Source organism: Akebia trifoliata, chromosome 12 (assembly GCF_017979445.1).
Source record: "Akebia trifoliata isolate Shusen 1 chromosome 12, ASM1797944v1, whole genome shotgun sequence".
In the NCBI taxonomy this organism is placed as follows: Eukaryota; Viridiplantae; Streptophyta; class Magnoliopsida; order Ranunculales; family Lardizabalaceae; genus Akebia; species Akebia trifoliata.
This window is the reverse complement of record NC_141386.1, coordinates 4,360,807-4,504,985: the sequence shown is the minus strand read 5'-3', so window position 1 is coordinate 4,504,985 and position 144,179 is coordinate 4,360,807. Positions and strand designations below refer to the sequence as shown.

The window sequence follows — 144,179 nt, the reverse complement described above, 5'->3', positions numbered from 1 at the left end:
ATGCTATAACCTTAATGCATGTATGCAAGACTAGAAATTTAGTATTTCAACCCAACAAGAGGATAACACATTTCTTCACCATGATCAAACATATGTGAGTGGGTGCATGGTGTACAATATGATGCATGAGATATGTTGTAGGAGAAAGAAGACTTCAACCCCCACCATTTCAGCAGAATCAAAGTCCAACCTACTGGAGGTGGGAAATGGTATGCATTACATCCTAAAGGAATTCTAAAACATAAAGTAAATGGAATATTAGAAGTAGAAGATGCAAATACTTGAAAATGAAAACCTACGTTAATCCACCCTGTCCCTTGATGTTCTCTAATGAGCATGAGTTTTGAGAAGTGAATTTGAGGGTTGAGTATTTTAGTTGAGGGTAAATGAATAAAGAGGATGGAAGTTGTTTGTTGAAGGTTGAGAGAAGGGTGAGGTTCTTGAGTTGAAGGTTGATTTGAAAAAAAGTTAGAGAGATGGAATAGGAATTTTAGTAGAGTTTTAGGTTGAGAGATGGAGGGCTGAGAGTACCAGCATTCGGGGTTAGATTTTAAATAAGAAGGGTGATTTGTGCATTAAGCTATGAAGCGAATGTGTATTAACCCTTACAACTTTGAATCAAAACAAAATAAAATAAATAAATATTACATGTACTTTTTCAAAGAAAAGAAAATAATCAAGACAATGAAGACAATCAACAAACAAACATGTTAGAAACAAAAAAAAAACACAAGAAAGAAAGTTAGATATTTTTTAAAGAAAAAAAATAGTCAAATAAAATTGGTTTTGACCTACTAGCATTCTTATTAGAGTTGTCAAGTTGTAGAGATGAGATGTTTGTCATGAAACCTCAATATTACGTTATTTAGAGTTACTACCATTCTTTTTTGGAAATGGGTATGAATGAGCACCCGAAAGGATTTTAAAATTAATTTTATCATTATAGTGAATTTTGTATATAGAAAATGCATAGTCTACCTGAGATCTAAGTAAGGAGGTCATGTTAAAGAATGAGGAAGATGTTAGGCATCTCATCATCTCCACCAAAGGTAGTTTGTTACCTTGAAAGTTGGTCAATCTTTTAAACAACTTAAGAATATACAAAAATGTAAGATTAGAAACTTAGTGTTTCAATCCTAATAATAGGGTGACACATTTTTTCATCATGACCAAACATATGTGAGTGGGGTGCATGGTGTACAATATGATACATGAGATATGTAATAGGGAAAAAAATGCTCCAATCCCCACCCTTTTGGTTGAATCTAAGTCAAACCTACCGGAGGTGGGAGAGGGTATATATTACATTCTATAAGTTTTCTAGAATATAAAGTAAATAGAGGGTTAAAAGTAGAAAGTGCAAGTGCTTGAAAATAAATCTAATTTATACCCACATTATCCCTTGATGTTCTTGAATAAGCTTGAATCTTGAGATGAACTTGAGGGTTGAGTGTTTTAGTTGAGGATAGATGGTTAGAGATGATGAGAGTTATTGATTAAAGGTTAAGATGAGTGAGAGTTCTTGAGTTGAAACTTGATTTGATAAAAGATTAGAAAAGTGAGTAAGGATTTTGATAGAGTTTTAAGTTAAGATATGGGGTTTGAGAACATGAATTACTAATAGGAAATGAGATTATTTATAGAATTTTTTGATAACTTTTAGGGATAAAGTGATCCAATCCTAAAAATAAAAAGAATGGACATAAGGTTTAGGTTATTTCTTTTTGGATTTAAAGGTGGAGTTTGTGAGATAAAATCCTAAAAGTATTTATTTTTTATATTTGATTTTTGGTAAATAAAGGTAAGAGAACAAAAATACTTTTGAGATAATGAGTAAATGAGTGATATGTAAAAGTGAAGTGATTGGTAAAAATGTAGACCTTTATCCATTTGTAAATAACTTATAAAACAATGGAGGATATATATTTTTTAAATGGATTAATGAGAGAACTTCATGTATGTACTTGAAAGTTCTCACCTTTTAAGGGTATGATTGGAAGTTCTTCCAACTTTAGAAATTTTTACTAAAAATCAAAGTACCTTTTTTGTTTAACTACAATTTTTTAAGAGGACATTCTTGAATTTTCACAGAGGAATTATCTCTTCAATTAAGTTAAAGCATTGGGTATTGGGGGCTTATGAGAGACCATCACGTGTCATATTTTGAGATGATATATAAGACCATAGGCTTAGAATAGGATTGATATGAACTTTATTTTAGACTTGGATTATGGACTTAGGATGAATTTCGATGTTTGGACTAAGGATAACTTTGGGTTTTTGGGCTAAGTTTGAAAATGAGCTTGATATTAGATTAGGGTATGGGATAATGGATTGGAGAGTAGATATGGATTAAGGATAAGGTTTGGGCATGCAAAATAATATGAGATGATGTATATGTGCATGTATGCATGAAAAAGGTGTCAAGTGGCAATGTAGGCCCGTTAAAGGGCTTTAAGCTCTTAATTGAAATCAACTTGAGAAAATTTGAATTTTTCTAATAGGTTCATGCAAATTGGGATGCCTATACTCTTTGTTCTACCTTTTTACCATTTTTACCCTTCAAATTTATGAAAACCCAACTCTTTATATAATATTGGCAAATAAAAAGACAATTTTATTTATTTTTAACCTTTTAACCTTTTTAACCCTTCCTCCTTAAATAAGTTCAACATAAAGTTAGAAAGGTATTTTTGATATTAAACTTATAGAAATTAGAGTTCATTTTATTTTATTTTTATCATTTTGATAATAAATAAATAAAATTATTTCCAAAAATAGTAAATTACCATTTTTGGAATTAACTTGAAAAATGCACCATTGTGAGAATTTTTAAATTTTCGATGCATATTTTGATAAATTAGCCTTTTAAAAATATGCGATTTAAAGTGGCAGGTTCTACCTTAGACAAGCCTTATATCCCCCATTAGACTAAAGTTTGCTAAGTTCAAATCAAGCCCAATAAGGTATGGTTTTATCTTGGATTGATTTTGGGAGTTTTGGAAGAAAAACAATTAATAAATTTGTGCACCTTTCAAAACCATTAGGAACCATTCCATATTGCTTTTAAACAAGTAGGAGTTCAATGTCCCCTAATTAAAGAAGAAAAAAAAAAGGTAAAAATGACAGTTAGGTTCTTATTTTACAATAAGCATAAGCTATAGTTTGTTATAAACCCATTAATCAATCTATGGATATATAAAATACACTAATGGGTTGGCTAAGACTTGGCCAGGTTGAAAATTTTGAGCCCAACCCTATCTTTGTGGGCTCAAGCTCAGGCCTTGACCATTATTTTTTCAGGCAGGTTGGCTGGGCCAACTGGCCCAATTGACACCCCCAACATATAAGAATTCTTTTTTTAACCTCTAATAATATTATTTTATGGATTTACATCTATTAACTAAGTTATATATATTACATTCTAACCCACATTTCCATTATCATCATCTTCATATCCCATTAATTATGGGAAACCAATCCAAGTTTAGATATTTTATTCGGCCAATCTTTTGTTCGAGTAAATAATTTTGAACCATCGACCACAAAGTTGCATTGGAATCTCTCGGATGAATTACAATGTTGGTTTTACTAGGACTCTTAATTAGGGATAGAAGTAGAAATTTTTCTTGAACGAAAAAATCGGGACACTTTCAATACTATATAATGTTAAGGGTTTGTGACTAGAAAAACATTAGTCCTAAATTAATACAAATTACTTAGTTATTGCTTGGTACACAACAAATCTTTTGCACCGCAAATGGTTCATGATGAAAGATTTACAATAGCTTGGTAACCAATGGGGAAATCTTTTGCAAAATTTTTGCAGTAATTTCTTGAAATAAAACATGGAGATAATTTTACCTTTTTTAAGCTCATTAAAAAAATTAATCAAATTACAAAAAAAAAAAATACTCTTAGTACTTGGTGTATTGAGATACATATGAAATTACAAAAATAACCCTATTAAAAGTTATAGCAACCTACAAATTGGATCTACAAAAATACTTGTTACAATAACATATGTGCATATGAGTTTACAAAAATTTACCTTTTCTTTATGGGTGTATTTTTGTAATTGTAGACGCGTGATTTCGTCATTATGATGACTACATCTACAATGATTTGGAGTCGCCACCATTCAAGTTGGAAGTGGGTGTGAATGGTCACCTGGGGTACATTTTCCAAAAGATGAGATTTTTGGCATTTTAGTGACTCACAATGGATAAGGGGTAGTCAAACCTCGAGATTTGGGTAAGCGGCTCGGTTGAAGAAAAGGGAAGGTGTTAGGCACCCTTTCCTCCCCGCCACGTGGCGGTAACCTCAAATAACTCGATCATTTTTTATTTTTAAAAGAAGGTGAAAAAAAATGTGCCACGTGGGTGCATATGTTCCCTAAGTAGGGATTCATTTTCGGCTTTGATCATAGGGTCATTTCATTAAGGGAAATGACCCTTATGAACCTTAGCCTTGGGGCCCAATCATCAAAAGGGGTAAAATAAAATAGAAGAAGGGGGTGTTAGAAGAGGGAAAGAGTAGAAGGTTAGAGAAAGAGAGGGGGTGTGCTTCAAACCCACCTTGTAGCTTGTTTCTTCTTTTCTTCTTCTTGCTTGAGTCTTCTTGAGTCCTTAGTATAATATGAGAGTATGAGAATGGGAAGAAGTGATTAGAGAGAGTAGGGATTTCTTTTGTGTTAGTGAGACTTGTAGAGGATTTGTGTGAAAGAGTTGGTAAACTTGGTGAGAATTGATGATGGTTGTTAGTAGAGAGAGTGTTGGGGAGAAGTTTTGTAATGAGAAGTTGGGGGCCATTTTTGGGAAGAGGATGAGGGTATTTATAGATGTTTAGGAGTTATTTTAGGGATATAATGGGGTGAAGTGAAGAAAATGGGTAGAATGGTTATGAGTTTGAGAGAGAAGTGGGTGTAATTTAGAGGAGATTGGAGGGTATTTAGGTAAGGGGGTTAAATGGGTGAGTTTTGACCCAAATGGTTTGGATCCTACCCAACCCATTTGGGTGGAGTGTTTGGTGAGGTGAATTTAAGATGGTGGTTGTGATTTGATTTAAGAGCATGGAGGATTTAAATGGGTGGTTGATGATATTTTGGGAGGGTGAGGGAGATGATGCCATGTGTTAAGGTGGGTGGAAATGAAGGGTTGGGATAGGTTGATGGGAGAGGTTGAGTGTTTGATTTGAGAGGATGGTGTAGGTTTAGGTTGTAGATGTAGGTTTTGTAGGGAATGATGAGAGTAGATTAGGGGAGGTATAGGTTAGGGGTGTGGGTAGATGTGTTTGATTTGAGAGAAAAGGTGATGGGTTGATGTGTGGGTAGATGGGATTTAAAGCAAATTAATGGGGTAGGTGGTTGGGTGAGGGAGGTGAGATGGGGTGATGACATGTGTCATCTCTTGATGATAAAAGAGTGATTGGTTGATGTGGGTTGTGGTTTATGGGTTAGGGTTGTGGGTTGGATAATGAATTGGATATGGTTAATGATTTGTGGGCTTTGTAGTGTTGGGCTTGGGTTTTAGAAATGGTTTTGGGTTACGGAGGCGGAGCGGTGATAGTAGAGGAGGGGTAGGCATCCCAAGTCTCACATTTTTAATTTTTTAATTTTTTAGATTTTAGTTTAATCAAAAATACCACGTGTTGGCGAATCGGGCTTTTTAGGCCCGTTGGTGAAATTTATCGAAAATTTGACGTTTTTGATTTTGGAAGCGGAGTGGTGAATATGGGGAAAGCGTAAGGTTGGCCGAGTCTTTTTGGTGGCCTCCTAAACCATTGAGAGGTCTTAGGGGCCTCGGTTTGGTAAAAATGTTATTTTTCAACGATTTGGGCCCTTAAGGCCCGTTGGCATATTTATTTGGAAAATCTATATTTTTGGGCCCTTTCGAGAAGTGGCCCGTTCAAATTGAGGTGTCTACAGTAATTTAATATATTTTGGAGGAACAGTATTTTCATAAATTTATGTGGATATTTTTATAATAAGTGCTAATATTATTTTTAAAATTTGATTAATTTCTTTGATAAGGGATATTTTAATAATTTTAATATGCATAGTTTGGAGTCAAATAAATTTGCAAATGATTTGTGGTACCTTTTTGTCACAAATTATCTACTAAAATTTCTTAGGAACTCGGGTGATTTATGCAAATTTTCTCAATGCAAATTATTTGCATTGTGTAACCAAGAAACCGTAACTTGATTTCAAAAAATTATTTGCATTTGCAAATAATTTGCACCATACCAAGTGTTAGAGAATAATATGCATTATATTAAGGTGCATGAGATTCATTGTATCATTGTTAGTGTATCTCATCACAAATGGAAGGTTGTAATGGAGGATGATATATTTAAAATATATCGATCATGATAATTTAGAATATTTATTTATATTTTGAATATCTCAATCAGGATATTATAGAATATTTATATTAGTCTAGTTTCCATACATCTTGATTGATATAATGCTAATAAATACCATATTGGGATTTATGTAATATTCATCCAAGAAGTTTCATTAAAATTAATTTTTTCTACACCGACCAGGGCCTCAATTTTAAAATGTTAATGTTTAAATATCTACTTATTAAAATATAGAACCATTACGGGCAACTTTTACTTATTACACCCCAATTTCATAAATTATTTATCACATCTTAATCATAGATTAAAACATACCATTCAAACATTACAAAAATTGGGTTCAAGTTATTACCTCAACATTATAAAGCATTACAACACATTCAAACCACTTCACCATTTGTTTTTAATTAGGATTAGACTGATATAAAATCCTAAACTGAGTAAATAGAAATCTTAAATAATAATAAAAAAAATTAAAAGAGAGAATTTCTATTGGCATCCCAAGTTTTATTTATTCTCAATCATTAATTTAATTTTTATTTTATTTTATTTTAATTGGAATAGCTCTCTTAAAATATTAATGGAACATCTAGATAATTTGTTCTTAAAGTAAATTGATGTACAATGAAAATGTTTCATTATCCCAATAATAACATATGTTATACATTTTTTTCCTTGAAATTAAACATATTAGAGCAAGTCCAATGCATTCTTCATCCCACTCACCATCCCTTCTCAAATTTTCTTTTGGAGATTCAAATCCAAAATGTGTCTCCAATGCATTGTTAGCTAATTCTTCAAAATGGAGAATGAGATTTTCACTTTCAAATTTTAAGTAGCAAGTTTGGACTGTTCATCCCCAAATGTAATTCTGGAAAAGTCATTTCTTATTTTAAGGATTTTCAATGTATTAATCATCTTCATCTCAATTAAAATAAAAATGACTCTCATCCAACTATTTCAAATATCTAATAAATTTATAATAAAAAAATAAAAATAAAAATAAAAATCCCTTTTTGCCAAAAATTCAAACATTCTCTCACAAAAATTGGACTCTCCATGAAATTCTATTAAAAAAAAAAAAAAATTGTTTTGGTGTTGGAAAGGGGCAAACTAAAGTTCAAATTTAGCCTATAAATAAACCTAAATTTACAGGATACAAATGTCATTTTCTGCGAAGAATTAATAATGTAAAGACCCTTGAAATTCCCTTTGTTTTTATATAAAAGGTCCCACAATGTGTCAGACTGAAAAGAAAGATACAGACGTCCTGACTTGACCACATGATTGTGATAACCAACTAACTTTTCCTGATGAAGATAAAGGGCCCACTCATTTTTAGAAAAGTGTGCCCAAAACGTTTTGATCAACTGTTTTCTCCACGTGTCGATCTGTACGAAAATGGGCCAGCGTATTTGCTGTGTCTCCAAACAGATCGTCCCCTACTGTCCAAATTGGCAGAAAGGGTCGAATGTAAAAATATTTCAATGACTTTCGTAACTACTGAGAGTCAGTGCTAAAGCACGTTCGTACAAAATTAAAATGCGAGTCTCTGTTACCACACCAACTTTTACTAACGGCACCCCAATATATATTGCAGCACTTACCATTAGCAATAGTTGGTGTGACAATAGAATCTCTCAATAAAAATAGGGTAAATTACACTTTTGGCCTCCTATAATTTAGCATAGTTCCATTTAGACACCCTAACATTTTGAAAATTTCCCTTACCTCCCTCTTAGTTATCTTAGGATACCACTTACCCCCTTCCATCAAATAGCAGTCAACCTAATAGTTAAAATCCTTTTATAAATATCATTTTTCTTTATAAACAAACATATACCTATGAAAAAATGAGTTCAATGAATGCTTAAGTGGGGGTATTTTAATTTTTACTTTAAAATTTATTTTTTCTAAAGAAAAATAATATAAGAAAAGAGGGTAAGATAATAAAACAACATCTAAGATTTAACCACATCAATGAAAAAGGAGGTTAGTGCTATTATTAAATTCTTAAGGGGTCAAAATGGAATTATGAAAAAATATAGGGGATCAAAGTGTAATTTACCCTTCAATATATTTAAAAATGAAAAATGATCAAAATCATAGATTTTTCCTTCGGAATACACAACTATACATCCTCATAAATATGTGCAGTTGTGTATTGTGGGAAAAGAGAATTTATGGTTCTAGCACATGCCACGCAAGGGGCATGTATTAGAGGAGAGCGTCAGAAAATCATTATTCTAAAAATAAATTAACCTTTGTTTCCATATTTAGTAATGTTATTGAAATTATTAATTAGGATAAGATAACTATCAAACTTAGTCCTAAAGGCACTTATTGATTTTGAGTTGGATTAGTGTAGGCCCATATCACTTTCAAGATCCTTTCATTGATGTTAACATTTTTCTCTAAAGTTGAAAAGACAAATGTGATCTATAGCTGTTTAGGGTACCCCCCATGGACCAACCTAGTGTCATTTCACCTTTTGGAGGCCTAGAGACCTCATAGTGAATTTATAATGCTTGGCCACTTGTGAGAAAATTGTGGTGCCACAATTACTTAAACAAAAAGTGGGCCTAACATGAGTTTGGGGTTTTGTTCTTATAAATTGTTGTATTTCAAATTATTTGAATCTTGATTTTCTTTTGTATCACAAATTCCTCTTCAATGGTTGAAACACTCTGATACTCAATCAAGACAACGATGCAACAACAACGTTTTTGTTGATTTAGTGAATTTTTTTTTGTTTCCTTCTTTTTAATTATACATTATTGTATTATTTGTGACTCTACATTGATTATTCTTTTTTCTGAAGTTTCAGTCTTGAAGAATCATAATACGAATTAAGGTTTTTACTATTTGTAGCATTTCTCAGATAAATTCTAGTATTTCCAGAATTTGCTAGGATAATTTGTCATAATAATTGTCAAAAAATTTAGTGATCTATATATGGTATTCCCCTTGATCCCTTCTTTAAATTTATAACTAATAATTATAATATTTTTTGTATTGTTAACCTTCTTTCTTGGCAATCATACAAACATAGTCACAAAGTTAGAGTACAAGTTTAAATCAACAAGGGAAAACTTTGGAAAAAAAAAAACATTAAAAATGGGAGGGAAATGAGGAAAAGTAAAGGGGAAAATGATATAAGTAAAAGATAAAAAGAAACAATATTAGAAGTTATGAAAAAATATATATATCTAATGAAAAATCATAAAATCAAGTTATTATCATCAAATCTCATATTTCTACATTTATGAATTACCAGATTCTATTATGCATCAAATCTCACATTTAAAAAAAGAGATAAAATGTTTAAAAATTTTCCCATGTAAAAAAACATGAAAAAGTCAGCGATTTTTGTGACTCAAGAAAAAATTGTGTTTTTTTTTTTCAAATTGTTTTTATCGTTAGGGATACAAATCGCATTTTAAACACAACTTTTTAAAAAAATCATCGATTTTTGTAACTATGCCTATGTATATTATCATATCCTACTTGATTAGGATCCTTCTATCTTTATCTCATTGTTTCCCTAGTAAATCACAATTCTTTCTTGTGTTAATCCCTATCTAAATTGGTCTAACACTCCTATTCTAATTAGGATCATGTGGGCCTAAGGAAATCTTTCATGTAGGGCCCACCCTTAATCTCTACTAATTCTTAATTATTTTCTCAACGGATTAGGTTCTCAATCATGCTGAGCCAAGTGTTTAGAAGACTCACATATGTCACTTAGGTCGAGTCCCCTTAAAGAATCAACTAATTAGAGGATTAAGCACATGTCCCTTTCGATTCATCTTCGTTCTACGCTAGTGGTCACGTGGAAGCATCTTATTAGTTCATTTCATCGAAAGTAATTATACCTCTACATATATATTATTTTTTGGTGACACATATACGATTATGAAAGATAAAATTATAATTTTGTTTCAACAACTAAATATTTACCACATTTATTTGAGAAACTTGACTACCTCTCCATATATAACATTCTTATTTTTCATGATTTAAAAATAAACCATTTTTGTCGGTGGCCCATGAATCAAATTCCATGTTTTTTATTCTGATTAATGTTGTTGCAAGAGCTTAGAAGACCACTTTCACTAGAGATGATAATAAAAGCAATTATAGCAATGCTAATTTTTATCAGGGAAAATACTTAAAGGACCGTGGCAAAGAGTTTTCTTTCTCCATTTAGTAAAACTTTATTTTCTTGATGGTCTCTCAACCTCATCTCAGGTTATAATATTTTTGAAATACCTATACTAAATTTTTTTCATCTTCTTCACATACTTAGATTTTCCAACCACGATTCCAATCATTTTCAACGATTTTTTTAAAAAAATCATGAATGACGAATGAAATGATATACGCCTAATTTTGAATATTTAGATGTATTTTTTGTTCTATTTCGACGATTTAAAATAACAAATGAAGAAAGAAACCGATATTCAAAACAAAATTTACATTGTCGAGCACACCACTTTTTATTTACTGTTGAACTCACCAATTTTATTTATTGTTGAGCTCACCAAATTTGAAAAAAAAAATTGTTGAACCCAAAAATAAAAAGTGGTGAGCTCAATGCTAGTAAAACCCACCCGTTTTCATTTTTCAATTTTTTTCGACTAAAATATATGGAAAGATTGACTAAAAACTTGACATAATGACTTGTGTAGATGATTTCAAATTAAAAGAACCATCCTTGATCGATTTTCATCCACAAATGAAATAAAAAAACACTAACTCTTTACATACATCTTCCAATATGCTTGAAAAATTCTTGAAAATGACTTCTTCTTCTTCCTTCTCAAATTATTTCCATTGGAAGTCAAAAAAAAAAAAAAAAAAAAATTGAATGAAAATGGTGATTTCGAATGGTAAGAGCAGTTTCAACATTTCAATCATAAGAGATGTATTTAATTTATGAGTACATATTACTCTTTGATATTTCACACCGATTGACTCCATGGAGTGGGGCTTAGGGACTGATTAGAAATAAAAGTTTTACTAAATGAACTATTAAGAGAAGTCCTAAAACTTAGGGACTAATTAGAATAAGGAAAAAACCCTCCACTAGAGTCTTTTAAGTAATTTCCCCTTTGATTAAGCTCACAAATTGGTTTTCTACATCTTTTTGGAATCCAATCAAATTTACTGTTTATTGAAGTTTAAGACATTTTATCTACCTCAAAGAATCATTAGGGGACCCATTCCCAATCTCTTTGAATTATCCATCACTCATTCACTCGTGAGGAAAGGAGGGCTTCTGGGCTCATAATGAGCCAAGGTAAAACATTATCCAAACTGAATTAATTAGTGAAAATGAAATCTCATGTATACTTGCATGAGAAGAACGTCAATTGATAGAGCAAATCCCTTAGGGTTAAAAAAAATACTTTTGATTAACAAAATTTATTAATTTTTTCGACAAGGAGCTATCATTTCAATTTGTTTGAATTATAACAACATATTATTATAAGGAAAATGTTAAATGACTTCTCTGGGTACTACTTTCAACATTGCGTTGACATGGCAATTCATAGAGAACCATAGATTTGTTTTTCCTTGTATCTTTAGGAAAGAAATGTCTGATTCTCTTTGTACCACCATGTCAGCACAATGTTGAACACAGTGTCTAACGAAGTCAATGTAAAATGTTTCTTATTAGAGTTGTGCTAGAGTGACCTCAACTTGAAATCTCATATCGCACTTCTTGACGTGAAAGTGGATAGGAACCATAGATGTTTTCACTCGTATCTCGATGAAAAGCATCTATTGTTCCCATACACTTTCATCTAAAGAAGTGCGATATGAGGTTTCAGGCTGAGGTCACTTCAGCATTATTATCTTATTATAATTGTCGTGAATGTAATTATTTAAAATTAGTAAAAAATACGTACTCCATGTTTGTACTCTTGGTTGGTCCATGAGAATAACATTTTAAATAAGCTGACTTTTTTTCTTTTTAAACATTGACTTGAATTAATTATTGTTAGCAAATAATTTAAGAGAGCTTCCATTAACACATCAATTCTTACTTATAACACACTAATCTATATGCAAGCATCCGTCCAATTTCAAAAGGAAAAAGGAATGGTTTCGCAAGAAAAAATTCAAAAGGATTGGTGTGTTGTAAGTAAAAGTTGGCGTGCTAATAAAATCTATCAAAATAAAATCATAATTGAATAAAATGTTGGGGCTCTTAGAATTCCTTATCCACGAGGTCCTACAACAAACCCTTAAAAGCATGGCAGCTGAAAAAGAGCAATCAGACGTTTGACTTTGACCATCATTATTTGTGGGACCAACATCTACTGGGCCGAGTCTCTTTAATAGGGCCCACATCCATAAAAGAATGAAAAAGTTTTTGTCCACTCTTCCACGTGTCGAGCATTGACTTGTCTTCTATTTAACTATTGTACGAAAGGTTGACAGCGAATTTGCGGCATCTACAGACAAATTTTCGCTACAGACGAAACTAGACAGGACGGAAAAAATAAAAAAAAAATAATAAAAAAGAAGAAAAAGGTGGCGAAATGAAAGTGACGAATCTCACAATTTCAAACAACACTCGCACGTGATAATCAGTAAAAATGCATGTATGTAGCTTTCATTTGACTGGAAACTATAGGGTTAATTTGAAATTAAGGTAGGAATATTTTGTATATATATATAAAAGAGAAATATGTTTCAAGTAATAGATTTTAATTTTGAGAATGTTAAACTATCATTTTTGGAATTAAATTTGTTTATCAAATAGGAGAAAAAAAATGTTTTAATTACTTTGAGAAGAATATTTTTTGTAATTTAACTTATTTATTTTTTTATTTGATAAAAATTTAATTTTAAAGATGATTGTTTATCATTTTCGAAATTAAAATAAACAGTAAGCTAAATCGGGAATTTCACAATTTAAAACATATTTTTGGGTGGATCAGTCATAAAGTAATAATAAAATTATAGGTACCTTAATAATATAAGAGATAGAGTTATATCTTTTTCAAACTCTATCAACAATTGTGTGAATCTCTAATACCCTTTAGTGATGTGTCCACATCGTTTGGTGATGAGCTGTCATGAGGACCTTTGTGTCTTATAAATAATACATAAAAGGGTCTCATGTTGGAAATTAGAAGATTACAATCGTCAGTAAGGGTTTTAGATTCGTATTCGATCTATGTCTAAGTCACGATGGGCTTCAGATGAATTGACCAGAATCACATGTTTGCTCATATGAAGGTAAGTTTGTCGTGAAGAAGATAGAAGATAGGGCAATTATTGAAAATAAAATTGCGAAGAAGATAAGTAGAAGTTGTTCTATTATTAAATGTGGATGTAAGGCATTATGTGGATTTTAAACGATAGATATACCACTCGATAAAAATGTCAGGTTCCTATCTAATTATTTATAGTTTCCAATACAATTATAAATGAGACGGTCAAGTTTCTAATGTTACTCTGCATTTCAAATAGGTGAGTTAGTTCAAAAAAAATTTATGGACGATTAACTCGAGATACAATTGAATTAAGTCGACTCAACCAAGATTTGAGTTGACCCGGAGTCTTGAAAGACACAAATTAGGTCAAGGTCTTGCCTTGTTTCCCATATATGTATGAGATCCCTTCAGAATAGGAAAAAAAATGACACATTTTTTGTTGTTACCAAAATTGATGAATTTATTGGCGTATATTACATGATTTTTAAATTCGTCCGAGACGTATCGCTTGAGTTAACTCGGAGCTAAACGAGACCAACTCACAAAGTCATTTTTTGACTAAGATAAAGGATTCACGTTCATTTTTTATTTATTTATCTCACGAGACGTCTCAAACGAATTGGAAAACTTGTCCGAGACGACTCGGTATCAGGACTGGATGAGTCGAGATGTGAAACTGAGTTTAAAAACCATGGTATATTATAGACCATTTGTCCTAAACATTAGCATATGGAGACTATCAAATATAAAACCTTAGTCCTCGAGGCATTTATTGATTTAGAGTTTGGATGGGTTGGACCACTGTCAACCTCAGTTAACTGGTTGTACTATGCTCCAACACTGCAACACATATTTTCTGAAGTTAAGAAGAAAAATGTGATTAATGGTTGCCCCAAACCCAACCCATCTCTTAACCACATATCCGTTTCACTCACATTTCTTGTGTTATCTCACCATTCAACAATTTGTAAAACACCACAGTGAATTTATGAGAGAAATTTTTTTAAATGTGATCAACTTTTGACAGAATTTTCATTTCGGCTCATTATTCATTTTCATTCTCTAAATGTGAATAGCGATATCGTAGGTTATTCAAGTTACTATCTCGCATCTATAAAGTAGTTAGATCATTGATTATTTTTTTCCCCTTCCAAGTGGCAATCAGACTAGTTATAAAAATGACAATCTCGTAGGTCCACTACATTTTAGCGAGATTGTCACTTTGAGAGAACAAAAAAAACAACAACAACAATCTAACTATTTTATAGCTATGAGATAGTCACATGAAAACTTGTGATATCGTTGTTCACATTTTGGGAGTTAAAAACCCACTAAAGGTTACCTGAAATGGTAAGGACGATTGGATTTGCTCCTCAGGTCACACATTCAAGTCTCTATATGTCCCTCCACACAAATTGGTATATTTAACCGATGTCACGTGCTTGTGGATGGTACGTGAGGCCCGTCAAAGCGAAAACAAAATATTTTAGGAATTAAAATAAATAGTTATTCATAATCGGAATTTTGTCATAATCAACTCACGAAATGGTAACTAACCCAAAATATAATCCATTGCAAGTTGTGTAAAAATCCTAATTGTGTCACAACCCCTTTCTCTTGCCCCCAATTTTTTGGATTGATCAAGAAAATATTAGCCTCAAAAGTGATTGTAGGTTTTCTAGCAAACAAATAGTTAGATTGATGTTTGTATCATAGTCATTGTTACACTATTGCAGCAAAAGTTACATCCAAACTTTTGATTCGATAGTATAGCTATCTCTAAGATACAATTACCATTGTTGTGATAATATATAGATCACTATGATATAGCAACGATCATTAAATATTAATGGTCGGTGAAAACGATATTGGGTCTGCATTATGATAGCGACTACTACTATAAAGCAATAATCAATTGAGTTATTATAGAAATGCTCTCTACATTATTGAAGTGATAGCTGCATTATTATAGCGACGTAAGCAATCATTATCTATTGTTTTGTAATATAAGAGTATTCGTTACACACGATTAAAGAATTATTTGTACAAATATTGGCATAATTACTTCCTCATCTAAAGTTATTCTTCCGTATAAGTTCATTCAATCATAATTGATCGAGAAAAAACATCAATATCACCAAAATATCGAGACGAGCATTTCAAAATCGTGAGCATTATTGGTATAGTTGAGATTTGATTTTCCCATATTTTTTTATTGGGCACTTCTTTATCAAATTTTAAGATCTGTTCCCCTTTCATGGACCAATTGATGTGCCATTTTGTGGTTCCACACAGCTTTCAAAATTTTGGGAAATTATAAGAGCTGTCCCATTATGAGCCCACACTGCCTTGGGTGTTAAAATATTTATTCCTCGAGATTCACAAAAAGTTACAAATGAAAAAAGATGTAGATGTAAATGTTTTACTGTAGACATCTTTTCATTTTGTGTATTTTGTCGGACGTACGACGTTGACATATCAGCAGACAGCTTTTTTGTTTTACTTCCTTTCATTAACTGTTCTATAGTTAATTATTGAAATACACGTGGCATTCATTTGATCTCTGTTATTAGTTAATGATTTAATCATTTTTTATTATTGAGTATAATTATGATCGTTGCTTACAGTCAAATCTGACGTCTCTATTTATTTTTTATTTTTTATTTTTTATTTTTTATATATTTTTATTAAATTTAACCAATAAATATTCGGCACAATTACGTAAGTATAAGAAATTTGATAATTGATATATTAAATATTCGATAAAATCAATATTTTATTTGTTTTCAAATTTATAAATTTTCTCATTATATCATATCGCTATATGGCTTTTTCATAATTATTAGAATAAGTTAAAAGACTTGATCTAATAATACATTTAATTAATATCAATATTTTTATACAATTAATTTGGATAAGAAGTCACTGATTTATATTGATTTGGGACCTTAAGTTTAATATTTTAAAGATCTATTTTATTTAAAAATGCTTTGAAAAGAGTTAGAATGATCAACATGAAAACAAAAATGCAAGACTCCTTTTGATTTTATCAACAATTCTTGTCAATGTAATGTCGAATGATGACAATGGGCGAGCTCTAACTGATCATTTTAGAAATTATAGATGCATATCGTTGATATAAACCTTCAGGTGAGTCTTTGGGCAACTCGTGCAATTATATATGTTGGGTTATGTCTTCTATTCTTGTATATGGAGAGTTGTTGTGGATTCAACCTGATCTTTTGATGATTTGTTAACGACCCGCATGACCTATTTAATTGGTAATGTATGGGATTTCCCTATTGCAAAATATTAGGCCCATTTAATTTGATTTTGGATTCAATCTGTTTAACGTCTTTATAAGTATAAAGGGTAAGAGATGAAATCCTAAAGGGTGAAGAGATATACGAGAAATAGAAAGAGAAATTGTAGCCTAATTCTTCTTTGGTTAATATAGTGAAATCGTCGTTTTTACCCGTAAACGTAAGTCGATGCTTTGACTGAATCACATATATCTTGTGTCTTGTGACCACGCATTTTTTTTTTCCAGATATCATAAACTTCTCAAACAAGTAGGAAATAGGGAAAACACTCATTACTTCAATGCTTGCAGTAAGATCATAAAACTCATTTCAAGTTTCTCAGGGCCGCTTGCAGTTGAAGAGACATCCTATTGATTAATGTGGGCTCTTCAACAAGTGGTTACTTTTCATTATCCTTGAGGTTGTAGGTATCGTGAGGTAGCCAGTGAGTTGGGAGAGTTGGGAGAGCAAAGGCCTTATGAACTCCTTTCACTTCTTTTAATCAAGTATTAAAGGTTGTGGATCTCAAGTCGTCACAATAGTCAAAATGCCTTATTTGGATAATACTTTCAATTTTTTGTAATTTCAAATTTAATATATTTTAGGGTATTTTTAAGGTTGAATTTCTTTTAGAGTGTCACGATTACTTAATATTTTCAAAATTGTCTTAGAAGTTTTACTAGAATTAAAATAAAATAAAATAAACTTATTATTGTTTTAAAACGTTTATTAATTTGAATAAGTTTTATTATTTTAATCAAATAAACATGGTTTTTAAATAGAATTGTGATAATCTGACTATCCCACGTGGCACACTCAATTGACTCTCTTGACATGACAAGTTCAAGAACCATAAATTTGTACATCTAGGGATACAAAATTACACTTCCCATAAAAATGTGTATCCCGAGGGAATTATATATCTTGAGGTCTACGGATATACAGTTCCCAAACTCATCATGTTAAGAGAGTTGATTGAATGTGCCACGTGAGATAATCAGATTATCACGACTCTTTTAAATATGAATTAATATTCAATAAGGAGTCCAAAATTCTATTTACATTCATTTAGATTTTAAATAAAGTTTCAAGTAATTCTTAAGAATTACTTTTTTTTCTTGGTTTCTTGGTGGATTCAGATTGTTTTCGAAACAGAATACAATAATCTTCTTCCCTCACTACATCAGTGGACCACCATCACCATCAAGTCCGTTTCGTTGATGTGAACTGATTGTACCAAGCACCAACATTGTTCTCTATAGTTGAGAAGACAAATGTGGTCTAAAGTTATTTAGACTTACCCCAAAAGCCCACACACAACTCTCAACCACATGACCATTTCACTCACTAAGATTTGGTGCTATATCACCTCGTGGAAACTTTAGTAAAAACACCACAGTGGATTTACATAACATTATCAGTTGTGTAAAATATTTATGCCATACAACGAGGGCCGACACACCTCAATATCTCTATCACGAATTATTCTAGTTTCGTTTTTCTTCTAAATCTCAAATCTCTTGTCGTCAAAATATTCTAACATTCAAGTTAGATAACAATCTTATAATTTCCCTTTAATACAAACTAGAGTTTTTCTATGGCACGGACATCCTCTTTTGGATTAAAGGGGTAAAATCGAAAAAAATAAAAATAAAATTAAGGGTATTATTATAAAAAGAGTCGTGCTGGAGTGACTTCAAGATTGAACCTCATATCGCACATCTTGATGTGAAAGTGGATAGGAACCATATACGCTTTTTCACTCACATCTCTAGGAAAAACATCTATGTTTCCCTTAGACTTTCATGTCAGGTGTATGTTGTGAGGTCCAATCTTGAAGTCACTTCAGAATTATTCTTACAAAAAATTGAGGTTAAGGGATAAAATGAAAACAATAAAGTGAGTTAAAGGGGGTAAAAGAAGAAAAATAGTAAAATTAGAGGGGTAAAGAGGAAAACAATAAAGTGGGTCTTAAGAAAAATTGTAGTTCGATGGGATGTTTATATTAACTTCTGTCCATCCCACAGAAGTGTGCCCAACAGTTGTGTTTTATTATATAAATTGGGAAAACTTCTTCCATTTATCTGTTCTTACTTATATATATTATCCTATCTATTTAAACTCTACATTAAGTATTTTTTCTTTCGATTATTTCACCGAGAAGAATCATAATCTCGGTGGGAGGACACTCTTTTATGAATTTTAACGTAACTGATCACAAAATTTGTGTTTGTTCTTGTACGCATTAGTGCATTAATTTGACAAGGTTCATCAAACCTAATTTGAGGTTAAAATGTCCTTTAGGGATGAAAAAAAGGGTGAATCTTAAGCTGCCATAACATCGTAACTCATCGATAGATAGTGATTGTTGGCCTGCCAAAGGCCCTCATAGCCTTTTCATGAACGAAGATGATGGGCTATTTTAGTGGTCCTCAACCCCCACAATGGTTTACAAAATGTCCTATGGGCTGTGGTCCCAAACCTTTCATTAATAACCTATTCAACAATTACGGCTTTGAAAAGTTTTGGGAAGAGCTTTTCAACCATGGGCCCAGACCCCTCCCTATTTGCTAGAAATTAAAAAATTTAGGATTTTTAGTAATTTTTCCCTCCTTGAAATCATAAATGAGTATTTCGCATAGTCACAAAATTCTTCGAATTAGGGGTTAGCCGATTAATTTGGACAATTGACGAATTAATCAATGGTCCCTCAATTAATCATGGAATATGGTAACATTTTTACCCTTCACCTCAAAAGTTTTAGTTTTTTCAACATTGGAAGATCAAGTAGAAGAAAGGATTTAGAGAGAGGTTGAAGTTGATAGGTTTTATTAAGAAATACAATAATAAATTTTCTATAATCTCCGAAACTTTTGGGCTTAGATCCATAGCTCATTTGGTTTGAAACATTGCAAAACAACTTGGAGGTTGTAGGTTCAAGTCCTTCTTACCCATAAAAAAATATAATCTCCGAAGTTTTCCCTAATCAAATCCTCACCAAATAATTACCAAATCCGAACTTGGTTACTATGGTATTTCAGATAATTTATATGCAAAATTGGTTGAGTCCAAGCCCAGGCTAATGAGACGGCTTGTGCCTTTGACCAGCCCAACGCGTCTATTGGGCCTAAGTTGGCTAATACAAGGCCCAACCCTAAAGGGCATGGGCTAGGTTCAAGTGGACTTTTGGGTGTCATCAAAACTTAAATTCATGCACATAATAGAGTTGTTTGATATTCAAAATATGACTCCCATTTCCATCCTAATTGAAAAAAAAAATGGTTAGAGATGAGGGTATTATAAACTAACCATATATAATACACACATAAAATATAGTTATGAATTAGGTCAAGCTGGGCTGGACATTGTTAGGCCCTAGCCTGGCCCAAATTAAATGACTTAACAATTTTTTAGCCCCATCTTACCTTTGTAATTCAAGATCAAGGCCCTAAACGTTATATTTTTCAGACGGGCCAGGCCAATGGGCTTAAGAGGTTCAATTGATAAGGGTAATTTTGGGCCGGACCCTAGTATGCGCATTTTGGTGAATATTTGATATATCACATACCTACGCCTTCAACTCAGTCTTTTCCTATAGAATAAAGGAAAATGGCATTAATGCAAATCCTTGATTTTTCTCCAAAAAATCTATCATTTTCCATCTCTTCAAATTCTATGATAATGATTTTTAACATTTTTTTTTGATAACGGGGGGTGTCCGAACTTATGTCTGACTAGGGAGACCAGATGAGCCAGGGCCAGAGCAAAGGCATATGTGTGCCTCCCTTGGGCACATGCAATGCCCGCACATCACACACACCAGGTAAGTGAGGAAGCTGTGATATCGAGACACTCAAAACAAGGAGGGGACTCATCAATTGTAGACCTTGAGGTAATTCCAGGATTGCAAGTTTTTGTGTTTCTCAATCTTCAATCCATTGATTTCAAAATCTCCTTAAAATCCCTTTTAGAGAATCCTTAATTTTTTTTACCCAAAAAAGTGTCTTCTATTTCTCCAAATATCCTTTATTGTTCGTGAGATTTGAAGGTTAAAGTTGATAGAATCTTTAACTCGAAGTTGATGATGAAAATTTTTACCCAAGATGTTGAAGATGACTGATTATGGGAAGAAAAAAAATAAGATTTTTACTATTAATGAAGAGCAAAGGGGGAGTATCTCAAATATTCCCCAAAATGTGGAGTTTTCCGATAATGGTTTGGGCTGGGCTTGGCTAAGCCCTAACCCAAACCAAAAGAGGCGGATTTTATCTTTGACGAACCGTAAACCCATATTGGGCCTAAGGCGGCTAAATTCAAGCTCACCTCTAGCCTTTAATGTGAGTTGTGAAAGTCTATTTGATTTTTTTCCTATGAGAACTTGGTGGAGCCTGACCAAACCTAAGTTACTTAGTCCATTCCTACTATATTGAATTTAGAATCTTTACAAATCGAGCAAAATCATTCTAGATTATGGTTCATTTTAGATTTCTAATATATAATGAACCACATATCTTAGATCCAATTATTTTGTTTTCTAGTCTATTTATTTCAATAACCTCAATATAACATTTATGAGAACCAAAACGTAAAATATAGGGGTGCAACTTGGTTTGGGTTGGTTCAGTTTAGAGCAAAATCATAATTATACTGACCAAGGTCGGTTCCATTAGATGGGAATTAAAACCAAACTGATTTGGTCTAGAATCAAACCAACCCAAACCGACCTTTAATCGGTTTGGTTCGGTTCGGTTCCATGGGTTGTCTAAAAAAAAGTTTTTTTACACAAATTTATCAATAAATTTATGGAAACACATAAATTATGAAAATTAAAAACCCGTAAAGAAGATTATGAGATCACATAAAGATTAGATTAATTTCACAAAAAAAAAAAAAAAAAGGCTGGATTTCAAAAATCATTCAAAAAATTAATTTTTCTCCAAAACTACAAAACTCATCTCAAAACAAAATGGGTTTCCATTAATCTCTTCCACAACCAAATAAGTTTATAAAAATGAATCTAATTTGTGATATTTGAGAAAGAGAATGAATAATAAGAACATCTTCGTTATAGAACACCCCTATCCACCACGCAATCAACGAATCTTAACCGTTGATTTTTTTGGAACTCAAATCATCACCTCTACCCCATCTGTCGTCAGAAGATGGTTCAACACCACCATATACATAAACCTCTCCCCTAACCACCACCTTGTCGTCAATCTTGGCGTCCAATGACGTTCAGCCGGAACCAACAATCCTGCCAACACTCTACAACTTTGCGTTAGCCGCCATTGTCTCATTTTCCAGCTCACTCACACCGTCTCAATTTCAAGAGTCCTTCGAAGATTTCTCTCCGCAGCCGCACGCCTTGCAAGTTGCAAGAGAGAGAGAGAGAGGATGACCCCAACCGTCGAAGTTGAGAGGTAGCCGACAGCCACACCTCAGCTGCAAGAGACGATAGAAAGAGAATAGAGGAGGGAAAGATAAAGAAGGAAAAACAGCGTAGGATTTTAAAAAAGAAAAAAAAAACTTATATATTTTATTTAAAAATAATTATTGGTTCGATTTTCAGTTTGGTTTGATTTTTTATCAAGTTTGAACCGAGAACCAAACCGAATCCATCAGTTCTTCATTTTTAAAATCCAAAACCGAATCGTATTTAGTCTGAACTGAACCAAAGCAATCCAAAATACATGGTTTGGTTCGATTATCGATTTGAACCGAATTAACTTGCACTCCTAGTTAATTACAATGTATTCACTTGAGAAATTTATTACATCTCTTCAAAAAGGGAGAGGTCTCGAGTTCAAACCCCCTCGTTGGTCAACCATCATGATTTATCTCTACTTATTTGATATGTGTGACTTGTGGGGTATTACATGTACCCAAGGAATTTGGGCGAAATATAATGTTTTAAGAGATCAGTTGCCTCATCCCTATTAGTCGAGCCTTCGGTACGAAACCCGTCACAAAAAAAAAAGGGGAAGAAAATCAAAAGATTCTTTATCATGTTTGTAAGATTAATAGACCTTACAATACATGACCCAAGAAAAATCAAACTAGTTTCTGTCCTTGTCACCAACAAACTATCACTTGGCCCATTCCCACTAGGTATGTTCGACAAATGATAGGACATGTGCCAAACCAATCCTCAGACATGATGCCAAGAAAAATGTGTAGACGAGAAGCATGGTACCACTAGGAGAATAAGTAATAAAATCTATAAATAAGAACTTTATGCAAGAGTCCATGTGTAAATTATGGTCTCTCAGACTTAAATTTTATTGGAATTCTAATAAACTTGATTGTTAGAGCATTTTCGGGGGACCTCATTGGAGAATCAAGGAACGGAAGTCATTTGATCACTACACCGTGGTCACTTCCAAAACTTTACCCATTCAACGTTGTTATTTTTTTTTCCCCTCCTTTTCCTCATATATATATATATATTCAATTTTTCTAAGTACCGTAGCTTCTTTATAATAGAAGAATCATCGTTGATGAAGAATCTACTTGTTTCGTTTCACTCTCTTTTAGTCACAACTAAATGAATATTTTTTCCCAACCTTTTTTTTTTTTTTTGGGTTCAATATCACACTTAAACTTGAGAAGAAAAAAAAGTATTTTAAGATTCAATATTTTTAGAGTATGTGTATATTTCACACACAATTGGATGAGATGGACTCATATGAACCGAAGGACCACCTATTTATATACACCACATGTCAATGTGGCACCCCAAAACACAATTGGATGCACGCAATTTTTTATTTTTATTTTTTGAAATAAGGCATTGTTTCACCATTGAATTTAATTTTTAAATTTGAATGCCTAGTGGCCATCTGTTTTCAAGGCATACATTTGACCCCAAAAAAAAAGTTTTTTTTTTTTTGAAATTTTCTTTTCAAACCTAATCTAAACCGTTCAATCTATAGGACTGAGGTATCATTTGAACTTATACTGTGATGCCCCTAAATCCAGGTCCACCGCTTGACTTATAACCCCATTAAAAAGCAAAAACGAAAACTAACAAAACCTAGTGATAATGAAATGAACTAATTTCTTACAAGAGTTTATACGTAGAAGAAATTACGAAAAAATTAGCGACAAATTTATTTATACTATTTATAAATCTTTAAATATAATATATATAATTTTGGAAAAAGATTTTCATGGTTAGTACTATATACATATATAAGGGAGAGTTTGGTGGCCTTGAGGAGAGCTCAAACATTTTTCAAAACATAGGCTAAAAGTTTTGAAACGAGCATATTTTTTGTGAATATGATTTGTATAGTGAGGAGATTATCTTCACAAAAAATCATTCCAATTTAAAACGTCTAATCCCAGTTTACAAGTTGAAGAATCATGGACCGTTAATTATTTGTAAACTACTTTTACTGGGGTTACAAGTTTTTGGTGAACCCATATTTTGAAAAATGTTTGGCCCTCTTTAGATAGAGGAACGTTTTAAGTACCCTGTAATGTCAAGGGCTTGTGATCTAGAAAAATATAATTATAATTCATATGATAGAGCCCAATTTCAAAATATCAATGTCAAAGTGCCAATTCTTTGAAGTATTAAGGGAATATCTAAAAGATAATTTGTTGTTGAATGAAAATAATATATAAAGGAATAAAACACCATTAAACAATATGAAATTAAATATTCATAAACAAGGGCATTTTCGATTGCAAAACACGTGATAGCGTAAAAATTAATTTATAATCACTATTCATCTACACCTCTAATTTGTGATTTTAAAAAAAAAAGAGAAAAATAAAAGAAGAGTTAGAACAGAACAACGAACATGGAAATTCAACAATAACCAACATTTAATTGCTCCTTTGATCATCCTCACATTTTTATAATCTATATATTTTGAATTTCAAGAACTTTTCTCACCTACATAAAAATCTAAATTAAATAACAATTTAGTGAAAAGAAGAAGAAAGAAAACATGGGTGTCATCATTAAAAAACTCAAAGTATCATGGCAATTCTCACCTCAAGTCCCATATTTAATTTTAGGGTGATTTTGACATGGCTCCAAATACCCTTGTGTGTTTAAAGAGATTCGTTATCTTGTAAAAAAAAATCCTTTATTTTCGTCTCAAATATGTAATCTTCAAGCTCTTGAACCTATTGTAGAAAATCTTTGATTTGTTACGAAATTTTTTATGTATTATACCTTTTGAAAATCATAGCTTATTCTTCATGTTTGAACATTGAAGGAGATACAAACTCAAGGTTGGAAACAAGGTTATAAAAAATAAAAAAAAACTTTACCATAGAGATTGAAGTTGATTGATTTTGAGGGATAAATCAAGACTTTAGATATTAGTTTTTAAATAATGTCTATGGTAAAAAGTGATGTCTATTCTTCGGATGAAAAAAATGCACTTTATTGATAAGATTGGGATAATGACTTTGAAGGACTCTTTATTGAGAATAGTCCTCTAATAAACAATACAGACTATTTAAGTCTCACTTAATAAAAATATTAACCTATTAAGGATCTTTTGCAAGTCAATTAAGAAAAATACTTGAAATACCTTCTTAACAACTTTACAAAGTGATTTGATCTAAAAATATATCGAGTCCTATAAAAAACTTGACCAATTTATTTGGTTATTAATATTTCTGGGAACAATAAAAATAAATATTTTTATTTATTAAAAGTTATTTTTAAATTCAGTATAATTTTATTTGACTCATTTAAGTTGACTTGGTAGTTTTTGAGTTGAATCAATTCGATGAACATTGAAGTCGAGTTTTAAAATTATATTTTAATTATTAAAAATTATTTATATATCTTAATAAATCAAACATATGACAACCATACTCATTTCCATCATCATCTTTGTTGTAGTCATCATCATCTATGTGAGTTAAAGATTACTAATTTTGTGAAAAGAAAACAAATATTTATATATATACATATATTAATAAATATTTTTTTTTATTGTTCTATAAGAGATGACCATTGTCAAGGGGCTTGTTATTAATTTTAAAACATATGAGTACCTAAAATATTATCAAATAAACACATTTCTTTAACCTCAAAAATCATTGAAAGGTAGTTGCGATAATTTCCTTTCAAAAGGTCTTTTTAGACTAATATTTGATCAAAAGAGTACTAAAGAGTCCATATTTTTTTAGAAGGGACTTCTTTGTACATATTTTCAAAAAATAAGTCCGTACAGCCATTGTCCCAAGAAGATTCTTAGACATTGATTTATCAAAATTTGACGTCTAAAAACAAAACATAAACCGTTGTCTAAAATCCTACACTTTTTGGTGCGATCACTCGATCCTCGAAAATTTGCATTGTATATGTTCTTCTTCTTCTTCTTTGTTTTTCCTTAAAAAAATTGATGTTTTTTTAAATAAATTAAAAAAAAAAAGTGATGTCAAAAGGTTTTTTTTTTTTCTAGTTGTTAAAAAAAAAAAAAAACTCCAAATTGTACAGACAATTAATAAAATTCTCCAAAAAAGCATCTAACTATAACTCTATGATATATTGATTAATCTCTAAATATGATAATTTTTCTTATCTTCCATTCTCAAAAAAAATTTCAACATTCAAACATCAAGAATAAGATAAGATTTTTACAAAGAATCAAGATGAGGGTTTTGTTAAGAAATCCATAAACAACATTTGTAAAATCTTCAAATTTTTTTTTTTTTAATTTCTTCAAATCATTCAATTTGAACCTCTACCAAATGATTATTGAATCTAATTATTTTGTTTCATAGCAGAAAGATTTTTTATTATTATAGTTTACGATTCATTAAGGCAGAGGTTTATCTAAAATTGAATGGAGTAGCTCTAGATTGCCCAATTTAATTTTATGAAATCTACATTCAATGGATACAAATATACCATTTTTTTCAAATGAATAAATAAAGTGAAGTACCATTTTATTCCCTTTGTTGGGTTTAGACCCCACTATCCCGTTAAAGTAAGGACCAAGCCAGAGAAAGAGAGAGAGAGAGAGTAGTGCTACAGTGCGTTGATGATGACTGGCATCTGTCCTACCGACGTCCAATGGGCCTACAAATGTTAATAAAATATTACCAACTAAATTATTTGACTGACTTTTGGTTACGTGTCGATATGTTTGTTCCCCACCTTCCAAGATCGTGGTCACAATCATCTGTTATGATTGATGTTACGTGAAGACTCTTCTCTATTGTACGTGAAGGAGAGAGGGGGGGACAGGAGATTTTTGGTGTCCTACCCCCTCTCCCCCTCCCTCTCTTCAAGCAAAACATAAACCGTTGGCCAAAATCCTACACTTTTTAGTGCGATCACTCCATCCTTGAAAATTCGCATTGTACATGTTCTTTTTCTTCCTTAAAAAAATGATGTTTATTTATTTTTTTAATGTGATGTCTATAGTTTATTTTTTTCTAGTAGTTAAAAAAAATCTCCAAATTGTATAGGCAATTAATAAAATTCTCCCAAGAAGTGCCTAGTTGATCAAATCAATGAATCACAAAATAGATTTGTGATTTATTGATTAATCTCTGAATATGATAACTTTTTAATTATTTTTTATTCTCAATTTTTTTTTTTTTTTTTCAATATTCAAACATCAATAATAAGATAAGATTTTTATGGAGATTCAAGATGAGGATTTTGTTAAAAAACCCATAAACAACATTTGTAAAATCTTCAATTTTTTTGTTTTTAATATTTTAAATTTCTTCAAATCAATCAATTTGAACCTCTTCCAAATGATTATCAAATCCAATTATTTTGTTTCATAGCAGAAAGATTTTTTATTATTCTAATTTATGGATCATTAATGTAGAGGTTTATCTAAAATTGAATGGAGTAGTTCTAGATTACCCAATTTAATTTTATGAAAACTAAATTCAATGGATACAAATATATCATTTTTTTTCCAAATGAAAAAATAAAGTGAAGTACCATTTTATTCCCTTTGTTGGTTTAGACCCCACTAGCCCCTTAAAGTAAGGACTAAAAGAGAGAAAGAAGAGATGATGACCATATGATGACTGGCATCTGTCCTACCGACTTCGAATGGGCCTACAAATGCTTATAAAATATTACCAACTAAATTATTTGACTGACTTTTTGCTACGTGTCGATCTGTTTGTTCCCCACCGTCCATGATCGTAGTCACAATCATCTGTTATAGTTGATGTTACATGAAGACTCTTCTCTATTGTAGGGAAGAGTGGGGGGACAGGAGAGTACTGCCCCCCCCCCCCCCCTCCTTCCTAATCTGAAAAGATGGGGCTATTCACACTCACTTTCTTCTCGCTACACTGTACTTGTGGATGTATGTAGTAAAAAATTGCGGCTAATTTCACCCATCGATTTATTTTAAAACAAACAATAACTTAATGAATCTTTCAGTCATTTTCAGTAAATATATATCAAATATTTTTTTTTTAAATTCATTAATAACATATCGAACACTTTTTTGCATTGAATTTTGTGCTAAGAATTGTTTGGTATGTAACTATTGACCTAAGAAAGATAAATTCGACATAAACATATTGAAAAAAACATGTTATCGTACTGTAGGGACATATTAAACAATTCTTTATATGGGGACCTCGTGTTGAAAAATGCATCCAGTATGTACCTACTAAAATAGTGTTAATGAGTTCGGTCTTGACTTATCGAACATACTGGAAATTTTTTTTTAAAAAAGTGATGCAAATGATAAAAATAAAAATTGAGTTTTTAAGATAGTTCATTTGTAAAACAATTCCAAAAATAAAAGATGATGAAAATAAATGATAAAAACTCACTTCTACCATACAAAATGCTTAATTATACCAAATAATGGTTTTTAAAAAAAAAGATTTTAAAGAATAATGTCCCCACAAATTGATCAAAAAAGAACGTTTGATGAATCCTTGAAAGAAAATCGGTTGATTATGGGATTTGACTGAACTTTGATAGGATTTTTCAATATGAAAGTTTCAATAGGGTTTGATATGCTTCTAATCAGTTGGAGGGAAAGGTTGTGTTTGTTTCGTGAGTGTACGTAGTAAAGTATAATAAAATTCAAAAGGGTATTTACGTAATTATACATTATTAACGATTAATGTTTGAGTGGATGTGATGAGCAAAAAAGTGACTATAAATAGGGCGTCCCACATAAAAAATTTCAACGACATTCGCAAGTGATATCTTCATGTTGGCTATTTTCAACAAGTATAAATGTTTAATTGTTAAATTTTCTTGCTCGGAGTCTTGATCCTTAAATTGATGGAATCAAAATTGTCAAAAAAAAAATCTCTTTAAACTTCGATTCTCTGTTCTTACCAAAGTTTGGTTTTCAATTGGTTCTTAGTAATTTGGATTCTCTATCAATTCTTATCGATTCGATTCCACGAGACCTGACTCTAATCGATTCTAATAAAAAGGGATTCAAAACTCAGACCAATTTTTATTTGGTTTCCATTAAATGGGTACGCCATTGACACCCCCAAAATCGTTATCAATATGAATGTGATATTGGTCGTCTTATGTCTTAGGCGTAGACTTTCGATATTGGTACCATGGTTTAAAGTCTCACTTTGATGTCTCCTTCACGGAGAAGAACGAGTTGTCTCGGACAAATCAACTCATCTCGGATGAGATGAACCGTTTAACTTGGATTAGGATTATTTGTGCTAGGGGTATCCATGGGCTGGGCCCAACTTTTGATGTTTACTGGTCATCTAATGCCCTTGGGCGTAGGCTTTCAATATGGTTTTAAGTCTCGCTTTGACATCTCGTCTCTTTCATGGAGGAGACCGAGTTGTCTCGGACAAGTCAACTCGTTTAAGATGAGATAAACAATTTAACTCAGTTTAGAATTATATTATGCTTGGGAAGGTATCTATGGGCCGGGCCCCAGTTTTGATTTGATACTGGTCATTTCATATCCTTGGGCATGGACTTTCGATATTGGTACCATGGTTTTAAGTCTCGTTCATGGAGGAAACTGAGTTGTCTCGGATAAGTCAACTCGCTTCGCATGTGATAAACCATTGCCCTCTTGGATATGATTTTTGTTTGCTTGCCTTACATCGTCAAGGCCCAAGTTTAAGCTTGTCATGAATAGGGCAACTGGATGCAAACTTGTCTTGTTAGTGAAGCAGATCCATGATTGTCAATTAATCGGGTGGGCCTGTAAACATTAAGGCCTAGAATGCTCAATGTTGTAAATATTCTTTGTATGGTTCCTTCCTAATTCAAGTTCCTAGACATCCATAAAATCGCTGTTGGACATTTTTTTGGGGCCTCTAAGCCCAAAAGAATAATTGTAACCGATGTTCTTTAACGTGGTGAATCAAAAGGCTTGATGTGGGTGTTGTTGGTCCACGAAGGTGTGGACCATTACATTGCGATCGGTTCGAAAAGAGTGTTCTACATGACTTTTCTCCAAAAGCAAAATAGACCTGCACCAAGTAAACTGGGCTTATTGTGTGATTCTTCGAGGGTTCATCGGATTAGTGGGCCGAAAAGAGTGTTCCAACTTCCAAGTGGAATTTCTCGGACTACTTAAATCAATTTATTTTATTTTATTCTTTGGGTGCTATCAGATAATGTGGGCCTATTCTATGGGCTTAGTTTGTAAGTATAATTGAACTTAACTGGTTAGATTTGATTTAAGCCCTAAAACTGCAGCTATAACTAGAACCTCCAAGCAAAAAAAATTTTGATTAGGCCCAAGCTTGAAATCAAAGGTATTGGTCAGCAAAGAGTATTATTTATCATTGATATCATGTAAATCCTAGTTATGTTTTCTTGGAGTTATATATCATGTAAATCTCCATGTTTCTGTGAAATAACGAAACATCAAAAATAACAAAAAACATGCACAAAATACACAAGAATTTGTGTGATTTGATACTGTGCCTACGTCAACAGATCATAACTAATCTTTTTCACTAAGAAATCAAAGGAGACTAGTACAAGAAAATTCACCCAAAGTTTTAATCTCAAACCAAATCCTGAAACCCTTATACACCCCTCTCTCTCTTTCTCTCTCAAACCCTATAAAAAGAAAACCCTCTTTGTTTTTACAGTCCTAGAGATCTATATTTATAAAATCGGGAGTTACTAAAATATCTATTTATTCTCCCCAAAAATAGAAAATATGCTATAATCCCTTTTTAGTAAATATTAAAAAGGAAACAGAATACAAAACAATTGCACAACAGTTTCTATGTGTGTAATCATCTATTTTTTTCTTATTACTTCTGTTATTCTTAACAAATTAAATACATTTCAAATATGGTTTAAGTAGAAGTTCACTGAGTTGACTTGGTGAGTTTAAACCTTTTAAGAGGGGGAATAAAATCAGAGAGATTCTATTGTCACACCAACTTTTATTAATACCACACCATTCATATGATATCAAGAACAAATTAGCATACATCTTGGGGTGATCTTAGTAAAAGTTGGCGTGACAATAGAATCTCTCTAAAATTATGATTAACATTATATATCAACAAGTGGTAAGTAATTAGTTGGTGAAGACACTAAGACTTTAATCAACTTAGCAAGCTAACACCTTCACTTTGAAGTGTGTTGTTTGCTAGAATTTCTCAAAACCATTACTTTTAAAATTTCTTTAAATCAATTAGATGGACTAATATCTAAGCCCTTAGTGCTTCATGCAAGTTCTTCCTTTAATAAAGGGGGTTTTAAAAATATAGGAGTAAGAGCTTGGCTTTGGACAAAATTAGATTTTGACCCAAGAATAAGACTTTGTTGTTATAATTGAAAAGAAATAATATCTTTGGTGAGACTAATCGCACAGAATTCGTTGGCTCGTGGGGTTTTGAACATTTGACCTAATTTTTGAGAAGATTGGCTTGCCACTAGGCCAAGCCCTTAGGGTTTAAACGAAAGAGTGAAACATTATAAATATAAATAAAAGATTAGGTTGTCTTTATGATTAATAAGAATGAAGAGAAAAGGATTCATTTCCCATGGATCGATATTTTATAGTTACCAACCTAGCTAAGTTAGTAAGGTTTGAGGAGCGTTAATCCCACGACCTAGGTTCAATCTCGTTGAATCCACCTTCACCTTTGCTAACTGCACTAATCCCTTAATTGCCTGGCAAAATAAGTAAATAAATAAATATAGATTACTTCAAATTTCTATCTCGAGAGATTTTGAGGTGTAATATAAATTCTAGAACTTTTTAATATGACATGATATATTACAATGCATCATAACATTCTAATAATTATAATTGTTTATGACTACTTAATTAGTCATAATAGCATTCAAAATTCTCACCAATTATACTAAGCAAATGTGTGTACCCTTTAGTGCTTTTGTTCCGAGCATTATGAATTTACTTAGGAAATCATAATAAAGCATTTTCAACTCAACTGGCCAATGGGATCAAGCCCATGGTTTTAAAACTTGTTTTGACATCACCTCTCAGAAGAGTTTTACGAACGTTTGAGACATCTCGTTCAACAATGAGAAGAACAATAGGGGAAATTGGTATCCATCTTTATTCAAATGAATTAGAGAAGAATAATAAAAATCACAATTTCAATCAAAATTTGGAACGATGACACATCATCAAAGTAAACCACAACAAATAAATTGATTAAATTTTGAAGGTGACAGGTAAGTGTGCATCATCAAGGGCCCACATTATCAATCATGGATTGGACTCTCCACTGACCATCTTGTTTTCAATCACTTAAAGTAGTTTGTTTTTTTTTTTTTTAAAGAAAAAAAACTGTTGGTTTGTGGGGAAACTTGGTGTTTGTCTGCCACACTTGAACAATTTCATTACTTCCAAATGATATTTGTGGAGAATCAAACAAGGCGTTGAAGAAACCCAAGCAATTACAAGGGTTGAGTTTTCTCTCTAATGCTCAACTTGCATCTGAATGCCAAAATCAGATATGACCCTTTTAATTAATATTGCATTCAAAGGAAAGTGGGGTCAATTTACTTTGTTTTTTAATATCCGATTAAATAAATTGGATAAACAAGGGGTTTTGTTTTTTTTCTTTTAAATAAAAAATAAATTCAACTTGACCTTTCTCTTATAAATTCAAATTAAACCCTTTTTTTTACCTCTTTTTTTAATTTAAACTTGATATATTAACATCTAGTTGCCACTTTGGAATCACTTTACCAATTTAAAATTTCAATTTTGATGCAAACATATAAAATAAAAGTGCTATGATGAACGAAATCACAACGGACACCACGCCATGCAAATAGAATTGTCTGCATCGATGTAAAAAATGAAGATCACAATCATTTTCAATCAAAAGTGTGCGTCATTAAATAATACTGAATGCAATTTTGGTAATGAAACAATAATGATTTTTACGGATACTGATATTAATACACAATATTGTCATCATCTGCGTCTTAACAAGAATTATTTAAGTTGCTTGAAATCTGGGGCTTAGTCCCATAGCTCAGTTGGTTTGATTAGCATTACTTCCTTGTAGATCATTACCATTAACTAGGCTCCAAAAAATATGATAGATAAGTTGAGGTTTGTGGAGATTGATAGTACTTGTCAACAATGAGGTATTGTAAATCAAGTCGATCGTAATTTCACTAATATTATGTAAAACCCTAATTAGGTTTTTTGGGATATTTATATGAAATCTCATAGTTTTTAGTGTTGGTTTGATTGCATTACTTCCTTGTAGATCATCATTGTCACTATCTGCGTCTTAACAAGATATGATACTTGAGTTGTTCAGTTAGTTTGATTAGCATTCTTCATATCATTACATAAAAGTCGATCGTTTTCGGTGTGATCCTAATAGGTTTAATTGGGATATTGTAAAATATTCATTTTTTTGAAATTTCTCATTTTGATGTAATCTGTCAACGAGTTTTCTTCATAACATAATCGGTGTGATCCATGAACGTACCTCAATCTTGAGAGAATCACATAAAATCTATGTATTTCTTTATGTGATTGCATCTTATCTTGTTTTTGTTTTTCGATTCATTTTCTTGTTTCGATTGCACCTATTTTCTTAACAAGATATATCATCTTTGACATTGTGTCCTAGTGATGCATTAGTTTTTTTTCTCCTCTATTATTTTATCTTCTGAAGTTTATAATTATGTTGAAAATTTATGTTTTGTTGCCCGTAAGGGTTTTGTGATAAACCAAATGGGTCTCCTAATTCCAAGACGGTTGTAAATATTCTTCTTTTTTAGAACAATTTCTTGCTTAGTAAAAAAAAAAAAATAGTGTCCACACTTTCTTTGTCTTCATTTTTTTTTCTTTTTTCCTCCTCTCACACGCACACGAAAAAAGTTTGCATGGACCGAAGGACCATGTAGAGCCTAGACCAAGCCTCTCAATGTGGCCATGCTAACTGCCACATAGGTCCAAATGACACGTCCTCCCCCTCTATGATTAAGGAGATGAGATTAGGTTTGAAAAAGAATTTATAAAATCAGTTCTTTTTATTTAATAAAAGACTTTGAAAATAGATGGTTACTAAAATCCCAACTTTTAAATTGAAATCCAACAATGAAAATAAATAATTTTTTATTTAAAGTTCTTAGAATTTTATGCTCCATAAACATGTGATACTCAATCGCGTTTTTGGTTACCACATGAAAAAGCAGTCCATATGAATTAGTGGTCCTTTGGCTCGGCTCAAGCCAAGTAGTATAAAAATTCTCTAAAATGAGTTGTCACCCCCATCAACTTTTCAACTTTCGATTATCTTCTATCTTTGGTCATTGATGGGTGTAAAAGAGAGGAGTAAGAAAGGGAGCATCCCTAGACTAACTATATATATATAATGAATAATGATAATAAATAAATAAAATTACTCAAAATTCACTCAATTGCACATAACCATAGATATTTTCCTTATTTGTCCTGAGGAAAATAATCCATGGTTCTAGGCACATACCACATCAATGGAGTGTCTTTTTTCCGGTCAACTTATCACGACTCGTGTAGAATAAATGATGGCCGAGATGACTATCACAATACAAGGTTACACTAGCTTAACCCTCTAACTTACAAATTGATTCCTATGTAAATAATAGATCTTTGAAAAAACACTCCTATAGAGGCAAAATCTCGGATGCTGTCGATTCCTCGAGATTTACCTCTAACAATCAATATTCATTCTTATAGACTTGCTTTCAACAGGATCTCCGAGACGAAAAATAGCAAATTAACATGAAACACCTCGATGGATAACTCGACCATGAAAAGATCCATAACTAATGCCACCAATATAGATGTGCAAAATATAGATTTGCACAACAGACACAAGAATCCGATCAAAAAAATATTTTAATCCATCTTGGGACAGACCCCAACCCATCATTAATTATGGTTAATCGTGTTGTTTTCATTCATTCCCATAAAAGGCATCAATTTCTAGAGGCAAAATCTTGGATGCCGTCAATTCCTTGATGTTTACCCCTAACAATCGATCTTCATTATTCTTGATACACTCAAAATGATCAAAAATCACACACAAAAAAAAAAAAATAATTAAAAAGAAGAGAAGGAGAGAGAAGACAAGAAGTAAGATTTGTTTACGGAGTTCGTCCCAAGAAGCAAGATTTGTAAATCATAATTATTTACAAAATCTATCATTATCTATAAATATATATTCTCTAGTCAATTATGAGACTTTCTATTTCTGAATAAGATTGTAATTTTAATCAAAATAAAATCTAATCAAGGATATATCAGTTAATGCCATGAGATATGCATTAATTATCATGTGATCGATCATCAATATTCATCTTATTTATGCCACGCGTCCAATACCGATTTTACCCGCTACAACTCTTATAATCCTCAAAATGATAATGATAAGTTTTTGCACTAATTACTTGACCTTTTCCAAAATAATAAAAAATCGATTGTTCATTGTCTTCCAAATACTCCAGCAAATTAAGGAAAGTAAACACTATAAATCATTTTTCTCCGATGAAAATTTTGAGATTACTAACTCTCAAACAAAGAAATACAATCAATTGAACAATTAAAATCATCTTATAAGATTAATCTTCTAAAGGAAGTTCACAAATTGGACAGTTTGGATGATTAGGAAAGTAAGTAAATAACAAGTGGTGCTAGAATCTCTCCATGCCATTGCCTTTTTCATTATGCAAGGGGCACATCTTTAACTTTGATATGGTTGAAGCCCTTTTTGTAAAATCATAATTAAAAAAATTCTTAAAGTTGAAACTTGGGACACCCACCACTATGATTAAACTAAATGGAAAGATGTTTGAATTGGGTGTATGAATTAAATATGGTTAAATCATGCAAATGATGTGTCTGCTTAGAAATGAAGAAACCCAACAAAGAAAACTTGGTTTCCCCCACTATGGGGGTAGGGTGATCCCACCAAGATACCATCCTCACTTTTCTTTCTCCCCAAACATGATGGAAGTCAGAGACAGTGTTGACCCACCCATCCAGTAGGTCCCACCATGGAGATCTTCCAATCAATCAGATTAGATAAGCACTAATTTTGATCATAGCATTCATTAGAACAAAGTGAATGATCCAGAAAAGGGTCTTATTGATCGGATGGTTGTACTGTTTCCATGATTAAATAGGTTTGAATTTTTCTACCTAAGGATTTTTTAAGGATATCTTTTTTATTTACCTACGTAAGGTAGATAATAAGGTATATTTTAATTTAAAAGAGTCTAACTAGCTTTACTAGCTCAGTAAGATTTCAACTCTTACTTAGGTTACATAGTTGACCTCACCATGATCCCATGCAACAGGGTTGTAGATAGGGTTTCAAAACTCATCCAAGACTAAGACGTATCTCCTGAGTCGTCTTAGTATCAGGCATGGATAAGTCCAACAAACAAGTTAATTTTTCGTATGAGATTTAATATCTCACGTTCATTTTTCAATTTTTTAAACGAGACATCTCAAACATATCGGAAAACTCATTCGAGACGACTTAGTATTTGGCATGGACGAGACAGACGCAAAACCGAGTTTTAAAACCATGGTTATAAAGGATAAAAAAGAAAATTCACCCTTGCATTTTAATTTTAATTTGGGAGTTCTATGGAGTTAGGTAGCTGACCATTTTCAAAATCTTGAATGAAACTGAAATTTTATTTTTAGATCTGAGTTTGTATATGAAATCTAGAGGGTTGTGGTGTTGGATTTCCAATGTGGTAATCCATTTTAGTAAATTGACTCTTGGTAAGACTTAAACTCTTACAAAGTAGTAAGGAAAGTATTTTTCTTTTAAAAATCTCCCTTCATTTGAAAATCTTTGAATTATCTTTAATCCGTACTAAAGGATTATTATTTGGCATACCTCATGTCTATGATATTTTATGTTATCATCCTGGTGGCATACCTCATATGTGGACCCTCTGATCATCAATAATTAAGTCTAGATGAGGATGGTGTGGTTGGTGATTCAGATTATATCATTATCTTTTTTTGGGGTAATATCTTTTCAAGTTATTTATTTTGTAGTTACCCGATTTATATGGGATGTATAGTGCAATTTTTATTGTTAGAGCATCTCCAACTAGTCTCTAAAATTATAAATATAGAAGTGGGGGGCGGTTTCAAAACTCGGTTTGACATTTCATCTTGTCTATGGAGGAGACCAAGTTGTCTTAGATGAGTGAACTTGTTTAGGACGAGACAAATCATTTAACTCAGTTTATGATGATGGAATTACAAATATTAAAATTATAATAATTATAATTTTTTAATAAAATAAGATTGATTAAAAGATATTTAATCATAAAATTATTTTGTATTTATATAATAAATATTAAATTCTAATAAAAATAAAATATTTTAATAAAAATCTATAAAATTCCAGTTGACTTGATCGAGTTTTACTGACCCAGCAAAGGTTTTCAAAATATCATCTTAGGCATCTCATTTATCTCATTAGATGACTTGAATGTTGAGATACCATGTATATTCGTATCGTTGTTGAACAATGCAAAGATGATTTAGGTGAGTCATCTTGGTCTCGAACGAGATTTAAAATCATAAGGGGAGTTGTTCGAGTCTAAGTCCAACCAATCTCTATTTTAGAGAAACACCTTTTACATCATTGTTCAAGTCTTCAAATATAGAGATATGGAGAAATTTTGAAGGGTCTCTCTAACTCACTATTCACCTTTTTTAAAGATCTATTTTATCTTTCTTTTTTCTATAAATATCATTTTAGACCTTTATTTTCATGGAATATATTTTAAATATCATTTTTGTGATTCTCTTCTTTTTTTCAACTTTTTCAAGTCAATATATAGTGTTTTAAAGAAGAAGTCTTTGGAGTTCAATTTGGTTTGGAGGTGAGCATCTTCTTCTGCCAATTTGGAGGAAAAATTTAGAGCCATGGGTTGAAGATGCTCTTATATTAATATAACATCCTTTCCTTTCTAGGAAAGAAAAAAAAATAACATTTATGTGATATATAATTAATGTTGAAAAAAAAATAGATCACCAAACAATTTGATCTTTGGTTTGAAGGTAAAAAATTTCAGGGCCATGGAAGATTGATCACGGAGCATGTTCAAGGAGAGCAATTTGAAAATATTTTGAAAGGTAAGGTGAATATTAAATATACCTCATTCTCTAAGGAGGCAAAGCAAATAAAAGTCTTTTTTTTTTCTGGAGTAACTTTGACTATATGATAAAATCCATTATATGTATCTCATCTTTTTTATTCGTGGCCCACTTGTATATATAGTAAACCATCCTCCTAATTGGAAAGAGGTTTTCCTTATTTTTCTTCTTTATTTTTTTTCATTATTTTTAAGAGGTGGATAAGGGAAAGATTTTGAAAAGAGGTTTCCTTCTTCTTCTTCTTATTATTACTTTTTTTCATTTTTCTAAGGAGTGGGTAAGGGAATGATTTTGATATATGCACATGGGTAGTGAAAATTTTGAAATAATCTTATATGAGAGACAATTAAAATGATGAAAATACCCATCGAGATTAGTTGAGATGATAATAAGTGACTAGGTGTACACCTCAGTTTGTGACTTTGAGTCTCTATATACCCCTCCACAGAAATGTGACTATTTAAAGTAACAAAAGTTATTTTAATTAGTGTAAAATTTGATCTCAACTCCAATATACTCAACATTTCTTTCTCTATTATTAATATTAAATATTATTTTATTTTATAAATAAATATTTGTTACAAGCTATTTAAATCCTACTAAGGGTCATGAGTTCACATCTTGGCATCCATAAACATAATCCAATGTCAAAGGCTTGTAAAGAATGCAAGTTTAAGAATTTTGAAAAAATATTCAAAAAAATATATATTTTTTCACCGTTAAATTTTAATTTTAAGTTTTGAGGGTTAGGTAACCATCCATTTTCAACACTTGGATCAATCCCTTTTTTTTTAGATGAGTTTTTTTCATGAAATCTTGAAAGATATTGTGTTGGATAGCCAATGTGATAATTCATCACCCTTAGTAAGATTTGAAATCTTACTTAGTTGATAAGGAAAGTGTTTTTTATTTTTTAATATTAAAATAGCTAACTTTTGAGGCTCTCTACATGTAGCGAATGGAAGTCTCCTATTTATTTTACTTTTAAAAAGTCTCTTAGAGATGTTTTTTTCACTTATCACTTTTTAAAGTAAAGAGCCAACAAACTTTAAAGAGTATGTTGGAGATGTGGTAAGAGAGCGTTGGATTCATATTTGAGAGGAGGCCTTGGGGATTACCACGAGATCTATTCGATAGAAATATTTGTAACTAAGTTGACCTTATTGGATTGGTTCTTGAACCTGGGACATAATTCATTTTCGCCGTGAATCTCGTCAATGAATTTAGTATGGGTTTTGTTAACATGTGCTCTAAGGACAGAAGTACGCAAGTGTAGCGAAGGGCTTCCTATAGAGCACACGTCAAGGTGCATTAAATACACCTTGAAAATGAGCATTTAAGTGGATTTTTAGGGAAATAAAAAAAGATTTGAGAGAATTTTTTATGGAAAATTAAATTTTCAAGGTGCATTTAATGCAATTTAACATGTGGCTTAGGGCACCTGTTAACAAAACCCATTCAGTATTATGGTTGCTCTTGATTTTTGTTCTTCATTATGGTTATAAGCATCGTTTAATGGGTTTTCTCATGATCTAATCTTCCTCGAGGGTTAGTATTAGCTCCAAGTAGTGGAGTTTGGTGTTTATGTGAAAAGAAATTATTGGAGTTCTCAAATAAATTAAAGATTGAAAGGTTAAAGTTATTAATAATAAACTTTAACTTAATAGAATAATTCAATGAAAAAGTGTAGATCTAGTACCAGTAGGACAGCATGAAAAAGTCAAGTAGATTATTTTACAGAGATGATAATTTATCTAGTGGTCTTGGACTGACCTCAAGTTTGTACCTCACATCACACTTTCCTGGTGTGGAAGTGTGTAGAACCCATAAGTGAAAAAGCATCTATGCATGGTTCTTACATACTTCCATGCCAAGAAAGTGCGATGTGAGGTACAATCTTGAGGTTGCTTCAGCATCATTCAAACTTATCTCGTATAAAATTAAAGTTTACGAGGAAATTGAAGATGTCTATGAAGAGATAGAAAACACATGAACACGATAGAAAATCATCTGTCTCTTCTCTTTTATGTATGTAGAAAAAGGTGAATAGATGTAATCAAATTCTTCAAGGAAATGTATGGTATCCTTGTATTGCAATTTGCCCAAATACTATATTAAGTGCACCAAACTCGATTAAAATATTCAGCGAACTATTATAATAGGCCTCACAAACCTATTAGTATGTGATTTACTTAAATCCCCCAAAATGTATCATACCACGAACCAATTTTCTTCATATTGGCTCCATTAAATGTACAATGAACGAACAAATTCGATATTTTAGGACCAAACAACCATGAATTAGTGAAGGAAGCGAGCATGTATGCCAACTTAGTTGGTAAGGCGTATGAAGTTTTGATCTAGTGACCTAAATTCAAACCAATCAAGGAAGCGTGTCAAATGTACACCGCCTAATTAAGAGGAATAAAAAATAAAGTACTCAATAAATTGAATAGGTTCTAAAACTCTAGATTTAGGGATAAGAACTTTAAATCTAACTCCGACCAATCTCTATTCTACAGAAATCCCCTCTAAATTACTATTCATTTCTCCAAATATAGAGATCTTGAAAATTTTGAGAGGGTCTCTCTAAATTACTATTCATCTTTTTTAAGTATTTATCTTGTTCCCTGACTTTCATAAATGTCATTTTTGACATTCTCTTTTCATGAGACATGTTTTAGACAAGTGAATGAATAGCGTTTAAAGAAGGGACCAATTGAAGTTTCAATTAGTTGGGAGTTGAGCATCTTTTCTAAATTTAGAAAAGATGCCAATTTAAGACAAAATTTTAGATATATGGATTGGACTCTCTCTAACAAGATACATCGCATACAGGTGACTCGTGTATCCTAGCTCTTGTCGCTAATCTAATTATTGTAAGTTTTAGATTCTTTAAGTGTAATAAATAACAAATTAATTAATTAATATTTTTCATTTTTAATCTTTTCTACTTGTCATGTTATAAATTCAGATCATGACCCTAGCCTTGTCATGCCCGTCCTCACATAAGTTTCAAACTTGGTGATTTAGACAACCCATTGACCTTTTAGTGAATGTATTTGGGATATTCCCTATATCTTCAAACTGATGAAATACAGTCTTAGACCTTGGTCTTCTCTTATGGACTGATGAACGACAAGGATCGGATCTTCGATAATACTTTATTTCTTGGAGTTCTCTAAGCGTTATTTTCTTAGTGAAGAGTGACATGTTGAGTTTAAAATATAAAAAAACTCAACTATCAACGATAATGACATAGATCAGATTTTTTTTTTTTTAAATAATCATAATTTTTTTTTATGCCTAATCAAAGGCTTTTTTAAAAAAAAAAAAAACCATGCCTAGTTAAAAGTTGAAATTATTGGCCAATGAACTTCAAATTTTCAGCAAATGAACTTTGAGGTCTCTACAATGTGGCGCTCTCTCAACTGTTAAAGTATATTTATATATCATGGGACATATGCAAAAAATAATGGTTTTTCAAAATATGGGTTAGAGGTTTTGGATTGAGCTGATTTTTTGTGAGGATGGTCACTATGATGAGAAGATCATCATCTTCACAAAAAATCAGTTAAATCTGAAACTTCTAAATCCATAAAAAGTGATTTACAAATTATTAGCAGAAAATCGATGGTCCACATTCTAAATCACTTTTAATGGGGTTAGAAGTTTTAGATTGAACTGATTTTTTTTTTTTTTTAGATGATTTTCCCATCATAGAGATCATCCTCACAAAAAATCAGCTCAATCTTAAACTTCTAACCCATATTTTGAAATTTTATTAATGTTACATTGTTTTTACATATGTCCCTTGATCCTGATGATCTCTATGATGGGAAGATTATTGGGAAAAAAAAAAAATCAGTCCAATCTAAAACTTCTAACCCCATTAAAAGTGATTTAGAATGTGAACGTTGACTTTTTATCAATAATTTATAAATCACTTTTGATGGATTTAGAAGTTTAATTGAGCTGATTTTTTGTGAGGATAATCTTCTCATCATAGTGACCATCCTCGCAAAATATCAGCTCAATCCAAATCAGTCCATTCCAAACATTTTTGCCTATATAAGACAAAACACATTGTCTATATGTGTGTTGAAATGATTGTCGTTTGAACCTGACCCACATATATATATATGGGTCACGTTCAATGGCTAACTTTTTAGCAAAACATTTTTCAAAACATGAGTTAGAAGTTTTGGAATGGCTGATTTTTGGTGAGGATCTCTACGGTGAGGAGATCATCATCACCAAAAATCAGCCCATTCCAAACTTCTAACCTATGTTTACAAGTTGAAAAATCGTGGACCGTCCATTTTTTGTAAACTATTTTTGATGGGGTTAGAAGTTTTGGAATGGGCTGATTTTTGGTGATGATGATCTCCTCACCGTAGAGATCATCCTCACCAAAAATCAGCCTATTCCAAAACTTCTAACTCATCTTTTGAAAAATGTTTTGCCAAAAAGTTGGCCATTGAACGGTATATATATATATATATATATCTCTTGAGATTTCGCCCCATTGGATATTGGATGGGATAAGATTAATTTAAGGTACCGAGTCAATCAGATCCCTAAAGATTTATCTAGAGCTTACTACAATATGTTTTAAAATTTATAGTATATAAGTCATAAAATCCAAATAGAAGAAATCAAATTTTTTTGGTTGGTTAGTTGGGTTTTAACGGGATCCCCCACTCTAATATATATATATATATATTATTAAAAAAATTTGAAGAAAAAAAATGATTAAATAAAGGGAGGGGACCCTCCAACCCCATCAAATTTTTTTTTTTAAGTGCAAATATCGATTAATTGTGGAAGTCACATTTTTTAGGTTATTCATGAATAAAACACATCTTTTCTTTCATGAATGGATACACATTTTCATTATTCATTAATGGACTCGTAGAGGATAAAATTATATGAACTTTAGAATAAATAAATAAATAAAATAAAATAAAAAAATAGTTATTTTTCACCGTGAAAATTTATTTTTAAATTTGGGTGCTCAGTAACTATTTGTTTTAAACACCCTGGATCAAGCTCGAAAAACAATTGTTTTTAGTTTTAATTTTTTTTTTCTTTTGAATATGGATATTTTAATGAAATCTGATAGGTACCTTATTAATGGAAATTCATATGGGTACCTTATTAATTTGTCATTAATTGTACATTTTCTTGCACTTATCAGCTTGAGGCTTGATCTTCTTAATAGATGTTTGTTGTAAATTCTTTTCTCTCTATACTTCACGCTTAGTCGATTGAAAAAGATTTCTTAATTTTTGGAGAAGGATTTTTTGGGTTATTCTTCTCTTGAATGGGAGTTCAAGTCTCCCTAAAATGAGGGCTTGAGATTTTTTATGAGAAAAAATGATCTAAGGATCGCTCTAAATGGAGGAAGTTTGATATTTATAAACTTAAGATAATTTAACTTTTCAACTATGTCTCTAAGTTAATAAGTTTTGATTGGTTGGTTTAAAGGTCAAATTCAGCCGGTTCCAGTTTTGAGGATTCTATAAATTTTTAGTGAGTTGAAATCATTTATTTGGGCATAAGGCCCAACATCACTTGAACAAGTTTCGATCGTGGGCCTTTTTCAGTGAAAACTCAAACCTAAGACTTAAAAGGTTTATTCCCAATCAATGGAGCCCAATTTGAATACGTGAGCTCGCTTAAGATCTTTTAAAGACTTAATTTTCATTTATAAAATTTCTAAGGACCTTCTTAAAAAAATTAATCCCTACAACTCTATTTTTCCAACACCTTATATTAAAAATGAAATATTCTTACAATCGTACATAACTACTTTTGTGTTTTTCTCTAAATATCTATAAAGTGCTGATAATTTGACGTGCTTTTGATGCACACACTTGACATATGCTTATTTGGAAGCACATAACTTATTTATATTAATAAATAAAAATAAAACTAAAAATAAAAAAAAGAAAGAAAGAAAGAAAAGAGAATTTATCTCTACTGTCCATAGTGGAGAAAAGAAACTTTTAGAACCGATCACCTTATGACATTAAAAATCATGATCTAATGAAATGGCGTTTTAGAAGATAAAATTATATGAACCTAAAAATAAAAAATCAATTATTTTTCACCATGAAATTTTATTTTTAAATTTGGGTGTTCGGTAATTGTCCATTTTAAACACCTTGGATCAAGTTCAAAAAATAATTGTTTTTTTTTTCATTTTAAATATGAATATTTTAATGAAATCTAATTGGCTGTCTGGTTGGATTGTTAATGTGATAATCAAAGTGGGGCCAACAATCTTTTCTAGGATTTGAAATCTAAAAACATGAATACCTGAGCAGAGATCGTGGGGCAAAATAGTTGATATAATAATATTGGCACAAGTTGAAGGTGGAAAGATTTAAAATAAAATAATAAATATAATAATGGATTTATTTTCGTTTTATATAATATATAAATAGAGATTCCAATTCGTCTCTAGAAATCTCTCATGCATTATGCAGAAACAGCCCACTTGTGATGATGTCTCTTTTGTCCTTTTCTTCCGAATTCTCAATTTCTCATTGTAAAATACTACTCTCAAACATGGTTGAGGCTTTCCACCAAGTCAACGACTGAGATGAAAGGATTTTCCTTAGTGATGTTGAAAAAAATAGGTCTCTAGATTATTGGAACTGATCTCGAGGAAAATTGTGATTTTCCTTCCACCTCAACCGTATGTCTGATGGTGGGCCTCAAACCTGATTTGAGATTAGAAAAATCATATATTTTCTATAAGGGCCTCTTTTTTTTATTTTTTTAATAAAAGCGTCTTTTAGTTAGAGAATTTTTCCAATACCACCCAACAACTTATTCCGTACCAATAATTTTAAATTCATTGGAAGAAACACTGTTTTCATCGTGCATACACGTGGGCCCAACGAGATATCAAGAGGGAAACATATTTATTAGTTTCCAATGATCCAACTAATAAGGAAGAAATTAGTTCTGCTGCTTAAAAGGGTAAAAACTAAGGAGTCAGCATTATGTGAAAAAAAGGGGTAAATTTGATGTCAAGATCCGTCTAATTTAACTTATTTTTCACATAGTGTTTAAAAGAATCGTGTCGAATTCACCCATTTTTTCACGTAGTGTAGACTATCAAATGATCAGATCCAATAAATTGAGAATTTTTGAATTCCAATAAAGATCCAATTTGATAATTTATCAAATCGGTTCTAGATAAAACATGCTCTAAATCTATTAATCTACTCAAACAAAAGCCACTCCACATATAAAAAATTGTCATTTGACAAGAAGTTGTCTTTTGAACTTTGACACGTGTCTCACGCTACCCTGCAAAATTAGGCCCAAGGGACGAAATCTTGTCACACAAGCAAGGGTAACCACCTTCGAAATCAAACAAGCCGCCATGAGGACCATTTCAAGTAGGCATGTCTAAAAAGCATTTAGCTTCAACCACCAGACAAACAAATATCCATGTGCCAGGGTAATTTTGAGGCGCGAACATCAGAACTCATGCACAAGTGAGAAGCATGATGCTACTAAAAAAATCAGCAATAGAATCAGAGACCTCCAAGAATATATATATATAAACACTTAGTTTCGATAATACATTTATTCATTTTGTCTTTTAATTAAAATAAATAAGGGTATAGTAGCCTTTTACACAATAAATATTTTTTTACATTGAGTGTCAAATCATTTATTGCAACAAGACATTTCATTTTAAAGATTAAATGTCTTTGGTATTTATTATGAAAGAGACAAGTATTAATTAAATAAATAAATATTTATTATGTAAAAAGATTAATATACCTTTATATTTTTCATTAAATGCCAAAATAGGTAGGAATATTATTAGGAAGAAAAAAAATATTTGAGAATGCTAACGTCCCCATGAGGTCTAGGATGTTAATATTTCCCATATATATATATATAGGCGACCCATGCACGGATAAAATCATATACAAAATAATTGTCTCTTAAGTCTAAGTTCTATTAAATTTTTTACTAATTTGATCGTCAAAGTATTTTAAGAAAAATCCATTTGAAAATTCAAAGCAGCGAAGGTCGTTAGACCAAAAATATACAAAATTTATTTGTATTAGATATATTTAATCAAATTTGATCCTATCCAAAATCTAATATGATTGATAATAAAAAATTTGATCCAAATAAGAGTCTGATCTAGTCTTCAGTGGATTTCACCAGACAACCCTAGTAGGAGCTCGTGATTACAACTTATGATTGGAGAGAATAAGTACCTTGTTTGGAAACATGATGTTCAAAATGAAAATGTTTCTATTATCGTAGGATGTATTTTCATTCGAGACACTTTCGGATATTTGTATTTTATTCATTAAATTGAAAAGTAAGGATGTTTCTCATCCCTAAAAATGTAATTTTAAAAGTTCTCTTATATTCCATCCAATTAAATGCTAAAAAATTAGAGTCGTGATAATCTGACTACCCCACGTTGCACACTCAATAGACTCTTGACGTGACAAGTTCGGGACCCGTAGATCTACACACATTGGGATATATGATTCCCTTGGGATTCACCATTTTATGGCCAAGTGCAATTTTTTATCCCGAGACGTACATATGTATGGGTCCCGGACTTGTCAAGTCAAGAGAGTTGATTGAACGTGCCATGTGGGGTAGTCAGATTATCACAATTCAAAAAATTAATAAAAAGAATCTTGAATCTCTTCTCATTTATCGTCATTTTTTACTCCTTATTTCTCCAGAAACTCTTCTCAAATCTTTACTAGACGTTAATTCGATGACCCCAAAAACGATTTCAAAAAACCAGAAAAACGTGAAAAGTGCTTCCCAAGTGGACTTCCCAAACGCTCCTAGAAAATATACTGTGTGTCTTTCATACATACGGCATGCGAAGAAAGCAAAGCGTGGACTGAATCTCTAGTCCGGCTAAGCAAGACGAGTATTTTTTGCTCACAAAAATTTTCGTCACAGCAACAGTGCTCACAGACTCTCCAGCGCATGCCACGTCAAGCCTAATAGGGTATTTTTGTAAATAAGGGTACACGCGGGCTCATGTGATTGGTGGATCCCGCATCAAGCAAGACAATGTTGTCCTCAGTTAAACAAAAAGGGCGACTTACATATGTCCCGCACATTTTGCTGCATATTTGAGATACACAGGTCCCTCCACATTTTGCCGCATATTTGAGATACCCCAGTGTTTCAAACTGGAGACCTGGGACCCTTGACTTCGAGCTACATAGGAAGACTTTTAAAAAATAACCTAAATGCCCTTGTCTTCAACCACTAGCTAGAGAATTCTTGACTTTGAACTATTAAAAATTCTTGACTTCATCAACCACTAGGGTAAATTAATAATCGGTTGAGTCGAGAACATCGCCAATTTTGTCAAAAAAATTAATATTTTTTTCACTATCTGATCCCCTCCATTTTATTTTTTTCAATCCATCTCTTAGTGCCAGTAATTTTTCAAAAAAATTTCATTTTATTATTTTTTTTAGAGTAATTTTCCAAAATTTTCTTATGCTTTCTCAAACTTATTTGAGTTAAACCCTCATTGAATAATTGTAGAATCTAAAATGGCTTGCTATGTTCGAAATTCATATGTTTTCCTAATTTGAAGGTGGTAGAATATTAAGGATCAAGACAGGGGTGGAGCTAGTAAGGAGTTGGTGGGGCAATTGCCCCTACAGAACTTTGAGACACCTCCAGATTTTCAACTAATTACATGCCCCATTTGTCCCCACTCCCTCACCTTTCTCCCTATTTGCCCCCACACCCCTCATCTCCCTCTAATTTCCCCAACCCCCCCCCCCCCCTCTCTCCCCCTTCAATTTTTTTGTTAATGACATTGCCTTTTGACTGGACCTTCTCATATATTAATTAAAAATTACTTAAATACCCTTTTCTTCAATTTTTAATAAAAAAAATATCTGAATTTCTTCCTAAGGTCATTCATCTTCAAGGTTTTCAACCATACGACTAACCATAGTTTGCCCCCATTACAAGAAAATCCTGGCTCCACCCTTGGATCAAGGGTTTTGGTTTGAAGTTGAATACAAGGGTATTTAGGTCAATTTAATTATCTGAGGTCAAGAGGATATATCATCAATTTAAAAAAGCCGAGGTTATCTCAAATATTCACTAAAACATGGAGATTTGCCTAAATAATAACCCTTTCAAAATCAAGTAGCAAGGATGACAAATTCCCACGTGGCATGAAAAGCAGCTGTGGTTGAAATAACACTTGAAATATTTACATCTAAGGTCGTCCTCTAGTGCTAGAGAATTCCACCAGTCAAGATTCCCATTTAGCAATTTCAGCCTATAAATATATTACGAATATCCTTCTCTTAACAAACCCATTACTACACTCCACTCTTTCTACTACTTCTCCTCTTTCATGGCTTCCTTGAAGTTCTCACCTGCCGGAAGTAAAATTTTTGCCTCCTCTTCAACCGGGTCCGACCAATCAGATGGGTTTCCCTTCAAGAAGAATCTTTCTTTATCGAAACGACATGAACGAGATTCAATTATCACTAACGTCGCAACTAAATTACCTGTACCTATACCATCTTTAATGGTTGAACCTGTCCATGACCGCTCGCTAGCGGCATGGACAAGTATCCCACAAGAAAGATGGGAGGGAGAGCTTGTCGTTGAGGGCGAGATCCCGTTGTGGCTGGTATTAGTTTATATATATGTTAATGAAATATTATAGTAGCTAGTATAACTATATAATTAACCCTAGTAAATATTACTTCTCAACCATAATAACTCTCTTTCAAAGGAATATTCTTCTAAGATTTTGTTTCTAAGTGAAGTACAATTATTGATAACTCTGAGTGGTAGAGTGTTGTGTGGTTTTCCTTTATTTTTAATTTTAATTTTTTTTTTTTTTTTTTTTTTTTTTTGTGGTGGTGGTTAGGGGGGTGGTAGATCTTCTATACCTCTAAGTTTTAATAAGAAAATGAGATAGTAATTAGGTTTTAGTATAGTATATAAAGAATTTTATTAAGATATAAGAGAAAAATAAAAATTAAGAACTTTTTTATTTTTTTGTTATGGTGAGACCACTTAAAAGTAAGGAGATTACTTCACAATAAAAACAAATAACCCATTTTAGGAAAATTACAACTGTTACTTAAATTATTATCATTTCGTTCTTGTTTATGATTTCTAAGTATATATGGTTTCAAATCATGTGATGTTGAATCTGTTGTAGGAAAAAAGATAGTCAATTTGACACGTGTTAGGATAAATTATAAATATGTGGTTAGCATAATTCAATTATTCATTCTTTTTCATCTTTTGTAAACATCTCATCAGGTGACTTGTGGGCTTCTCTAAGTGATATGATGAAGTATTTTATTTGACAAAAATACCCCATTAATACCCTAATGTCCCTCTTTGAATAAAATCTCTTGGAGATGAGTTTTGATTAAGGGATCATTTTGATTGATTTCATGCAGAAAGGGACCTACCTCAGAAACGGTCCAGGATTATGGAACATAGAGGACTACAACTTTCGACACCTCTTCGATGGATACGCAACACTTGTCCGACTTCACTTTGAGAATGGTCGATTAATAGCTGGCCATCGTCAGGTCGAATCCGAAGCCTACAAAGCTGCTAAGAAGAACAAGAAATTATGTTATCGAGAATTCTCTGAAGCCCCAAAACCAAACAATTTCCTCTCTTACGTAGGCGAACTTGCTAGTTTGTTTTCAGGTGCATCACTAACCGATAATGCCAACACGGGTGTCGTCAAGCTTGGAGACGGACGTGTCGTATGTCTAACAGAAACGATCAAAGGGTCGATACAAATAGATCCGGACACGTTGGATACAATAGGGAAGTTCAAGTACACCGACACGTGGGGCGGGTTGATACACTCGGCCCACCCAATTGTGACCGACTCCGAATTCTTGACGCTTTTGCCCGATTTGTTGAACCCGGGTTACGTGGTGGTTAGGATGGAGGCGGGGACGAATGAAAGGAAAGTGATCGGTCGAGTGGGTTGTCGGGGTGGGCCCGCACCGGGGTGGGTTCACTCTTTCCCTGTAACCGAACACTACATCATTGTGCCGGAAATGCCATTGAGATATTGCGCACAGAATCTATTGAGGGCGGAGCCCACACCACTGTATAAGTTTGAGTGGCATCCTCAATCCAAAGCCTTCATGCATGTTATGTGCAAAGCCAGTGGAAATATTGTAAGTTTTCTTTCTCCTTTTTTTTTTTTTTCAATTTATATTTCTACTACTAATTATGAATGGGTCCCACTTAACGACATCATGATTGGTTGATTGTAACTTTTGCTACGGATGGTACATAAAATTTGAAATACTAAGAATGGGTCCTACTTAGGAGATCGTGATTGGTTGATTGTAAACTTTGATCTAACTTTTGCTACGGATGATACATAAAATTTGAGATAGTTTCTTGTAATTAGAGTATGATCATGTACTTCTTAGAGTTGGATAGCTACTATAGTAACTCCTGTTTGGACTAGTTGCAGCTTTTGTAGCATTGAAAGGAAGCTAGAAGTGATTCGAGAGTGTTTGGATACCAGTTTGGAGCTAATTCAAACAGACCTTTAACTTCTTGCATACTATATGCAACTTTTTAAGGGCTTGTTCCTTGGGAGGTTTACAATACACCTGATTTTAAAAATGATCTTAGACCGAATCATCTTGGTATCATTCGAGAACAAGAAAGATTTTTAGTATAAATTATATGACCTTGATGTTAACTTGTTCGATATCTTAAAATTATCGACAAGTTAATAAAGCTTCGCTCAAACAATTGATATTTTTGTTTTTTTATATATAAAATAATTAGTTTTTTAGTGATTTAAAACAGTTATTATTTAAATAAAATTAACAACAATCTTGTCATTGATCAAGAACCAATCGCCTTACTTTTATTAAAAATATTATTTTTATTTAAATACAAATATAAATCGATAAAAACAATTGGGAGATGCCAACTTAGTTAAGTTTACATAGGCATATGGAGTGTTGATCTCATAGTCTAGGTTTAAAATTATCAATGATTTCTAATTCACGTCGTTGAGTACTAATCGTCGTTGAGTACTAACCACCTTACTGGCCTAGGAAAAAATATAATTAAAAATAATTATAATTGTGTTAATTATTAATCTTTGAAGAAGAAGAAATTTGTGAGGGAAGAAGAAAAGAAATGGGAATCCTGACCTCTTCTTTTCTTGAAGAAGAATATTTTGTTTTTGGACTGGTGTGTTATAAGTAAAAAAACAATAGTTGGGTGACAATCCAACCATGGTAAACATTCTTAAGTCAGATAAGTATTTAACTCCCGTGACTACATGATATTTTCTCCTTTGGTCCTCTCATCTGCATGTAAGTCACACGTGCAGCACGTACCCATCGACGTCATCATGCAGTCGTTGTGTTAGAGCTTTATTATTATTTATTTATATTTAGAGAGCTGCTAGTGCCACACAAACATTTATTAATAGCACCTCAAGATGTGTGCAAATTCTTTTTGCGCTTGCATATAAACTGGGGTGCTCTTAGCAAATTTGGTGTGGCAATAGAATTTCTCTTTATTTATTTAAAACCACTATGTCTGCCAAAACTCATTGAGTTTTGGTTGACTCGGAGGATTTCATTATGACTCACACTCATTTGTATATTTCATGATTTTTATGGAATTGGAAGGTGGCGAGTGTAGAGGTGCCATTGTTCGTCACGTTTCACTTTATAAATGCGTACGAGGAGAGAGACGAAGAAGGGAGAGTGACGGGTGTCGTTGCCGACTGTTGCGAGCACAACGCAAACGCTACCATCTTAGATAAGCTTAGGCTTCAGCAACTCAGATCTTTCACTGGTCAAGATGTACTCCCTAACGCTAGGTAAGAACAATTTTAGAGATCTCTATTGCAACACCAGGTTTTACTAAGAGCACCCCAATTGATGTGATATCGTTACTTTGCATATTGGAGTGCTCTTAGTAAAAATTGGTGTGGCGATAGATATTCTCTTGAATTATTCATCTTTTTTTATTTTTACTTTAATTATATAATTTCCACCATGAACATAAACATTTTTTTTGTACTATAAGTGATTAATGGAACCGAATTCCTCAGGCTAAAAGTGATTACTGGTTTGAATCACAGTAACAATATTATACCAACGCACTATCTAAGAGCTCGAATTCCCTTCTATCTAATCTGCAATCATATTTCTGAACTCAAATTAAAAATAATTTTAATAAGTAACGAAATTCTTAATAGAAAATTGCATACCTTAACCTATAGGATCAATCCTTTATATAATATGTGGTAACTAATCCTTGATTTTATTGGGTGAGTCTTAATGAAATATCATCTAACCACTACATCAAAATATTTGATGGTATCCCTACAAGTTTTGACCTTATCAGGGTGGTGCAACACATGTCATAACACGTGTCAAAGTTCGTTAACAATTGTTATCATGAGAATCTAAAAACATGGATCGGGGCTCAATGGTTGTCTAATTAATACCTCAACCCCAAAGGTTCATGGTTTAAATTATGTTAAAAAATATTCAATTTTTTTGGGCCTAATAAAAGGCTTCAAAAATGGATAACCACTGATCTTATGAACCAGATTAATTAATAAATTATTTTTTTTTTGCTTTAATTAATAGATGATCCATATTGCAGGGTTGGACGTTTTAGAATTCCTTTAGATGGGAGCCCAATGGGTACGCTAGAGGCAGCCTTGGACCCTAACTATCATGGAAAAGGGATAGATATGTGCAGCATCAACCCAGCTTACTTGGGCAAGAAATATAGATATGCTTATGCTTGTGGGGCTCAACGCCCTTGCAACTTCCCCAACACCCTCACTAAGGTAACACTTACAACTTAAATCTCCCAATAAATGGTTTATACATGTAGTTTTTTATTAGGCCTTGTTTGGAGTAGTTCTACTTTTCACATAAGTGATTGCCACATCGATCACAATTAAAATGCTACTTCTGTATTCTTGATTGTGATGGATAAAGATGAGGCAAGAAAGGTCGTTAAGAAATATGAGGTTATTTTCATCCAAATCCCATAATGTTGTCTTGTTCGGCTTCTCGTAAAAAAAATATAGAAAGCTAATTTATATAGATACCCAAAAGTCAAGTATCTATCAAACATGCTTTTAACTTTAGAAATTATTTTTGATTGGGAAAAAAAAAAAAAAAAAAGACATCCCCAAACATAACCTTAACATTGTTTACCTAATGTTGATTAATGAACTTAATTGTTATACAGATTGATTTAGAAAAGAAAACAGCGAAAAACTGGATCGACGACGAAGGGTCCGTACCCTCGGAACCATTCTTTGTGGCTCGGCCAGGTGCCACGGAGGAAGATGATGGTGTGGTGATCTCGATGATCAGCGATAAGAACGGTGAAGGATACGCATTGGTGTTAGATGGGTCCACATTTGAAGAGATTGCCAGAGCAAAGTTTCCATATGGTCTTCCTTATGGGTTACATGGGTGTTGGGTCCCAAAGAATTAGTTACAACAATGGATTGCAATAGTGATGCATAGCAAAGTTAGTTTGTAGGTGTGCACCCCCTTTCTCCTCCTAACAGCTTTATACTGGTTGTGAGTGTCCCTCTTGTTTTGTATATAACAATGGCGCAAGTATGGTCTAGTGATGTTATCACAATAGAAGAAACAAAAAATATAGAATGAAATACTGCTAGGGATTGGGGACTATATACTCCTTGTAAATCATCGTTATAAAGGTAAAAATTTGAGATTTGAGTGGCTGTCTATGTCTTGGAATTCATCCTAACAATCACGATCGCGATTAAATGGAATACATAACGAATCAATCATGAATAAATACAAAAGAGAGAGATCATAACACAATTTTGATAGGAGTCATCCTCTAGGATGGCGCGCGACTACGTTTCTGACTCTCTCATAATCAATTCACTAGAATAATTTCGTGTTACAATTTGACTCATTATAATTTTTCCTTTATGTTGTGTAAATGTTTTATATTCCGTTGCATTACGCAGAGTTTCGGGGGTGCAAGGGGCAGTGTTCAGACCAAAAAATTTAGGTGTACGAAAAGGACAAATGTGTAATATTTTCTTAAGGTTTTTTTTATTATTGGAGGATTTCTGTTTAGAGGAGATTTACATGTTTTGGTAACTCCCGATCACGGTTTCAAAACTCGTCCGAGACCGAGACGTATTGTTTAAGCCGTCTCGATATCAGGCATGGACGTGACAAACAGACAAGTCAATTTTTTGGACGAGATTTATAACCCCACGTTCATTTTTTTATTATTTTTGAACGAGACGTCTCAAACGTATCGTAAAACTTGTCCGAGATGACTCGATATCTTTGATCGATTAGACGAGACAAGAAACCGAGTTTTAAAACCATGCTCCCGATTTTATAAATAGGGATCTCTAGAAAGATATGACTTGAGAGTAAATAGTGATTGTTCTTGTTATGCTTTGTGGATGTAAGCACACCGCCAAACCATATAAATGCTGGTGCATTCTTGTATCTTTGCTGTTTTGATTTTTTTCACACTTTATTCATAATTAAATGTTAGTAGGTGAAGAGTCTTGTTTAAAATCATACTTTGGTTGTTAAAGGGTCTTGCCCAAATGTATTAGGTGGATTACTGTCTCAATAGAGTCGATCCAAAATCATGTTTTGGTCGTTTACATTGGTCGTATCATATATATCTTGATAACTGATCTTGCATTTTATGGTATTTTTACTCATGACTAATGATAAACTCGCACCCTAAAACCTGATATTCTTTGTACGCTCCCTGACGTGTCAGTACATATAGGGTTGCAACTCGGGCGCGGTTGGGGATTAATCTGTGCACATGCCCAACCCAACCCAACCTCAAGCATGAAATGCTCAACCCGAACCCAACCGAAGTTAGGTTAGTCCGGTTGGTCAGCTTAATTCTTTCCTCATTAATACTAGGTAATCTTGTATTGAAAAGATTTATATACAAATAAGTGGCATGTAAAAGAACTTAAAATTTACAATTATTCATCTTTAAAAAAATGATACATAAAATTATAAATAGATTAAAGAAGAGAGAAAATTAATAAGAAGATTAACTGAAATAACAATTTTCACCGAAAGGAAAACATTTAAAATTGTAGTATAATCATTGTATGACAATATGGAATTACATTTAAACAAAAACATTAATAATGAAGCAATTATTTATTTAATGAAAATAATCACACATTATTTTTTACATATAGATAAACAAAAACATAAATATTGAAATTTCAGCCATATTAAGTTCGGGTTCAAGCAAATTAGTTTGGCCGATACCTATGCCCAAACCCAACTTGATTTGAGTTGGGCATATTTTTTTGTTGCTCGAACCCGTGGCCGAACCCAAGCTGACTATGCCCAGACCTGACCTAAGGTTAGGTTAGGTCAGGTTCAACCTAGCGGGTTCCAACTTGGCCCGCCCAATTGCATAGAACCATAATATTTTTCCTTGTGCATCTCCAAGAAAAAGACGTATCGTTCTATGCACTGTCACGCCTAAGGAGCATACAAAGAGCTTACATTTTAGAACCTCGGTTTTTCACGACTCTTTCACTCATATGATTAATATTATGCATCAGGTATTGTGTTACAATCGAAAATCCAATTTACTTGCAGTCTAAATTCTTTTTTGAGACAAGAATTGGTCAACTAATATCAAAAATATTCTATGGCGCGATCTCACAACTTCCAATAATTATAACCAAATATTTCTTAATCGATATTATTACTTTGTAGTAATAAATATTTAATATATTTTTAAATAATTATAATTTCCATGTCCTTATACTTTTGACATTTGAGTTGATAAAAAAATTAACATTTATTTAAGAAAAAAAGTAAGAAGATGAATAATGCGAGATTATTTACGAAGTGTGAGTTTTCGCTATTTGGGAGCGGGAATATTAAAGTGGCAGTGGGACACCTAATAGAAGGATCTGATCACTAAGAAGATACTAACTATACATAAATCCCTTATTGTTCCCCCACAGATGGTTTGTATAAGTTTTCATTCTGAAGTCCCTTCTCGAACATTTGAAAATATTTACGACTTCATCTCGTAGGTTCAACATATAACATTTCAAATAAATTTTGGAATAGAAGCTTTGATGATTTTCAATCCAATTACAGTGGAAGGTAGGCAAGAGTTCTTGCATCAAACTAGACAAATGCGATTAAAAAAGTTAGTCCAAGAGTTTAACATTTCTCTATTTTGAACTAAGTAATAGATGGAAACATCTAAGGCAGCACCTTGGGCCTGGGTTAGATAACTCCGCCCGACCTTAATGGTTAACCACTTTTGATGGGACTAGCAGTTTCAGAATGTGCCATTTTTTTTTTTTTTGAGAATGACGTCTTCTGTGCGGAAATCATCCCCATTCCAAAACTTTTAACCTATATGCGACATGCGACAAACGTAATCGGTTGAACCTGACCCTCAGTATATCATTGGAGTTTCTTTGACTACCACAGTGAGTTTCACACTTGTAAAGTCTGAGTAATCTAACATATTAGAGTCCATTAAACCATACTCCAATTCAGAAATTAAACTGATCGAACTCATCAAGAGGCTTGAAAATAATCCTACTCCATTATTCATTTTAAATCAATTTTGAGACATTATTTGAAAACTCTCTTTTTAAGCTGTTCCCATACCTCTCTGATTAAAGTTTTTAATCAAGACCAAGCCCAAAACACATTCTGAACGCAGTCTATTAGTAATTTCTTAGCTAATCTCATTCATACATGTTTTATTCTTCATAGCTTTTAAGAATAAGGCTACTAGTGCATTGAATCCAAGTCCTCGATGAAGAACATGCTTGAACCCAATAGCTAGAATAACCATTCAATACTTACTTTGTTAAAGGTTTAACAAAAATGTGGTTGGCACCCAAACCAGACCAGGAATCAAGCCGCAATCAAAACCCCTGGGCTCTAGCCGTATAGGCATCAAAACCACCCAACTACCAAGGGTTAGCAGAGCACGTAAAGCTGATTGGGTTTGTTCCCCAGGTCATGCCTTCCACCAAAAGATGGCTATTTAATGTTGTACACATGCCAGGTGGGATGGCATGAGCACAGCTGTTAAAGCCAAAAATAAATAAAAATCAACCCCCCCCCATCCGCGAGTTTTACGTCAATTAGCAATGTTAGGAATCCATTAGCAAGAATCATTTCCTATCTCAAACCACAAGTCATAGCCCTACCTGCACATGCATACAGCAAGTATGAATGTATTTTCTACTAAGAACCCTAGGCCGAAATCCTCCCCTCAAATCTGATTTTTGGATTATATAACATCTTTGCCTGTCTTCAACCAATACACAATACACAGAACCCTCACAAACCTAATTCGAATTTTTATTGTTCCTACAACAAAATTTTAAATCGAAAAAAAGAAGAGGGAACCACCACACACAATCTCAATACTTGGACAAAATTTTACAAGAGGAAGACTCTTACCCATTTTCAGCCCACCGAACACACTGGAAGATCTTATTCACGGCCATCAGAAATCTTGACGCTACTTAGTAACCATAACCTGATCATGCACACAACCACCACCCGATACAATCAAACCTCGCTCACTCTATAACTTAATCTAAGACAATAACTATACAAAGAGCTGATATTTAGTTACGATATTCAATCCAAACCTGAGTTATCCATTGGGTTTCCAGCAACAACCGGCTCGGGCTCCTTGATGTCAACCACTACCACATCTGAAGTGAGAAAAGTTCTAGCCACAGAGGCCGCATGCTCCAAGCAACATCTCACCACCTGATTCCAAAAAAAAATAGAGGAACCTATGAGTATAAACCAAGTAAAACAGGCAGCTCATATAAGACCAAGGATTAAAGACAGATTTAGAGTGACCTAGCCAATAATGAACACCAGTCAAAGTCAGCGAATCCTCTGGCAGATATACATGAATTTCACTACAAATTCGGTTGACCCAGAACCTAGTATCACCTATGAAGTTCAACCAACTTTCTTGCACAAATTCAAGGACATTTTGAAACTCAGGCAAGTAGGGCATAAAATGGGTTGGATTTTATTCGAAATCCAAGTGATCCGAATTGGAATTTAGTGGTTTGGACCCTTGGAGTAGACCCAAATAAAATATGGGTTGATATCCCTTGATCCAAGTCGGATCTGGGTCGGATATGGATACGTCCCTATATCCACCTAAATCCAAATGATATATAATCATTGCATTGAAAATTATATTTTTACGTTTTTCAAAATATCTTTTTTTCTACTACTTCAATATAACATGAATGCTTATAAAATAGTGAAATAGAATAGTATAGCAAATTAGCAATTAGAAAAGAAATATAGCCAAAAAAAATATTGAATGGTTTGAAATTATAGACCCGAATCAAGTAATTCAGTAGGGTTAGATCCGGATTTAGTGAAAGCAAAATGGTTTGGATATGGTTTTTGCTAATAGGACCCAAATAAAAAAAATGGATCTGGATATGGATCTACTCAGATTCGACCCGAACCCAACCCATTTTGATCCTTGTTGGCAAGACCCTGTCTATTTCTTTTTTAAAAATTAAAAAAAAAAAAAAAAAGTCCTAATTCGGCGAGAAACATATACTTTTTTTTTTTTCAAAGCAGTATAACAATTTACCTTGGTAGGATCAATTATTCCAGCAGCCATCAAATCCTCATATTTTCCAGTTGCAGCATTGTAACCATACTTGAAATTATCACTGGAGAGTACCTGAAGGAAGAATAGAAATGCCACCAATCAGCTTAGTTTTTTATCTTGCATGTACAATAAAAATTGTTTGTTTGTGTACAATGTGGGCAGCCTAATATCAGTACAAGCATGTACATATACCTTCTCCATGACCACACTTCCATTATCGCCCGCGTTTTTGGCAATTAACTTCAAAGGATAGCTCAAAGCCCTCTTAACAATATCTGCTCCAACCTGCCAACATCCCAGGAATTCGAGTCAAACACAGAAGGACTATCATCTCCAACTAGAGAGAGAGAGGAAACCGTTAATTCCATATTAAGATTTGTAAATGTGTTACCTTTTGTTCATCGTTATCAAGAGTATCCTTTATGGCATCTACCTTCGAGGCAAGTCTCAAAAGGGTGCATCCACCACCAACTACAATTCCTTCCTCAACGGCTGCCTGAGAGCCATTACAACAATAAATTTTCCAAGACCTAGAATTCAATAGTTTTCAAGAAACCATTAAGTTAGACATCATTGAAAGATACCTTTGTTGCATTAAGAGCATCCTCTACTCTCAGTTTCTTTTCTTTCAGCTCTGTTTCAGTTTGAGCTCCAACCTACCCAAGTTCACCACAAACATCACAATAGAGAACTATCTCGAAATTTAGTTCAATGATTAAACCAACATTTTGATTGAGATAAGTCGCTTAGGTATTACCTGAATTACAGCAACACCACCTGAAAGTTTTGCAATTCTTTCATTAAGCTTTTCTTTTTCATAGTCCTGCTCTGCAGCCTGCATAACCAAGCATTCATCATTGTGAATTGTAGTCTACGAACACCAAAATCCCAAAAAATGAAGAAAAAAATAAATAAAGGGTTTTGTTAACGTGTGCCCTTAACATTTAGGTGCATTAAATGCACCTTGGAAATTGAATTTCCTACCAAAAATGCCCTCAAAAGATTTTTTTTTTAATACCAAGAATACCCTCAAATGCTTATTTCAAAGGTGTATTCGATGCAACTTAACGTGTGCCCTTAGGGCACGTGTTAACAAAACCCATAAATAAATAGTAAATTTGTAGAATAAACCTCTATAAGGTTACGGATTTGGGAAACTCGCTTATTCACGGCCTCTTGAGTGCTTCCATCACCAACAATTGTACTTGTTTCCTTGGTGAGAACCACCTTTGCAGCATGGCCAAGGACCTCACTTTCAGCTTTGTCCAAGGTCAGTCCAACCTCATCTCTAATCACAGTTGCTGAAAACCAATTATAATCAGAAACTCAACCCACAGGAAAAGCTAACAAGGTATGCACAGAGATCACAGGAGGAAGAAATTTAAAGAGATATAAGATATGGACCTCCGGTAAGAATAGCAATGTCATCAAGGTATTGGCTTTTGCGCTCTCCGAATCCAGGAGCTTTGAGTGCAGCAATTTTCAATGCCCCTCTAAGCTTGTTTACAACCAGAGTTGCAAGAGCTTCTTGTTCAATGTCTTCGGCAATTACCACGATTGGGTATCCACCCCTTATGGCATCTTCAAGAACATTGATGAGATCTCTTGCATTTGTAATCTTCTTGTCAACAAGAAGCAACTGCATATTGAAAAGTTTTATCCCTCAGAAAGCAAATAATGAAAGGAAACTCCAACAAGAAGGCCCAGAGAAATAGAACAATTCTCTCTTATAAAATAACTAGAGTTCACTCGTGTTGTAAGCCAGGCATCCTCTCTAGGGTTAAAGGGGTAAAAGCAGAAAAATAATAAAATTCAAGGCGCATTACTATAAATCTTCAAGGTTAAGGGGGTGAAAGAGAAAAAATAATAAAGCTGGAGATATTATTAAGAAAGGGGAAGAAAAGGAAAGACAATAAAGCGGGTTAAAGGGGTAAAAGAGGAAAGATAGTTAAGTTAGAGGGGTATTATTGAAAGAGAGGGTAAAAGAGGAAAGATAGTAAAATTGGAGGGATATTATTGAAAAGTGGGGGGTGGGGGGGTTGAGGAAAGACAATAATGTTGAAGGGGTGAAGAGGAAGTAGTGCGGACCCCACTCCATTGTAACTCGAGGGAATGTCTGTACCCCACAAAACTAAAGCTGGAGTGGGACCCAACATTTTATTTTCTTACATAGATATTAAGAGGACTTGACCAACCACCAGAAGACCGACACAACCACATACCTTGCAGTTCTCATATTCAACTGTCATTTTCTCACTATCTGTGACAAAGTAAGGGGAGATAAAACCACGATCAAATTGCATTCCTTCCACAACATAGAGACTATTTTCTGAACTTTTTCCTTCTTCAAGTGTCACAACACCCTTCCTGCCAACTTTACTCATGGCTTCAGCTATCATATTTCCGACTTCATAGTTGTTTCCTGCACTAACTGCAGCTACATCTGCTAGTTCACTGTCTTCTACCTATAACACCAAATATTATATTAGCAACGAAACATGTGTTGGACAAAAAAAAAAAAATCAATTAGTCATGGAGGTAACCAATGCAGAATAAGAAAAATAAGTCCCCCACACTGAAGTCACTCTAGGTTACCTCTTTTGACATTAACTTGAGCTCAGCAACTAATGCTTTGGCTGTCTTCTCGATACCGCGAGTAATTTGTACAGGGTTCGCACCAGCAGCTACCACCTGAAAGAATCACCTCCTTGTTAGGCCATTTTCAAGAAAATATGCTATTTAAATTCCATCACAAATTAGGTGAGAGGAATGCCTCACAAACCTTAACACCTTCGGCAATTAGACCTTGTGCAAGAACAACAGAGGTGGTCGTCCCATCCCCAGCCAAGTCATTGGTTTTCGCAGCAGCTTGTCTTACCAACTTAGCACCAATGTTCTCAACAGGGTCCTCCAACTCTACCTACAAAAATAATTCTTGAGTTTCAATAGCATCCACCAGCAATGGAATAACTACTACCATGTGCATTATTTGGAGCATTTTTCATCTGCTTAGGGGGGAAAAGAAAATTGAGTCAAGAAACATATGTTTACATTCCAATGCATCATAGAAATGCACGTAGCAAGCAAGATAACCAAAGGGTCTAAAAATCCAAAGCATGGAGTTAGGCTAGATTCAAGAAACTAATATAGGTGCTGCGAGGGCTTTGACCCATAGCTCAGTTGGTTTAAGACATTGCAAAGCAACTACGAGGTTGTGGGTTCAAGTCCAGTTTACCCATTAAACAAATATAAATAAATAAAAGAACGAAAGAAATTAGGTAACTAGAAAACCAAAAAAAAAGTGAAGTAGCAAGAAACTTTCAAGAAAACAACACATTTCCTCTGTTTCATATCTTTGAATCAAGCTCTAGCCTTGAAAATGCTAAATGGTATACCTCTTTAGCCACAGTCACACCATCATTAACAATTCTGGGGGACCCATATTTGCTCTCCAAGACAACATTCCTGCCCTTTGGACCAAGAGTGACCCCAACCAAATCTGCAAGTTTATTAACACCAGTCTGTAATGGTAGGGAAAAAAACATAGTTAGAATAGCTGCAATCCAACTCTTCACTGCAGCAGGAACAAAACTCAACGATATATGATTCACAACTCACTTGCAACTTCTTAATAGTCGATCCATCCTTGTTAAAATACAACTCCTTAGCCGCTCTAATCTTGGGTGAACATCTTCTCTGTAACGCCACATTATGTCGTGTTCTACTAAAGGAAAATGAGGATATGGAAGCAAAAGAAGACAACTTGTTTGAAGAACTTGAAAGCTTCTTGTCCATCACATGTTGGCTAGGAGCCACCACAGAGCCCATCAACGACATGGTTGTCAATGCTGACACCATTTACTTTAAGAACCTGATTGTTTTCAGCATCATTTCATGTCAAAAATCTCATCCAGAGTTGCATCAAATCAACACCACAATAAATGATACGATAGATAATATAAAGTCCACAGTTCCTTATTTAAAATACAAAAATACAACCAAAGAGAATTCCTTGTTCAGTTTTATCTCTCATTCAAGGTTGGTACCAAACACTATTCTCGGGGAGGAAGAAAATTTTGTGGCATTTTCTTCCGTTTGCAGTATGCTCAGGAATTTGGTTGGAGAGGAATGGGAGAGCATTTCAAGGGGTGAAAGCTGAAGTTCACGAGATCATAATCAAAATTCTTGGGCTGATCTTCTTCTTGTGCAAACTTTGTCCAAAGTTCAAGTGTATTTTCTTTGAGGATTTTGTGTTTAGGTGGAACTCTCTGTTTGAATATAACTAGCCTTCTATTTTTCTCCTTTAGGTTGGTCATCTCGACTACCTTTATGCATCTTCTTACCATTTTTAAATAAAATTTTACTTATTAAAAAAATACAAAAATACAACCAAATGATACAATTAACATCCCACATTTCTCATAGACTAAAACAAGTTTATCATCCACTGCCCACACACCCTTCTCCACAAAAATGGTCATTAACCATTTTATCCAACCAGAATTTGTTTAACAACCTTAGTGTGCTCCCATGGCTTAAATAGCTGAGTTACTCTACACACTCATGATACATTTTTTTTTTGGATAAGTCTCATGATACAATTAGCATCCCACGTTTCTCATAAACTTGAACAAGTTTTCCATCCAACACTCACTAACCCTTCTACAAAATCGAAGGGTCTGATACATTTTGTTTTCATGTAGACAGAAAAATCAACCAAAATGTCAGATATATATGCATTTTACTAACCTAAAAGGCAAGCTTAAACTTCTTACAAACTTAAAATAAACCTGAATCTTCTCTCTATTTCCTACTCAAAATCAGCAACTCTATATTTATAGAAGAAGAACATTCTAGTAAGATTCAAAGATCATTTATTTATAGAATCGTCCGTCACACAAGACATCAAGAACATATATCTACAAAATAAATCCAAAATCTAAAAACTAACGAGAAATGTACCAAAAATGAACGATCTTTCATTGTTTTCTACTGAAATTTATCCAAACTAAACCCTAATTTGTGCTTAAAATCTAAACCGAAACACATTCAAAACGAAGCTTCATAATTCCTTAAACCTCTTATTAAGCCCAAAACAAATGCTGAAAACCCTAATTCCAATTATTGCAGTAAGGAAAAGCAATGAGTCGTAAAACCCTAGAACACCCCTAAAATTGCTTCATCTCAGGTAATTAAAACCGGAAACCAGAAACCAGAAATATAAAAACCGGGAACGAACCTTGAAACAGCTTTTTTGAGTAGTAGATAAGACTGTAAAGCTCTTAGCTTGAGAAAGTTCAGGCAAATAAGAAAAGTAGAACGTTAGGTTTTAATAAAATCGAATGTTTCTCTCGTGAAGCTTCGGGGAAATCTGGTCCGTTGGATCAAAACCAATGCCAAATTGGTGTCTATGGAACTATCTAGAAGATTGTACCAATCCGGATACTGAGCCGAACTGATGATGCCCAAGCCCAAGCCCAAGCCCAACTCCATAGAACTAGGGAGCGTTTGGAAACTATTCTCATAATGAATTAAGTGATGAGTAATTAATTAATTGGCATTATAAATGTAATTTTATATAAATTTGATTATTTTAGAATGAATAGAAAATGTATTATTCTTGTTTTTCGATTACAAACTCTGTTGGGGCTTGATTTGGGTTCTTTTTTAAGATTCCTTTGGGATATTTCGCAAATTATTTTATTTGGTTTCCCTCTTTTTGCTCTCTCTCTCTCTTCACCCTACCTTCCAGTGATCTTTTGTCATATCTATGAGGTGGTGGTAGTAGGGGTGGAGCCAAGATTTTACTCTCGTGAGGGCAACTGAAAGCAAAAATACTTTGTGGGGGTAATAGCGACAAATTTTCTTATATGTTGATGTTTTTGTCATAATAACTCATGTATTGTTATAGACTTTGAAAATTCTTGTTGGAGCAAATGCCCCCAATGTGAATCCACTTGTGAATGGTGCTTCTTGCATCATTTCTCTCAATAAAAAGTTCTTTTAATTAAAATTTGGAGAGAGAAAAAAAAACTCATATTGTGGACCCATCATGATAGGAGTAAAATATAAATCTCATTGAAAAGGAGAAAAAAAAACTCCTAATCAAACATTTCGATAAGTTGTATAAGAAAATAATCTAGACAGGCCTCACAAACCAATTAACCGTGATATAAAAATGAGTCGTGATAATCTGACTACCACACGTGGCATACTCAATCGACTACCTGACGTAACAAGTTCGAGAATCGTAGATCTGTGCTCCTTGGGATACACGATTTCCCTCGAGATGCATTTTTATGAGGAAGTACAATCATGTATACCGAGGAGCGCTCAAATATACGATTTCCGAACTTGTCACGTCAAGATAGTCGATTGAGTTTGACACGTGGGATAGTCAAATTATCACAATTATATAAAACTAGTACAATGAGAAAGGCTCCTTCAATAAATCATCTAATGTCCAAGTCAATCCAAAGAACAATTTTAACAGAGTTTCAGTATAGAAAATTAAGTATCTTTGTTTTGCATGAATGTGCAAATGTGATAGGTTCCCATCTTAGACATATCTAAATCCATCATTATCCTAATTAAATAACCTTATTTAATTAAAATTTATCATTTTTAAAATCTTTATCTATTTAAAATCCTTCTAATAACGAATTCCTTCCAAATTCTTGTTCAAATTTCTAGAAAACGAGGATTGGCATGATCTAAGACGGCACACTGGTCGAGAGAATTTCCCTCGACCTTACATTTTTTTGGCTCCATCCTCCTTTTAATCGAGCTCTAAACTATCCTCTCAAAAGCTCTACGCTCAGTATGTCAATGTTGCTATCGACCAACACACATCCCTAGGTGACCTAGGTTATCCTTGTGGGGTTTGCAAATTTCACCTTCAATAGTATCAACACTTACAAACTTCAACCAACTTAGTAAATTGACACCCTCTATTAAAGGAGACCGATTACTTGCAAATCACAAATCGTCTTATTGAGCCCCAACCTAAAATAACACATGTTGTTTTACTTTTTTTAAATCCCTACAACTTGTGTTAATTATAGACCATGGGTTCAATCCTAACAAACTTATCTTTTCAAACATGTTTTTTCATGTGTAAATTTTATGTCTTAGCGTGACTAGAGGGATTTTTTGGGACCTATTTTGAGTGAGTTATAGAACCCACTTCGTTCTTTCTAAGGTTTGTTTCAATTATTTGTAACATGATCTCTTGGTCCATGTTTTTGGTTGATTGATTAATCACTTTGATGATTGTAAAAATAAGGCTTAAATTTTATTTGAGTTTAATTGTGAAAATTTTAATTCCACTTGGAACAAAGAAAGATTACTCGTGTTTATAAAGTTCTATGGACCCTTTATAAGGTAAGTTGTATTAAACCACACTTGTGCGTTGTATACTCCGGTCACGAACGATAGGTTGTGGACTTACATATAGGCTTTGGTCTAATGATCCATATATTTAAGATTAAAGATATTGATCTATCTGTACAATTTCATTTATATCTCAAAATATGTCTATTAGATTTATAGAACCTATATTTATTATAATTATAAATTTTTTTAAAAAGAAATATCACAACTGTCGGTTGAGATTACCAACAAAACAAGACAACTAACCATTACATATAAAATCCCATTTGTTAAATTTATTTAAGAAAGTGACCTCAAGATTGAACGTCACATCGCACACCCTGAGGTGAAAGTGTATGAAAATTATAAATGCTTTTCCTCGGGATATGAGTGAAAAGCATCTATGATTCTTATCGACTTTCATGTCAAGATGTGTGTTACGAGGTCCAAGTTTGAGGTCACTCCAGCACGACTCTTTATTTAGTGGTTCCTAATAGACTTGTCAATTCAACAGATGTCTCATGCCAGTCCAATAGATGTCTAATATTAAAAGTCTCATTCTAGTAGGTGAAACTTGAAACAACCATCTTATCTCTTCAACATCAAATCGGATTGGGCCATATTACAAATATGATTTGCATCCAATTGTTTTTATCTTTATTTAAAGAGATTCTTTCCTTTTTCATTTCTAGTCCTCGCTTCAACAGTTAATTATTTTGATCAATTTTGTTATTGAAATCAAATGAAGATCTTAATGTTCATTCGATTTATCTTGAGATTGGTGTGTTGCTTTCTAAGGGAAATACAAACTATTGAATCCTTGGAGTGAAAGTTCGAGAGTCTCACAATACATGTGGAGGGCATTAGTCTGCTTTAAAACATCGTGTTGAATGCTTGCCTTGTTTGGCAATTTCACTAAATCGATAAGAATTATTTTTCTTTCGATTTATTTACAAATTAGAAATTTCTTTGTTGTGGATCTTTGGGCTAGAACAAAACTAATTATAAGATTTAATTTATCAATTAAAATTAATTCTCATTTCAGTGACCATCTAATTATTGCAATATTATAATTTGTCCAACTAGTTGCACCTCACTTTACTAACTTAGTCTCTCCCTTTCTCTTATTTCTTTATTATGCCAATATTAAGGAATGATGAGAAGAGAAGATACAATTTTGTAAATAAGAAGAATAAGAAGAGCAACTTCAAAAGGAGGTATTGTAGTGTTAGATTGATTTCACTTCTGAAGAAGAAATGTGAAACTTCTTTTAAGTGCAACTATCCCAATGGATGCAAGGGATTTTTCAAGTGTTGGAGTGCAATTAGTACAAAGTGATCTGCTACTAGTCAATCTCCTTTCAAATTTAAAATTTTTACATGTTAATAATTTTTTCTTATACCATATCCTTACAACTTTATATTTTTACTTATATATATATTACATGTTAATAATTTCTATTTACAAATAACTAAAAAAAATGCCAACTACTTCAACAATAAATGCATTCTAGACATTCCCTTGGTTGTAGTTGTACATCTACATAAAAAAGAAGACTAATGATAAAACTACACACCTACGGTCCGACACAAACACGGTTTGTTCGTGGCTAATATGGTAAGGGCACATGACCGTAGATCTTTTTCCTTGTGTATCCCGAAGAACAGATTTATGCCTTTGCCACGTCAACTGTGTACAAACCGTGTATGTTTATCAAGAAAGAGTCGTGCTCAGGAGACATTGGGATTTACTGTGATTTTACATTTCTAACATGGGATGCGCGCGTAATCGTAGATTCATTCCCTCGAGACACAAGTAAAAAGAATCTATGGTTATGTGCGCATGTCCACGTCAAAAATGTAAAAAATCGCAATAAATCCTATGTCACCCAAGCATTATTGAAAAAGAAATGACCCTTCACAAGCTTTTTGTACTAAGAGGTAAACAAACAACGGTCCCGCCAATGAAACTCTAGTTTTGTATTGCTTGGAAGTTGCCACGTGTCTTAAAAAATTAATATAATTTTAATAAGAGTCATGATAAAACCACATGCTAAAACGAAGATGATCTGTACGGGACTGACGTGGCAAGTGCACATAATCATAGATCTTTTTCTTCAGGATACACAAGGAAATGCATCCAATGAATTTAGACCTTAATACAACCCTTGTTGCCCTAGTCATCATTTCACACTATTGTATCAGATAGAACTAATTTTATTCTAATTTGACTTTTTCCTGTTGGCACCAGGGTTGCCATGTTACTCTGCCTTTGAGACAGACCCCATGAAAGTCTAGATCATATGGCCTGTTGTCTTTGTCTACACAATCTTGGTCAAATTTTATAATTGGCCAAACCATGATAAAATATAGTGTAATTTTATCATGGTATGGAGTGTGGCCTGACCCAACATGACCTGTTCAATATCATTTTTAAATATTTTCATGAAAAATCATTTGTTTCTATTCAACCTAGAAAATTGGATTCCAATAGAATATTGGTTGGGGTGGATAATAGTCAAGGCAAGAGAGCTAGTTCAAATTAGAAATTATTTATGCGTTTAGACTACATTACCAACCCCAAGTTCGGATAAAAGACGAGAATTACATTAGGTCGGATATTTCATTTCATGACAAATTAGAATGGACGAACACGATCATTTAGCCGATCTCAAATCTTTGTTTTTATTGAGTGTGAAAATTTTGCGTTTCAATGGAAAATGAATTTATTGAAAATGTATTGTAATAAATGTTGTAAATTCATATTTTCCTAAGAAATTATTTTTGTATAATGATTTTCAAACACCCTCCATTAACACACCATCACAAAATCGTAGATCATTTGCCTCGTGACACGTATAACCATAAATCTTTTCTTGTGTATCCCGAGGCAAATGATATACGGTTCTGTGATAGGAGTGTAGGGGGGCATGTGTCAGAGGGGGGGTGTCATATTATTACGACTCATTATTTTTTCCAATAGATGTATATTGTAATGGATAATATATCTCTAGTATTTATATTTTGAAGAAAAGTGGTATGAGGTTAGGAAGTGAGAATTTAATTCATATTTCAGTTTACATTTTCACAATAAAAAAGACCCATCTGAAAATATTCCAATGAAATTCACTTCTATTGGTTGGGGGGATTCACATATCGCTCGAGTAAACCCATGCTTTTCAAAAAAAAAATTTCCTTTTGTTATTAGAGTTGCAATTTAGAACAGTGTCTTGTTTCTATAAAAATGTTAGATGTCTACGTGGCACATTTTTGTTGGAAATCAATCACCTTGGACTACGTGAACAGCTTGATTAAGAGCCTGAGACGTTTTAAACACTAACTAAAATGTGTCACGTAGGCACCTATTCTATTTTATGGGAACCGGGCACCATATTGTATCCTAAGTCTTGTTATTATTTAATAATAAAGACTTTTTTAGATATAAATTCAAAAAATATGAATAAGGTAAATGGGTAGTAGATGTATACCTATACATATATAACTGTAGATAAAGTTTTGTCTTATATGATTAAAAAGTTTCGAAATTAACTGATTTTTTGTGAGGATGATCTCTACATCATAGAGATCATCCTCACAAAAAATTAACCCATTCCGGAACTTCTAACTCCATGAAAAGTGATTACAAATTAACAGTAAAAAATTGACGATCCATGATTCTTTAACATATAAATTAGGGTTATAAATTTCAAAATGTGTTGATTTTTTGTAAAGATGATTTCCTCACCATGAAGATCATCCTCATAGAAAATAAGTCATTCTGAAACTTTTAGCCCACATAAGATAAAACACATTGTCTAGAACTTTGTTCACGAAGCCTGCCCCCCTTCTCTCTCTCTCTCTCTCTCTATATCTATCTATATATATAATGTTTTTGATAACGATGTATAACTATATTACTATAAAATTATTTTTGTAAAAGTATCAATTTTATAAGAGTAATATAGAAAATTTTATAATGTAATATATAATATAACTCATTACCAATTACTAGGGGGAATGCATGCTTTGCTTAAATAATAATATTACTTATATTTTAACTCTATTAATAATTATCAATAATTGGAGACTTTAAGTGCTAAGTAATAATAATTATCGAGATATATATAAATCAAAATGGTTAACCGATAAGTAGCATAATTATACTACTCTTTCATACATCATCATTATTATTATTATAAAACATCAAGATTCAAAGGGTACTATTGGAAATTTTCTAATAATTTATATTATATCGAGTATGGGTTTCCAAGAAAATATTTTGATAAGACTTTTTCAAATCTATTATTTTATCACACATAGATCATTGATTAAAAATTATGGCATTTTGAAAATTTTAAATAAATAAATATATTTTAAGACAAAGAGGAAGCATGATTGGTTGAAAAAATAGCATTGGCATAATTTTAAACGACTTCAGGGATGGTTAGAGCAACTCCAACACACATTCATCCCAGTTGCCATCACCTCTTAACCGTCATTTGAAGGGTCTCCAATGCGTACTCCATCTCCTATTTCATTTTGGAGAATCAAGTTTTCAAACTCCAAAATGGACGATGAGTTCTGGGTTCTCTACTTTTGCCTCCAAAAATTTCCATCCCCCAACTATCATTTTCGATTTCAGGTCTCTAATGCAGTTGGCATCTCCATCTCCATGTTGGGTTGATTTAAAAAATATTAATAGATGAAAATTTTAGATAGCACAGTTGGAGTGAAAATCCCTTGAATATCAAAAATGAAACTCCATAATGAACCAGGGTTGGAACCAAGGCCATATGGGACCCTCCCACGGGCACATGCCTACAAAAATAATTCTTAAAGGGCATTATAAAATTTACTCTTAAAAAAACTAATAAAAAATGCCTAAAAATTATTGAAACGATTTTAAAACAAGAATCTAAATACTCAAAAAAGCCGACAAAAAATTGTTAGCATATGCTATCTTGAGAAAAAGGATAATTGTACAAAAATGGTGGGCAATAAAAGATAAGATTTTGGTACTAAATCAACAATGGATAAGAATGGAGCCAAGATTCATTTTTAAAGAAACACAATATAGTTAAATAAATCTAATTTATTTTGCTATTACTATTGCCAATTTTTAGTTATAAAACACAAAAGTTTTTATTGGCATGCCAACTTTTTCTTGTAACATACTAATTTAATCTTAACCATTTAATTAGAAAATAATTGGTGTGTTATAAGTAAAAAAATAATTGTCAATGTTGTAATAAAGTAAGTAGATACATACAACGACGAAGTCGTTTTCTCAATAAGGTCAAAAGGAACGTGAGAAGCATTATACATAATGAGAAGTTTTATAGGCATCCCAACTCTTACTTGTCACACACCAGCTTTTCAAACTAAATGATTTGTTGAGATGTAACTAGCCATTCTTTAATTATTTTTTTTTTAAACTATGGCATCCCATTTTTTATTCTCCCCCTAAATGCTCTCTTTTGATACCCATTTATTTTCTTCCAAATGTTTTCTTCAAATAGAAAGATAGACATAAAGACAAATATAAAGGCTATTGAAATCTAGGGTTTTGTAAGTTTTTTTTTTTCTTCATTCTTTTTTAATTTTGAAAAGTTTGAAATCTTTGATTTTTTAAATTAAATCCATCATTCGTAGCCACTCCCCTTTTCTTGTTCCCTCCATTTATCTTATCTAGGTTTGTCCTCTTAGATTTTTCTTAATAGATGATTTGTGTCTCTACAATCTTGTTTGATGTGTAATGCATAATTTCATAAATTGGTATATTACAAGAAAATTTTTTGGTACGACGAATAAAAGTTCTTTATAATCTTTTATTTTAATTTTTTTATGAGAAGGTGTCTGAACTTACATCTGACTAGGAGGATCAGAAGAGCCAGAACCAAGGCAGATGGATCCTTCCCCTGGGCACGTACAATGCAGCTCTCTAATCTATAGAACACCTTGAAAACATTTCTTGTTGTGAGATATTTTTTATTTATTTATTTTTCTGCTCTCGCATTCATAGCCACTGTAGACTTTGCTTGCTATGTTGAAACCTCATAAAAAAAAATACCATAGCATTGGAACACAAATCTTTTATTTTTTTCCATTCAAAGTTTATCTAGACTTGTACCAAGTCACACGTATTTCAAATTTTATTTATTATCTTAATTCATATAGTTTTGGTCATTGTCACATTATATTATTGAGTCGTGATAATATGACGTTCTGTTCTGACAAACACCCCCTATGCCACCATCACATAATTGTAATCATTTGCCTGAATTATAATTCTTTTTCTTGTGTATCCCAAGGCAAATGATCTACGGTTTTGTGATGGGGATGTTTGTCTGAGGAGAGCATCATATTATCATGATTCTATATTATTATAAGACTTAAAAAAATAAACAAGAAATTATTAGACCTGTTGATGGGGAAGTTAATTAAGGCCCATGAAACACAAGCAATGCTAAGTGGTCCTTCACTCTCTTGTCCCTACATGCTCGTATGCACCACTTGTCCAGTAAAATCATCACTAAGGCCATTTTTATAAAACAAAAATTGATGTCGACTCAAGTGAGTCAAAATAGATGGGTAGCAACTAAATAAAGTGGAGAAAATTACTTAAAGAGCCCTGGTGAAGGAATTTTTATTCTAAATAGCAACCTAAGTTCTGAGTGGTATCTTAATAGTTCATATAGAATTTGTTTTCTCTTGTTAATAGTCCCTCGACCTCATCTCATGTTTATAATGTCTTTTGAAATATCCAAACAATCATTTTCTCATCTTCTTTGCCTAGCTAGGTTTTTCAATGGAGATTGCGATCATTGATCAAGAATGACGAATGAAAAATGATATTATCTTAATTTTGAACATTTAGACATATTTTATTTATTTATTTCATGTTTCATTAAAAAAATGAAAGAGGAGTTGAGATTCTAATTTTTTTGATGATTACAGCGTTTTGATTTGCAACTATGATATATGCATTCGAGTATTTCGATGAGATTTACCAAGTATTGAAGTTGAAAAAATGAAAAAATAAAAACAAAAGAGAACGAAAAATCTGAATCACATTACAATGTGAGTTCACCACTTTTTATTATCTAGCTCAACATTTAATTGCTTAGTGCCAAATTCACTATTTGGTGTTGAGTTCACCACTTCTTATTGTCTAGTTCAACATCTAATTATTGTCGAGTTCAACAATATTTAAAAAAAAAAACGTTGAACTCTACAATAATTAAATGATGAACTAGACAATAAAAAGTGATGAACTCAACACCCAATGGTGAGCTTGACAATAAAATGTTGAAATAGACAATAACACAGTGTCGATTATGATCGAGATTTTTTTTTTTTTAAGTTTGATATTGGGTAAATATCATTGAAATACCAAAAATGCATAAATCATAGTTGTAAATAAAAAATTACAACATAATCATTAAAAAAATTAGAATATCAATTTCGTTATTCGTTGTTTTTTATAAGTCATCAAAATCAATCAAAAAAATATATTTAAATATTCAGAATTAAGAGAATATCATTCTCCATTCAAAATCAAAGATTATAGAAAATAATCGCAATTGCCATTGAAAAACCTAACTATGCAAAGAAGATGAGAAAATGGTAGTTTAAAGCAAGGATTATGAAGATTTTTTTTTATTATAAACTAAATGGACTATTAAGAGACCACTCAAAACTTAGGAATCATATAGAAAAAAAATCCCTCCATCAGGGTCCTTTAAGTAAATTTTCCAATCCATTTTCCATTATTAGACGTTCTTCTCATTGACTCATCCCTTCCTTAATTTGTTAGAATTTTTCAAGAATCAGAAACTCCATCATCAAAATGTCAAATAAAGCAAAATCGGTTTTGCTCAATTCACATTAAAATAATTTTAAAAAATTTAAATAGAAAATATTTAATGAGAATTTTGATAAATTATAGTTCTATAAAATCATCCTTCTATCGTTATCTTTATAATAAAATGTCTAGGAAATTACCAAAAGGAAAATATAATTGATCAAAATTCTCAACAGATATATTTATATTAAAAATTGGTGGAAAGACGTTTGTTGAAGAGACAATTTTCAAATTTGACAAATTGTAAAATGGTGCTTTTCAGAGGCATGAAAAATGTAAATCAAATATCAAATGACGATTCTTGTTGAACAAGCAATTTTCACTAAAAATTGTTGAATAAGTGATTTTCACTAAAAATTGTCCATTCAATTGGCATTTTATTTCAAGAAAAATCCGGTCCTTATATCAAAATAGTGTATAAAAATGTAAAAATGTTTGGTTTAAGCAACATTTTTCTAAAAGACTGGTTCAACAATGGTTTTAACTCTTAATTATTATTATTATTATTATTATTTTTTGAAAATTTCAAAAACTTATTTTTATAATTATATTTTCTCTTTAATAATTTTTGTAAATATATTTAAAAAAAAAAAAAAAAAAAAAAAAGCTAACTTAGTAAGATTTTAAATCTTATTAAGGGTTGTTGAGCTCAACCGGATTACAAAATTGGCAATTCAACACCACAACACTCTAGATTTCATGGAAAAAAATCTGATCCAAAATGTTTTTTAGACTTGATCCAAAATTTTGAAAATGGGCAGCAATTGAATTCTCAAATTTAAAACTAAAATTTCGCTGTGAAAAATAACCTTTTTTTAAAAAAAAAGTTCATAGAATGTTGTCCTCTTCTTCCTTGAGGCATTGGATCATGTTTTTGGATGCCACGAGGCGATCTCAACCATCCTTAGTAATATTTCAAATCTTACTAAGTTAGTAAGACTAGTGCTTTACTACATATTGCATGGATGTTTAAATTAAAGAGATCTTGGAAATTGGAAGGTGAAACGGTTTAAAAGAGTTTGTCTCGTCCAACTCAACATGGACTCAGTTGGTAGGGTGCAGACTCAAAAGTTGTACTCAACCACCAGCATCCTTACTCCACGGTAGAAAATTAAAAATGGAAAGAAAAAGTAAGCTTAAACAGCCCTAAAAAAACTAAGATTTAGTGCTTCTATCACTCTTCTATATTTTATTTCTCTCTCTCTCTCTCTCTCTCTCTCTCTACCCCACAAGACAGCTTTTTTCGTCCAATTTCCAGCTTTTCTTACCTCTTCTCATTTCTCTACAGTTCTACTTTATTTTCTCAAATCTTCTCCAAAATATGGATTTCTTCTAATTCAAGGAAGAACAAACCCTATCTCTCCCTCTTCAGTCTTCTCCTACACCAAAGCAGAAAAAAAGTGAAAGATTGAGAGATAAAGATAGGGTTTTTTTTTCTGTTTTAATCAACAATGGCTCATCTCTTCAGAGACAGAAATCTAGGTCAATCGAAGAGAGATATGGGAATCAACAGTACTAACAGATTACCCATTTCAGATCTCCCATCCCCTTTTGGTGAATTGGGTTCTAATCTTTCCGAATTAGAACTTCGAGAAACAGCTTATGAGATCTTCGTTGCTGCTTGTAGATCTACTGGTGGAAAACCCTTGACTTATATTCCTCAATCTGAAAGATCTCCATCTTCGATTTCTCTGTCACATTCTCCGTCTTCTGCATCTTCATCCCCATCTTCGATTTCGCCTTCTTTGCAGAGATCATTGACTTCTACTGCTGCTAGTAAGGTTAAGAAGGCTTTGGGGATGAAATCTTCTTCGAAGGGTGGAGGGAAAGAGAGTAGTCCGTCTTCGAAATCGAAGAAACCAGTAACAGTTGGAGAGCTTATGAGGGTTCAGATGAGGATTTCGGAGCAGAACGATTCGAGGATTAGGCGCGCTTTGTTGAGAATTTCTGCTGGACAGGTGAGCTCATTTGGGTTCTTATATATATATATCTATATATAATTCCGAAAGTAAGGATTTTGATCTGGTTTTGGGGATCTGCTCACTTTTTTATTGAATTTTATGTATTTTTGTTGTATTATGTTCATGATGTCGATGATGTTTATGATGGGATGTGGATCATGAATTCTTAATGGATGTTGTTAGTCTGTTAATTGTCTCTCTCTCTCTCTCTCTCTTTTACTTCAAATTTGGGGGTTTTTTTGTATTATTTAAAAAAAAAATCCATTCATTATGTTTTTGGTGTAATTTATTTTATTTCTGGATAAGAATTATTGCTGGTTTTTCAGGATTATGAGGTGATGATTGGGTCCTCAGGACACCGAATAAGCTTCATCTCTTTTGGTGATAATTTTTGTTTTTCTCTTTAATTTTTTGGTGGTTGTTGGGAGTTTGATAAGGTTTGATTCTTCGACTTGATTATTGATGAATTTTCCTATAATTGTTGGTAATTTTAATCTTATGTGACTGGTTTAATGTCGGTTGATCTGCATTTCTCTTGAGGGCCATAGTTGGTACTTTCTATTCTTGATTTTGGTTGTGTTAGACGGTTGGTAGGTGGTTTTCTGAAAAAAAATCGGCTTTTCCCCAGTAAATCTAACCATAAAACATGTAGTAAGCTAGTAACCATGTAGTTGTAATGACTTTAAAGATAAAAACGAATACCGAGGAATCATTGTGGAATTTTTTTACTTTTAAAATAATATTTTTTGTATAGAAATTTTTTTCATCACCAGTAGACTCTGCAGCATCTGAAAATATAGGATAGACTGTATAATTTTGAGAGAGATGTTAATTTTAACTTGTATAGTTTTGTTTAGTCAACCTTGTATATTTTGTCACAGTATGTGACACTACTTTTTGGTATGTATATACATCTTTAGTTTCACTGTTAGTTTGTGTCTGTAGTTGTAGTCTACATGGGTTTGCATATTTGATTAGTTGTAGTTGAAGTTTATATTATTGGTGTTTTATATCATGTTATAATCAAATCAGTTGTCAGGTTATTTATATAATATCAGACTTTATATATTGAGATGTGTGTCTCATGCCTCAAAACTAACACAAAGTTATGGGGATTCATGTTAGAAGTTTGGGGTGTGACAGCAGTTGCCGATCCATTTTCCATTCAGCTTTTTTTTCTTCTTCTAGATAATAGTGATCATGGGCCTTGGTTTGTGTGATTGAAACAGCTTGGAAGACGCATTGAATCAATGGTTCTTCCATTGGAGCTATTACAACAGTTCAAGGCTACAGATTTTCCTGATCAACAAGAATATGAAGCGTGGCAGTTGAGAAATATGAAGATTCTTGAAGCTGGACTCCTTCTGCATCCCCACACCCCATTAGATAAGTCAGATTTGGCTTCACAACGCCTTCGTCAGATCATACGAGGGGCCTATGAGAGACCCCTAGAAACCGGGAAGAACAATGAGTCAATGCAGGTCTTACGTACCGCCGTGATGTCCCTTGCTTGCAGATCATTTGAAGGGTCCATCGCTGAGACATGCCATTGGGCAGATGGGTTTCCACTGAACCTTCGACTCTACCAGATGCTTCTAGAAGCCTGTTTTGATGCTAATGAAGAAACAATGGTCATCGAGGAGATTGACGAGGTTCTAGAGCTCATAAAGAAGACTTGGGTGATCCTCGGAATGAATCAGATGCTCCATAACCTTTGTTTTACATGGGTTTTGTTTCACCGTTTCGTTGTAACGGGCCAAGTGGAAAATGACCTGTTGTTTGCTGCTGATAATCAGTTGGCAGAAGTTGCGAAAGATGCTAAGGTAACAAAGGATCCCGTGTACTCCAAGATCTTGAGTTCGTCGTTGAGCTCGATATTGGGTTGGGCGGAGAAAAGGCTTCTTGCTTACCATGATACTTTCAATACTGGGAATATTGATTTAATGCAGAGTATTGTTTCTTTGGGGGTTTTAGCAGCCAAAATTTTGGTGGAAGATATCTCTCATGAGTATCGCAGGAAGAGGAAGGGAGAAGTTGATGTTGCTCGCAATAGGATTGATACTTACATCAGGTCATCAATCCGCACTGCTTTCGCTCAGGCAAGTCCTTTTCCATATGTTGACCCATCTCCTTGACATAATAAAATGTTTTTATAGATCTGAGTTCCATGATTAGTAGTGATCTGAAGCCCCGTTTAGCATAGTTGCCTCATAAAAGTTCGTTATATTGGTTAGAAATGGATGGTTGAACTCTTTCTTGCGCTGTGCTCCATCCAAGATTCATGATTCTGATTGAATGGCCTTGATTGATAATTTGGTGGTTTGCAAGTATGGCGTAGTGTATATAGGTTATAATGCAGTTGGTGGGTCTCAACTCCATTTACAACTTGCCTAGTTAAAGTCTGTTATATTGGCTAGAAACGGACAGTTGAACTATTTTTTGGGATGTGCTCCATCCAAGAGCCATGATCTGACTGAATGGCGTTGGTTGGTGATTTGATGGCTCACTTGTATGATGTATGATGTATAGCTTAGAAAGAGGATGGTGGGCCTCAAGTCCATTCATTAATAAAACTCCTTTATATTGTTAGAAAAACACTTTCCTTACCAACTTGGTACAATTTTAAGCCTTAATAAGGGTTGCTTTGCTCAAATGGATTACCACATTGGCAATCCAACACCACATCCCACTAGATTTCATGAAAAAACTCATATAAAAAAAAAAAAAATTTTGATTTTTGATTTTTTGGCTTCATCCAAGGTTTTGAAAATGGACGGCTACCAAAGTTCCACAGAAGTCCCAAATTTAAAATTAAAATTCAAAAGTGAAATATAACATTTTTGAATTTTTTTCCAAGTTCATAGAATTTTGTTCTCTACAACCTTGTGGCATCGAATCATGTTTTTGGATGCCACAAGGTGAGGTCAATGACCCTTCATAAGAGTTGAAATCTTACTAAGTTAGTAAGGCTATTCGGACTCGTATTGTTACTGTGTACTCATGGTTATGTTTGATGTTATCTTAAGACAGAGAATGGAGAAGGCAGACTCAAGCAGACGTTCATCAAAAAACCTACCAAATCCTCTTCCCGTACTTTCTATCCTTGCAAAGGACATTGGGGAATTAGCAGCTCATGAGAAGGATGTATTCAGTCCCATACTGAAGAAATGGCATCCTCTTGCGGCTGGTGTGGCTGTTGCCACCCTTCATGCTTGCTATGGGAACGAGTTGAAGCAATTCGTTTTGGGTATCACTGAGCTCACACCCGATGCTGTGCAAGTATTGAGAGCTGCGGATAAGCTGGAGAAAGATCTTGTACAGATTGCAGTTGAAGATTCGGTGGATAGTGAGGATGGTGGAAAGGCGGTAATCCGCGAGATGCCTCCTTTTGAGGCTGAAGCTACTATTGCCAATCTGGTGAAGGCGTGGATAAAGACTAGAGTTGACATATTAAAAGAATGGGTTGACAGAAATCTGCAACAAGAGGTGTGTAAATATACTCGTCTTTTTATTTTTATTTTTTATGCTTGCTGACGAGAGAAGTTGTTTCGTTTTAGTTGATTATCCAAGACAATTAAAAATTGAAAAAAAAAAATAAAAACGCTACAGTGACTGTTCATGACACTGTGTTTTACACTGTGCTGATGTGGAGAACGCATATAACTGTATATGCTTTCATTCGTATCTCGAGGAAAGCATATACGGTTGTGTGCACCTCCACATCAGCGCAGTGTGAAATGCGGTGTCATGTGCAGTCACTCTAGGACGACTCTTAAAAATTATGTCTTGTGTTTGCATAAAAGTTTGTTTATTGTAATTGACACCTTTCAGTTATTAAAAACAAAGGGTTTTGTTAACATGTGCCCCAAGGGTACACGTTAAAGTGCATTAAATACACCTTGGGAATTGATTTTCGTATTTAAACTGCCCTAAAAGAAAGATCATACCAAAAAATACCCTGAAGTTCTTATTTCCAAGGTGTATTTAGTGCACCTTAAGGGCACACATCAACAAAAGCATTGAAGGCCTCCTGGTTGTTGGACGGACCAACATGAAGATGAGTCAGTGGCTGACTTCTTGTGAGGATGATCTCCTCGCCATGGAGATAATCTTCTGAAAATTGAGCTGCTACTTAAACTTCTAACCTTGGCAACTGTGGTGTTCAAATTAATGTTGAGATGGGTTGTCCATTATTAATCAACTTGTAAACCACTTTTCTGAAGACTAGAAATATTGAAATGGGCAGGTTTTTGGTAAGGATGATCTCCTCACCTTGAAGGTCACTCTCACAACAAACCAGCCTTCGATTCATGTACATGTTGGCCTTCTTATCATAAGTCAACATTCTAGATGTCCATGGAATCTTGACATACACTGTTTTATAGGGCCCACTTGGAGATGAGTAACGCTGATTTTTTTGGTGAGGATGATCGTCCATCCTGGAGATCATACTCGCAAAAAATCAGTCAAATCATTTTGAGATTTCTAACTGTATCAACTGTTTGGTCAAAGTTTTGATAAAATGGAGGGTCCAAATTGGTTAGACTTCTAATTCATTTTTGGAGGGATTGGTCATTGGAGTTTTATATTAGCTGATATTTGGTGGGGGCTTTTTTTTTTTTTTCTTAATATTATAAACGAAAGATACAACAAGACGGAGACAAAACAAGAAGCTAAGGGCCTGATTACACAGCAATACTACACACCCAATCCCTCTTATCCTCTCCAAAAACACAACCAGTGATTCATCTCCATGTGGGCCCAATGATCATATTGAACATAGACATTTACTTTCCAGACGTATATCGACCCCAATACTTATGCATGTATATATATGTTCTTTTTGGGCTAATCCTATCAATGATGGTTTTGTAGGTATGGAATCCCCGGGCCAATAAAGAGAGATTTGCTCCCTCTGCGGTTGAAGTCTTACGAATTATAGATGAGACTTTGGATGCTTTCTTTCAGTTGCCGATTCCTATACATCCAGTTCTTCTTCCTGACTTAATAACTGGCCTTGACAGATGTCTTCTGCATTACATATCCAAGACAAAATCTGGCTGCGGTACATGCTTACAAAATTCCACAAAAATCTATAAATCACTTTCATAGCCTTAATCTCTTTAATAATAAATTATCATTCACCATTGTGGTTTACAGGGTCACGAAACACTTTCGTTCCAACTATGCCAGCATTAACCAGATGTACAACAGGATCAAAATTAAGTGTATGGAAGAAGAAAGACAAGCCGCAAGTCTCTCAAAGGAGGAAATCTCAAGTTGGAACATTAAACGGCGACAACTCCTTTGGAATACCACAATTATGTGTCCGTATGAATACTTTGCAACACATCCGCACTGAAATAGAGGTCTTGGAGAAGCGGACAATTACTTATTTGAGGAACTCTGAATCTGCCGTTGCAGATGACATTGCAAATGGGTCGGGGAAAAAATTTGAGCTCTCCCCGTCTGCTTGTCTTGAAGGGATCCAAATACTTTCCGAAGCAACGGCTTACAAGGTTATCTTCCATGATCTAAGTCATGTTCTATGGGATGGTTTGTATGTCGGGGAACTGACATCTTCAAGGATTGAACCAATGTTGAAAGAGCTCGAGCAGAACTTGGAAATTATATCGGAAACATTGCACAACAGAGTGCGCACACGTGTTATTACGGAGATAATGAAAGCTTCTTTCGATGGGTTCTTATTAGTGCTTCTTGCTGGAGGCCCTTCTCGTGCTTTCTCTGAACATGATTCTCAAATAATAGAGGATGATTTTAGAGCTCTTAAAGATCTGTACTGGTCAAACGGTGATGGATTACCGGATGATTTGATTGATAAATTTTCGAAAACTGTTAGAGAAGTCCTTCCACTTTACCGCACCAATACTGAGAGTCTCATTCAGCGGTTCAGACGTACGACATTGGAGACGTACGGGCCTTCTGCCAAATCTAGACTTCCATTACCTCCAACTTCGGGTCAATGGAATCCAACTGAGCCAAACACGTTGTTGCGTGTTCTATGTTATCGGAATGATGAAGCGGCCACAAAGTTCCTTAAGAAGACATACAACTTGCCTAAGAAACTGTAATTTCTTCAAGGGTTAATGCATAATTACGACAACGGATGATTATCTTGTATAGAGTATTGGTGGATTCTGATCTTAGGCATACTGTTTGGTGCTATTCTGGTTGACACAAATGGGTAGAGAAGATGAAAGCTTGAGAGTTTCAAAGGCTGATGGAACTTGGGGTGGAGATTCATTATACATCTTTCATATATGTATTTCTAGCTTTAGATTGATTCCTTGAAGGTTTGTTAGTCTTAGATTTGTTATTTACTAGCATTCTTTTGACTTGGTGAGGGTCTTGGGTAATGGGTTCTGTCTTTCTTCTTTGGCTCAGATGATGTAATTTATGTTCTACATGGGAAAAATGTTGAGATGCAGAGGTAGAAGAAGGTTTGTTTCTATAATTATGTTAATTCAAGTAGAAATATTGTGTTTATATGTTGGGAGAGACTTAAGATTAATCACCGGAGTGATCTTTATTATCATGTAATATATGTGGTGGCTTGTTTATTGCATTTGATTTTTCTTTTGTTGTGTTTTGAGCTTTTAGACGACCGATGTTCAATCACTCGTTGTCATCCCTCTTTTTTCATCTTTGATCTCCCGTCATCCATCTTTGGTTGTTGTTGCTCAAGTTTTAGCATACTGATAAGTATTTTTGGGAGATTCTATTGTCACACCAGCTTTTGCGAACACCACCCCAATTCATTTGTAAATCACCAAAGAGTTAGCACACATCTTGGGGTGGTGATAGTGAAGGTTGGTGTGGCAATAAAAGTAATATATATTTTTTTCGTTCATTCTTTTTTGGTTTAAGATTCAACTTTGAAATCAAACCCCACTTGTGAAATTGGTGGGATTTGACCTTGCTTCATTGTGTTATCATCAGTGTTTGCCATTGGAGCCAATAAAGTTTGGAATTTTTTGAGTAATTAAAATCATAATCAGTGCTATCTTTGGTATATGAAGTTTCTTATGTGGGTCCCAGCACTGACTTGGATGCTTGAACGATGATTATTGCTATGAATATGGAAATTGAAATTCATTAAGATCTGTTGGCATTCAGAATCAAACTTTTGGCCTTAGATACTTGACTTGAGCTCATGATGAGTTGCGAAATACTTGATAAGTTGGGTTTAGCTTCCTTTTTATCTTTTTAATTTGTTTGTTTGTTTGTTTTTATTCTACGAAAAAGATGGGATGATTTAGATCTATGAGCCCATTTAAGTAGAAATGAATCTTTCTTTGTGAAAAAGGAGCATATACTTTGCTGCAATCGGACAAGAAGATGTTTCTTTTGTTCCTTCCACATGATTTAAAAATAAAGAAAGAGTAGAAAAACCTCACTTTTATTTTTTTCTATTGCAATTTCTTGATTATTATAATTAGTCTTGATTATTATACGATAGACTAATGATACACTGACTTGAAAAAAAGCCACTCGCTTGACGTGGCATGTGCTTAGAACCATAGATCTTTTCTCTTTGTATCCCGTAAAAAAAGAAGAATAAAAGACCTATGGTTCTGTGTGCGTGCCACGTCGAGCGGATGAAAAGCAAGTGATGTTTTTCTCAACTTTCCATATATAAAAAATAGAAAAATATTTGCAAGAAAACATCTCATGTTAACGACACCAAATGAATATTAAATGAATGCAATTGGGAATTTTTTTTTCCCTTTAAAAATTTGTCTAATGAACAGTAATTGCTGGATTACAAAGCACCCATTCCTTCAAATTCAAATCTGATCTCCGGTCATACTTCACAAGTAGGGCCAATTATCAAACCCATTAAGTGAGAAGAGAAGAGAAACTCAATTTCTCTCTACCGTGATAAGATTGACAGGAGAGAAATTAAAACAACTTGGAAAATTTAAAATATCTTAAAAGAGATGTAGGGTAAAGCTAGAATTATAAAACATTTTAAAAGGATCTCTCTCCTTTTCTCTCATCTTCTCTTTAGAGAGAGAAAACTTACCGTTGTTTTTTCTCCTCTCCCCACTTAACAATTCAAACATGAGAAATGGAGAGAAAATCTATTTATTTTCTCTTCTCTTCTCTCCATTTCTCTCAATCCAAACACAGCATTAGGGTCTTGCTAGAATGCCTTCTACTTCTAATAGGATACAAATTAGATCAGAATCATTTTCAATGAACCCATAAGAAGTTTGCGAGACTGAAATGGACCCCTAATAGATGAGATCAAATCGGAAATATTTTTTTCTATCTCATACTATTCTCGACAAGTCAACAAAGGCAGCTCCCCCCCCCCAAAAAAAAAAAAAAAAGAAAAAACAACTTGAAGTCCATGCATTGCATTTAAACACAATTGGCGCACTATATCCATGTCAAGTATGTGACAGCCAATATTTTTAAAGCTTGCCTCAGTTTCAGAAACAAGAAATAAAGAGAGATTATTGCAACAAACATCTAAAATGTTACACAACTGATTGTAAAGCCCTCGTTACTCCCACTGACTGGATTAGAAAGATGAAAGTTTTACAAGTTTCAATCATTTCCTTCATTTGTAATGAGTAAATATCGTGTTCATAAAAAATACACGACATATGTCGACCTTCTCCAAAATTTGAGATTGTTGTGTAATAGTTTACTTTGGTTTATGAACAACCCAAGCTACAAATCAGAGATGCTTACATCAATCTGTCTCCTTGTTTTGGCTCCTTTTTTAAGCTTCATTTCACGCTCATCGAGCTCTTATAGGATCTCAACTCGCAAACTTAACAAACCCATTCTCACCAATAGTCCTTGCAAGAGCATTGACCACCAACAAAATGATGGAACAAATTTGAATCTCTCAAGATGATAGGTCGTCCAGAAACCTTAGATACAAACTTCATGAACACATGGCAATCCCCACAAACTCGTATGTTCTTTAAAATCCTAATGGGTTTCCCAATTAGAGGTTTACTAATCAACCCAAATGCAAGAGCGAGTTTCTCACTGTGATAACAAATGGACTCAATCTTCTCCTCCTCACCAACATTGTGAAGAGCTAAGTTCATGTCAGGAACAAAGCCAACTTCTCGCATTTCCTTTATCAATCTACTAAGTTCTCTGTAAATTTTTTCCGTTTGTGGATGAGTTCGATCATCTGATACAAACTTGTGGATCTCGTTATTGATTTGGATCCAACTATAAGCTGCAAATTTCTGTATTTTCCTATCCTTCATGAGAGATCTCACGGAAGCCACATCATCCCATCTTCCGAAAGAAGCATACATGTTAGACAACATGATATAAGGTCCTGCATTGAGTGGTTCTAATTCAAAAAGACGCCTCGCTGCCATCTCTGCACGCTCAATGTCACTATTTATTCTTGAAACGGATAAAAGGGTAGACCAAATTAGGTGATTAGGTTCATCGGGCATGAATTTAATCAAATCTACTGCTTTGTCCATGTGTCCTGAGCGGCCAAGTAGGTTTATCATACATGCGTAGTGATCCAAAGTAGGTGTCATTCCATGAAATTCACTTATTGAACGGAAATATCTCCACCCGTATTCAACCAATCCAATATGGCTACAAGCCGAAAGAACACCCACAAAGGTAATATCATCCGGTTTGAAGTTTTCCCGTAACATCTCATCATAAAGTGATAAAGCCTCTTGATTCAGCCCATTTTGTGCATAACCCATGATCATGGCATTCCAAGACACCACATTCCGAAATGGCATAATTGTAAATATGATCCAAGCATCCATAATTTCTCCACATTTGGAGTACATATCAATGAGGGCACTTGACACAAGCAAATCTCCCTCAACTCCAATAAGAATTGCTACACAATGAACTACCTTACCGTTATCTAAAGACGCTAATCTCGCACACACACTAAGCACACTTGAGAGTGCATGACTGTCTGGTCGAACATTTACAGACAACATTTCACCGAATAACCCCAAAGCATCCTCTTCTCTCCTATTTTGTGCAAAACCTACAATCATCGTCGTCCAACATACCCTGTCCCTCTCTTTCAACTCTCTGAACATTTTATTTGCATCTTCTACCAACCCACTTTGAAATTTAGCCCCAAGGACACTAGAAACGGTAATCAAATCCGGCTTAACGCCCGATAACTGCATTTTGTGAAAAAAATCCAAGCTTTGCTTGGGCTGCCCATTTTTCAAATAACCCGAGATCAACGAATTCCAAGACACCACATTTCTTTCAACCATTCGATCAAACAACCACCGAGCTTGTTCAATCTCGCCACACTTAGCATACAAATCAATTAAAGCATTCAAAATAAAAACATTTCCTTTCGAATTACTAACGATAATCAGTCCATGAATTTGTTTCCCATGTTTTAAATCCAATAACTGTGAACACACATTCAAAACACTCACATAAGTATACTCCGTCGGCACCAATCCCTCTCTTTGCATTCTAAGAAAAAAACTCAAAGCATCATCAAATCGCCTATTTCCCGCAAAACCTGCAATTAAAGTATTATATGAAACAGAATCATGAATGGGCATTTGTTTAAAGAATGCTTGTAAATTCTCGACAAGACCCAAATTTGAGTACGCTGAAAGCATTGCGTTCCATGAGAAAACATCTCTTTGAGGCATTTTGTCGAATAGTTTTCGAGCATCTGAGATTTTTCCTGACTTAGCATATAGATGTAGGAGACGATTTTGAAGGAATGTGTCTTTGGGTTCGAAGGAATGAAGATCCATGTGAGACTCCAATCTCTTGGCTTGAAGGACATTGTTGGTTCGAACGCATTCGAGTAAGAGACGAGTGTAGGTTTCGGCTCCTGCGCAACCACGCGTACAGAGTAAGTCTATGGCTTCTCGGAGATTTTGCTTTGCTATCATCTTCCTGTTTTCGGTTAATTCAGTTATCTTTTTTAAACTCTAAAGAGAGGGAGAGGTTAACGTTCCCTTAACCTTCGTGAAATGACTGATGTACCCTCACCTTGTTAGGTCCCAAACAAGGTCAAGGTCAAGGTCCCGTTGCGTTATCGGATCAGAATGGATCAATTTGCATCTGATCCGATCCGTTGACAGATCAAGGGATGCTTTCAACTCCCAAGACAAGGATCTTTTATGTCCAAAAGAAAGTTCAATCAAGTTAAAGACTAGAGAAAATTTTATTTTTTGGGGGAAAAATGTAATTTTTGATAACACATTTTCTACCAAAAGTGTTTTTCCAACTTTGGAGGTAAAAATGTCTTCCCATCCCACACTAGGAAAAAAGCTTTCCCAAACATTAGAAACTTAATTTTTTATGACTAACATGAAATTATAAATCTGTTTTAATAAATTTTGTATTACTTTTAATAATTAAAAAATGGGTCCCTATCCGTGGCCAACAGTTTGGCAAATATTTTGGCAAACACTTTTTCAAAACATGGGTTAGAGGTCTTGGAATGGGCTGATTTTTGGTGAGGATGATCTCTACGGTGAGGAGATCATCCTCACCAAAAATCAGCTCATTCCAAAACTTCTAGCCCCATTTTACAAGTTGAAAAATCGTGAACCGTCCATTTTTTGTAAACCATTTTTGATGAGGTTAGAAGTTTTGGAATGGGCTGATTTTTGGTGATGATGATCTCCTCACCATAGAGATCATCCTCACCAAAAATCAGCCCATTCCAAGACCTCTAACCCATGATTTGAAAAATGTGTTTGCCAAACTGTTGGCCATTGAACGCTACTCTTAAAAAATATTCATCACACCCAAGTTTCATGTTTACATAAGATCCCTGTTTTGTGAAGATAAGATGTGACAATAGTAATAGGGTAAGAATCTAAAACACATGATCCCAACCATTAAAACACGAAATCCAATTTATCATCCGATTTCATCATAGAGACATGCATTACTGGAATATGCATATTCTCACGACATTTAAAACCCAACAACTGTTAGATTTTATTTTGAGTTTTGTTGGTCAGGATGATGTGTTCTTTCCATGAGTCATTTAATCTGAACCTGACCATCTCTTGAGGATTTTCAGAGATCTTTGGGATTATTTAGAGAGAAAGGATGCAAACCAACTTATAAATTGCTCAAATTTATAAAAAGGTCAAAATAAATTCAACTCAAGCAATCATCTCTCTTAAAATAAAGTTCTTTTTTTTTTTCAAAAATGAATAGCAGAGAGAACAAAGTTCACTCATTGCATCAGAGCAATATGTTCCATACAAAACTGGTTGTATAAAAAAAATAATAAATAGGTTGTCATCGCTTGACCCATTGGAAGCTCTTCCTCGCTTTTGCCTTCCCAGGTTTCTTCCTCTCAACAGCACGTGAGTCCCTCGTCAAGAAACCAACTGGATCAAAAGATACATAAGACATTAGCAAGAGAAATGTACAAAAATGATTAATATGTTCTGCACAGATTCAGGTATAGGCCGCATTGTCTGATACATGTACGGAATAGTGTCGGATTAAAATAACTTAAAAACATTATTTATTTTCATGCAATAATAAGGACGTTAACGGACTGTGTATTGGGATATCCTATGATATGTGTCACATAACCATAGCAAAATATGCAGATATTTAATGATATATTTGCTATAAAGAAAATTACGATGGGTAATGATAAAACCCATAGACTAAGATAAATCCTAATTAATATGCTGCAAGTGTAGTTATCCACAACTAGTGGCACTAGACCCCATTTAGTGGAGTCTGAGAAAGGCAACAAGAGACCACTTTGATTTGCTGCCCCACCATTTGTGAACCCAATCTATGGTTGGTATGACTGGTTACAATTTCAAAATTTATGATGAAAGCAGCATTCATCTCTAATACAAGATGAACACTAATAAACTAAATTCTACCATATAAAGCTTTTGTGATAGGGAGAATTAAAATCTTTGTCAAGCATCACCTGGTTTGAGTTGAGCACGTAGCCCAGGTTCCCAGTGTTCCAAGGCCCTACTGATTCCCAAACGTACCGCTCCAACTTGACCTGCTTTGCAAAGATGATTGAATTTTTCCAAAATAACAACACAGAAAAGAGAGAAAGTCTTTTTATAGGCCTTGAGAAATTCAAGAGTTACTTCAACAATGTACCATTCTGTAAATGGAAATGTCAGCAAAAGAATGGTTCAAGACTTCGCATGTTGAACTGACACAAAAAGACAGATTTTATGAAATAATGGAGGAGGGGGAGTGGTAACAAAAAACAGTGTTTATTCGCAGGGTGGGGATGGGGGGTTGGAACGCATTTCAAACACGTTTTGTATCTTTGGCATTTAAAACGATAAAAGATGCATTTTTTTTAAATCTGAAAAAGTTCAAATTTTTTTTTTATTTTAAACATGTTTTTGCGTTTTAATCACATTTTTTTCAAAAATAAAAAATGAACACTTTTTTTATGGCCTTATCATTGTTTGTGACTTGGTTCATAATGTTGTTTAATGTAGGATTTATTGGATACGGCGATTCATTAATATAGAAATATGGGATTTGATAATAATATCTTGATGTTATGATTTTATTCTTTCAATAATATTTTTTTTAACAAAAGATATGTTGATTAAACTTTTTTTAGAATTGTAACATGTATAATTATGGGCAAAAACATGTTACCATGCATAGATGTTCAATAGTGTGTTTTCTTGCTCAAATATATTGAAGACTTAGAATAAATGATTAATGTATTAATATATATATATATATATTATTAATTTTTAATATTTTTTTATGTTTTATCATTTTTTTCCCAGTTTTTTCCCCATTTTTCCTGTTTTCACCATTTTTTCTGAAGTATTCACTTGCCGTTTTAAACCGTACTACTTTTTGACTATGGGATGGGGGATGCAGTTGAAGCTCTCTTGTGACTGCCATAAAAATCACTTAGTAGGTAAGTTCAACTGGTACAAGAGTTGTTAGCTATTAAGGAAAGAGTAGTTGGAACTTACTTCAACTGTTTAAAAGCATACCCTTGTTTGGTATATTTGTTAATTCTAAACCGACTACATATTAATTGAGTATAGAACCTATATAAGGTACGCATACCCTTAGTATTTAAAAAAAAAAAGGGGAATACCACCATATATTTATGGTGATTTTATAAGAAACAAAAGTTGCGATGCTTACCTGAGACACCACCCCCTTTCACAGTGCAATTGACATCCCAAAGACCCAAAGTTTTGGTCTCAGCAAATGGTCGAAGGAGATCGGCACGGTGGTCAAGTATAGGGAAGTAAACGTCAAATTGTTTGTCATTAACAATAAATTTCCCATCACCGGGTTGAATCCAAACACGAGCTACACTGCATTTCCGTCTTCCCGTTCCATAAGCTCTTCCCTTTTCATCAACCTGCCTTACACGTGCCTTCGCAACTTCCTCTTGTTTCTTACGTTCCATTTCACCTCTTGTAGATTTTCTCTCATTTTTCTCCAAACGAAGATCTTCTAGTTCTCTTAGGGGGGGCAAACCTTCAACACCTTCTAAATCCTTGAGAGCGATCAAACTGTCAAGCATTGCCTCTGTAATTCCCGATGCTGCAATTAGGTCTCCAAATGCACGGTTTGGACCTGCAAATGTAAAAAAAATAAGATGGAGTCGATGCGAATCTTAGAACATATATACATCATAAAATGCAAGATTATGGTTTTTCTGCTTTTATATAAAAAAATCCTGACAGTACGTGCTCCTAGATCAAATATATTACTCCGTTGTAACTCTCCTAAGCATAACTCAAAAAATGTTCATGTGGAGTATGTACACTTAATAAGTTGCTCAAAAAATTGCATGGTCAACTCATCTAAGACTTACAAGTAGCAAGGGATCCTATGGATGGAAACATTTATTTTGTAAGTAAGATATTCAGAACTTGAGACCTATCCTCGTAGTGAAGCCCCCAGTTGAAACATATACTCAGAAAATAGTCAAATGACACTTCTTAGAAGACATATATCATGACCAAATTGAGACCAATTATTCCACAATGGGCATGATCTCCTGATTTATGGTACAGTCAATCATCTATTGACCAACATCCTTTAACCTACAAGGTTGTCTATGGTATGACATAGCACAGGAAAACCTTGGCTATGATTGTTCTGAATGGAGTGGAAAATCAAAATAAAACAAAAAATAAAATTCAGGTATTTTATTGATGACAATGGTGGTGGTACCAGTACTCCTCAACCGCAAAAGGGTCAGCAGTGCAGTCATAGGTAGGGTGTGTCATACCCCAGTTAAACCCCACGACCCTCTTATATTCATAGTGCCCCCCCTCCACAGGTCGGTCTTATAGAGTAGTTGGTTGGTTAATAAGAGACTCCTATATTAAGGCATGAATGGTAGGGAAGAGATACGAGAAGGAGACAAACTTCACTCACTCAACTCTAGCCCTTCAATGGTGAAGTAAAAGCTCAACTCTCGAGAGAGGTTCTTTACAGTACACATAAAAATGATTAAAACCTTCTCTACAGCCTTGTCTCTAGTCTACCAACCATTGGGTTGCCTAACAAGATCCCCAACCACACATGTCACCCCAAATATTACTAAAATACACTGAATGACAACAAAAACATCCTTATTCTCTTCTTTAGCCAATGTGGATGCAGAAATAGAGTATCCACAGTTCCACACTAAATCATAGTCTTTTATATTTATATAAAAAAGAAATCATTATCTTTTATAATTATGTGATATTATTTTAAGAAATGAAGAAAAAACAACAGGCTATCATGATGGCCAGGACAAAGCAGCAATATAACTCTAGCTTCTTCTAAGCACCACATTATGGTATTGTAGTTCCTTTGAGTCGACTTAGGGAAGCATTTCCCTTTCAAGAATTTCACCATATTATAACGAATTCATTAACAAAATCTAACATTATATGTTATTTTTGGTGGACCATCTCATGTCTCATGACACTGCCATGGGTTTGACATGAGGGTCTCATAGGGTTTATATCTATAGAATGAGCAAGCAGCTTGTGAAAAGAACACAAAGCAGCTATGACGGGGACATCAAAGCTTGAAGAGTAGAAGTTCATGCAATCCCAAACCAATTTCCCTAAACCCCCATTTTTTCTTTTCATCCCTCGTCGTCCTGCATCAACCTACCCATCAGAGTTCAGATTGAGAGAAATGTCTAAACTTGTTTAATATTACTCATGTTTCTTGATTGTCATCAATGTGTTTTAGATCAGTCCTATGACTTGTCAAGTAAAATGACTTTGAAATGTGTTAACTAATGGCTTAGTAAGCATACCATACGGTTGGGGGGAGGTTATATAAATCGGATCCCTACCACACAATTTCTCTTTTTTTCCGTTCCATTATCATCTTCTCCATCTCTTCTTCAAATTCAACTGTTCCCTCCAACCCAAAGTCTAACTACATAAAGATGAATCTGTGCTCGAAAGGACGTCATACACCATCATAACATAATCACAAATCTATCCAAACCACACTAATCCCAAAGCACAGATAAAATAAATAAATACAAGGCACAAAAAAATCTCGAATTCCAAACTAAAACGTTCATTTGAGACATTTCTTGTAAAGATTAAGATCCAGAACACTATCTAGTTCCACATTCAGCAAATATAAATGGGGACAAAAGCACTATCATAAAATTCCAAGATACCATATAAAGCAAAACCAAATAACCAAGTTACCTTTCAATTGAATAGAAAGCTTTTCTTCCTCCCACTCAAGTTGTTTATTTGCCTCACTCTTTTCCTTCTCAAGATTCTCATCTTCGACAATAGGAAGCCCCCCGGTTCCCTCTTCTATATCAAAAACCCCCTCTTTTTCTTCGTCTACAAAACTCCATGGCTTGTACCCTTCGGCAGTCTCCCACTCATCTTCTGCACCGCCCTTCTTCGATCCAAACTCCTTGTCAATTTCACTGAATATATCCCCTGTCACTGAAGAATCTTTCACCCAAGACTCATCATTTACATCAGATCCAACAACCGAATCCTTCCTCAATCCATCATCAAAGTCTTCATTGCCATCTGCTATTCCAGTAAGATTTTCACCATCGTCTCTGAATATTGAGTCCACATCATTATCATTTTCTGGGTTTATTTTCCATGTATTTGATATTGATGGATCTGCACCGGTATCATCTCCATTGCCCTTTCGATTGCTCGAGAAAAATCGAGATGTTTCATGGATGAATGTGAAATTAGGTTTGCAAATAAAGGGTTGAGCAGATCGAGGAGGGGGAGGAGAGGGGGGGTAGAGAGGTGGGTGGTTTGAAGAAATTAGTGTTAGAAAACGAAGAGTCGAAGGTCGGGATATTAAACGAGAGAGCATTGTAAAAAGACCAAAATTAATCCGTGTTTGGGCTTGAAAGAGATCTAAAGGCCTAACTCAACTAAAGATTTGAAAAACTAAATAATACTCCAAATCTAGCTCAAATGATTGTTTCATATACAACGTCTTGGGTTCGATCTGGTTATAGGCAGCTTTTCCTCAATGGATTAAAACAACCTAAACATGAAATTTTTGGCTCACCTGATTGACCTACACAGCAAAAAAAAAAAGAAATAAATAAAAAATACTCTGCTTAGTTATTTTTAACCTTTGGATTCAAGCATTTTTCATCAGCGACATTAACCGTTGAATCTAAGAACTTTAGGGTACGTAGATCCAATGACATTTCATAAATTGATCCTTAACTCCACATGAAAAAGGTAACCACATAAAAATTTATTCACATTGATATTTGGTTGTTGGCACCGCAAAAGACCGTAAATGCGAACTTCATGTATACAGAGTTCTGTGTTAACGGATTTTAAAGATGGTTTGCAGGTGAAGTGCTTGGTAGTTACTTCGGAAAATTTCCATAATATTTGTCGTGTGCTTGGTTTTCAAAAAAAAAAAAAAACAATTTTTTTTTTTAAAGAACAAATGTTTATTTACCTAACCTGAAATTCATACAGAAGAAGAATGAGAGAGAAGAAGAGGGTTTTGCTAGATAATGGTTTTTTTTTTTTTTTTTTCTTTTTTTACAATGGGATGGAGATGATGGGTTCTTGAGTTTGAAAGAAGATGAACTTTTTACAAAATAAATTCATCAAAAGCACAGAAGAACCCTATTTCACTGTACAAAATTAATCAGACCTGCAATAAATAGGAACCCTAATTCACAGTTTAGGTTCATCAAATCCACCAAACATTTCCGAAAAAAGTATATTTTAACAATCGAATCTGGTACGAAACTAACATTTAAACTCAGCTGAAAATGGAGATACATTTTAACGATCCAGATACCCAAAATAAATAAATAAATAAAAATGAAAATAATAGATCGAACCCAAAAGTCCAAGTTTTCTAAAATCTTGCATCACTCAAAAACAAAAAAAATAATAAAATCTAAAACCCACTTCAGGAATTAAAAATGGTGCAAAACTCGTCATTGAGTCTCCCAAAACCGAAATCATATAGAATGAATTAAAAAAAAAACCCTTATCGATTAGATTCAATTTTCATACTGGTTTTGAGAGAGAGAGAGAGTTGGCTCACCTCACGTTTAATCCTGTTAGAGGTTAGAGGAGATGATCGATTAAACCAACAGTTTTCATACCCACTGTTTCTCCAGAGTTCAGTTGAGAAGAGAGAAAATGAGGGTTTTGGGTCCTCAAGTGCTGAGAAGTGAGAACCCCAAAAACCCTTTCTATAGCACTGTTTGTGCAGAGAACCATCGATTTACCTCGTTTGTATAAACTCATCTCGAGGAAAGTATGTCTGGTTCTGCGTACACCACACCACGTCAGCGCAGTGTTGGTGTAGCGATGTAAGTATGTCAGTTTAGCATTTTTTTTTAAATTAATAATAAATAATGTCATGTTTTGGAGTTTTAAATGAAGAAAATTATTCAGAACTACTATTGGAACCCCAACTTTTACTTATTACACCCCAATTAAAAATAAAGAAAATAAACAAATAGTTGAAAATAAGTAAAAAAAAATAACACAATGATATACACATGATGATGTCTTTATAAAATCTGATATCATTAGATAATGTGTTACATTACAAATAAATTACATTACGATATAAAGATAATACATTTCGTTAGAAAGATGTTTTCCCATTTTTTAATTACATCTTCTTCTCTGTTTGTAATCTTCTTCTAAAAAAATATTTCTGTCAAATTTTTTTTAGTACAATAACTTCATAATTTTTCATTGATGTGATGTATCAGGGACACATTTCACATCTGAAAAGATGTGTGATGACTTAGCATGACACAATGACATACACATAACGTCTTTATAAAGTCTGATATCATTAGATAATACGTTGCGTTGCAAATAAATTACACTACAGTACAAAGTTAATACACTTAGTTACAAAAACGCTCTCTTATTTTCAATTACTTCTTTTTCTTAATTTGAAATCTTAAACTTTTTCGTATCAGTGTTTTCAATTTTTTCTGAAACCGCTTTCTTAGTCTAAAATCTTATTATTTTTCATTTTTAATCTTTTTCTTTTGTTGGTCTTAGTTCAAATTCCAGAGATGTAATGACAATTGCGGTGTAGTTTTTGCAAACCACATCTCGTTTTTCTGACAACAATATTAGGCTTAGACGGTATCTGTGTTGTTTTTTCAGTATGAAATTCAATTATTTTAGTAAAAACTTCAGCAAAAATGACAATAAGATGAGAGAAATATATTATGTTAGGAAAAATTATAATAATTACATTTGCAAAGGACAACAATAGTAGGTTTAACATCAGATTAGGGTAAAAGGGCATTTTGAGTATGAAAATATATTTTTTTGTTGATGGGATAATTTTTCAGGGTAAAATCCTAATTCAAAAGAGATAAGGCTTGGACTCGGAGTCTAAAACACTAAAATCCCCCAAATTGTTTGAACATGTGTCATAGTATCTTGTAATATTGAGATTATAATTTGAACCAAACCTTTGCAATGTTTTGATGTTTGAAGAGTGTGTTGTGATCTTTAATTGGGGTTCCAACAATTTCAAGATTCATATGATTAGGCTCCTATAAAATCTTAACACCCACCCACCAAAACAAAACAAAAAAAAAATAAAAATTGAGAGAACTGCTATTGACACCTCGACTTTACTTATTCTCAACCATTCACTTACTTCTTTTATTTTAATTGGGGTGTAATAAATAAAACATTGGAGTGCCAAGAGCGGCTCTCATAAAAAATAAAGAGCAAAAATTCATGGGTTAACTATTTGGTGGAAAAAGTATGCGAGGGGCTAGGCTATCAATGGATCAGATCAGATCATATCAGAAATTATGTCTGGTATGATCTAATAACTTTGGACATGGATTGAAGATTTGGGTTCCAATAAGGATTCAATCCCATCTGATAAAAACTCAACCTAGATCCTATTGAGTAATTTGAAAGTTCGATCCGATCCTTATCAGATTGGTCCTAGACAGGCCCCAATTCACATCGGCCGCATTGATAGTGCTCCAAACTCTTATGGCCAAGACAGCAAAATTAGAGTGTCAAATTTTGAAAGTGAGTCCAATTTTTTTTTTTCTTTTTTATGACCACTAAAGGGTTGAGGTGCATATTGGAGCCAGCAAAGAAACTCAATATTTTTATTGGCTCACGTGTATTGAATGTATCCCTAACTTACAAAAAAAATTCATGTTTGAAAATCCCTCAATAAACGTGTACCAATAGAAAAGTGGGGTTTCTTAGTCTCCAAAATCAGAATCAAGGTATGTTAAAATAATTTGGACCTTCTCTCCACCGTCGAAAAAGTGCTACAAGAAAAACACCTTACCGAGGATCCAATACCTATACAAACCCATGTTACTTGATTCGTGGATTCGCTCATTTCAAATTTGGGTCCGTGGCTCATCACACGAAAACGAATCCAATTCGTAGGTGTAAACAAAAATGAGGACATTTGAAGGTTGAAGTAATGAATTAAGTATATATATATATATATAAAGGATTGAAAATGACAGATTTTGGGAAGAAAAAAAAAAGCTCTCATAATAACATTTTCTCCTATATTTTTTGACCCAGTACAACTGTGATTTTACTAAGAGTAACCTGATGAGGTGTTTGGTTTGGACCATAATCCGATTCTAAAATCCAATGTTGAATTATAAAAGTGATTCTCTCACAATTAGAATCAGATTTCAACAAAATGAAAAATGTTTCTTGGTTTGGACCATAATCCCATTCTAAAATCCAATGTTGAATTATAAAAGTGATTCTCTCATAATTAGAATCAGATTTCAACAAAATGAAAAATGTTTCTTAAAATTTCAGCTCTGTGGCTCAAGTTGTCAAGCAAGATTCACAAATTATTCCTTCACCAAGGCAATATTGACATAAATACCCAAGCAATCTTAAATGATTGAAGATTTGGGTTGGTCTCATTGTGGATCGAAATACACCCATTTCACGCAGCTGTAATGCCACCACATCAGAAAGAACCTATGATTCGAAGCAAAAAAATTTAAGAGAGACCATCTGAAATGCCAGAAAATTTTACTGATTTACCCTACTACTTGTGAAACAATGGATTCTTTGCCGTCTGAAGTAACACATCCTTAAGTCTTTCTGATTTGCGAGGAGATTTGCCCATAGAATCTAGAACTGTAGATTATTACAAAGCAACTGGCACCGAATCCTGTTGTCCTCTCTGCAAAAAAGATGTAACGCAAGCATTTAACCAGAGGACATGGTAAAGAAAATTATGATGAGAAGACACCAATAACACTAGTAACTGAGAGAAGAGATATCAAAGTCGAACCTGAAAACAGAGAGATGAAAGAACACTCACTCACAGTATTATTTTTTTCTTTTATAATCGATAATAAAATCCAGGTTACATCGAATTTCTCTATTTGATGATCTTCCACAGCTGTTAATTAGAACAAAACACAAGCTTCAGAAATGTATAAAAGAAATGAATGTGGACACAAAGATTGGTACTCTCAGCTGGTAATTATGAATGCTTTTACAAATAAACAATTTATACTGACTTGAGATTTCCTGGTTTCCTGAAACAGCAATCTTTATATAAAAAAACACGCTCTTACCAATAACATGTCCTTAAGTTTTATTGAGAAAAATAAAATGGTGGTCTTCAATTGAGTTTTCAGTGTGATGTTCTTAGCTAAAATTGATTCTTAAAATTTAGAGGAAAATACAGGACCCATAATGCATTAAAATGGGTATCAGAAGAAAGACATAGATATGGGAATGTAAAATATGGTGAACAATGAAAAATAGTATTCAGCAGTACGGTTAAATAATTCAGAAAAAAAAATTGTGTTGATAAGCCTGTTTATAATAATATCAGTAACTCGGGTGACAGTGGCATTTGAACCCAGGTCTAGAATATCTACAACCAGAGATCAAGCAAGAAAACTGTCACCTTCTTTGAAGGGGAAGTCTTACGGGTTGTATCACATACGGATAGATGAGCATACATGAAGTAATAAAGTTTTCAAGGTTAAATAAAATCTTATTAAAGAAAAATAGAAATAATAATCTATGAAAGATGTAAATTTGTGCCATACAATGAAGAAAAAATATAAAAGGAAATCTAAAATTATAGAACCGGGATTCAGTGCAGCGTAAAAATCCATCATCTTGACCAGAATACTAAATATGTTCAGGAGAAACCACACAACATGGGACGGGACAAATATTTTTATATCGCAAATATTCCACATGTTAACATTCCTGGCCCCAAGCCCAGTTATTTTATGTGGTCAGAAGTTCAGCTACTCGGCAAAAAAAAGGAGGAAAAAAATCAAAATTTAGAAGCATGTGTTATGATTGATCATGAACTGAAAGATCATGATTTTTGTCTGGATGAATCCCAAATAGATATTAGTATCTGGATTAACCTCAGTAGATGACAAAATAAAAATATAGAGATTTTATGATTTTTACCATTAAGACAATTGCAGCAGACATAGGGTCTTCTTAACATCTGTCTCAAATACTGCTCCCTTGAACTGCTTCCTTCATGTCCATCATTGTTTCTTGGAGCTGCAGACGCTTAGCAACCCTGATATCAACGATACTCGGTGGCATAGGTTCAAGTAAGCCATGTATCTCAACCAAGCGAAAGAAGTCCTGTTTCGTGAGATTTTTCTTCTGGATGAGTTCATCAACCACGGCATCCATGAGCCTTCGGTTTCTTTGTAGGATCTGAAATACAAGAACAAATGGAATAGGTAGCTTATTGCTAGGATATCTTGTTGCAGTAACTTGGTAAAACTTTTCTTCCATGCGAGGCTACCTCTTTGGCACGTTGATAACACATGTTGAGAATTCGCAAGGCCTCCAAATCAATCTCCTGAATGTTGAAAATTAGTAATATAAGTTATGGATTAAAGATACAAAATACAACTTGGTGTAATAATGGATAGACGTGTAAAATTGAAAAAACTGAAGCATACATTAAGTCGATCTGCAACCCAAAAGTCAGATAACCCATAGTGTTTCTCAGAAAGGCCACCAAGAACAAAGCTCCGTGCAGCTGACCTAGCATTGTCTCCAGTCTCCGCCCAAATTGTGCTCAACTGAAAATATTTCATCATGTTATAATTCTTCAGGTGCTGTAATGTTAGTTGATAAGACTAGACTAGAATATATATATATATAGGGTCCCGTTCCCCACCCTAAGCTTTACCCTACACTTTAACAAACGTGTTTTGTCTTACATGGGTTAGAAGTTTTGGAATGGGCTGATTTTTGGTGAGGATGATCTCTTTGGTGAGGAGATCATCCTCACCAAAAATCAGCTCATTCCAAAACTTCTAACCCCATCAAAAATAGTTTACAAAAAATGGACGGTCCACGATTTTTCAACGTGTAAACATGGGGCTAAAAATTTCGGAATGGGCTGATTTTTGGTGAGGATGATCTTCTAATCATAGAAGATCATCCTCACCAAAAATTAGCCCATTCCAAAACTTCTAACCCATGTAGGACAAAACACGTTTGTTAAAGTGCAGGGTAAAGCTTAGGGTGTTGAACATTTCCCATATATATATATATAGTGCAACTTTACTAATGATATATATTGAGGATGGGTCAGGAAAAAATAATGGCTCCTGTAAGTAGGGCAATAAGAATTCTTTTAAGAGATCATTCACAAATTGAGGCATTTGCACTATAATGAGAACAAGACGAGGAACGAGAGAATAAGATAAGTGATGTGATTGAATGATAATGATGATGCATACAACAAATGTCATTTGTGGCGGTACCTCCTTTGTCACCTTCATTTCTATAGAACTACAAATTATTCGTCTTTGTATGATAATATTCTTCTTTAGTATGTTATGAATTTTGTTTGTTTTGTAATTTGCTTAACCATAACATTAGGTTTTGGCTGACAGCTTAATTTGCATTTGTTTATTGTTGTCTGCTTTTAATTTGGCTCTTTATTTGTTTTGGTACCACTGTTATTGAATTTTGATTGTGTTTGCAGTTGCAGTCCTTTCTCCAGGCTCTAGGATATCTCCGCTCTGAGAGATCTTCAGTTCACACGGCTTCTTTGTTTTGAATTCTTTAATAAACAAATACTTTTAAGGACTCAGAGACTTGGAGCCTTTTAAGAGGTCATTCACAAATTGGGGCCTTTGCACTATAATGAGAACAAGACAAGGAACGAGAGAATAAGATAAATGATATGTGATTGAATGATAAATGATGGTGCATACAACAAATGTCTTTGGCCATTACATGGTCCCTTATTTATAGTCTTACAAGAGAGAGAAGGAAGCATAAGCTTCCATTTTATTAGCTCTCTTGGTCAACCTTAGTATTGGCATGTCTGGTCCCCTTTTCAGTATGAAGTAGTTGGGATGCATCAATGTCAACCTGCCAATGACAGCTTATTCAGTTTGTCATTTGCCAGTGCTTTTAGAGACAAATGTAATATCACCAGATTTGATGCCTTGATTGGTCCACATCCTTCCTGTGCCCAGGTGTCAACTGCAGGTACCGGGGTATATGCACCAGGTCTCCACGTTGCTGTAATATGTATCTACATTGGGAAATAACCCGAAGCGATGATTTTCACTACATTCATTCTATTGTAAGGATGGAAATATTGAGGAAAACGATGTCCATTGAATTGGATTGGATGGTTAAAGTAGAGGTGTGCTTACTAAGTGCTATGTGACCGACTCATTCAAATCAAATTAAAAGGAAAATTTTATAAAGACAACAATAAGATCAACTATGTTTTATAAAGACAGCAATAGATCAACTATGTTTTATGGAGCTGAATGTTTGCAATTAACAAACATGTTCATAGATTGAGTGTAGCAGAGTTGACGATATTGAGATGGATGAGTGAAGAGACTAAGAAAAATAAATTAGAAATGAATGCATTCGTAAAATGTGAACAATCTCCATGCCAAATCCAAAGGCAGCCAGCGATGTTTGAACATTGTCGTGCTTTCAAGCTCAAGAACCCTCTGAAATGTGCTTTCGCTGTCCAAGTAGAGAAATTTGTGGGTTTTGTTGTCCGTAAAAAATACATAAACATCAACAGTACCAAGTCCAATGTCGTAACCACAGTGGCATCATTGCAGACACTTGAAGAACTCATGAAGTTTCTTGGCCAAGTATGTTGCAGCCAGTGGTTCATCCCTAGGCTGCTACAACTGATTACACCATTTGCGTGCTCATTGAAGATAGTCACAAAATTTCTGCAGGCAAAAAGAGGGTCAAATTCCCTTAAAGAAGATATGAGGATTAACGGCAACCATCCCCACCATGATGCACCTATATGGTGAAATCCATAGCTACTCTACCTCACTGCCTTGGAGCAGCCCATTAGCATGTTAACGTACCACAACATTACCCAATTTTGTTGCAATGGGTGACAGAGCCAGAGTTAAATGATGACGATGATACACCACATTATGGTCCATGCAAGCATCATAAGCCCTCTCTTGTAAAGTGGAAGGCAATATGGATATTATGATGCATTTTCGGTGAGAATTTCCCAAAATAAATCATCATCTGCCAGATGGAAGGTCAACATGACCAACCCTGGACATGGGGTGGGTGAGCTTTCGGATTGGCCACATGGACAGTTCTCTTGTACACAAAACTACAGCACCAACAATGTCTTCCACCTTTTTCCTAGCCACTCATATTTCTAATTTCTGAAACAAAAAAGATCTCTTTTTGATAAATTGCCAAGGCCATTGTGTTGAAACCTTCCACGTAGTTGGTTGGGCTAACAGTCTCTAAACATCACCTTTTAAATGGATTCAACACCATTTCCATCATTCAAAATTGACTGCTGGAGGGGAGGTAAGTGATACCGATAAAAACTTGAGGGAAGGCCGCCGACCAATGTTATTTTAGAAACCTAAGGTTTCCATTATTTGCCTATTTTTCTTTAAGATGGATTCTCCCACATTTTGCTGCTTAAATATTTTTGTATCATATCCTTTGCAAGACAATTTTCTTGGCTCATAACATCATGTTGCCAACAGTTAATTGCTTTATTTAAAAAAATCATAGCAGACTTATGCATAATGCAAGGTGAGCATGGAGACAGACGATCATTTCCTTCTACATTGTCATATAGCCTTTTCCATTTGGCCCTATTTTTTTTAATCTTTCAATACGGAATGAATGTTATTAGACTTCCCCAGGCTTTCTTTGAAAGTTGATCTTGTTATGCTTTTTGTTAGAGTTCTTATTTTATCTCGTGTTAACCCAATACTTAAGCTCACACAACCAACCACATGTTTTTAATATAAAAGAGAGGTTGAACCCTATTGGGAGTGACTTACACATTCTCCTCTCTATGTTCCTCCTTCTCTCCTCAACCCTAATCTTCTAACATGGTATCAGAGCACTTCTACCTTTAGATCTGCTTGATTTCTCTTCTTTTCTTCCCTTTTCTTAATCCGTTGCTTTTCCCTCTTCAATCCGGTACTTCCAAATCCTAGGGCCTTGGTTCTAAAAAGAGATTAGGTGTTTGAGGTTTGTTTGTTTGCACCTAGATGTTTATTTAGGGCTTCGTTTTTGTTTGTTTAAGGTGTTTATGAATGATTGGGGAATTGGTGGACAATTTGGAAGCCTGAAATTCAGTTTCAAAAAAATAAATAAAAATATGTGACTAGTGTCGCGTGAACAGTGTTTTTTGTGTGCACAGTGCTCCTTAAACAGTGTTTTCTAATTGAAGAGTGTTTTCTACCAAAAAAAAAAAAAAAATCAACTTCTCGATCAATATTTTGAATTTTGCACGAATCTCAATTTGGGTTTTGCGATTTTATTCCAATCATTGTTTCATTGGCCTCTCAACCCAAACCATATATCATAGAATATCCCAAGGGATACTCTATATTTGTTTGATTTTTTTTTTTTTTGTCTCAGTGCGGATTTTTAGTTTACTCCTCCCCAGATGACAAGTTTGGGGATTTCTGATGGTATTGGCGCTCAAATACAACACTAATTATCTCTCATGGTCACACTCTGTGCAAGTATTTCTTTGTGCTAAGAAGAAATCAAGATTTTTGATTGAGGAATCACCTCCCCGGTATGACAAACAATATGAAGATTGGCAAAGTGATAATTCTGACATGGTTGTGGAACAGTATGGAGCCCTCTATTTCCTCCAATGTGATGTATTTAGATACAACAAAACAGATTTGGCTAGCCATACAAGAAATGTACTCTCAAGAAAAAACGACTCTAGGGTATATGATCTATTTGAGGTCATGTTCACTACTAAACAAGGAGACAGATCCTTGAGTGACTATTATAGCTTTCTTCGAGGTATATGGGAAGAACTTTAGCACCATCAGCCTTTAACTACAGACCTTGAGACCCAGAAAAGGTAGCGAGAAGAATTTCAGGTTGCATTGTTTTTCTCTAACCTGAATCCAAAGTATGCTTCTTTGAATGATTAGATTATCGCTAGTGAGTCTTTACCAACTGTTTGTCAATGCCTTCTCTCGTCTTCAACGTGCTTTTCTTGAGAGTGTCTCGTCTACAACTCTCAAAGAGTTATCAACATTGGTTTCTACTGGTTCATTTGACCCTCATCGTGGTCGTGGTAGAGGAAGTCATGGTGATGATTTGAAGTGTACCTATTGTGACTACACTGGCCACACTGAGCATTTTTGTTGAGATAAATGGGGTAAACCTGTTTGGGCTAATCAGGCTCAAGAAGAAACTCATCAAAATTCCACTGATTTCACTTCTCAGACTTTATCTAGCACTGCGTTCTTACCACACAGTTGGGAGAGATTCTTCAGAAGTTGACTACTTTGACTATAGGACCTACTCCATTCACAACTATTATGGCTACTTCAGGTAATCCCACATTCATGGTTGTCAAGTCTCCTTCATCTTGGGTCATCGATTCAAGAGCTAGTACCCACATGTCTGGTATATCTCATTTCTTTTCTAATTTCCATTTTCTTAATTCTTACATTGCACTAGATGATAGATCCACTTGTAATATAGTTGAGAAAGGTGATGTTTTTCCAAACTTATCTCTTCCCTTATCTTCTACTATTTTGGTCCCTAATTTTTCTTTTAATCTACTTTTTATTAGTCAACTTACAAAATCATTGCAATGCTCTGTAACCTTCTTCCCTTTTTATTGTGTCTTTTAGGATCTCAAGACGAGGAAGATGATTGGTTTGGGACATGAGAAAGATGGATTATACTATTTAATGCACGATGTGTCTGCTTCTGCCTTGAGTGCTTCCATTTCACCTCTTCAACGGTACTATCGATTGGGTCATGTGCCCTTGTCTAATTTACGTTGTGTTATTCCTAAGTTGAGTTCAATGTCAGTTTCAGAATGTGAAACGTGCCAATTGGAAAAACATCACTGTAATTCTTTTTCTAATCGTACTGAGAGTCATCAATCAATTCTTTTTTATGTACTTCATACGGATATTTAGGGTCCGTCAAGGATAAAAAATTTATCTAATTTTATTACTTTATGGTGTTTGTGGATGATTATTTTTGTATGACATGTCTCTACTTACTGAAATATCGTACCAAATTATCTCGTGCTTTACTTACTTTATATAAAGAAATTTCAGTCCAATTTGGCAAAATTGTGAAAATTATCCATTCTAATAATGCCTTAAAATACATGCAATCTTCTATTCAGTCTTTTTATTCAGATAATGACATTATTCATCCAACTAGTTGTGTTAATACTTCTCAACAGAATGGTGTTGCTGAGTAAAAACATCGTCATTTACTTGACTTTGCTCGCACTATTATGTTTCAAATGTATGTACCTAAGCCTTATTGGGGTGATGTTGTCCTTGCAGCTTGTCATCTTATTAATCGCATGCCATGATCAATTTTAAATGGTCAATCACCTTTCTTTCTGGTTTATCTTCAAGTTTATCTTTTTGTTGTTACTCGAAGAGTCTTTAGTCGTGTTTGCTTTGTTCACTCATTTGAGCCTGGGTTGGATAAACTTTCCCCAAGATCCATTAAGTGTGTCTTTCTGGGTTACTCTCGTACACAAAAAGGGTATATGTGTTATTGTCCTATCACTCAATGCTACAATGTAAATGCTGATGTGACATTCTTTGAAGCTACAACTTATTTTTCTTCTGTCGATACCTCATTTGATTTAGGTCTTGTGTCTTCTCATTAGGAGGGAGCTGTCTCCTACAGTTTCCTCGTCTTCTGTGCTTTCAATTCTTCTTGCAGGTGATCCTTCCACTGTGCCTCTTAAAGTATATCAACACACTCGTTTCCAAGAACCTTCATCATATCTGTCAACCCCAAATCCATCATCAACTTCACTTTCTCCATATCCACCAGCATCTACTTTTACCTCTAGTGATCTTCTTATTGCTTTACGGAAAGGCATTAGATCTTGCACTAAGCACCCAATTGTTGATTTTGTGTCTTTTCATCGGATCTCACCTTCATTTCGTTAATTTACACTTTCCTTGTCTGTTATTTTTTTTCATAATTCCTATATGTTGGCATTATCTTCTTCTGAGTGGAAACTAGCAATGGATGAGGAGATTGCAGTACTTCATCATAATCATACTTGGGATTTATCTCCGCTTCCACCTGGGAAGCAGGTTGTGAGGTGTATATAGTCAAGTATCTTCCTGAAGAATCTGTTGAGAAGTTGAAGGCTCGTCTAGTAGCCTAGGGTTACACAGACTTATGGGGTTGATTATAGTGAGATTTTCTCTCCAATGGCTCGCCTAAACTCTGTTAGAGTTCTTATTTCTGTCGTAGTGTGTTATGCTTGGCCTCTATATCAGTTGGATATTAACAACATATTTCCACATGGAGATTTGTAAGAAGAGGTATATATGAAGCAGCCATCTGGATATGTTGTCTCTGGTAAGACTGGACTAGTGTGTCGTATACGAAAGGCAATATATGGGTTGAAACAATCATCTAGAACTTGGTTTGATAAATTTAGCTCAGTTGTTGTCGATATGGATTTGTTAGGTCTACTTCTGATCATTCAGTGTTTGTAAAGCACTCTCCTAGTGGAATTATTGTGTTGATAGTTTATGTGGACGATATCATCATATCACTGGAAGTGATTCTAATGATATCTCATATTTGAAAACTCATCTAGCCAAACAGTTTCACACTAAAGACTTGGGTCTTCTTCTCTACTTTTTGGGTATTGAAGTAGCTCGCTCCAAAAAATGTATTAGTTTGTTTCAGAGGAAGTATGTTCTAGATTTGTTATCTGATACTGGTACTTTGGGTTTTAAGCTAGTTGATACTCCTATGGATCCCACTACTAAGCTTGATGTTGAACATAGGGAGATTTATCCTAATGCAAAGCATTAACAAAGGTTAGTTGGCAAACTAATCTACTTGACCATCACTCACCCAGATATTACCTTTGTTGTGGGAGTAATTAGCCAATTTATGCATGCTCCACAACAAACTCATTGGGATGTTGTGTTTAGGCTACTGAGGTATTTGAAGAAGTCACTAGGCAAAAGATTATTATAGACCTTCACCCCTTATATCCATTACCGACTTTTCAGATGCTCCATTATTGGCTTCTCAGATGTTGATTGGGCAGGGAGCCGAATTGATCGTAAATCTACTACTGAGTATTGTACTTTCGTGGGAGGTAATTTGGTGACTTGGCGCAATAAAAAATAACAAGTTGTAGTCCCTTCTAGTGTTGAAGCAAAATACAAAGATATGGCACATACTGCATGTAAGATGCTTTGAGTTCAGAGTCTTCTAAAGGAGATGGGGATTGATGTTCCTACTCTTATGCCTATGTATTGTGATAATCAACCTACTAGTTATATAGCTAGTAATCTAGTATTCCACAAGAGAACCAAGCACATTGAGGTTGATTACCACTTTATTCGTGATATGGTGATGGCTAAGAAGAAATCTACTCCCTATATCAAGTTAGAATATCAATTGGGAGATGTTCTCACAAAACTATTGTCTAGGAGTTCCTTTCTTACTTTTTGTACCAAGCTGGGCATGTCAGATTTGTATGCTCCAGCTTAGGGGGAGTGTTAGAGTTCTTATTTAATATCGTGTGGGCCCAATACTTAAGCCCACACAACTCATGTCTTATTTCTCATTAATGTAAGGTCATGTGGGCTTAATACTTAAGCCCACACAACCAACCACATGTTTTTAATATAAAAAAGAGATTGAACCCTATTGGGAGTGGCCTATTCATTCTCCTCTCTATGTACCTCCTTCTCTCCTTAACCCTAATCTTATAACACTTTTAAAGCTAGAGTTGTAGTATCCTTTGGAATCTTTTACCCTACATTGTTTGTTCGGGGATTTTGAAAGAAATGAATTTTCTAGGTCCTTCAAAAGGTAAGGAAAGGAGCCTTGCTGACATTATTATAGGGGCATTACAGAACAAATATTTCTATTGTCTAAAGTGTTTAAAGAGTTCAAAGGGACCTTCATCTCTGGGTTTGTATTTAGATGGGATGCAATCAAGCAATGGACCCATCCTTAACTGCATAATCATTACATTATAAACCTCAATATACCTCCAAGAGCCTTTGAAGAATCATTTTTTCTTTTTCGTTTTTAGATGGCACTCTTTATGTGATTAGTGTAGCTGTAGTTTTTCTTTGTTCCTCTTTTGGAGGCTTTCTCGGCCTCCTTGTATTCTGTTTTCCCTCTTTATCAATATATTATACTCTTCAAAAAAAAAGAAAAAGCAAACTGAAGGAGGTGGGGTATTAAACACAGGTCTGTGGTACTACTGCTCATATATTTTACCTACCAAAAGAGGGTTATTTACAAATATTTACCATCATTCTAATATAAGATACCAAGATAAAGGTTATCTTACCTTATCCTTGCCGTACCAAATCTCATCAGCTGCACGTGGTGCTACTTGAACTGTAATATGATCCAGGAGGGACTGTCGACTACATAGAAATTAAAAAAAAAAAAAATTACAATGTAAAGATTGTGACCATGCTTCAAAAGCCACTTAATGGAAATAATAACAAATTATGAAGCGGTAAGTACACCCCTACTGATCTTAAGCACCAGGTCCATCTAAAAGCAATGGTTTTAGATGATACAACAAAAACAAGGAGCCTTCTAGAATGCATGGTTAAGGACATTTTCGAAACTAACAGGTCAGTAGTAACCGGTTGACTTGAAAGAAACAAGAAACAGAGAATGTTGGGTTGTCACCAAATTTTGAAATGTCCCATATTATTCGCTTTGGAATGCCACTACTCTTGTTTCTAACTTGAGCTTCAACAAAACCTTGATGATCATCCTTTCTGATAGAATCTCTCTAATTTAAACAAGATACCCTTTGATCATCATTTAGTTTTTTACACCATTGGATAGAAATAGCTTCATACCACTCTTCTTATCCAAGAAAGAAAGACCTATCCCATAGCAAACCAGGGTTTTCTCTACGAAGGCTTCTAAATGTTGGAGGACAATTGTGAATTCAATCAAGTTGAGCATTGGTAAGAAGAAATTTAAGATGATATGAAATTCCTTAATATATCATCCAGAGAGAATCAGAAATTGGATTGAGCTTCTTGAAGACCCTATTGAATGGTGGTTGAATGCTTGATGTGCAAGAGAGGAGAAGAATGGTGTAAATATAACCAAGGTTCAAAATTTCATCATAAGATAATGTTTCAGTCAAGGAAAAAAACCAAAACATTCCCTGGGATGCAACAAAACATTCCTGAAACATTTACAAAAACAAGAATTGCAGTGGTAAATATTACTTTTTATAGGAAGTGATAAATATCGTTAAAAAGCATGTTTTAGGTTATAAACAAATCTTTCTCCTTCTTTTTTTGATAGATAAAGGTTATAAACAAATCTTACCACTATTTATTTTAAATATATCACTAAACAACCAATAAAAGTGCTAGGCTTTAAAGAGAAAAGTAATTCCTCAGCTGACTTATAAAAAAAAACTCATTGCCTTCTCATAAAAATGTAATACTTAGAAAGTAAAAAATGGAGAGGATTCTATACCTAAGCATTCCTGCCTTAAATTTCACATGATCCATTTTAGCTCGCACATAACCCAGTTCTCTGCCAGCTCTAGGTGATATTGTAACCTATTCAAAGCAATGGAGTGTAAAAAAATTCCCATTAGTACCTGCATTGCAATCCCTAACAATTATATTACATGAGCAACATAGTGCTAGGAAAAAAAAAATTGAGAGGAACTACAGCGAGATTCTCCAAAACTTCAATTTAATGCATTTAAACCTGGAATTCAATCATTCCAACAGAATGTCAAATAAAGATGAGGCTTAGCATTTTTTGATGACTCTATATCTCCATTGATGGATCTATCACAAAACAACTTGCAGATGACAGATCATCAAAGCTAAGATTGTATCATTGCTAGTTATGCAGAAATGGAACAATATATCAGTTGATTAGATTTCATGTAGCAAGTATGACGAGGAAAAAGGGATGATTTTTCTAAGAAAAAACCAAAGTTTTTCTTTGTTTCTTAGATCAGCAATATTCAACAATGACACCCACATATTTTTTCAATATTTTACTCATGTCAGATGCACCAAAAGAATAGGCAAAAAGATATCATTCTTTTTGTTATCATGTGCCTTAGTCCAGAGAAACCAAAAGAATTACTGCACTATATAATCTTCAAAAGAGTTTCAGCAGAACGGCTAACAATCTACGGAAGGCTATAATCTTCAAAAGAATTTCAACAGAATGGCTAATAATCTTTAGAAAACCATAAGTACATTTGGGAATCCTCAGTCCTCAGCATAAGCTACCAGCCAAAAAGGCCATATGTTTTCAACAATTGATGTGATGCAGGACTACATCAAGAACTTTAGCAGAAAGAGAGTTGCCATGTTTTCTCTGATTGCATATCTAAGTTCACATACATAAATCAACCTGGGTTTTCATTCAATGCCCATTTTGTGCCATCTAAAATTTAGGTAAACATTCAAAACAGATATTGCATGACCATTTCCATTAGAAACAAGAAAATTTAAGAGAGCTTCTATTGTCACACCAACTTTTCTAAGAGCACCCCAATACGTGTGCTAACTCCTCGGTGATTTCACATGAATTGGGGTGCTGTTAGCAAAAGTTGGTGTGTCAATAGAATCCCACAAATTTAAATACCAACGGATTTACAAGAAACTATGAGACAACACTAATGTACATATATTAAATAAAGAAGAGTTGAGAACGGGATATTACAAATTCAATATTTTTTAGATCAGGAAAATTCACAGCTACTACAGCCATGGAAGCTTCATTAAGAGCTAATCGCTTCCACATTTCTAAGCTTCTATCCTTCCTATCCAGTGCTCCTCTTTCTTCTATTTGGGCAGCTTGTAACAAGTCATCAGTTGTAATCTGCAAATGTGCAAGAACGTACCTTACTAAAATTACAATGGCATGGTCAATACAAATTTCATTATTCCAGCTTCTTAGCTACCACCTAAGGGACTGAAACACAGTAAAGAGGTGTTGGTGCCAAATATGCTAATCCCGGCAAAACTAACTACACCATCGAGTATGTGCAGTTGATTCCATCTATTAATAGATATTCCTAAAATAGTTTTAGTTCATTTAAGTAAACATGAAAAACAATGGATGTAGGTAAGCTGATGCACATTAAAATTATATACACATAAGATAATAGCTATAAAAAAAAAGAAGAAATTTGAAGAATGAAATTGAGTACCAGCACATGTCTATCAAGTGGTGTTTGCCACAGCAATATTTTCTTAAACAGAATGTCCTTGTTGCCTAAAATGGCACAGTTGAGCTATTTATAAAGATTATGTGTTCTTAGAACTTTTAATCATTATCTCTTCATCGAAGCTTATCCCAAAGATCTGGGGTCGGTTAAATAAATCTTGTCCCACCGTTCAATTTTGTCCAAATTCAATGTCTTCTATCATTGGAAGAGTGTTCATTTCCGCTTTTACAACCTCAATCCATGTTCTTTACTACTAGTTCTACATTTTTTCCCCTTTCAAAATAACGTTACTGCAACTTCAAATAAAATTTCAGTTTTTGAAGCCATGATCAGATTAGTATAAAATAAAACTTCGGACCATCCAGAATATTTAATTAATAAATAAAATTTAGTTTGGATTTCTTGGAGCACTCTCTACTGTCAGCAACGCCAACGACGAGGGTACATTCCTGAGTCTTGATGACAACACCAATAATGATCATGAGCTATTACTACTAGTGCCAAATTACATTCATGTTGCCAACCCCAAATATTGGGATGTTAATGATAATACAAAACAAAGCCTAATCCCAAAGATATGATGATAAAATAATATATTTAATCAAACATTAACAATAATAACAAGTGAATAAAATTCAAATTCAACCAAAAGTTTTAAATCATTTGGGGATTATTGTCCCCCCATAATGACCAGTCATCTACTTCTCAACTTTGACACCGTTGCATGCAGGAAGCTTCTAGTAATATCGTCAAAGGCCTATCTATTAAGTATACTAGAAGAACGAGGCAACTATGAGAACACCAAAACCATAGCCATAAATAGATCAATGAAGTCCAAAGTTTCCAAGAGTAAGTTCTACCTCAGGCCTTCCATCCCGCATCATATTAATGGCAGCAACCTCAACTATGTTGGCTAGCTCTGCACCAACCATTCCCTCTGTCATGCTTGCAACAGCAAAATAGTCCACATCGTCAGCCATTGGTTTCTTACGCGCATGGACCTAGTACCAGCATAAGATAAAAAAAACCTTACTCCAAAAAACTCAAAACAATAAGAAAATAGAAGTTTTGTGATGGTATTCTTATTATGTTATAAATGCACCATAAATATTTGCACATGAAAAATTAGTTATGCTCACTACCTTCAGAATTTCAACACGACCTATAAGGCCAGGTTTGGGGATATAAATTTTTCGATCAAACCGTCCAGGTCTCACAAGTGCTGGATCAAGAATATCTGGTCTATTTGTGGCAGCAATAGTTATAACATTCCCTCTTCCCTCAAACCCATCCAAGCATACAAGGAGCTAGAGTTTATCAAGAAAAAAAAAACAAGAAAGTCAAAAAACATAAGTTAGATGTCGAAAAAATTGGATCCAGTACTAATGACTCACAGAAATTTAATATCCCCCCGCTGACCTGATTAAGAGTAGCATCACGCTCTTGTCCACCAGAACCCTTAATTAGACCGCGTTCTCTTCCAACAGCATCGAGCTCATCAATGAAGACAACAGATGGTGCCTATACAAACCAATGTTCAATCAATTCTAAACAAATCAATCTTTCAACAAAAACGAAGCTGGTACTGAGAAAGTAACTGTGTTCCAAAGACAAGAATCAGAAAGGTAAAAAAATTGAGCTTTTTGGAACAAACTTTAATCGTTTGAAAAATAGAAGCCAAAATTACAAGCAGACCTGGGATCAAAATCCCACCTTCATGCCTATAATTATTTCTTTAATAAAGCAACAAAATATACAACATAATGTGTTTCTGTGCACACGTTTTTGTATGTACCAATTGCTGATGTGAGAGAGCAAAGATATAGAATAACGGAGAAAAACTACATCCCAAAATACATGTGAAATGAAACTAAAAAGAGCTGGAACAGAACAGATAAACAGTGTGCATACATTTTCCTTTGCTTCTTGGTAAAGTGCTCGCACACGAGAAGCACCAACTCCAACATATATTTCCACGAATTGAGAAGCAGAGATTGAGAAGAAGTTCACACCAGCCTCACCAGCAACAGCTTTTGCTAGCAATGTTTTCCCCACTCCAGGAGGTCCACAAAGAAGTATGCCACCTGAGAAACCAACAGATCATATGACAGACATATCAACCGAAGCTAAGTCTCCTACAAAGAGCGACCAAAATAAAATGCAACAGATCATATGGAGGAACAAGATTCATTCCACTGACACCAAATTTTTGGGATAAGGCTTTGACGATGATGATTATGGACTGTACCATGTGACCAATATCAAACCAATATAAGATGGATTAACACTGCCATATTTATACCTGCCCGATAGTTCAGGTGAATGACGTGTATCCAGCCAAGTGGGAGGTCGTGAAATCAATACCATGACGAGTAGATTTTCTTAAAGGAGTTGAGAGTACCTAGTCCCGAAGGTTTAGCCTGGACCAGCACAGCAGGTGCTGCCCCGTATAAAGTCAGTCTAGTGGATCAGAAAACTTGCCTATAAAAATCACTGCCATTTTACACAGGCTCGCATATGTTTCCCCAAAACCACTATGAGTTAAGAGGACTGATATCGTGAACAAAGCATTGCCGAGTGTTTTGTTGCATAGAATGGTATGTTCAGCGTTTTCTCATGCATTTAAAATCTTTTTTACGGGTTACTCCTGACGAAGGTCGTATAAAAATTAATACAGAGGGGTCTGTATCATCTGTTGGAGCTGACATAAGATTCATTAGCACGGATTGCCATGGATCCTGTAAATTTGCAGCTTGTGGATTTATCAAGGAGAATGATATTATTGTTGTTGAATTCAAATTAATATTGGAGGCATTGAAGTACGCTTTTTGTAATAAGGTATTCCGAGTGTGAAGCTATCATCAGATTCTTCATATGTGGTTGAAAGGATTAATGGAGATGTAGCTGTCTCTCAGAAATATGTGTTTCTGGTCCATGAGATTCGGAGCCTTGATAGTTCATTTGCCAATTGCAAGTTTGAATTATATTGGAGAGAAGAAAATAGAGTACAGACAAGCATTCCTTGATCTTTTTCCCCATCTTCATATTCCTAGTGAATTGGATGTTACATTGCAAGAATATATGTATTGAAATTAGAGGTGGCAATCTTAACACGACATGAAATTAGCGGACTTGGGTCATAATAGTGTCAACCCATATAATAAGATTATTAAACGTGTCGGGTTTGGATTAGGCACGTCAACCCGCTTAACCGGTTTTGACACATTTAATTATTGTGTTATTAACGAGTCATTTTAAATCATAAAACATAGGAGGTATCTCAAATATCAACAATTGTTTAAGGGTTTTTTTAAATTACCCGTTTTTTTGCTAGAATATCATAGAACTTTTTCATAAGACATTTTATCAAATTTTATAAAATATGGAGGGTGTTTTAAGATTTTTTTTCAAATAATTAATGGTTAAACTTTTAGTTTGGGAAAGAAAAAATACTTTTCTTACTAAGTGATTTATTTATTTATATTTATATTTTTTTTAAATATGAGTCTTTCATTGAATTCTAGAGGCCTGCAGCATTGGATCACCATCCATGTGAGCAAAACTAACCTTAGAGATATATAGATTTTGTACTATGCTATGGACAATCTTTCTTCTTTTTTTTTTCTTTTCTCATCCCTTTAATTGGTTGTGATACATTTTGGTGATGAAACTTATTTTATGTTTTGTGATACTTAATTTTTGTTCATAGATATTGGTTTATGGTTGTGTGGCTTTATTTTTAATAATGGTTTTATTTTTGGTGGTAGAAATGAAACTTATTTTTTTCAATTAAGATTATAATTTTATTAAATAGGTTACATAGGTTAGGTCAGGTTACCTATCTAATAAATGTTTAGGGTTCGGGTATAAGTTTTTGACACACGTATTAAATGGGTCAGGTTTGGGTTTGGTAAATTTTCATAATACCCTTACTTCATCACGACCTGACCCATTGTCACCCCTAATTGAAACTATACTTGATTGTAACCCCTTCTATGATTTTACTGAAGTGATGGGGGCATCAAAGCTTGAAGAGTAGAATTTTTTTAGGATTTTATTTTTCTAGTTTATTTTCAACCAGGGACTTTATTGTTAGATTATTTACAGCCCAAGATTTGTTTCATCTTCTTCCCACTCTGTCCTACATCATGAAGGGTTGGGTGCCCTAATCCCCCAGCTTACCGATAAAAAAAACTCATACAAGACAACATAAAGAAACAACCAAGTTGAGTTCCCCGTTAATAATCAAAAGAAGTAGATAAATAGCTTAAAATTTGGTAGATTCTATAAACATCTATTTGCACTGTTGAAGGAATTGTGTTATAATGGCCAAGACAGATTATCGTTTGATCTTTTTTCCCCTTACTCTATTATATGTTGCATTAAGAACATAAGGTGGACCCGAAACACCACGTTAGAGGGTACTACAAGAATTGTGGAAGGCCATGTAGATTGTCTCCCGTAGAAGACATAAAATTATTGCAGTCAGTTGAACTCAACTACGTCAACACCCACTTGACAACTACCTTCCCCCTTTAGAGCATAATATAACATTGTATTTTACTAAAGCAATCTTAGGTAACATATAGCAGATGTTTCAGTGAACTTGAATTGGAAGGGGCAAAGTTATTTACTTGTCGAAAATTTTCCTTGATTTATATAAATAATTTTTAGGGTTATGCCACACAAGAAGACTATCCATTAATATGCATTCTTCATTTGATTCATACGGCAAAAGTTTGTGAGATGATACCTCAAAACCCACCTTCACCTGCTGACTACCAATTAGTAACACACTTTTTGGAATTTGCTCTTTTTTTGCATCTTTTTGGCAGAAAACTCAAAGGACACCCGAATTTTTTTATTTTTTTTTTTTTTGGGTGCTAAATATGTATGAATATCATATGTAACTTACAAGTCTTTCAAAAAACATTATAATTTTGTACTTTTTTTAATAGTTTTTTCGTAAAAGAATATTTTTGTCGAATTTCGCTGCTCATCGAAATGTTGCTAAAATTCGATTATTTTAGTTGAAATTCACTACTCACCAAAATATTTCGTGAAACGAATAGTAGGAATATATACAAAAAGAAATGTCCAACTTTGTGGAAATGGAAACAATTTGATATTTCCTCAAAATATGTTAAAAGTTGACACTGGGTATAATGTGATACAAATCCAACTTTACTTTGGCACAAACCTTTGCACCAAACAAAGAACAACAATACATTTAAAAAAAAATGAAAAAAGGTGTTGAGGCCAACTTCTATGTGCTAGATCCTATTTAACATTCTTAGTGGTTTCAAAGATGTTAAAAATATCAAAATAACTGAAAATATAATTCACCCAATTGGAATCGAAGAAATCTGACCTGGTATTTTCACTCCTCTCCTTCGGTACATTTCTCCATGAGTGAAGAACTTCACAACCTCCTCAAGCTCAAGTCGTATTTTTCCAAGTCCTGCAACATCTGAAAACTTCACATCCACACCTCTCTCCAAGTATTGAGGCAGCCTTTTACCGTGTGCCCGACGAACACGAGCACCAGACTTCATAAACTGTGTGGCCATCTTAAGATAAGGATTCTGGTCACCTTTTCCTTCCTCTTCGTCACCTCCATCCTCCTCTACTCCCATTTCCCTCTCCAACTCCCTCATTTTTTTCCGCTCCTCTGCTTCCGCTTTCTCAATTTTCAACCTATCGTCGTAATCTTTCTGTTGTTTCCTATAGTTCAAAATAACAACCCTATAAAATATGAAGAAAAACACGAGGCCAAGAGCAGTTGATACATTCTCATTCTTAGCCATGTTGGCCCATACTTGTGCCATCGATTCATCTTTCTTCATTGCTCGACGTAACGACTGCTCATTCTTAATCTTTCTCAATTCGTTCTTCTTTTTCTTCTCTTCAATCTTTTGTTGGGCTTTAATAGCCTTCTCCATCATTTCACGGTCATCTCTCACTCTCGTCAGCTCAAACTTCTTTCTTGTTTGTAAATCTTTCCGAGCTCTCTCAATCTCCAATACCCGTTTTGATTGTGGCTTTGTCTTCAAAAACGATAACATGAAAAGGGGAATTCTCGACAAAAATCCTAAATACGGTGAAGGAATCTCCGGTTTCTTAATAGGAGGAGTATATGCATTGACACAAAGTGAATCCAATTGCAACTTATTCCAAGATTCCCAAAACTTCTCATCTCTTTCAATAGTTGGAAGTACAGTCCTAAAACCCTAGAATCTTCAAGAACCACAAGAACCACATCCGGTCGTTTCTTCAAATTAACGGACGGAAGCTTAATTATGTGTTTAAGCTTTCCCTCTTCTTTCAAGTTCAAAATTTCCGTATATGGAATCCGGTCGCTAATTCTTGGTAATCCTCTAGACCATGATTTCAATTCTTCTGGAGATAAAGATTCAACCTTTTTCCCAGAACGTTTTTTCTCCGAAACTCTCGCTGCCACGGCAGATTGAGGCAGAGAAGCAGAAATTACTGTGAGACTTACAGATAATTCAAGTAAATTTAAACCATTTTTATTCTTTTTTTCTTCACTGAGGTCTTCGGATTTGTTCGAATGGCAAAATATCGATGTAGGAACAAAGAAAGATCTCCTACGGGTTTGAATCTTTGGTAATTTTGTTAGAGGAAGAGATGATAAACTCGAAAAACCAATAACACAAGAGCAATCCATGAAATTTAACAGAGAACTCAAAAAGTAGAAGAGATTATCAACAGTTTCACTTACTTCATAGAATCAGCATTAAAGTTGCAGAAAAGCTTCTGCATTCAGATTAGGGTTTTGTAGGTTTTGTCCTAATTCTCTAATCTCTGTCATGGAGATAGGGATTAGGGAGGGAACTGTGTGAAATTGATACGGTGAGGAATTTGAAGATGGAGTTTCATTTGGCCGTGACGCAAGCAACGATTTGCAGTGGTTCTAGTTAAGCGAGACAATAATGACTCGGACGACTCAACTCGTGGGGCGCATACTAACCAGGTTCAGATTCGGTAATTATGTGAGGTTACACCCACCTTTCATGCACTCTCATCTGATCTTTGCATCCTACCTTTTTTGGACACTGTGATGACGTAGCAATATACAAGTATCCATAGATTTATTTCCTCAAGATACGAGTTTAAAAATCAACAGTTCTCTATGCACTGCCACGTCAGTGAAGCGTTGAATGCAGTGTTCAACAAAGTCATTCCAGCATTTTTCCAAATTTTATTGACACTCAGAAACTCCAAGGGCACTTTAAAAACATTTAAAAATTGTTCTCCGCATTCCATGTTAAAATCAAAATTTAAAAAAAAAAAAAAAATTCACTTTGACCAACCCTTATATAAAGATTTCAATGAGGATTTCATGATCTTGATTGTAAATTGATTAATTAAAGCTGAGATGGGAAAAGGGTTTAAGGGTGTCAATAGGTACCCAATTATCAAATGTAATCAAAACCGATTAACTGATTTTGAGTCTACTAGCGTAAATATAATTATTATTTGTTCTAATTTTTCTCCTCAAAATCAATCATCGTCAATGATTATATTTGATTAAGCATGAAAATTGTGTGGAAAGTGCATTTTTCATGGAAAATTACATTTTCATTGTTTAATTGTACATTCCATAGAAAATGATTTTCCAGTCTTAGGTCATGTTTGGTACACTATCATTTGTATTTACAAAAAGTTTGTGATGAATAATTTATTATTGTGATTTGTTGATCTTTGTAATAAAAAAATTTATTGTGACTTTTTTTGTCCCAAATCTTTTGTTGAAATTTCTTAAAAATTTAGGCGATCCTTGCAAATTTTTTGCATTGCGTAACCAAGCACAAGTAAAATTGATTTTTGAAAATGATTTGCACCATACCAAACAGGGCCTTAATTAAAAATTCGCACTGGATTGAATTTCATTCTCCTGCCCAACACCATGAGAAAGTAAAATCCACCCAAAATTACTCTCTCGTCTTCTTCTACTTTCTTGGCATTTTCCAAGTAAAATTCATTTTTTCAACACAATTCATTTGTGAAAGGATTTTGAATTTGATGGAAAATAATTTTTTAGAGGATTTTTGAGAAATAGAAGACTGGTAAGACTTTTGGATAGCAAAAACAGTTTTAGAAGGTCGAAGACAATGGCTTAGTATCAAAGTAAAAATTAATTTACAAATAGAGGTTGAAGAGCTTAAAGATGACTAATTATTTTAGGGCTATGAAAGGGGTTTTTAATTAGAAGCTGAACAATGCAAGATTGGGGCAATTTGGTCAATTCTGTTAGTCTTCGCTAATAGACCAAGTTCAAAGGCCATCTCATTGTAAATTAATTTGGTCAATGCTGTTAGTCTTCGCTAATAGACCAAGATGGCAAACTTGAATCACTCTCGCTGAGTCAACATTGAGTCACTGTAAATCCTAAAAATTTTGATGCCATTGAAGGTAGGAGGTTCTACAACTGTTCAATCACTTAGCATTGTAATTACCCTCGCTGAGTCAACATATTCTCGAACTAAATTTTTTGCCGCATCAAACATTTGCAATTGTTGGAACTTGGAAGTATAAGACACAAAACGAATATTTGGCGAAAGCCAATACCATACCATGTAGTGGTTAAAACCTATTGATGAGATGAGACCACTGCCCTTAGATGCCAAACATCAAATCTGCGATTTTGGATACAACGGACTTTGCAGGTGAAGCAATGACACTTGTCGTACGCTGAGTGGTTTGACTGTTGTTCTGGAGATAATTGGGGGAAGGGGAGGCTCTCGATGGGATTAGCTCCAGGTTCCTATTGGATGGAGGGGGCAAAGTCAAGAAGCCCTTGTTGTTGAGCCCTTCGTTCAGAGCTCGGCGGTCGATTGGATCCAAAGGCTTCACACCCACGATAAGAACTCCATTGATTTGCATCCCACTCTTGTTAAGAGCTTTCTGAGCATCAACTCTATACTGTATAAATGAAGAATTAAAATCAATTAATAACAATGAAAGCTGCTTGGTAGTCATGACCAACACGTTGCAACATTAAGGTCCTGGGTTCAAACCTAGCTTCCAAATCAGTCAAGAAATTGATTTATAAAACACCCAAGGTTTCATGGCTTTTAATCAAATTAAGCTTGGACACTAAATAACACTGGTGTGTAATAGTAAAGAATACGGAAAAGCCAAATGGTTAAATACGTGATTGTCATGTATGACTTTTAAATTCAATTTTAAGATGCTTGAACTTCTCAGAAAATTATAACTTCACCCTTTGGAAGGAGCCAAGCCCGATCTCAAATGTTGCTCTATTGTGCACCACAACCATGAAATTTTGTCTTAAGATCCATGCTTGATAACCCTCTACTGAAAAAAAATATATACATATATGGTCACCAAATTCTCCAACTTATTGAAAAAGTCATGATTAAATTGTATGATTTTTTTCCTTCACCGATTTAATAACGAATTTTACAATAATCACAAATTTTACAATAAATCGTGAACTTCGCAATTAGATCGGATTAAATTGAAGTACTAGTAAGAGAAGATGGCGTTGATGAAGCTGATGGTGACTGTTTTATTGGTGAAGCATTAGATAATGAGAATGCAAATGTGAATGACATTGAATATTTTTATATTTTAAATAATATAAACCTCAAATGCGTCGTGGACTGGTTTTTTTTATTATTTTATTATTTTTTATATTTATTTATTTATTTATGAGTATAAATTTTATAAATGAGGGGAAAAAATAGGTTGAGATAGCCCACAATAAAAGCAAAAAAAAAAAAGACTTTGTTTACTTCTTATGGATGCAAGGATGATATCTATATGAAGGTTTGGTGATTTATTATTGTAGTTCATAACATTTGGTGATATAATATCAGAACACCAACTAGTATGAACAATTACAGACCTAAGCCTAACCCGATTTCTTTCCCGATTTTACCAAAATTTTCCGTTGCTGACTTATTCCTGAATCCTGACTTCTTGTTGGACTTACAAAAGTCCAAATCACTTTTATTTCTCTATTGTTCCTTTTCTCTCAAAGTTCCTTAGCACAACAGATATGCAATATGATCAGACCAAAATAGCAATGCCGAATAGAATTTGGCACATCCAAGGATAACGTAGAAGGTCTGACGGGAAAAGAAAAAAAAATATGGGATAAATCATGGAAAGCATAATAAAACAAGGAGTTTAATTTAAAGATCAAGGAGAGGAAGAACCTGATATAGAATATGCATCCAATTGGCATTTCTTGGCCCTGGCACATGATTTAATATTGTACCACATTTTTCAAACTCACGCAATACTGAATTGGTATCCCCAGGGGTAAATCTGGAAAAGAAGAAAAATAAGATATCACTGGTTCAGAAAGAAAATTGAGTGTGTTGCTTCCCAAGATGAGAGCTAACCATGACAGTGCCCAGCTAAACATCATAAGAATATGACAACTTATGACTAAAATATAATGCATTCTTCAAACCTGATTCTTTGATTTTAGATTCACATGTTCCGGAGGGGATTTATATTTTAGTAGGTAATTTTCTTTTAGCTTTTTGTTTGGATTGTAACTTGATGATGCACTCAAAATAAAATAAAAAGGCAAACTTTAAAATAAGTATCTTCATCTTGAGCAAATGTAGATGTCCTACCATTAATTATTTCCATTTTATTGGGGGTGTGCACGTCCCTCCTCATTTCGTCAATAATATTCAATCATTACTTCTAAAAGAAGGTTATCTACTACCAGATATTATTCAGATTGACCAAGTAATTTAACACTAGAGTTTGGACAGTGACAGCAATACTCTCTCATCAGTGAAGGATACTACTCTAGGCAAGGTTTCAAGAACAATGATTTCTAAGTTGCTCGGTCTGAAATTAGAAATTTGCCAAGTGTATAAAGAATTCTACTTTCTCAATACCAAAGAGGATGCCATTGAACAAGGTAATGTCATCCACAATGACAAAGCAAACAAAGAGGTTGGTCAATAAAAAATGGATAGAAATAAATACAAATATAAACCTGATCCCAGATATTGGGGTCAACATGAATATATTCATTCAAAAATTTCCTTTTCTACTAAAATCTATCAAATTAACCCTTTGGAGATTGTATTTTTTCTCATCATATATATATTTTTCCCTTTTTTCTTGAACTTCTCCATCATCTATCTATCCAAATATCATAAACCAATTAGCTTCATAACAAGGAGGTAAACTTACGCAGCTATCTTCTTACTTGGACAAAAATCAACCAAATTAACTGTCTATATTATATTTAAAGCTAGGGTTTGTAGATAAACATGTATACAATATTCCCCTATAGTAATTTTGAAGCTTACCAATGCAAGAGAACTTGGTATCTTGGGATCTTATTCCATATAATGGAAAGGAAAAAAAACCAATTGATACATAAATGAAAAGAGGAGATAATGTTCTTAGTTCTTACTTCAAATAAAACAATTGGATTTGCCGTGGCATTAGGGCTTAGAAAGCAACCAAACTGTGATGCTTAGTAATAGGGAGGTTCATTGGGCTTAAGAAATACACTTGAAATCATAGATGACATTGGGTAGAGGCAAAATGTACAACTTCATCCAATTTGGAACCAAAATAACTGTGTTCTTACAAGGTTCATTACTTTTGTACTATTTGTACTAAACCCAAGAAAGAAATATCCATGAATTTAGATGAATATTTAAGCTCCTTTTTACAGAGAAAAATAAAATCCCAATCAAAATATATCTAATGCAGGACAAGAAACTGAAGTTGAATCATACCCATAAACAGTAACCCACTCCCCTTCGTCATAATTGCCTGCAGGCAAACTATTCCTCTGCAATTCAGGCCTTGCAACTTCCCTCGGTGGCGGAAGAGTAATTAAAGCACCCGGACGAACCACACCTTCAACTGGTGAACCCTTCACTTTCTCATCCCGCTCGCTTCCGCTCATTCCTGGGGACCACCAACTTGAACTTAAAGAGTTCTGTTGCAGATTCCGACCTCCCATTAGGGCATATGGAGTGCTTTTCATTGGTGTGAGGGAATCTCTGGGAGAATCTAGTAAAGGGGTTTTCATGTTGGATTTGGAATCCGAAGACATCTGGTTATCCGAAATGCCAAATTCTGGTGAGAAATCGACACGATCCTCCAATGTAAATACTGGAGGTGGTGGGGGATCCGTACCCCCAAAATTCTCTCTCCATAGAGCAGAAACTGCGGCTGCTTGACCTGGAGTGGCGAATTTTCCTTTATTGGTAGAAATCGGTGAAGCTAAATCCTGAAAAAACAGAGATTTTCCACCGCTTTTGGAGTTTTTATGTAATGTGGAGCTCATTCTTTGAGAATTTTCACCAAATAATGAAACCTAAACGAAGAAAAACGTGATTATTCGAACAAACAATCAGAGAACCAAGTGAATTGGAGTTAAGAGAAGTAGGGTTTGTTTTGATTTCAGGAATTAGAGATCTACGAGAAAGAAATGAGAAATAAAAGATAAACCCTAAATGGTGATTTCTTTCAGTAATTTTGGTAGATTTTGCTGATCTTTTGGGGTGAATTAGTTATAATGCAGAGAAATTTAGGTTGAGGAGGAGAGATCGAGACTGATACCTGGTTGTATTTTGGAGATTTCGAGTTTGAACGATGGTTAGGGTTTTGAATTTGGGAAATTTTCCTCTTTCCCACCAAAATTTGGGACGAGAGTTCTTTACTATATAGAGAACTCCAGAGCAATGACCATTTACTTGCGCCGCCGACGGAGTGTTGACTTGACTGCTGACCTTTACTATTGAGTAAAATGACTCATTTACCCATTTCTTAGCTTGAAATTAGGGGTGACAATCTCAATAGTCAACCCGCGAACACAACTCGAAAAGTATGTGTCATAATAGTGTCAACCCTTATAACACAATTATTAAATAGGTCGGGACTAGATTCTAGGCGTCAATCCCCTTAACTCGTTTTGACATGTTTAATTATTTATCATTAATATATAATTTTAAATATATCAATAATTATTTAAGAATTTTTAAATTGTTCATCTTTTTTAAAATATCCTAAAACTTTTTCTTAATACATTTTTTTTTAAATTCTATAAAATATAAATGATTTTTTAAGATATTTTTAAAATAATAAATGATTAAGCTTTAATTTGGGTTTGATATTCCGATCAGCTAGTGTTTGAGATTCCGATTTGGATTGTGAGAAAGATGATGGGGAACCTAAGCAATCTAAACCAAAGGGTGAGGACTTACAGAAAGTAGCTAATGACATTGATTTCATAGGAATTGAAGAACCAAACCAAGGGGATTTTAGACAGAGAAGGATGAGCTTTGTGGGCTTCAACTTGCCACCAGAGGGTGTGAAGGGAAAAGAGGATTATTCATATGAAGGGGCATCTAAGGGGGAAGAGGTGGATGGGGTCAGCACTCTCCTAGAAGCCCTATGGATATCTTAGAGAGGAAGAACTTCTTACCTACTAGGGAAGGGTCTCTTGCCCAACGATCTCAAAAGATGCTAGATGGCAAGCCTGAAGGGAAAGAGAGAGCCATCGGACTTTGAGGACTTAGAAGAGAGCAATGGGACCACCAAATCTGAAAAAGAAAACTCTCAACAAAATACTGACTTAGTTAAGAAAACACAACTCAACCTCAATGCGGAAGACATAAGAATAAGTAGTAATGAGAAGAGGGGGAGGGGTCCATAAGTACAAAGAAAATTAATAAGAATGAGACATGAGCTCTAAATGGGGTAATAGGGGAAGCTAGAATCACGACAAATCTCCTCAATCATCTAAGGGCAAAATTTAAATCTAATCATGGAGACAAATTCAATGGGGGTGCAAGGACTAATCTAACTAGAGTAGACACTAACAACAGACGTCACTCATGGGTAGCTCTAATAAGATCAAACACAAGAGCTTCAGGTAGGAGCTTGGGCAAACTAACGTTTCACCCTCAGGTTCTAGAAAGTAATAAGTTCATTTCTTGCCCCAAAAGAAATGTTGAGAAAGGGAGAAGAAGAATGGGAAGGAAGCCTAGTTGGCCACTTCCTATGACACAATTTCTCCTATGTTGTGGTTAAGAATGAGATAAAAAAAATGTGGAGGCCAAGTGGCAGTTTGGAGATCTTCTCAAAAGCTAATAAGCTCTTCTTCTTCAAATTTTGTAATTTTGTAAAACTCATAGTTTAATTTTCATATAATATTTCATTTATTGTTTTGAAAAACATCCCTCCACTTTAGGGTGTTTTGGAGTCGCCACCATTCATTTTCGGAAATGGGTGTGAATGGTCACCCGGATTTGTATTTTTGAAAAATCATGTCATTTTGACGTTTGATGACTCACGTATGGATAGAACACATTCGGTCCAACCTTTGATTCAAAGGTAAGGGGGTCCATTTATGGAGTAGGGAAGGTGTTAGGCACCCTACTCCATCCACGTAATGTGGTAACCTCGGATTCGGTTTTTTGAAATAGAGAAAATGAAAATATAAAAAAAAAACATTTGATATGTGCCCTCAAGTGTGAAGGGCTTTCGATATAGGTTCAAATCATTGAGGGCACCCTTATGAAGAAGGGGCCCTTTGGTGATTTAGACCATAGTGGTGTGTGCAAATGTGTAGGAGAGGGGGAAAGTAGAAGAGGGGATGTGGAGGGGGTGTTCCTTTTGTTGAACCCACCTTGTCCCAATCTTGATCTTCAAGTATGTCTTCCCTTGAGTTGACTTGGACTTGCTTGAGGTTGTAGAAAATTGAGTTGAGTTGAGAGTGAGGTGTTGAGAGTAGAGTAGAGTAGAGAGATGTTTTTTTTTTTTTTAGAGGATTTTTTGTCAAATTTTCATTAGTTCTTGTAAGAGGAGAATGGAGGGGTTTTTATAGAGGTTTGGGAGGTATTTTGAGGGTATAATGGGGTGAATGAAGAGAATAATGGATAATGGCATGGGTTTGAGAGGAGAGGGGTATGAAATTTGATGGAGAAATAATGGTAGTTTTGTAATGAGGGAAATAGGTTGTGTTTTAACCCAAATGGTTTGGATCTTACCCAAATCCATTTGGGTAGAGTGTTTGGTGGGGTGAGATGAGTGATGATTGATGGGAGGAATGGTGGTGTAAGGTAGTTGTTTGGAGAAGGAGTGTTGAGATGGTTGAAGAGGTATGGTGTTTGATTTGGAGAGATGAGTGGTGATTGGTTTGATTTTGAGAGGATTGAAGGGATGATGACATGTGGCAAATGGAGGGATGAAGAGATTAGTTGATTGGTGATGGTAGTTGGATGATTAGATAGAAGAGTATGGGAGGTATGGGTTGAGGTGATTTTGTGGGAGTGTTTTAAGGAAAAGTGATGGATAGATATGGGTTTTGATGTGGGTAGTTGATAGTGTTAGAGAATGGGGAATAGGTTCGGGTCTGTAGGGTATGGGTTATGATGTTGGTGGTTGATGATGCGCGGATGGTGAATAGGTTAGGTTCGGGTAGGGTTATGGGTTATGATGTTGGTGGTTGATGCTGATAGGATGGGGAATAGGTTCGGTTCGGGTAGGGTTATGGGTTGTGTTGATTAGCTGCGGGAGGTGGGAGGCGATGCTGACTGTGTCATCTCTTGGTGATTGGTTTGATGTGATGATGCTGGTTTGGCTTGGGTTTGGGCTTAGGTTATGAGTTGGGCTTATGATTGGGTTTAAGATGGATTGGGTTTAGATTGAATGGGGTTTATGTTGGATTGGGTTTAGGAGAATAGTTTGGGTTTTATGTGATGGGCTTAGCTTAGGTTGGGTTTGGGTGTGGAGAGATGGTTTTGGGGTTCATGGGTTTAAGAAGAATTGTTGGGCTTGGGTAGCATAGTGTTGGGTTTGGGAGTAGGCTTGGATCATTGAGAGAAGGCTTTTGGGGGGCTTGGGCTTTGAGGGCCCGATGCAACTTTTATCACTATTTTGGCATTTTTGCGTCGAGGACCCGCTCAAATTCGGGTGTCTACAGCTGCCCCTCTTTGCAGGAATTGCGTGCAAAGAACTGCAAAGAATAGACAAAACCCTGATTTGTGCGGGTCCGAAGATCTTGCTCAAACAAGTTTTTGAAAACACCGATTGATAGATTTGATGACAAGAAGTGGCTACCCAAGCACGGGGTCTGACAGGGTGCCTGTTGATTTCTTTGACCTCGTGGCGCGGAGCTCGTGTGAGGTCTTAGATTTGTGATGATTTTGTGAAAATTTTGACATGGGTATTTTCAAACTAGTCTTTAAGCAATCAAATTTGGCTTTTGCAAAATACCATTTTGATTTTTTGGTTTTTTGATTTTGATTTTTGATTTTTGATTTTTGATTTTTTTTTTGTTTTTGCTTTTTGGGTTTGTAATCATCATGATTTAAGCCTTTAAATTTTGAAGTGTTGTGATTAGAGTCGACTTCCCTTTTTGTGCAGCTTTGGTTCTTCGATCATTTGGCTTTGACTACACCCATTAGTCGTCCTTTCAACGTCCATGCTGATTTGATGATTTTGATGAACAAATGAAAACTCCCTGTCCATTCTGGTGGCCAGTTGGGTTGGTTTGAAAGTTTGCAAGGTATGCCAGATGAAGAGATACGTTGGTTAGGCACTTTCCAACCTTCGGCTTCACCTGTTCTTTCCTTCTCTCAGAGTTGTTTTGCCATATTGATTGGTTTGACTGGAGCTACTCACTACATCCCTCTTCGTGTGTTGCGGCAATTTGGTGAAGAACAGGGTATAGTGACTCATGGAGATTTTGGAGAGTGAGTCGGGTCTTTTTCTTCTTCTCCCTCCTCGTGGCAATTGCGTAATCGGTTAGAGAAAGCTTGGAAGAACGTGATGACTCTTGATCATCCTGTATTTCCGGGTTATTCTTTTCAAAATTACCAACTTTGGATGCAACAATAGATTGCTGAGAGAACTTGTGCCACGCCTTCAGTTCAAAGGAGGTCTTCTGCTTCTCATTCCTCTGACCACCGTGATCGACTGGCAGAGATGAAGGCGTCTCATAAGCGGATTGAGAAGATTTGGTTGCATTCTGAGAATGATCTGAAGAACCAGATAGTTCGACTCGAGTTTTTGAAGAATGAAGAGTCTTCTATCCTGAGGGCGGAGATTGATGATCTCCGGGAGAGACTTGCCCAAGGTCCCTGTTTTGATGCCTTTGCATCTTACCTGGTGAGTCGTGATGCTTCCGACGCTGAGGTGGTAATGATGGGACAAGCTGCCCGCATTCGCGCCTTAGAAGAAAGACTCGATTCCTTCTTCATTTCTCGACGAGATGTGTGATTGGCACCATTTTTTTCTGTTTTTTTTTTTTTGTTTTTTTATTTTTTTGTTTTTTTGTTTTTTTGTTTTTTTGTTTTTTTTGTTTTTTGTTTTTTTGTTTTTTGTTTTTGTGTTTACAAAATATAATGCGAAACTTTTGAAATGGAAGGAAAATAGGTTTTTTACTTACTTGGCCTCAGGTGTATCTATTGCTTTGAAAACATGATGTTTGAATAAGTCCTAGATTTTTCGTCATCGGCCAAAATAGTAGTTTTGAAAACATTTGAATTTTTGGTAATTTATCTTTGTCGAATAGATATTGTAGATCCAAAATATGAAGATTTTCGAAAAACCCTTGTTATCTCGATGATATTGGTGTTTTTGCCAACTACTGAGGATATAGATGTCAGCAGTTCTCAGGTTCTTCTTAGAGTCATCCCCAGTGCCCCAGTACTGGGTGAATATCGATTGAGCAATGAGACTTAGGATTCTGGGAAATTTTTGCCGTTCACAGTTTATACTCATGCGGGCCAGGAGTTGTTTTTTTTTTTTGTTTTTTTAATTTTATGATTCCCTTATTGCCCCTGGTGCCAGTTACGGTTTTCACCAGACCCGATTTCCACATTTTTGCGCATCGATGCCTTTTTGGGTTTTCATCGTGCCGGTGGTTTTGATCTTGCCATAGTCTGATTCTTCTACTCATAGCGCCCTTTCGAGTTTTCACTATGCCCTTTCAGACTATGCTTGTATTTTTTTGGATTTTTACATTGCAAATCTTGTTTGGAGCCTCTGTGTCTCTGTGGCTTGGTGACTCAAGTTGAGCTGCGAGATCGGCGACTCTACTCTTGTAGTGGTACTCTTTCTTGAGTAACAGATCTAGATTCCCCTCTCGAGTTTGCTGACGACTATTCGTGGCTCGGCAACTCATGTTGAGCCGCGAGATCAATTACTCTACACTTCGAGTACACTTTTTTTTTGAATATCCGACCTAGACTCCCCTTTCGAATCTTCCAACGACTAGCAAGACTTTGGGGTCCGGACCAAGTCGCAAGATCATTGGTGCTGCCACCGTCATTATGATACCTTAGAACATTCCCTGATCTGAAAGGACTTTTGGTGGGACGAAATGTTGGCCAAGGCTAAGTGTAATGGAAAGGTACAAAAGAGGTTAAGGTCTGAGTTTATCTAAAGTGGGCTAGACATGGGGTTCGTCTATTTTTATTTCGAAAAGGTGATCTATGTCTCCTCCCAGCGTCTCTCGAACTTGTTTAGGTTGGAGATTTGGGTCGAGCTCAGATCAAATGTCCGAGTTTTTGAATTTTTTGATTTTTTTGTATTTTAGCCGTTCACAGTTTATCCTCATGCGGGCCAGGAGTAACTGATGCTTTGACTTTCTGATTTTCTTTTCTTTTGTTTCCCCTTTTTTTTTGCATTGACTTGCCCCAGTCTTAGGTTAAGAAATGAACGTGATGGCTCAAAAGGGTTGACTAGGGTTAGATAGTTGTTTTCAGGATAGCAAAGATGGCCTTTCGTCATCTCAGGGTCAGATCTCAGGCGTAGTATTTCTTAACGGTGTCAGCATTGATTGGTTGAGGGAAGACTTGTCCATCCATCTCTGTAAGGATCAAAGCTCATCCCGTCATTACCTTCTGCACAATGAATGGTCCCTCGTAATTTGGTCTGAATTTTCCCCTAGCATCTTCTTGTATTGGTAAGATCTTTTTCAAGACAAGGTCTCCTGGTGAGAAATTTCGAGGTTTGAATTTCTTGTTGTAAGCCCGTGCAATTCGTCGTTGGTAAATTTGACCATGACAGATAGCTGCGAGACGTTTTCCTCTATCAGATTTAGTTGATCAAATCGAGCTTGAACCCATTCTGTTTCATCCAACTCTGTTTCTTTTAAGATTCGGAGGGAGGGAATCTCAACCTCGACGGGTAAGACTGCTTCCATTCCATACACCAATGAGTACGGAGTTGCCCCAGTTGAGGTTCAAAATGAAGTCCGATAAGCGTGAAGGGCGAAAGGCAACATGTCGTGCCAATCCTTGTAAGTGACTGCCATTTTCTCGATGATTCTTTTGATGTTTTTGTTGGCAGCTTCAACTGCTCCGTTCATTTTGGGTCTATATGGTACAGAGTTGTGATGAGTGATTTGGAAGTCTTCGCACATCTTGATCATGTCTCTATTCTTGAAATTTTTGGCGTTGTCGGTTACCAAACCACTAGGGAGTCCGTATCTGCAGATGATATTGTTCTTAACAAACTTCAGAACAGTGCTCTTGGTGACATTTGCATAAGAAGCTGCTTCTACCCATTTCGTAAAATAATCGATAGCGACTAGGATGAAGCGGTGTCCATTTGAAGCTTTTGGCGAAATCTGTCCAATGACGTCCATGCCCCAAAGTGAGAAGGGCCAAGGAGTAGTCATGTTGTGCAGTTCTGATGGTGGCGCGTTGATCTTATTGGCATAGATCTGACAGAGATGGCATTTACGAACGTGTTGATAACAATCGCTTTCCATTGTTGTCCAGTAATATCCCATTCTCATGATCTTTTTAGCAAGCATGTGGCTATTCATGTGAGGTCCGCAGACTCCACCATGAACGGTTTCGATAAGTCGTTTTGCTTCTATTTCTGCCACACATCGGAGTAGGACTTCATGGTGTGATTTCTTGTACAGAATGCCATTGCTCAGGAAGAATTGGCCTGCTAACTTCTGAATAGTCCTTCGATCATTAGACGTTGCGTCTGATGGGAGAGTTCGATCTTCGAGATAGGCTTTGATGTCTGAATACCAAGGCTTTTCTTCAGATTCTTTTACTTCGACGGGTAGGCAGTAAGCTGGCTCATCTTGAAGTCCGATCTCAATAGGATCAATGACTAAGTCCTCTGAGATACTGATCATGGAAGCGAGCGTTGCTAGTGCATCAGCAAATTGATTCTTAGTTCTCGGCATATAAGTGAATGAAATTCTATCGAAGCATGAGCTTAGTTCTTCGAGATACTCATGGTAAGGGATCAATCTCTGTTCTCGGGTCTTCCATTCTCCAGTTGTCTGATAGACTACTAGGCTTGAATCTCCGAAAACATCGATCTCATCTACCTCAAGATCCAATGCTACTTTCAACCCTGCTATACATGCTTCGTATTCAGCCTCGTTGTTGGAACATTGGAACTTCAGTCTGATTGCAATTGGCACGTGGGACCCATCTGGTTTAATCAATACTGCCCCTATTCCGTTCCCCTTTTGATTTGTTGCTCCGTCAAAGTACATTTTCCAGCTTGATTCTTCATCATCATCCTTAATCTCAGTGAGCAATATGGCTTCATCAGGAAAGTTTGTCTTTAATGGTTCGTAATCAGGCAATGGATGCTCTGCTAAATGGTCGGCAATGGCTTGCCCTTTGATGGCCTTTTGAGTGACATAGGTGATGTCGAACTCAAATAGTAGTAATTGCCATTTTGTAGTACGACCTGTCAGTGCTGGTTTTTCGAAGAGATACTTGAGCGGGTCCATTCGAGCAATGAGCATGGTCGAGTAGCTGAGGAGATAGTGGCGTAGTCGTTGGGATGCCCAGACCAATGCGCAGCAAGTCTCCTCAAGTGCCGAATACTTTGTCTCATAATCAGTGAACTTTTTGCTGAGATAGTAAATGGCTTGTTCTTTTTTGCCTGACTCATCATGTTGCCCCAGTACACAGCCCATAGAAGTTTCTTACACCGAGATGTACATCAGTAAAGGTCGCCCTGGCGTAGGAGGAACCAAGACTGGTGGATTGAGCAAATATTTTTTTATCTTGTCGAAGGCTTCTTGACAGTCTTCGTTCCATGCTTTCGGCATATCTTTCCTGAGTAGCTTAAATACTGGTTCGCAAATAGGCGTGAGTTGCGCAATGAATCTGCTGATATACTGTATTCTACCCAGAAATGCTCGGACGTCTTTTTCTGATACCGGTGCTTTCATTTCGAGGATGTACTTGGTCTTTGCTGGATCTATCTCGATGCCTTTTCTACTAACGATGAAGCCCAATAGTTTGCCTGATGTTGCCCCAAAGACACACTTTGCTGGATTGAGCCTTAAGCTGTATTTCCTTAGTCTGTCGAACAACTTTTTCAGATTTACAAGATGGTCTTCTTTTATGCCCGATTTAGCGATCATATCATCTACGTAGACTTCCATTTCTTTATGGATCATGTCGTGGAATAAAGTCGTCATTGCACGTTGATAGGTTGCCCCTGCGTTTTTAAGCCCAAACGGCATGACTTTGTAATGAAAAGTACCCCAGGGTGTAATGAATGCTGTCTTCTCTTGGTCTTCTTCTGCCATTTTTATCTGATTGTACCCGGAGAAACCATCCATGAACGAGAACATGCCATGCCCCGCTGTGCTATCGACTAGAGTGTCGATATGAGGTAGTGGAAAATCATCCTTAGGGCTGGCTCTGTTCAGATCCCGATAGTCGACACACATTCGTACTTTCCCGTCTTTCTTTGGTACCGGAATGACATTGACTAGCCATTCGGGGTACGTGGAGACTGCGAGAAATCCTGCTTGGAACTGCTTCATCACTTCGTCTTTGACTTTGAGCGTCCATTCTGGCTTAAGTCTTCTTAATTTTTGCTTGATCGACTTACTCCCAGGTGCGATTGGCAACTTATGAACAACAAGATCCGTGTCTAAGCCAGGCATATCTTTGTAAGACCAGGCGAAGATGTCTTGATAGCTACGCAGTAGTTCAATCATTTCTTCCTTTTGCTGAGGGGTTAACAAGGCTCCGATTTTTACCACACGTGGGTCATCTTCAGTGCCAAGATTAACTGAGTCTGTATCCTCAATGTTTGGCTGAACACCTTTTTCATGTCGTTCTAACAGGTCCTTGATTTCTTTAGGAGGGTATTCCACTTCGTCCTCAGATTCTTCCTCAATTCCCATGAGATCGAAGTCGAGTTCGAGATCGAAGTCATACTCGTCCTTTTCATATTCTGTTCTGTCCAAAGGTCCATCCAATTGAGACAAACCCCTTAAATTCTGAGAAAACTCTTTTTTTGGTTTTTGGAATATATCTATTTTTTTGAGATTTTGAAAACTTTTTGATTTTTTTGTTTTTTGTAGACTTTTTGATTTTTTTGGTTTTTGAAGACTTTTTGATTTTTTTTGATTTTTGAGTGCTATTTTCCGGACATCTGAAATAAGAAGAACAATCATGCATTAGTAAAGATAGGGAGCCCTCAAAACAGTCTTTACCCGAGGACGAGGGCTCGTTACTATCCTCGGGCAAACTGATGTTGCCTAACGACATTTTTTTTGGAGGCTATGGTAGCCTCAAGGGTTAAAGGGAATTCTTCCCAGTTGTGTAGTGTCTCTCCTTCTCTGAGGGGGCGGATGAGATGTGAAAGTGATGTGTTGGGTGATTTGGTTAGTGGTTCAGAGATAACCAGGATCTCCGAATGATTGTTGTTGTTGTCAGGTTGGGGCATAGTCCCTCCCAAACTTGGTGGGATGACGACTGATGCCCAGTCAATGCCCTTTGGAAAGGGTGATTTGTTCCCATGGCCAGTAATGATTTCCACTTTGATGGATGTTGGAGCGGTCTCCGATGGACTTTCCTCGGAATCCCCATTGAATAAAACGTCAATGCCTTCTACGAAGGATGCTTGGGACTCGACGATTGGGTCTTTTTGCATTGGTGCGGTATTTACCTTTTTTGGCCTTTTTGCCCGTGGTGGTTCTGATAAGTTGTCGGGTCTGATATGGGACTTTGAGAAACTAACACTAATGTGATGGACTCGGCCCGGATTCCAAACATTCGATTCCCGATTTTGCTTTCTTGCTAGTCGAAGTTCTTTCTTCTTTTCTTTCATTTCTGCTATATCCTTCTTTGTGGGCCTGAACCCTAGACCAAAATAAGGAGTATATTTGTTCGCTTCGACTGGTATAGCTCTTCCTCTTCCCCCTGGTCCTAACCCTTGCTTGGGCCGATAACCTCCCCTTTTCATGACCCGACCAACCATAAGGTTCGCTCTCGATAGCTTTGCCTTTACCTTCTCCTTTCCCTTCTCGATGTAGTTGACAGCCGCGAATTGGTACGAATGATAGAGTGCCTTGTCCTTTGTCATTTCGATATCAATGAAAGGCACGTCTGGGGCTCTCCCTGCTGGAATAAGGTTCTCTGCCAATACTGATATCATCCTCTGCCCCATGATAAATTTGACTCTTTGGTGCAATGAGGAAGGCACAGCCCCAGCAGTATGGATCCAAGGTCTACCCAGTAACAAGTTGAAGGTCGTTGGTATTTCCATGACCTTGAACGTTACTTCGAACGTACATGGGCCTATTATGATTGGTAGGTCTACTTCGCCTAGCGAGTCCCTTCTCGAACTATCGAAGCCTCGGACGACCTTGTTATTGGGTTTCACATGCGACCAATCGGCGTTCAGCTTTCGGAAGGTCTCAAGTGGACAAACATTAAGCGTTGAGCCGTTGTCAATCAGCACCCTGGCGACCATCATGCCCTTGCATATGACCATAATGTTTAGTGGCTCGACGTGCCCCGTTCCTTCAGGTGTAAACTCATTTTCTGTGAAGATAATAGGATTGGAGGCCATGATCTGGCCGACTGTTTGCTCTAACTGGGCCAGTGTCGTGGTCGAAGGTACATGTGATCCCCCTAGGACTTTCAACAATGCCTCTTGGTGCTCTTCCGATTTTTGTATTAGTCTTAGGATGTTGACTTGGTCTGGCTGCTTGTTCAATCTGTCTATTATGTTATGCTCTCTCTTGAGGATGAGCTTAATAAAGTCTGTGGCTTCTTTGTTTGTCACTTTTGCTTCAGCTTCTTTATCTGCCGCCTTCTCCTCCTTATACAGCTTATCCTTTTCCTTTGCTTCTCTTTTCTCTTCGTCGGTCACCCCTTTGCCTTCTTCCTTGATTTTCATCCCATTTTTCGATATTTTTTTATATCGCCCTGCCCTTGTCATATGCCCAATGTCGGCCACCATTGCTTTCTTCATGGTTTCAACCCCGGAGGTTGTGGTGATGGTTGTCTCGTAACTCCAAGGAACTGCCTGGATAGAGTTATAAGGGAATGGTTTGGGTGAGTGTATGGTCATGGGAGGTGGATCGGGTTTTACATTGAGGATGAGAGGTGGTGGCGATGGTTTTGATGGAGTGTATGGGATGATGAGCGGTGGTCGTGAAGATGAGGTGTATGGTATATGGAGAGGGGGTCGAGTTGATCCTTGGAAATATGGTGGTGTGTAGGGTATAACAAGGGGAGGTCGGGTTGAATTTTAATGATGGGGTGATCCGTAAGGTATAACTAAAGGTGGTCGGGTAGCGGTATTTTGATGAGGGGGATGGATGGTGAGGTTGGCCATTCTGAGAGGTAGCTGTGAATTCTGCGATGAATCTGTATAACGGTTGACTGTGTTAACCGTTGACGTCCTTGATTCCTTCGTGAAGCGTACCCTGACTTTTGCACCGATAGGCGCTATCAAATCCAGGGGATTGAAGTCGAGTTCTCCGCAGATGACATTTACCCTATGCCCACTCCCCTCTCCATTGTGAGTAGGTAGGGGGTTTTGATTGATATTCTGTTGTTGGGGTGGGTTGGCAGGTCCATTCAGTATGAGTGCTTTTTTATCTATCAAATTTTGCACCTGGTGCTTGAGTTGCCAGCACTGATCAGTAGAGTGCCCCGGTGCACCCATGTGAAATTCACAAAACAAGCTGGGGTTATACCCTGGTCCTTTCGCAGCTTCTAGATTTGGTGGCCGTTTCGTGAGGTACTCTCCCCTAAGCAAGAGCAGAAGTAATTCTGTCAACGTCATAGGCAATCTGGTGAATACTCTGTTTACCCTGTTGGGTCGTGCTTGTTGATTTTGCCCATACTGTGGTACTGGTTGTACTTGCGGAGGAACTATCTGAAAGAGATTCTGCGGTGCTGGAACCCAAGCAGTTCGGGGTACTGGCGCCCAAGGGACTTGTGGTGCCTGCGGCCTCTGAACTGGTGCCTGAATGAAAAGAGGTTGGCTGGGTTGTACATTGTTGATTTGAGTTTCCTCTTTCTTTTTGACAAAAGGCACGAACTTCTTCTGTGCCGATGTCCCTGCTGCTGCACTTAGGGATGTGAAGTCAAATATTAAACCAGTTCGGATCCCATCCTCGACCCGGTCTGCCACTTGAACAAGATTGGAGAAGGTGCCCGTGGTATGTCCAACCAGATGCGTATAAAAGGCATGCCCTAGTGTTGAGATGAATGTGGTGTTCATCTCTTGTTCAGTCATTGCAGGCCGCACTTGTGAGGCGGACTCTCGCCATCTCTGGGCATATTCTTTCACTGTTTCTTTATGTTTCCTCGTCATCTTAGCCATATCATTTCGATCCAAACCCACATCTGTATTGAACCGGTAATTGTGCCAGAACATTTCAGCCAAGTCCTGTCAACTCTTGATGAGTGTATGGTCCAGTCCTGAGAACCACTTGAGAGCCGGTCCTGTCAAGCTTCTTTGGAAAAGTTGTACCAGCAGTCTGTCATCCTCGCCGTATTGGCACATTGATCCGCAATACAATTTGAGGTGTGACAGAGGACACCCAACACCATTATATTTCTCAAATTCCGGGCATTTAAACTTGGCTGGAAGCTGTGCGTTGGGATAGAAGCATAGGTCCCTGAACCTTGTTCCTCCCAGAGTATTTGTGCCTTTCATTCGCCGCATTTCCTCTTGGAGAGATTCAATCTGTCGGGCCATTTTGTCGTCGGTAGCACTCTTAGCTTCAGGAGCCCTAAAGTCGCACTCGTCATCTGGGATTAACACCGGAGGCGGTTGATTCTGTGGTATATAGAGCGGAGGGCCCTGATATATTGGCACCGTAGGAGGTGGTGTGGTTTGTTGATCTGGTCGTATTTGCTCAGGGGGTTCGGGGTTTGACCCGGATACTTGATGCTGAGTTGCCTGTGCTTGCAGAAAATTAGTGCTACTCAAGACAGCCGCTAAGATTTGTTCCTGCCTCTTCGTTGTTTCTAACAGCTTTGCTATCATTGCATTAGCTTCGGCCAGTTCATTTGTCGCAGGTTGTGGTTCATCTGAGTTACTCATAGTCGATGAAGATGATCGGAGAAAGTATGGAGGCTTCTTAGGGAGTTTGTACTTTTTTCGTTTGGCCACCTGTGGGTACAGAAGACCAAGTGTTACTATCTTACTTACAAAAAGGGAAATGCATGATGTTTTATTAGGTCCGGTAATTATTATATGATGGTACTCAAAAAGGGAAATTTGAAAATACGGTTCGTCAGCGCGGAGCTGGATTGTTTTTTAGAGAAAATAATTACATCAGCGCGAAGCTGGCATCGACACGGGGTCAGTAAAACGGTTTGAACAGAAATTACATCAGCACGGAGCTGGCATCGACACGGAGTCGGTAAATGTTTTAAAAGAAATTACATCAGCGCGGAGCTGGCATCGACACGGAGTCGGTAAAACGGTTTGGAAAGAAATTACATCAGCACGGAGCTGGCATCGACATGGAGTCGATAAAACGGTTTGAAAATAAATTACATCAGCACGGAGCTGGCATCGACATGGAGTCGGTAAAACGGTTTGAAAAGAAATTACATCAGCACGGAGCTGGCATCGACACGGAGTCGGTAAGGTATTTTGAAAAGAAATTACCTCAGCATGGAGCTGGCATCGACACGGAGTCGGGAAAACATTTTGAAACGAAATTACATCAGCGCGGAGCTGGCATCGACGCGGAGTCGGTAAGACATTTAAAAAGAAATTACCTCAGCACGGAGCTGGCATCGACACGAAGTCGGGAAAACATTTTGAAAAGAAATTACATCAGCACGGAGCTGGCATCGACACGGAGTCGGTAAAACATTAAAAAAAGGTAATTTCATCAGCACGGGGCTGGCATCGACACGGAGTCGGGAAGACATTTTGAAAAGACATTACATCAGCACAGAGCTGGCATCGACACGGAGTCGGTAAAACATTTTTTTTTTTTTAAAAGGTAATTTCATCAGCACGGGGCTGGCATCGACACGGAGTCGGGAAGATATTTTGAAAAGAAATTTCTGAGATAAATTGAGTTAGAATAACCCATATTTTTGGCAGCCCCCAATTCAGTTCTCTGAAATCATCGTCGGCCAGGCGGATCTCCAAGGAAGAGGCGGCGCACAATGGCACTCTTAAATCACCTTGTTCCATGAATAAACGTAGTCTATCCCCCTCGTATCAACATGGTAAGATCTTTCTAGGCACCGAATTTGATCAAGGACTGCAACTGGTGCTTTGTTAACATCTTTTTTTTTTTTTTTTTGAAAAAGTTGAATGTGTTTGAGTCGATTGATTGGTTGTTATCTTTATTAGATCATAGATGGATCATAAACTTGATTCGCTATGGGTCGTGGACTTGATTTGTTGTGGATCTGGGTTGTGGACCCAGTTGAAGTGGATCTGGGTCGTAGACCCAGTTTGATTGGATTTGGATCGTGGACCCAGTTGACATGGATCTGGGTTGTGGACCTAGTTGATTGGATCTGGGTCGTGGACCCAGTTGACATGGATCTGGGTCGTGGACCCAGTTTGGTTGGATCTGGGTCGTGGACCCAGTTGGACATGGATCTGGGTCGTGGACCCAGTTTGATATGGATCTGGGTCGTGGACCCAGTTTGATATGGATCTGGGTCGTGGACCCAGTTTGGTTGGATCTGGGTCGTGGACCCAGTTGGACATGGATCTGGGTTGGGAACCCAGTTGGAAACGGATCTGGGTCGGAGACCCGATTTAAGATGGATCTGGGTTGTGGACCCAGTTTGGTTGGATCTGGGTTGTGGACCCAATTGGAATGGATCTGGGTCGTGGACCCAATTGGAAACGGATCTGGGTCGTGGACCCGATTTGATATGGATCTGGGTCGTGGACCCAGTTTGATATGGATCTAGGTCGTGGACCCAGTTGGACATGGATCTGGGTTGGGAACCCAGTTTGGTTGGATCTGGGTCGTGGACCCAGTTGGACATGGATCTGGGTTGGGAACCCAGTTGGAAACGGATCTGGGTCGTGGACCCGTTTTGAAGTGAACACTCGATGAAGGACAAGTTTGATTATGACTGAGATTGATAGTGAGCCGCGTTGGGCAAAATATGTTTGGAGTGGGATCGATTATGAGTAGTAGGCCCTAAGTTTTATAACAAAGTGAATCATTTGATCATTTTCAAGCTTTAAAACTCAAAATAAAAAAAACTTCGAGAAGGAAAGTTGTCAAGACTGACATAAAGAACAAAATGAGCAAAAAATTTTTTTTTTTTTTTTTAGGGTCCATTTTTCAAGTACGGACCTAGCACTTTTTGGCTGGTCCGTGCTTCAAGTACGGACCAGAACATCAAATTTTTTTTTTTTTTTTTTGTTTTGTTTTGGGTCCGTTTTTCAAGCACGGACCTAATTATTTTTGGCTGGTTTGTGCTTCATGCACGGACTTAAGAAAATATGTCCAGTCCGTTTTATAAGCACGGACTTAACAATATTTCTTGAGTCCGTGCTTCAAGCACGGACCAGAACCTTTTCTGGCCTTCCAACCTTGCTCTGTTTTTTATCCTCATCACATTTTGACCATGTTTTTCTGGATTTTGATGCATATAGCCTCTGTTTTTTGGCTTGGACCACAAAAATGTCATTTTTTTTTTATGATGCATATGATAACATAAAATAAAAAAAAACAGATTTCCCCCTTTTACCTAGGGGGACATATAAATGAGAACAAAACATGAAAATCCTAAAATCTATACAACTTGCCATCGTGGGCTACAAGAAAAGCAATAAAATAAAATTACAACACACACACGTGGGATGGATACGAAATTAAAATTTGGAAATCTTAGTGTCCTTTGTCTATTAGTTACGCTTTGATGCATGCGGTTTGTAGGTAGTTTTCCGGCTACCCATTCTTCAAACCTTGATGGACACCAAAGTGCACACATCTTAGGTTGGTGAATGGGGTGGATGTTCTCCTCCCAGCCACCCAAAATAACGATCTCGGGGGCTTGAGAGTACCGGCATCCGGGGTTAGAAATTTAAAGAGGAGGAGGGGTGGCTTATGCATAGGGGTGTGAGTCGCATGTGCATGTGCGTGCATTCTTTGAATTGTATCCATCCTTACATCTTTTGTCCAACAAAATAAAACACATATACAAAGCGCGAAATAAGTAAATATTACAAGCATTCTCCAATAAAAAATAAAAAATAAAAATAGAAAAAAATAGACATGAAGAATGTTAGAAGGTAAGCACAAATACGAAAATGAAAACACACATTTTTTTTGTTTTTAGAAATAATGACCGAATCAAAAGAGGGTCGGACCCACTAGTCTTGCCTCCCCAGTGGAGTCGCCAAGCTGTGGACATGGGATTTTCGATATTTTGAAAAACATCCCTCCACTTTAGGGTGTTTTGGAGTCGCCACCATTCATTTTCGGAAATGGGTGTGAATGGTCACCCGGATTTGTATTTTTGAAAAATCATGTCATTTTGACGTTTGATGACTCACGTATGGATAGAACACATTCGGTCCAACCTTTGATTCAAAGGTAAGGGGGTCCATTTATGGAGTAGGGAAGGTGTTAGGCACCCTACTCCATCCACGTAATGTGGTAACCTCGGATTCGGTTTTTTGAAATAGAGAAAATGAAAATAAAAAAAAACATTTGATATGTGCCCTCAAGTGTGAGGGGCTTTCGATATAGGTTCAAATCATTGAGGGCACCCTTATGAAGAAGGGGCCCTTTGGTGATTTAGACCATAGTGGTGTGTGCAAATGTGTAGGAGAGGGGGAAAGTAGAAGAGGGGATGTGGAGGGGGTGTTCCTTTTGTTGAACCCACCTTGTCCCAATCTTGATCTTCAAGTATGTCTTCCCTTGAGTTGACTTGGACTTGCTTGAGGTTGTAGAAAATTGAGTTGAGTTGAGAGTGAGGTGTTGAGAGTAGAGTAGAGTAGAGAGATGTTTTTTTTTTTAGAGGATTTTTGTCAAATTTTCATTAGTTCTTGTAAGAGGAGAATGGAGGGGTTTTTATAGAGGTTTGGGAGGTATTTTGAGGGTATAATGGGGTGAATGAAGAGAATAATGGATAATGGCATGGGTTTTGAGAGGAGAGGGGTATGAAATTTGATGGAGAAATAATGGTAGTTTTGTAATGAGGGAAATAGGTTGTGTTTTAACCCAAATGGTTTGGATCTTACCCAAATCCATTTAGGTAGAGTGTTTGGTGGGGTGAGATGAGTGATGATTGATGGGAGGAATGGTGGTGTAAGGTAGTTGTTTGGAGAAGGAGTGTTGAGATGGTTGAAGAGGTATGGTGTTTGATTTGAGAGAGATGAGTGGTGATTGGTTTGATTTTGAGAGGATTGAAGGGATGATGACATGTGGCAAATGGAGGGATGAAGAGATTAGTTGATTGGTGATGGTAGTTGGATGATTAGATAGAAGAGTATGGGAGGTATGGGTTGAGGTGATTTTGTGGGAGTGTTTTAAGGAAAAGTGATGGATAGATATGGGTTGTGATGTGGGTGGTTGATAGTGTTAGAGAATGGGGAATAGGTTAGGGTATGTAGGGTATGGGTTATGATGTTGGTGGTTGATGATGAGAGGATGGTGATAGGTTAGGTTAGGGTAGGGTTATGGGTTATGATGTTGGTGGTTGATGATGAGAGGATGGGGAATAGGTTAGGTTAGGGGTAGGGTATGGGTTGTGTTGATTAGATGAGGGAGGTGGGAGGAAATGATGACATGTGTCATCTCTTGGTGATGGTTTGATGTGATGATGATGGTTTGGATTGGGTTTGGGCTTAGGTTATGAGTTGGGCTTATGATTGGGTTTAAGATGGATTGGGTTTAGATTGAATGGGATTTAGTTGGATGGGTTTAGGAGAATGTTTGGGTTTTATGTGATGGGCTTAGCTTAGGTTGGGTTTGGGTGTGGAGAGATGGTTTTGGGGTTCATGGGTTTAAGAAGAATTTTGGGCTTGGGTAGCATAGTGTTGGGTTTGGGAGTAGGCTTGGATCATTGAGAGAAGGCTTTTGGGGGGCTTGGGCTTTGAGGGCCCGATGCAACTTTCATCACTATTTTGGCATTTTTGCGTCGAGGACCCGCTCAAATTCGGGTGTCTACACATTCTCTTAACCAAATATCACATCTCTTAACCACACCTAATACTCAACCCATATGAGTTGAAGAATCCAACCCATTTAGGTCAAGAGTGACCCATTCCCATCACCTTACATAAATACCCATCTTCATCCTCCAAATAACATCCCTCTCATACTTATACCTCATACCATTACCTTCTAACATTTCCCCTTTGACATTTCTAACCTTAAAAGCAACCCGCCATGCCTTTCAACATCGGGACATGCTTTCAAGTCTTAAAGATTTCTTAAAAAAAGAAAAGAAAAATTCTCAACCTCTCTTTACTCGACTCTCCTCCTCGCTCACTACCCCTTTTTCTCTAAAAGAAAATTCACATAATTCTACTAAGGACCTACGAAGAAGAAGAAAGGAAGGATGAAAAGAAGTCAAAAGCTCAAGGTGAGTTAGAAAAAATTACCACACTCCCCTCTTTACCCTCTCCATCTCATTTTTCTACCTCTCCCTTCTACTTCTTTAATTTTGTTTAGAAAGCCATAAGATGCCATGAATACCCTCTCCTACCTTCGGTAGATCGGACTTTAATTTGGTCGAATGTGTATGGGGTTGTAACCATTTTCAAATAAAATTGTTTTAAACCCCTAAACACGATTTGTACACATCCATTCAACTAGTTTTGAGGTCATCAATGATTGGGCATCGTTAGCCAACACTTTTCAAAAGTATGTTCCCAAGGCAATATTTCAATAAGGATCATCTCTTTCAATGAGGTGATCCTTATAATCCATGTCGATAGCAAATCCCTCTCTTAGAGTATAAGTTGTCGATAATTTGATTCTTTTATTTATTTATTTATTTTTCCTTTATTTCAAAATGATCATGTCTTCGAGATTACCATCATTTGATGGAGAGAGATGGGTGTCTAACATCTCCCCCTATCTCTTACCTAAATCCTAGGTGGATTGGTGTCCTAATCCGTATGAGAGTCACAATGATGTCAAAACATCATTTTTTCAAAAAATACTTTCTAGTTAGCCATTCACATATTTTTATAAAAAGAATGGTGGCAACTCCAAATCCTTGTAGAGGTGATCTTCAGATTCGAAAATCATGTATCTACACTATGGAC

The 144,179-nt window shown here is 35.1% G+C and overlaps 6 protein-coding genes and 1 pseudogene across 6 annotated transcripts; 2 read left to right on the top strand and 5 right to left on the bottom strand.

Annotated features, from left to right (window-relative positions):
* The first annotated feature begins 48,780 nt into the window (after positions 1-48,780).
* Positions 48,781-54,297, top strand: CCD8 (carotenoid cleavage dioxygenase 8). Its single transcript, XM_086418633.1, has 5 exons — positions 48,781-49,186; positions 49,974-50,717; positions 52,206-52,399; positions 53,194-53,383; positions 53,794-54,297. The coding sequence occupies exons 1-5, from the start codon at positions 48,905-48,907 to the stop codon at positions 54,043-54,045; spliced, it is 1,662 nt and encodes a 553-aa protein (XP_086274759.1). The 5' UTR covers positions 48,781-48,904; the 3' UTR covers positions 54,046-54,297.
* A 3,547-nt stretch (positions 54,298-57,844) lies between these two features.
* On the bottom strand, positions 57,845-64,629 carry LOC147388719 (ruBisCO large subunit-binding protein subunit beta, chloroplastic-like). Its single transcript, XM_086418275.1, has 15 exons — positions 64,478-64,629; positions 62,857-63,109; positions 62,634-62,759; positions 62,021-62,158; positions 61,834-61,929; positions 61,461-61,703; positions 60,643-60,877; positions 60,370-60,539; positions 59,996-60,073; positions 59,823-59,894; positions 59,630-59,734; positions 59,431-59,523; positions 59,218-59,310; positions 58,235-58,358; positions 57,845-58,119 (listed from the first exon to the last, which is right to left on the bottom strand). Exons 2-15 carry the CDS (start codon positions 63,094-63,096, stop codon positions 58,106-58,108), a joined length of 1,827 nt encoding a protein of 608 aa, XP_086274401.1. The 5' UTR covers positions 63,097-63,109; positions 64,478-64,629; the 3' UTR covers positions 57,845-58,105.
* An 11,055-nt stretch (positions 64,630-75,684) lies between these two features.
* LOC147388718 (elongation factor Ts (DUF810)) lies at positions 75,685-83,019 on the top strand. The gene is made up of 5 exons (XM_086417665.1): positions 75,685-76,430; positions 77,663-78,532; positions 79,464-79,919; positions 81,309-81,498; positions 81,594-83,019. The coding sequence occupies exons 1-5, from the start codon at positions 75,924-75,926 to the stop codon at positions 82,523-82,525; spliced, it is 2,955 nt and encodes a 984-aa protein (XP_086273791.1). The 5' UTR covers positions 75,685-75,923; the 3' UTR covers positions 82,526-83,019.
* Positions 83,020-84,821: 1,802 nt separating this feature from the next.
* On the bottom strand, positions 84,822-87,814 carry LOC147388717 (pentatricopeptide repeat-containing protein At2g22070 pseudogene; annotated as a pseudogene).
* Positions 87,815-88,601: 787 nt separating this feature from the next.
* LOC147388716 (Ribosomal protein S5 domain 2-like superfamily protein) lies at positions 88,602-95,141 on the bottom strand. The gene is made up of 5 exons (XM_086418803.1): positions 94,983-95,141; positions 93,125-93,980; positions 90,585-91,025; positions 89,371-89,451; positions 88,602-88,804 (listed from the first exon to the last, which is right to left on the bottom strand). The coding sequence occupies exons 2-5, from the start codon at positions 93,768-93,770 to the stop codon at positions 88,713-88,715; spliced, it is 1,260 nt and encodes a 419-aa protein (XP_086274929.1). The 5' UTR covers positions 93,771-93,980; positions 94,983-95,141; the 3' UTR covers positions 88,602-88,712.
* Positions 95,142-97,699: 2,558 nt separating this feature from the next.
* On the bottom strand, positions 97,700-118,587 carry EMB2083 (AAA-type ATPase family protein). The gene is given in 14 exon segments (XM_086419501.1): positions 97,700-98,111; positions 98,223-98,333; positions 99,374-99,634; positions 99,726-99,782; positions 99,886-100,008; positions 108,774-108,852; positions 109,940-110,025; positions 111,155-111,313; positions 112,523-112,663; positions 112,805-112,969; positions 113,082-113,183; positions 113,574-113,746; positions 117,034-117,888; positions 117,891-118,587. Coding segments are annotated over 12 exon segments (2,616 nt in total). The 5' UTR covers positions 118,351-118,587; the 3' UTR covers positions 97,700-98,111; positions 98,223-98,333; positions 99,374-99,418.
* Positions 118,588-120,070: 1,483 nt separating this feature from the next.
* On the bottom strand, positions 120,071-124,401 carry LOC147388714 (nuclear pore complex protein NUP35-like). The gene is made up of 4 exons (XM_086419502.1): positions 124,263-124,401; positions 123,431-124,017; positions 121,871-121,982; positions 120,071-120,608 (listed from the first exon to the last, which is right to left on the bottom strand). The coding sequence occupies exons 2-4, from the start codon at positions 123,985-123,987 to the stop codon at positions 120,303-120,305; spliced, it is 975 nt and encodes a 324-aa protein (XP_086275628.1). The 5' UTR covers positions 123,988-124,017; positions 124,263-124,401; the 3' UTR covers positions 120,071-120,302.
* Positions 124,402-144,179: the final 19,778 nt, after the last annotated feature.

Bases quoted from the DNA above. Each gene is read 5' to 3' on its own strand.
- CCD8 (XM_086418633.1), top strand. From the start codon at position 48,905: ATGGCTTCCTTGAAGTTCTCACCTGCCGGAAGTAAAATTTTTGCCTCC. The intron at 50,718-52,205 runs GTAAGTTTTCTT...TGGAATTGGAAG, and splicing joins GCAAAGCCAGTGGAAATATT to GTGGCGAGTGTAGAGGTGCC. The intron at 53,384-53,793 runs GTAACACTTACA...ATTGTTATACAG, and splicing joins TCCCCAACACCCTCACTAAG to ATTGATTTAGAAAAGAAAAC.
- LOC147388719 (XM_086418275.1), bottom strand. From the start codon at position 63,096: ATGGTGTCAGCATTGACAACCATGTCGTTGATGGGCTCTGTGGTGGCT. The intron at 62,760-62,856 runs GTGAGTTGTGAA...CTACCATTACAG, and splicing joins CGACTATTAAGAAGTTGCAA to ACTGGTGTTAATAAACTTGC. The intron at 59,524-59,629 runs GTAACACATTTA...GGATGTTGGCAG, and splicing joins TTGATAACGATGAACAAAAG to GTTGGAGCAGATATTGTTAA.
- LOC147388718 (XM_086417665.1), top strand. From the start codon at position 75,924: ATGGCTCATCTCTTCAGAGACAGAAATCTAGGTCAATCGAAGAGAGAT. The intron at 76,431-77,662 runs GTGAGCTCATTT...TGATTGAAACAG, and splicing joins TGAGAATTTCTGCTGGACAG to CTTGGAAGACGCATTGAATC. The intron at 79,920-81,308 runs GTGTGTAAATAT...ATGGTTTTGTAG, and splicing joins ACAGAAATCTGCAACAAGAG to GTATGGAATCCCCGGGCCAA.
- LOC147388716 (XM_086418803.1), bottom strand. From the start codon at position 93,770: ATGCTCTCTCGTTTAATATCCCGACCTTCGACTCTTCGTTTTCTAACA. The intron at 91,026-93,124 runs GTAACTTGGTTA...TTACATTTGCAG, and splicing joins GCTTTCTATTCAATTGAAAG to GTCCAAACCGTGCATTTGGA. The intron at 88,805-89,370 runs GTGATGCTTGAC...CTTTTGATCCAG, and splicing joins ACGTGCTCAACTCAAACCAG to TTGGTTTCTTGACGAGGGAC.
- LOC147388714 (XM_086419502.1), bottom strand. From the start codon at position 123,987: ATGAGCTCCACATTACATAAAAACTCCAAAAGCGGTGGAAAATCTCTG. The intron at 121,983-123,430 runs GTATGATTCAAC...CTTCTTTTCCAG, and splicing joins GAGTGGGTTACTGTTTATGG to ATTTACCCCTGGGGATACCA. The intron at 120,609-121,870 runs GTTCTTCCTCTC...TCATTTATACAG, and splicing joins GGATGCATATTCTATATCAG to TATAGAGTTGATGCTCAGAA.